The 121,896-nt window shown below is 40.7% G+C and overlaps 2 protein-coding genes and 1 long non-coding RNA gene across 8 annotated transcripts; 2 read left to right on the top strand and 1 right to left on the bottom strand.

The window, feature by feature from the left end:
• The first annotated feature begins 10,618 nt into the window (after positions 1–10,618).
• On the top strand, positions 10,619–20,561 carry FAM8A1 (family with sequence similarity 8 member A1). Its single transcript, XM_043590753.1, has 5 exons — positions 10,619–11,429; positions 12,712–12,832; positions 14,467–14,590; positions 15,561–15,700; positions 17,139–20,561. Exons 1-5 carry the CDS (start codon positions 10,712–10,714, stop codon positions 17,281–17,283), a joined length of 1,248 nt encoding a protein of 415 aa, XP_043446688.1. The 5' UTR covers positions 10,619–10,711; the 3' UTR covers positions 17,284–20,561.
• Positions 20,562–23,042: 2,481 nt separating this feature from the next.
• Positions 23,043–110,409, bottom strand: NUP153 (nucleoporin 153). Of its 6 annotated transcripts, XM_043590748.1 has the most exons (24): positions 110,333–110,409; positions 107,506–107,612; positions 102,856–102,912; positions 84,802–85,027; positions 72,764–73,012; positions 72,487–72,626; positions 72,277–72,405; positions 66,952–67,068; positions 66,814–66,858; positions 66,647–66,703; positions 64,121–64,267; positions 61,164–61,216; positions 60,543–60,669; positions 52,595–52,732; positions 51,742–51,840; positions 50,437–50,527; positions 46,062–46,187; positions 42,436–43,065; positions 37,940–38,134; positions 33,716–34,600; positions 30,166–30,522; positions 29,230–29,502; positions 24,598–24,766; positions 23,043–24,428 (listed from the first exon to the last, which is right to left on the bottom strand). In XM_043590748.1, the coding sequence occupies exons 3-24, from the start codon at positions 102,910–102,912 to the stop codon at positions 24,344–24,346; spliced, it is 4,395 nt and encodes a 1,464-aa protein (XP_043446683.1). In that variant the 5' UTR covers positions 107,506–107,612; positions 110,333–110,409; the 3' UTR covers positions 23,043–24,343. The 6 variants fall into 6 exon arrangements, with proteins under 6 accessions (XP_043446683.1, XP_043446684.1, XP_043446682.1 ...); XM_043590749.1 differs by lacking the exons at positions 107,506–107,612; positions 110,333–110,409 and having other exon boundaries at positions 102,856–102,927; XM_043590747.1 differs by lacking the exons at positions 102,856–102,912; positions 107,506–107,612; positions 110,333–110,409 and adding an exon at positions 100,657–100,996.
• On the top strand, positions 102,957–104,809 carry LOC122489201. Its single transcript, XR_006298863.1, has 2 exons — positions 102,957–103,729; positions 104,686–104,809. It is a non-coding gene; the product is annotated as an uncharacterized LOC122489201 (long non-coding RNA).
• Positions 110,410–121,896: the final 11,487 nt, after the last annotated feature.

Genomic DNA, 121,896 nt, shown 5'->3' with positions numbered 1-121,896 from the left:
AACTTTTCCAGATTTATCCACCTCGGATCATAAATATCAGCTTTGCTATTTCCATGGATTTTTCCCATGTTGCACCCTCTCCCTGGAATCACCTTCCCTAGTGGTTCTTACACTTGTAAGACTTACCTCAGCTCAAGATCATCCTCTGTATAAAGCCCTTCCTGAATCAGACCTCCACGTTCTTGCGAGTAGAACTGGCCACTCCCTCCTTAGGCTCACGCTTTTTTGGCTTTGTACTTATTCACCTACCAATCTCTCCCATCTATGCTGTAGCCCCTCAAGTATGAAGACTGGACTTAATTCACCTCTGTACTCCTAGTAGCTGGCATAGCATTCAGGACTTAAAATGCTCAGGAAAGGACTTCCCTGACTTATGATGGTCTGACTTAACAAATATTTGACTTCATGATGGTACAAAAGTGATAGGTATTCAGTAGAAGCCATACTTTGAATTTTGAATTTGGATCTTTCCCAGGGTCAGTGATGTGTGGTGTGGCCCTCTCCTGTGATGCAGGGGGGCCACAGCTCCCACTCAGCCCTGCGATCACGAGGGTGAACCACTGATACACAGATGGCCATTCTGTTTTCAATTGTAGTACAGCATTCAATCAATTACATGAGATGTTCAACACTTGATTATCAAATAGGCTTCGTGCTAGATGATTTTGCTCAACTATAGGGTAATTCTGGGCATGTTTAAGTTAGGCTAGGCTGAGCTGTGAGGTTCCGCAGATTATGCATACTAAATGTATTTTCCCCACTTACACAGGGTTTCTTGGGACACAGCCCCGTGGTAAGTTGAGGAAGGTGGGTACAGAAACGAATGTGTGGCTAGAGGAGATGGAGAACATCTACATTCTCACTTGAAGAGGTCAGGGAGAGCAGAAGCACCAACACTTTTTGGTTAGAACCAGCTAGGCCAATCTAGAGGTGCACTGCATGTGTCAGTGACTCTCTCAAATCTGGTTGCACAGAATTGCCTGGGGACTTTTCAGAAAACATGGATCACTAGACCCTAATCAAGACCTATATTAGAATCTTTAGGAGTGGAATCCAGACATGGGTGGTTTTTTTGTTTGTTTGTCTTTACAGAGAGAGCACACGAGTGAGGGAGAAGGGCAGAGGGGGAGAGAGAGAATCTTAAGCAGGCTCCGCATTGTCAGCATGGAGCCCAATACAGGGCTCGATCTCACCACCCTGGGATGACGACCTGAGCTGAAACCAAGAGTCAGACACTCAACCGACTGAGCCACCCAGGTGCCCCTTCGTGGGTGGTTTGTAAAGGTTCCTCAGAGACTATAGTGTGCAGCCAGGATTGAGACCACTGGTGCACAGTACTCCTGAAATTGTGACTATAGCCAGACTATGGGACAAGAAGGAGCAGAACACCCAGGTGACTAAGGGCTCCCACCAAAGGAAGAGCATCAGTCAACACCACTGGTCTCTGACCTGGGCACTGGTTTGTAATCAATGAGGAAGAATGCTTTCAAGAGCAACACCAGATGGTACCATTTAAATATTTTATGATCCAGCTCTAAGGAAGTTTATTGAAAGTGAATATTGGTAGGAAGCTATAAACAGTGATCTACCTTCCTCCTCCTCATGGAGAACATTGCAGGAGAGAATGCAATTTAGTTCAATGACAGGACAAAAAAAGAAGGTGAAGAACTTCGGAACCCCACTCTGTATTCAGATTCTTTTGGTTGTGACAGAAACAACGGAAAAGGGGACTTACTAGCTTGAGCAAGTCTAAAATTCTAGGAGATTGCTTTGGACATCACTGGGTCCAAGAGAGAAACATGTCACAAGAGTATTTTCTTTGTTTCTCCATCTCTCAGTTCTACTTTTCTCTATGTCGGTTTCACTTTCAGGCAAAGTCATTCACATGGCATCAAAAATGGCCACCGGCAGCTACAAGTTCATACCATCCTGGCATGCATCTAAATCCCAGAGGTTACTCTATCCCTGAACCTGTGTCTAGGGGGGTACTCTCATGTGCCTACCTGTAGGGCCAGAGGGGTGCAGTCAGTCTCATCAGAACCACAGATTAAGAATGAGGGGAGACAAGGGCGCCTGGGTGGCTCAGTTGGTTGAGTATCCAATGTCGGCTCAGGTCATGATCTCACAGTTTATGAGTTTGAGTCCCACATCAGGCTCTGTGCTGACAGCTCAGAGCCTGGAGCCTGCTTTGGATCCTGTGTCTCCCTCTCTCTCTGCCCTTCCTCTGCTCACACTCTGCCCCCCGCTCTAAAAAATAAATAAATATTTTTAAAAATGAGGGGAGACAGACTTCTCCAGTGAGGTGCTGAATAGTGAAAAATGAGTCTATTTTGTGTGGCTCAACTGGTACAGTTTTCCAATTAGTATCCTGTTATGGTTACTATTTTGGGGTTATAATCCCAAGAATCTGACTCTGGCTAACAAGAAAAAAATAGTATTGTAAGAATAATGGGTCACTCACAGAATAAAAGGGAAAGGTGAGCAGGACTCTAAAGTGATCAGGAACCGGGGGCAATCCAAGGATCCAGTCACAGAAGCTCACGGATGGTCTGTTTAGACTGATGGGTATCCGACCACCGGCAGTCACCATTCAAGACTGAAGTTCTACTGAGACAAAAACTGGATTGGCCCACATGTAAGGAGGAGCGGGCAGGTTGGTAGAATGGGGCTTGACGGCCCCATTCCCACAAGAATCGAAAATATTGGGGTGAGACAGTTTTCCAAATCATAAGCAGGATGCGGTTGCTCAAAGGGGAAAAGGACACTCAGTAGTAAAGCCAAAAGCTAATGGATAGCAAGTTAGTTATGCAAGATGCATAGTTGTAGAGATCTGTACAATACAGTATCTGTAATTAACAATAGTGTATCATCCACTTAAAAATCTGTCAAGAATAGATCTCATGTCAAGTGTCCTTGCCACTCACACCCAAACACTAACTCCTCCCAAACCTCAGAGGCCAGAGTAAGGATCAGAGAAAGAAAAAGCCACCTTTCTGCAATCCTGTTACATATAGCAACTAAAAATATCAAATGTGTTTAAAGTAAAATTTTCCAGTCTGGATCTGAAACCCAAAACGTTTACTAACAGAAGAAGAAATAAAATGGCCCCTTTGAGGGGCGCCTGGGTGGCTCAGTGGATGGAGCAACGCACTCTTGATCCCCCGTCTCCATCGCAGGGTGGCGTGGTCAAGCCCCGCATTGGGCATGGAGCCGACTTTTAAAACAAATTATAAATGGCTCCCTTGACACTTCATGGGCAGCTGCTGCGGATTTTCCTGAGCTTCCCAAATGTATGTTCTGTACAGCAACCTTGGATGGGGGTGGTCGTTTCCAGTATCAATCACCTGGGGAAGAGGAGGATGTACAGGGCTCAGGAAAGGTATAAAAGGCGTTATCTTTTCTCTTATCTCGATTTAGAGGAAATCTGTCTATAACAGTGTAGGAAATGAATTGGAGCAGGTCAAGACTAGAGAAGATGAAGCAGGGAGGCCAGTGGTATGGTAGGTATCACGGTAGTAACCCTACTGTAGAAGTTATAACAACTGATGACAGCCTGCTTTGCGGTAATAAAGACAGAGAGGTGAATTTGTTGCACAATTTTAAAATACATGTTGTTTTTTTTCAACTAGGCAATAAGGTCCCATGGTTCAAATATCCTCTTATCTTCTTCCTTAAAATCCAGTTTCCATCCTCAATAGGTAACCAGTTATTTCATGTTTGGCCTTCAACAGATTTTGTCAACACGCGTAGAGTCAATGCATTATATATACTGCTCCTTTTACTCCCACAAATGACAGCACTCAAGAGATGTTCTTCTTCACTTTGCTTTTGCAGCTTAATCTGGAGACATTGGTATAACTTATCTGGGAGATACTGGTGCATGAAGAATGTGCTCATTTTGATTACAGCTACACAGCACTGCATGGTACAGATTCACCAGTCCTGTAATTTCCAACCGAATAATGCTACAACCTTGTACATAAATCATTTTGTCTGCATGCAGATTAACTGTAGAGTTCATTGCTGCAAGTGAAAATGGTAGCTCAGAGGGTACACGAATTTCCAAGTATGACTGATATTGTTAAATTGCCGTACATAGGGATTGTGCACTGCCCACAAACTTTAGCGTGCTTCAGAATCAACTGGAAGCCTTGTTAAAATACAGATTGGTAGGGGCACCTGGGTGGCTCAGTCGGTTGAGCGTCAGGCTCTGGGCTGATGGCTCAGAGCCTGGAGCCTGCTTCCGATTCTGTGTCTCCCTCTCTCTCTGCCCCTCCCCCGTTCATGCTCTGTCTCTGTCTCTGTCTCAAAAATAAAATAAATGTTAAAAAATTTTTTTTAAAAAATACAGATTGGTAGACCCTCGGGTCTAGAGTCTGATTCAGAAGGTCTAATGTGGGACCCAAGAGTTTGCATTTCTAGCACATTCCCAGGTGATGCTGCTATTTCTGGTCCAGGAACCAGACTTTGTAAAGCACTATGATAGATTTGGCTTCCACTGCTCCATGGTACTGTTCTGTCAAAGTCAGCAATGTCCTCATCAATTCTGTGGTCTTTTCTCCATCTCCCTTTTCCTTGACTTTTCTGCTATATTTTAAACAGTTTCCTTGCTGTTGTTGTTTTTTAATCCTCTATTTCTATTTGATTCTGTAAATGTTCTTTCCTGCTACTGTTGTCTCCTTTCATGGACTCTCCTGTCCCTTAACTAATGTGCACACAACTTTTATTAGCACGCAACTTTTCACCTGTAGAAACCACGCACCTTCTCAAGACTAGGAATATGGAATCTGAAGGCTGAAGTCTTTGTTTGTTTGTTTGTTTTGTTTTTTGATCCTAACAGCAGAGTTTGCATTCCTGACACAGAAACCAGATCCTGGTGACATTATTTGAACCCCCCCTATTCCGCCGTACTTGAAGTCAGCCTCCCATTTCTTCTTTCTTTTCTTTCTCTTCCACCTTTCCTTCCGTCCTTGCCAACAGAGTAATATAGTTTGGTTTTTTAATCACACAATAGAAGAAAAGTGGCAATACTCTGCCCCCATCTTTCCCTGCTCTGAGCACCACATCCTGCTCCCTGGAAGCAAGCTCACTGGTGTGCAGGGTGCTGCAGAACCCTAGCAGGTGTATTCACAACATGCATATTGTTTATTTTCTTGCTGGTGGCAGTGGGTTTGTGTGTGTGTGTGTTTGTGTGTGTGTGTGTGTGTGTGTGTGTGTGTGTGTGTGTGTATGTGTGTGTGTTTACAGATTCAGGATACTAAATTAACTTTCTAACAGGTTTATGGGTCTTGAAAAAGGGGAGCCTGCATTTAGTTTCCATGAAGGCAACCCTGAGCACTTTCAAGTCATTTGCTTCCATATTTCTGAATAATATGTGTACTTCAACTTCTTTATATCTGTTTTAGATACCATGTCATTTAGGTGTCTGTTGACTCTTTAGTAGGAGATCTGCCTTGAGCTGCCTTCTGCCTTCCCCTACCGTCTGTATTTCTCTTCCTCTCAAAGTAATACATCATGATTTCGGCTAAAATAATAATATTGACATTATTACTCTTGTAAATATTATTCAATGACAAGGGAAGTTGTAATTATGATTATGTTTCCTTTCCTCTCTTGAGCTTTCTAAAAAATTTTCCTGATATATTTTTTAACTGTTTATTTTCCATCACCCTTATTTCCATCTTCTGCTTAAACGTCTGTGGAAGAACAGCCTGAGACTATTGGTCATTTCTAGCCATTCAGGGGCCCGGGCAGTGGGAACCACAGGCCACGGCAGGCTGAGCTCTCCAGGCCCCAGTAGGGACCTGCCACATAGGCAGAGGGCGCTGGCTCACCTCCAGGCCAGTCTCTGACCTCAGGTGGAGTGCCGGTAAACTTGGGACCTGGAGCAGTCCACTTATGCTGCAATGCCTCCCTGGCCATGGTCTTTTCATCAGCAGTGCGATTATCAGTCTCTTTTCAATCCCTTCAGGATCTCTGTTGACATAGAGATCAGGCATGATCTCCCATGGGTGCTCACAGGAGACGGTGCCATGTATGCACCGAACTCCAGGGCCAGCACCCGCCACGTCAGACCCACTGAGTGAGCTCCTTGTTGTTGTAAGGGAAGGCAGCGTCCACATAGCACGGAAGACAGTCTGTGTTTCACAGAGCAGGGTCGACAGGTTACCATAGACATGTCTCTGAGAGGCTGGCAGTCAACCCTGGGAGGGGTATCCGCCAGAAGGTATGACTCCCAGAAAACAACCTGGATCTACTCGGTGAGGGTTACAGGAATGAGGCAGCCAGTGATAAGAGTGGCCCCAGTGGCTGCAGCACACTTTAGCCCAGCTTGCTGGCCAGGATTCTTAGAGGATGTGATATGACATCAGCCAGGTTTTCAAAGGCAACAATGGCACGAGCCGCCAGCAGAAGCTTCTCCCCGGTTCTCTTCAGATTTACCATGTAGGTATCACTTTTCCTTCTGTGGATGTACTTTCCATCTTGAAGTCAAGATTGCTGCCATGTAAGTTGTATTGCCACAGGAATTTGAGGACATCTCCTCCTTTCGGGCTCCAGACATTGTAAAAGTTTCTCTTTAAGTTAGGCCAGGAACTCAGAACAACACAATACGGACCTCTTTCTAGGCAGCAAGGAAAGGGTGGCCTTTCTTTTTAAAAATATTTGGTTTCTGGGGGCACCTGGGTGGCTCTGTCGGTTAAGCCTCTGACTTTGGTTCAGGCTATGATTTCACAATTTGTGAGTTCAAGCCCCACGTTGGGCTCTCTCACTTTGCGGTGAATTCTGAGATGGGGCACCTGAGATGAGCTACCCAGTGGAGAGCATCCTCACACACTGCAGACAGAAAGGGCTTCTAACAGATCCCACTGAGGCCACACTGCAGGGATCTTCCATGCACAGCAATGAGACAGAGTCCTGTCCTCTCCAAGGTCCAGACCTCAGCCCCGAGTGGCGGTGAGGAGCCCTTCCTTGGCCACTCAATTTCAGTGCTAGGATTGGTGGCTGCTCCCCAGATCTACTGCCTCTATGTGGTAGGAGTCCTCTTTGACTCTTACTTGCCAACCTCACTCCTAATTCCATTAACAATCCTTTAGGGTAAACGTTCTCGTTCAGATTACTTGGTTTCTTCCCCTTGACTGAGCCCTGACTGAAACACGCCCTCATTTAGTCTTAGTGCTAGACGTAATGGAAGGTTGAATGCTCACCACTGTCCTTTTGTCGTTGTTAGTCAGTTTGATGCTGAGTTTCATTCTCTAGATTCGTCAGGAAGAACTCAAATGAATGACATTCTTGGAGTTCCTCCATTATGATAACAAATTAGCCTATGTTTTTGTACTTGAAAGTCAGTTTTGGTGGATACAAAGTCCTAAGTTCTCATTCTTTTTTCTTTTAGAGAGAGCGAGCTAGAATGAGTGCGGGAGACGGGCAGAGGGAGAGAGAGAATCCTAAGCAGGCTCAGTAGGGCCAATCCCACGACCCTAGGATCATGACCTGAGCTGAAATCAGGAGTCGGATACCCAACTGACTGAGCTATCCAGGTATCCCTCTCATTTTCTTTCTTTGAACATTTTAAATGCTTCACTATTTTCTTCTTGCATGAAGTGTTACTGTTGAAGTCCTATGATAATCTGGTTTTTTTCTCTCAGGAATGTTGGCCTAAATGACCAAAATATAAAGTCGAGTAATTTTTACTAGAATGTATTTTGTTATTCAGTGTTTTCACAGTATATTCTTTCAACATGAGGTTTTAAATATATATATGGATATACATATGAATATATTAATATAATACATATTGACTACATATAAGTACAAAAATCTATTTCTATTTTAGGAAAAGTTCTCTTGAATTATCATGTTGTATTCTTTTAACAAACTGTTCTTTATCAGGGCTTCTTTATCCATATATTGGATCTTCTTTGCCAATCTTCAATGTTTATCATTTCTGTAAAATAATTTTTCTCTAAATTTCTTTTTTACTTAAAAAAAAAAATCTCATTTCCCAATTCTCATTCTTTTTGGACACTATCTGTAGTGTTTGTTTACTCCTGGGTTCCTCCTAGTTTAATAATTTTTTTTAAATGTTTATTTTAAAAATTTTTTTTTTTCAACGTTTATTTATTTTTGGGACAGAGAGAGACAGAGCATGAACGGGGGAGGGGCAGAGAGAGAGGGAGACACAGAATCGGAAACAGGCTCCAGGCTCTGAGCCATCAGCCCAGAGCCCGACGCGGGGCTCAAACTCACGGACCGTGAGATCGTGACCTGGCTGAAGTCGGAGGCTTAACCGACTGCACCACCCAGGCGCCCCTTAAATGTTTATTTTTGAGAGAGAAAGAACATGAGCAGGGAAGGAATGGGTCGGGGGGTGGGGGGTGGGGGGTGGGAGAGCAGAGGATCTGAAGCGGGCTCTGTGCTGACAAGAGTGAGCCCAACGTGGGGCTCGAACTCACAGACTGTGAGATCATGACTTGAGCCAAAGTCAGACACTTAACCGACTGAGCTACTCAGGTGCCCCTCCTCCTAGTTTAGTATTCTCTTCAGAAATATTTTTTTCTTTTATTGCTAATTCTTCCCCAAGTTCTATTACTTCATTTCTGAGTTCTTCTTTCTCTGATTTATTTTGCTCTTTTGTTTCTTATATCATTTTAACATCTTTAGTTTTGACGTGATTTTTTTTTTTTTTGCACTGATATTGTGCAAGTTTTGCATTTGTGGTTTGACATCATCCTCTTGTATTTTGGGGTTGGTGTTACCTGTCAATTAGTTTTGCTGTAAATGTTTCATACATTTTTGGTTTTACTAACTAGTCTGTTTCTTTGTGAGGAGTTCCAGAGATTCAGAAGTCACGTACTGCCGTATTTCCAGGATCCATTTACATTTTGAGTCATGAATACTTCTCTTTCTATATTCCTGAGGCTTCACTCCTTAGCTGGGTGTGACGGTAAAGGGCTAGGGTTAATCAGCACGCTGCTTGGAGTGGCAGTGGCGTGTCACATCACGTCTTCATTTTTGAGTGATTACTTGCTTGTAACTTTCTAGGTTGTCAGTAGCTTCTCTGCAGTACTGAATATATTCTGTTCTCCTCAGCATTGATTTTTACTTGTGAAAACTTGGCTTCCAGTCTCAATGTTGTTTCTTTGTCAGTAGTTTAAGTTTTGATTGCTATTAAGATTGCTAAAATGTTCTCTTTGCTTAACTTCATCATGATGTGTATGTTATTTTCTCAAGACTGGGTTTTTTTTCAATCTAAAGAGTAATAATCTGTCTTCAATTCTAGAAAATTTGGGGGCCATTATTTTAATTTTGCCTCTGTTCTCTCTCGTGGGCTGCCTATTAGATGTCCGGTTGAACGTTTTCACTTTATGTAGAACCTCTGAACTTGTTAATTTGCATAGGCAAAAAAAAAAAAAAAAAAAGTTCAAGCCAGTTAGAATTCAGGCTTTTTTAAGTTACTGAAACAGAAACACTCTTACTTTCCTCAAAAGGCAAGTGAGAAAAGAAACTGAAAAAGAGGTGACTCCGGAAGTAATTACCTTGAAACCTAAACTACTCCTGAACTTTTAGGTCAGTAAATTCACTTATCTTTTTCTCTCTTAAATCAATTACAGTTGGATTTCTGACAACTGCAGCCAAGAGTCCTGATTAACATAAATGTTTACTATGTGGGTGGCACTCTACCAGGTGCTACATAATCAACGATATTCAAAACAAAGTCCATGTCTCCAATCACGACAATATTTCACACTCATTCAATACCATATTCACATATATATACACATACATATATATATATACATATATATATATATATATATAGAGAGAGAGAGAGAGAGAGAGAGAGAAGAAAGAAAGAGGAAGGGGAAATAATGCCTGGGCCAGGGTATTCAGAAAAGGCTCCAAAGCCCTGGGAAACGAACGGGTCTTGCCTTAGCGGAAAATAAAGGAACAGGCATCAAGGTTAACACAAGGCAGCTTTGCTAGAGTCTACAGCAGTGGAAGTGAGATTTTACGGACACAAATTAGCTCCAGGATAAGGACAGGGTCTAGATCTTAAATCAACATAATCCCCCCTCCCTTCTTTTATACACTGAAAATCTCTGCAGCTGAGCCATACTATCTTCAGTTTAATTTGGTTATTAATTTCTTATCCTCTTAAGGGCATATGTCTTTTGTCACTCCCTGGAGTACAAATGGCCAGCGACAAATTCACTGGAATGAATGCAGGCGGAAATAAGCAACAAGCCCAGGGCCTGGAGACCCAAACTGTCGCGGTTCGGTAATAGGAAGCTGGGACTGCTCTTGGAAATCTCTTCCTCCACCAGCAGTGTCTCCAGGGACAGCCTGAGTCCACTTCCCAGGGGATGATGTGGGGAAGCCACAGGCCTTAGGTTTCGTGAAGAACGTGAAAGGTGGCGGGGGAGCGGGCAGCGCGAGCCCCACAACAGGCGAACCAAGGGCCCCCGGCGTCCGAGTCCCCCGACGTCCACCGCCCCCGCCAGGAGCACGCAGCCCCTCTTCCGCTCCGCCCCCCCCTCCGCCTGCCCCGCCCCGCGGCCGGCGACGCTGGGGAGAGGCGGGGTTTCCGCTTCCGGTGGCGAATTGTTGACGCCTGCGGCTGCTGCGGTGGCGACCGGGCCGTTGGGGAGGGGCTAGTGGGGGAGGGAGACGGCGCAGTGACAGGACCGCCGAGGGTGCTGCTGAGGCGACGATGGCAGAGGGGCCGGAGGAAGCCCGAGGCCGCCCTCCCGGGCAGGACGACGGCGGAGGGGACCCCGAGCCCGTCCCTTCCCTGAGAGGCCCTCCTGCCGCCGCCGCCCCACGCCCCCGGGACGGGCCGCAGGCCGAACCCCAGGCCCCGGGCCGGCCCCCAGCCCCGGGCCTCGCGCTAGCTGCGGCCGCCGCCGAGGAGTCGGAGCCGCCGCGCGAGCCCGGGAAGTGCGGGGAGGCGGCTCCCGGCTCCGGTGCGGGGCCGCAGGAGCCGGCAGGCCGCGAGGCGCCCGAGGCCGGCGCGCCGCGAGAGAGGCCGGCGCGGCTGAGCGCCCGCGAGTACTCCCGGCAGGTGCACGAGTGGCTGTGGCAGTCCTACTGCGGCTACCTCACCTGGCACAGCGGCCTGGCCGCCTTCCCCGCCTACTGCAGCTCCCAGCCGCCCCCGCCGAGCTACCCCTCGGGCGGAGGCGCCGCCGCCCCCCAGCCCGCGGCGCCGCCGCCCCCCCAGCTGGGCTATTACAACCCCTTCTACTTCCTGAGCGCCGCGGCCGCCGGGCCCGACCCGGGGGTGGCCACCGGCGTCACCACCGCTGCTCCCGTCGCGGGCCTGGGACCCCGGGCCCCGCAAGGGCAGGGATCCGTCCGCTCAACCCCAGTGACCAGAGTGGGATCGGCCGCTCCTTCGCGAACCCCGAGCGAGACCGGGCGGCAAGCAGGTGAGTAGCGCGTCGGGAAGGTTGGGCGGAGCGAAGGGGTCTTACGGGAGCTCGCTGGTGGGGAGAGAGGGCACGCGTTTTTCATCTGGAACTGGTGTTTCTCCACGTTCGTCAGCTGTCTTCTGCCCAGGCCTCAAATTCCCAACGTGTGGCCCGAAGCTGCACAGTTTGTTCTTCCTTTAGACCTGGCTCTCCGAATTGATTCCTTATTCCACGTGTAAGGACGTCTTTGCTCCTGAAACCGTGCCCTTGATCTCCACGACGTGGAGAGAGCCAAAGCTTAATTGTCAGATGGCAAAGCCGTTTTGACGGCTGGTGGCGGTTGGAGGGTGCCGGTAGTGCTGGAAAAAATCCAGACGTGGATTTATTATGCATGACAGGATATATGATATATAATCTTTTCTATAATGTGTAATTTATATAATTATATATTACCTATATGAAGAACAGTGGGGCCGACGGATATAAAAGATTTACATAAATATAAGTGGAGTTATGAACCTTTGGGACCTAGCTGAATGATCTTGTATATTGTCTGTTTACTTCTCTATGGGAATTAGAATGTTTTGCATTAGTTACGCGGTTTAGTTTATTATTTAGACTTTTTGTTTACTTTATTCAGCCACAGATACAAGGGACAAAAACTAGTTTTTCTGAATTTGATCCCGCTCAGAATTTGAGATGTCAGATTGATAATCATTGGATTTATTACATAGAAAGCAAGACAAAGTGAATAGGGGGTAAAATGAGGAACACAGGTATTTACTTTCGAGTAATCGTCTATACTTAACCTTGGTTTTTACAAAAAATGTTTAATTTGGGGGCGCCTGGGTGGCCCAGTCAGTTAGCTTCCAACTCGATCTCAGCCTGAGTTCAATCCCCCCAACCCCTCTTTGGGATCAGCCTTGGGTATGAAGCCTACTTAAAAAAAAAAAAAAAAAAGTTTAATTTTGTGACCTAGGCTTGTGATCACCTGGATTCTCATTTGAGTCCCTAGTGAAATGTATTGAGTACCTTAAATAATTAAATTTATCTGTGAAATCATTTTTTAAACATTAAGAGGATGAAAGCAAACTTTTAAACTGTTCAGTAAATAGTGGAATAGAGTTGCTGTAAAAACATGTGCTATTCATGTAGGCAATACCAATAATTGTCGTAAGGTTTTAATTAGCAAGTTGTACCTTGACTTTATGTTCTCTGATTTATTACCTGCTTGGGTTCCAAGGCCTATGTGAAATAAGTAGTTTTACTAACTTTTTTTTTTTTTTTTTTAAATTTACAGGCAGAGAGTATGTTATTCCATCCTTGGCCCACAGATTTATGGCAGAAATGGTGGATTTCTTTATTCTGTTCTTTATAAAAGCAACGATTGTCTTAAGTATTATGCACCTCAGTGGAATAAAGTAAGTTAAGGCTATTTGCAGAAAGGTTTTAATGTCTACTGCATAGAGATCTTGTTTTCTGAGGTTCTGTTCACAGCTGCAAGTCACTAAATGGACAGTCTGTGTGCCAGTGTCATGGTTTCTCTAATAGGGAAATCTCTTTGTCGTATTTTTTTCTTGGTAGTTTTAAGAAATAACTACAAAAGAGAGAAAAACATTTAATAAATTCTGAAAGATCTGGGACTCTCACCTATTAAAAGTTAGGTAAAGGTTTTGATTTTTTCTTTTTTCTTTTTTTAATTCAGCTGTTGGGCCAGGCACTAATTTCCCTCTTACTATCCTGTTCAGAGTAAAGACAAAGGCATAAAGAGCTTTTGGTAAATCAACTGTCGATTATAAGTTAGATGGCATTTCCAAATGGGATTGCATATTATACTATCAGGCATGTCCCACGTGAACACAGTGGGCCATCTATTTGAGTAACCTCCTCTCCTATTAATGAGCATATAGCACTTATCACTTGCTAAGCACTTTATACATGCTAAGTAAGCAGGTAGAAATAATATGGATTCTTTAATCTTAAAACCACTATGAGATGTAGAGTTTAATAGCCTTGTTTTTATATATTGAAGTTTGGGTTTGTAAGAAGTTAAGCCCAGGATTTATCATTGCAAAGTTAAGAAGTGATAGTGTCAAGATGCAAACCCTTGTGGTCATGTTTTAGAGCCCTTGCTGGGAACCTGAGTGTTACTGAGATTCCTCCCTGTCCCTCCCAGGGACACATCCAGTCAGGTACCAGCTCCCTTCTTTTCAGGCTCTTGAAGAGCCTTCAACTCAGACAATTTCCTCTTGACTGACAGACGGTGCTTCATCATCACTGCTTCTCCCTAGTCTAGTTATTGTCATCGCTTTTCTAGATCATAGCAAAAGTCTTCTAACTGGTACCTTAGTCCCCCAACTCCTGTTTTATCTCAATCCAGTCTCTGATATAAACCAAAGAGATCATAAACTCTGATTCTTCCCCTCTCCACCTTAAAACCTTTCTTACTGCCATCAGGATCAAGTCTAGTCTTCATGTGGCTTAACAGATGCTCTCATTTTTCAATCACTTGTTTTATACTTAATATTTGAGCCATACCCAAGTGCTTACAGCTTCCATCACAGTCTCATTCAAAGGCTCTCTCTCTCTGGCTAGTCCCTCTCTCTGAAACTTCCCTCTTCTTAGTCTGGCTAACTTCTCTTCATCCTCCAGATCTCAGCTCAAATGTCATTTCTGGGAAGGCTTCACTCACTGTGGTAAATGTTCTTGGTATGCGTTTCCATACTGCCCTATGGGTCTACATAATAGCCCTCATCCCACTTTATTCTTACCTACTTAATTGTTCTGCTTTGTCTAGTAGGTAAGAGTCTCCTTGAAAGCAGAGACCAAGTTGAGTTCCCTCACCATTATGTCCCCAGGGCTAGTACAGTGTCTGCTCACAATAGTGCTGTTTATTTGAACAGACTAATGAATGTTTTGTGAAACTAAACGGGTGGAAACCTAAGATTAGTTTAGAATTTCAGTTCAAGTTTGTGACTTACACTAATGGAAAAAATATCAGTGCAGTTGTGCTGGTGACTAAGTCTTTATAACCCCAAACTATTATTTTATGCAGGGATATCTCTAAGTTTGCTATGCATTATATAATAGAAGAAATAGATGAAGACACATCAATGGAAGACTTGCAGAAAATGATGATTGTGGCTCTTATATACAGATTATTAGTTTGTTTCTATGAGGTAAGCTACTGACTCAGCAAATATTAACATTTAACAATCTTTTTTTTTTTTTATTTTTTTAACATTTATTTATTATTGAGACACAGAGAGACACCGAGCATGAGCAGGGGAGGGGCAGAGAGGGGGAGACACAGAATCCGAAATAGGCTCCAGGCTCCAAGCTCAGCACAGAGCCCAACACGGGGCTCGAACTCACAAACTGCGAGATCATAACCTGAACCGAAGTCGGTCTCCCAACCAACTGAGCCACCCAGGTGCCCCTAAAAATCTAATTTAAATTATCACCCCAATACAAAAAGAAATGGGAATTTACAGTCATTCATATTTTTGTCAAATGTCTCTGTTTAAAAATGTTTTCCAAATGTTCTCGAATGTAGATTAAAAAATACGTGGGGCACCTTGGGTGGCTCAGTTGGTTAAGTGTCCGACCTCGGCTCAGGCCATGATCTCACAGTCTGTGAGTTCAAGCCCCACGTCGGGCTCTGTGCTGACAGCTCAGAGACTGGAGTCTGCTTTGGATTCTGTGTCTCCCTGTCTCTCTGCCCCTCCCCTGCTCACGCTCTGTCTCTTGTCTGTCTCAAAAATAAATAAACATCAAAAAAATAAAAAGATAAAAAATATAGCTCCCTGAGTGGAGACGTTTTACAATTTCTTTGTAACATATTTCAGTCTTGTGGTCCAAAAATATACTTGTAAATTGGTTGTGGAACTTGAAATGTATTTTTCCATAGAAACAACTTGCTAAAAAAAAAAAAGGGTGGGGGGGCTACAGAGAAATCTTACAGTACACATCTTGTGGCATGGAGGGGTTGAGAGACCAGTAGAAATGCATTACAGGGGTAACCTCTGAGTATTCTAGGAAATTCTTTCAACTTGAAAATTGTTTTAAAGGAATAAGATGACAGAAAAACTTAACCTTTGAAACTGGTAGCGTTGAGCTAGTACATTAAAATTATCCTTCTTTCCTTAGATAATCTGCATTTGGGGAGCAGGCGGAGCCACCCCCGGGAAGTTCCTGCTGGGGCTTCGAGTTGTGACGTGTGATACATCAGTGCTTATTGCACCGAGTCGGGTTTTAGTGATTCCTTCCTCAAATGTTAGCATTACAACGTAAGTTCTTCTCTTAGCTTAATTTACTTACGAAAATAACAAATTTTGAGTGTAGTATCCGATATTCGTAAGTTCTGCCATTTGATACAGTATTTTTAGCATTTTTAGTTGGTAATTTTTCTTCATGGCGTGTAACAGACATTGTTAGATTTAAAATGGAAAAGTTTGAGTTTTTCAATTGTTACATGATTATAGACCGCTCTTCAGTGTACAATTTCAAGATAGTCATTTTATGAACTATCAGCCACCATAGTGAGAGGGTCTGGGTGGTGGTGGTCTGTGTATCAGTGCTCTGTATCTAGTTTGATTATTCTCTAATAAATCTGTGGTTATCGGGCCAGTTACTGATCCGCCTTTAGCCTCTATCGGTAATCCTGTCTATCCCGTCCTGAACAGGCAGCAGGAGTTTGGACAGAGATGCACGTGTGCGTCCAGCTCCTGCTCTAAGTGACAGCGTGTAACTCTTGGTAGTACTCACGGCTAGCTGTTGGTGTGTCTCTGTGAGGAGGTTCAAACAGTGCTAACGCAAGTTCTATAGAGTTAGTTAAGGGGCTGTCAGTTGAGCAAAACAGGATACTGGCTGGAATTGCTGCCCAAGTGATTCAGAACTGGGTTGTTAGATAAAGAAATATGAGAGACTCTGGAAGCCTTGATTTTGCTAATATCTCCAAAATTTCCTTACAGTTTTGTGATTATAATCCTGGTTGCTACTTTTAATGAGTCAATAATGGCTGCTTATTGAGCACCTCTTCTGTAACAGGCATTGTTAAAAACACTGAATATGTGTTAACTAATAAGACAGGTACCATAGGTACTATTATCCCCTTTTTACAGAAATGAAACACAAGTGACTGATAGAAACAATTTAGTGTGGATTCAGAGCCCACACCCTCAGCCACTGTGCTTTTTCTATAGCCTTTCAGAAATCTAGCACTAGTAGGATAAGTTTCCACTCTGAGCTGTGGTTGAAAGCTTTTTTTTTTTAAGCTTTCTTTAATCACAGCATCCCACAAAGAAAGAATACCCAGTAATTTAAAATGTGAGTGCTTCATAGAAGGTGGAAAATGGGACTGCATTTTGTATATTAGTTTAGAAGGAACTAAACACAAATGACTGTAGAAAAGGTAAGTAAAGGGAATAGATATTTGTCTACAAAATATCAGAGAAAATACTGTAACCTTTAGTTCACCTTCTTCAAGACCTGTTTATTACTGCTTTTCATGTGACAGTTCTGAATCTTTTTATGTTGATGATGTCTTTAGAACAAGCCCAGATGGTCTTACTAGAGTATAATGCTACTTGAAAGTAACTCATATCAAAGATAAAAAACTGTCAGGACTTTGTATGTTTTAAGTATGTATTTTGAACTTGATAGGATACTATTAATCTCCACGTGGTTGGTATATAATTTGTCTGATTTTTTGCCTTAATTTTTTAGGTCCACTATACGAGCTTTGATCAAGAACTTTTCTATTGCTTCTTTTTTCCCTGCTTTCATCACACTGCTGTTTTTTCAGCATAATCGAACAGCCTATGACATTGTAGCAGGAACCATTGTGGTAAAGAGAAATGGGGTCAGATGATGCCCCAAAAGAGCCCTGAATTCCATACTCTCTGGAATGATGACAAGACTAAATTATGTATCAAGGCCATCAGTATCCCTGGGTTACACTAATTGATGATTTAGAAATTAAAGCAGTCGCTCCAGTGTGATGCAGGTGACTATTCTGAAAGTATTGATATTACTTGAATGCCAAAGAACTTTTCCAGAAGAAAAATCTGTTAAATTTAAATGTTAAAAATTTTTAGATTGAAAAGAAGGCAAGTGATTTTATAATCAACAATGGACAATATATACTTTCTTAAGATCTAAGGCATTAGAATTTGCTGAAAGCATTTTCAGCTCTGAAATCTCCAGATGAAACTTAAAAAATTTTGGTTTATCCCAGAATGATGGAAAAGTCCAGTTGTGTTTTGTAAACACATTAACTCATATTTTAGTCAACACTTCTTGGGGCAATTGTTGTCTTTGCTTTTGGGGAGGGGGGTGGGGACACAAATTTGATAACCCGCTTATCTCCCACTCTGGGAGGAAGTGAGTCAGCTGCAAGAGAGAGGGGCAAAGGAGGCAGGCCTAGGTTCCCTTACTGTCGTTCTCAGATCTGTACTGCAATGCACTGTGGGAATGATGCCACTTTACAAGTATCGTTACTGTTCTAACATGTATTTGGGGCAAGTTTTGCATGATGATGAAAAAGTATTAAGTCATATTGCTGTATTACTGATTTTTTTAAAGAAAAGGTAAGTTAGTGATTGCTTTTGGTGGGGGGAGGGGGGTCCTAAATTTTCACCATAAATTAAAATTACAATTCATGTGCAAGTGTTTTTAGTGCCCTAAATCAAACTATATGTGGGGGGAAATTATTCGTCAAATTGTTGCATATTTACTGTAAAACAACATTCCCAGTATGTGTGCAGCATGAAGAAAGTGTTAGTGCTTTTCAGTGTTCTAATAGAACTTCTGTTTCTATAAGGATATTTACACACTAGGTAGTTTCCTTTTATATTTTATATAGTTCTAGGACTTTTGAAACCTCAAGGAGTTAAAAAATAATCATAGTATTTCATGGTAAAATACTAGGTAGCCTATTAAATATTAGCGATTTTCCCATTATGAACTATTCTAAAACAAGGACAGGTATTTCCAGACATTTTTCTAAGTTCTTTGGGACAAAACCTCACTTTGGGGCTGCCAGGGATGGTGTCTTGAGGGAAATGTTAAGTAACAGTTTGTGTATTGCCATTTTAATTTATTCTTCTACTGAGGCAAAGCTTAGTGTTTTAAGTATGTGTGCATGTTTTGTTAGATGGCCCTGTTAGCTCTGTTGAGAGAATACCTGAAAAAGTTTTATTTCTTAGGCGTTTTCTCCAACCCTGATACTATTTTCCCAAAAAAACACTAACCTCTGTTGGACACTTCATAATTAGATTGCTTAAAAGATCTTGACTTTTTTTTGGTCTTTGATAGCGAATGAAAGACAGGTATATTATCACTGTATCAGTTTTTAAAGTGGGTTTTTCCTTTAAAACTGAAAGTATTCACATTTGATGTCTATAGAAACCTTAACAGTGTCCTTATGACCTTTTTATCATAAAATTTCATAAGCCATGTTTTTCAAAATAATTTTACATTAAATTCAACACCACAGAAAGCCTGTCCGTTAAGTGCGTCCAGGTACTCGACAAATCATTCACTTGTTGCCCCTGGGAAGATATTTAGCTTGACGGCCCTTCAGGGTGTTACCCAAACGTACCACTCAGTAGTGTACTACATTAGCATTGGTGGATACACTATTTTTGCCACTGATGGGGGAGATCCAGTTGCAATGTCCTTCAGCCATGTAGCTCTGGAGATCTTTATAATTTCCTCTCAGAAAATTGGTTCACCGTCTAGGCTATTTTAATGTATACAAACAAAAGCAAGTCACGTCACCCAGTTTAACTTCTTAAAAAATTGCATATTTTCTGTATCTGAGTTATTCAGAATATCTATGTAGGTTCATTTAGGTCCATCTTAGGGTTCAAGTTACATAGCCCGATAAAATAAAAGTATTCCTGCTTTGCCTTTACAACACATTGCAAGGCTGTTTGTATTTCTGAATGCACTTAGGAAAAGATATTTGATGCCCAGATCATTGGGAAAAAATGACAAAAAATGGGGAAGGAGGGAGAGTTCTCTTCGGGTTTTGGTGGGGGGGAGGGGGGTGGGAAGCCTCCCATCTTTTCAAAAACACTTTTCTATTTGATGTATTTCATTTATAGAAAATTTCTGCATCAGAGTATAATTCTCATGCCGAAGCTCTAGCCTAAAAAGGCAAAAAGATAGTTGTTTTCAAAGAATGTTTACAAACATTATTCATCACTTTTACAAGATAATAAGGGAACAAAAATCAAAAGTAAGCAGAGTAGAAGAACACTATTGCAGTGAAAGTGCCCTAATGAAAACCACAGAATAGGCAGTTAACTCAGGCATCTAGAAAAATCTCAGTACCTACCAAAAGTAGCTAGAGTGGTAGTGCACCGTAAGAGAAGTCTGACTTGAGTGTTCACGCGGGCCGAGGTGAGGAAACCCGAGGATGACAAGCCTCGCTCTTTTTGACTCATCTGTGACCATGAAACTAAAGCCAACACTTTTTTGGATAGAAAGCCTTCAAAGTATCGCCCAGCTGATACCTGTGTAGCACTGGTTCAGAAGTGACTTAAACATTTACCTTCCGATTTTACCCAGATATTTAGGATTTAAAAAAAAAATGGTTGAGGGCCCCTTTGTCTAAATTATAAAATTAAGGCTTTAGTGTCCATCGTTTCAAATGACAGGAAAAGTGGTTTTTAGCTGCATTAAAAGGATTTGTTCCCTTATGGGACTTGTTTGGGTGTTTTACTTATGCATAAGTGTTTCCAGCAAAGGAAGACAAAAAAGGGAGTTTACTTGCTACTCGGGAGGAGGGCTTTCTGAGAGGAGGGGTAGGATGTTTTCATTCTACACTTACCCTGTTCAAAGCTGTGGTTCCTTTGGAGGAATATGCCAACAGCAGTGTTCGTAAAACCTGACCAGTGTCATTTCACGTATTTGCCATTGCCCGGCCTCCATCCCAGAGGCCAGAATCTTTTACAAGAAGTGCTTGCCTGGGTGACGTTCCTCCTCTCCAGCTGTGTGTCTATTTTCTTGCAGTTCATTATAGTAGGACTTGACCCACAAACAGTATCTGATGGCCTGCCTATAAGTAAAATTCATTCTATTTTTAATAATTTGTATGCCACCGATTTGTATTCTTTGTCTCAATAAATACTTGATCACCGATGCTTTCGTTTTTTGACTGTTAATTTGAGATTTGCTCTAGAATTTCCTGCTCACGGAGACCTTGCTCAGCTTTTCCAGCATTCTCTGCCTTCAGGAGAATGGCAGTCAGCTAGAGTGCTTTCAGAAAGACAGATCTAGCAACAAGCCATCCACCCTTAGGGGTTGTACAGTCCTGTAGCAAAAGTCACTCAAAAGTTCCCCAGAGATGACTAAGCTTAATGTTAAGCCAGGACTGGCATTAACCATCCCGCATTATACAAGATAACTAAGAACGCATTTTACACCCAAAGAACCGGAAGTTCAAAGTCTCATAGGTGGTGAACAACCGTGCTGGGCAACTTAAACCTAGTTCTGATCTTACAAGCATTTCCTGTTGTAACACATCTAGAGGAGGACAGGATACAACACAGGTCCCCAAGAAGAACAAAGCTGAGAAACCTAAATGGAGCTAAAACGGCCTGGTCTGAGCTCTGTAGACCGTGTTGGTCTGAGCCCAGGCGCACACTACACATTGTGGAACTACAGGGAACTTTTAAAGCAAGCTTTACGAGCTGCCCCGTGGTATTCATAAATTCAGCTGGTGTGTGTCACTAGACCCAGTACACGGCCATTTCCTCAACCTGACTATACCAAATGTGCAGTTTCCATTAAACACACAGGCTCGTAACCTTCGTACAGCTTTCAGGGAGTTTCACTTTAAACAGGCCCCGGAAACAAGTCATGGAGATGAAAAGGACAGCTAACAGTACTGCTGGAGTAACGTACGGTGACCGACGGTGACTGCACTGAACTGTGGGGAGCACGAAGGAGAGACTCCTGCTGTACGCCTGAAACGAGTATGGTAGGTCAACAAGAGTTAAAAATAAATTTTAAAAATAAACCTCCTATAATTAGGATTTTATCATTTGAAATTAAAGTGTTAGACTACTTTATAGCCTGGTTACAAATTTTTAAAATTCGTCCCAACACTTCAGGAGCGCCTTGGTGGCTCAGTCAGTTGAGCGACGGACTCCGGCTCGGGTCATGATTTCACGGTTCGTGAGTTCGAGCCCTACGTCGGCTCTATCAGCACAGAGCCCACTTCAGATCCTCTGTCCCCCTCCCACACACGCTCTCAAAAATAAACATTAAAAAATAATAGTTATTCCAACACTTCAATTTCAAATAACAAAATCCTAATTACGTAAACAATTGCAGGAGAGAATTTATAACAGATGTGAACAAAGGCAGCTAGCTTGAAGACATTTCCCAGTTGTTTACATCATACTTTTTTTTAAATATATTTTTTTTTCAATATTTATTTTTGGGACAGAGAGAGACAGAGCATGAACGGGGGAGGGGCAGAGAGAGAGGGAGACACAGAATCGGAAACAGGCTCCAGGCTCCGAGCCATCAGCCCAGAGCCCGACGCGGGGCTCGAACTCCTGGACCGCGAGATCGTGACCTGGCTGAAGTCGGACGCTCAACCGACTGCACCACCCAGGCGCCCCATACATCATACTGTTTCTTAACGCCCCAAATCCTGAATTACTGAAAATCACCCGGCACCCAAAGTGGCAGGCTTGGACCTCCTGCATCTGGAATCCTCCAGCCAGAGAAGGGGGTTTTCTTCCTGTGCTATTTCCCCTTCTCCCAACCAACCGCCCTCAGTTTTCACTTGTGTATAGAACACGTAACACAAACCTGCCCGAGCTGCTCCCACAGCCACCGGAGCCGGTCCGGGCAGGAGACCTCGCCGAGCAGGGGACAGACAGGCTTGAGGCTAGAGCTGCTTTCTCGAGCGCCCCTAGAGCTCCCCCGTGCAGCCCGAGAAGAGCCGCAGTCGAGATGCAAAGTACAAGCGCCACACGCCGAACACATTTCTACAGACTTCAGTTTGGGCGCCGGAAGATTTCCTTCTTCAACCGCCTTAAGTAGGATTTTCAGTCACTTCTACTAAATATTTCTAGCACATTTCTTATGAGAATTTCCCACAGTAGAAAGCCTAATGTCCCCATTCGTACAGGCCTAGAGAATGGCTAACATGAACGAGCCTGCAATTTAGTTCGGCATCAACATCTGAGCATTAAGACTGGATTTCCAGGACTCATCACCATTTGCCCCCAGACAGGCCCGTGTCAAATGTGTATTACTAATAAAGTGAAAATTAGAAAATGTCTACCCCCAAACCAGCATCTGACGATGGCCTAAGAGGTTTTCAAGACAACAAACATCCTATGCCAAAATTGGAAACACATAAAAAAGCTTGTAAACATTTTCAAGTTCTGAATTGGCAAATGGTATCCCAGCAGCTCTTTTTGACAGACCACCGAAGAGACCTAGTCAGAAAGAAAAAAAAAAATCTGCTAACATAATCCACACGAATTCCACACGACAGAACCACTCAAGTTTTTGCAGGCTGCTCTGGGCACGTGTCTCCAAAAGCTCAATCGATAAATGGCTGTCTGGTCACCTCTCAAGGAAGATACAAATACAAACAGAAATGGTCACGTGTGTTTATTTTCAACTTTTAAAAAGGTATGTCAATTTATATGCAAAGTAGGCGTGATTCCTAGCACCAGACAAAAAGCAGGGTACCTTCTACATGTTTTACGTTCGGACACTTCCCCGCTTCACTTAGGAGATGTCCAAGTCACTTAAATGGATTCTTTGGAATTTCTCTGACCGTGGCGAACCTTTATACAAAGGTTCCCTTCCGTTAACACCGGTACCTTCATTTTAAGTTAACACTAGAACGAAAAATATTTCATAATTTTTTATTGATGGCATTTATCCCATGGTTTAACATGTTAATTATACTGTAATAAACATGGCTTTAATATTAAACTTTTCCTTATTATCCAAAGTCACCACAGTCCATTTCAGTAAATATAAAAATATATGCTTAATACTTTGTACAATACTGGTTTTTGGTCCAAACAAAACTGGATCAGAAAAGCCAATAAATTCACTTTAAGAATCCCCAATTTTTTTTTAAAGATTTCCAAATGGATTTAGGCAACTTTGAATAATGGGATTTACATAATAAAATCTGAGACGAGACTAAACAAAGAACAAATTTTCTAACACAAAATTAAAATTTCAAGTTCACAGATTTATGTTATGCCAAAAAAGTACAGAAACAAAATTGTATTTACACAAGTTTCATAATAAAATAATGAAAAAGGCAAGACAGGTGAGAGTCAGGAGAATGAAAATATAGAAATAGCAGAGAATTATTAAATGGAGAATGAACTAGATCTAGTAAGTCCTTAGCACGGACCATCCTTTCATCAGGCTTCCTCTATCGGAAAATCTTAGTGCACGAGACACCCGACTCACTCCACACATACACCAGCACAAACTCGGCAGAGAAATCACTCACTTCAACACTCTCTAATCTACACGGGGGTCCTCCGATATAATTACAACGTCAGTGCGTTCCATAAACGCGTGTCAACGCACGCGGTGGTGCAGACACAGGGGTTCTTTACAAAGCCATTCGCGGAGCGGGCTCCCTCCCTGGGCCCGGCCAGCCTGCGCCGGGCCAGGGACCAATGCGCCGGGTCAGAGTTTCGCTGAAGAATCAGTCACCGATCTAGCTATGATTTGTTTTAAAACGGGAGTGGGAGAGGTGAGGGCAGGGCTTCTGTAAAGAAAGAAAACAAGGAGGAAAACCCCCAAATTAAAGAAGTCTTGAGGCGGATCTGACGTCAGATAACCCAGCACACAGGACGATCCAGTATCTGGAAAGCAGGGCACCGGCTGCTGTGGAAGTGTTGCGCACAACACCAAAGTGACCTTTATTTCTTGCGCCTGACGGCAGTCTTTATCTTGCGCCCAGAGACTGAAGTTCCAGAAGACGAGAACATATTTTTCCCGTTTGACCTGGGGAAAACAAAAACTTCATTATGTGACAAAGTGCGCGGACAAAACCTCAGAATCCTACTACTCAGGGCTCCCAGTGACTGGGGCGGGGACGACACACTGGTAAACATACTTTGTTATGTCGCTGTCACACACACGCACGCAGCCCCAAGGGGCCAGGCCCTCTTACCCCACGGTGAAGGCCGCCGCGGGATGGCTGAACGGAAAGCCCCCGGAGCCCGAGGGCTGGGCCGCGGCCGCAGGAGCGCTGGGGTTCGCACCGAACGTGAACACTCCCGACGGGTTGTTGTTCGTGAAGTTGAAGTTCGTGGTGCTGCTGCCGAACTGGAAAACTGAAGCTACGATAGTTAAAGCAGAAAAACGTCATTAAGGTGAAAATGCTAGTGGTTCTAGTAAGGACTCCGACCCGGCCACGCACAGCGCGGGAGGGGTTGAGCTCCCTTACTTACATTCGCTTAATAGGAAGAAAACTAGAAGGAAGTGTTTTCTCCACTGACGCACGCTACGGACTCACACGCCCCCTGATAAGTGACCCGACTTCCCTATGACCAAGGAGGAAAGGGTAGAAGAGACTTCTGGACAAAGACAGTAGAATCGACATTTAGCGCCCATTTCTTCACAAATTCACAGATGATGCTAAAATAACAGGAACGGGGTTTTTTAGCAAGATGAGGGAGGAGACGCCAGAAGGCGGACTGGAGCCAAGCACTGAGCTAGCGGCGGGTGCCCACGGGAGCAACTCCTCGGACACGAAACACACCCACGGCCTGGGCGCCAGACGGCCGAGGAAGGGAGGCCGCGGGTGGGCTACAACAGGGAAGGTGGGAGATCATCCGTGTGGGCAGCAGACGCCCAGATCTGTCCCGCCCCGGTACAAACAAGAGGCCATTCTCCAGCCCGGCAAGTCTCTAGAGAGGTCTCTGGCCAGGGGTCAGGATGTATCACACAGAAAGGCAAGGACACCCTACAGAAACCAGGGTGAAGGCCGAGAGGTGCGGCCTTGCCCCGCGCCCCACCAACCCTGGCCACGGGGAGTACATGTGCCCTCCAGGTAGGAGACTGAATAATCTTCTCTGGGGATTCCAGATCTGCTGACACTAACATCCAGGTCTTCCCAAGTAAACAGGCCAGTCAGATAAACCTACAAGGAAATTCAAGATCTACAAGCCTATCCAAACACAAAGAATTATCAAGTGGTACTTAGGTATCCTACACTAATTAAATTTTGAGTTGAATGGGAACAGGTATTTGCAAACCACATATCTGATAAGAAGCAGGTATCCAGAATATCAAGAGCACCTACAACTCAACGGTCAAAAAACACAAATAACCTGATTTAAAAATGGACAAAAAGCGGGGCGCCTGGGTGCCTCAGTTGGTTAAGCATCTGACTCGTGATTTCAGCTCAGGTCATGATCTCAGGGTTTCGTGAGATCGAGTCCCATGTCAGGCTCTGTGCTGACAGCGTGGAACCTGCTTGGGATTCTCTCTCTCTCTCTGCCCCCTCCCTGTTGTGCTCTCTCAAAATAAATAAACATTAAAAAAAAACAGACAAAAACTTGAGCAGACATCTCTAAAGATGATACACAAATAGCCAGCAGGCAAACAAACATTAACATCACTCAACATCACTCATCATCAGGAAAAAGCAAATCAAAACCACAGTAAGGTATCACCTCACACCTGTTAGGATGGCTGTCGGCCACCAAAAACACAAGAGACAACAAGAGCTGGTGAGCATGTGAAGAAAAGGAACCCTGTGCCCTAACTGATGCGGCCAGTGTGGAAAATATGGAGGTTCCTCAAGAAATTAAAAGTAGAAATACCATATAATCCAGCAATCCCATTCTGGGTATTTATCCAGAATCAGAATCTTGAAGAGATACTTGGACTCCGGGGTTCACTGTGGCATTATTTACAATAGCCAACATGTGGAACCCCCCAACTGTCCACTGATACATGAATAGAGAGTTAAACAATGTACATTACATACAATGGTTATTCGTCCTTTAAAGAAAAAAAAAAAAAGAGTATCTTACAATATGCAAAAACATGGACTCTGGAGGACATTATGCTAAGTGAAATAAGCCAGTTCTGCCTGATTTCATTTCTATGAGGTATCTAAAACAGCCAAACCATAGAAGCAGAGAGAGGGATGGTGACTGCTGGGAGACCAAGAGGTAACAATTTTGGAACAAAATCGGAAGGATATAAAGACACATCCACACAACAAAAAAGAACACTTGGAATTAAAAAGTAATACTAGCAGAAGTAAAATCTCAACAGAAGGAGGAACAAAAGATAGATGGAAGAAATCTTCCCAGAAAGCGCAGAAAGGACAAAAAGAACAGAGGTTAAAGAAGAGTGAGGCACAAGAAAATTTCCAAGAATGAAAGTTCACAAAAGGACAGACTAAATTCCTTACACAATCAGTGGGACAGGCCAAGGAATGGCTTTTTCTTTTTTAAATCTTTTATTTATTTTTGAGAGAGAGAGAGACAAGTGAGAGCAGGGGAGGAACAGAGAGAGAGGGAGACACAGAATCCGAAGCAGGCTCCAGGCTCCAAGCTGTCGGCACAGAGCCCAACGCGGGGCTCGAACCCATGAACCGTGAGATCCTGACCTGAGCTGAAGTCGGACGCTTAACTGACTGAGCCAAACAGGCGCTCCGGAACAGCTTCTTGATAAGTCAGAACACTGGAGGCAAAAGAAAAGATTCTAATGAGATTTCAGAAAGAAGAAATGGTCAAAGAGCAGAGATGAAGAAAGAATTCAAGAGTTAACTCTGAGATAGCCAGAAAGTCCATAATGGAGAGATGCCTTCAAAACTATGGAAATTATGTCCAATCTAAATCTGTACTCAACTGAAATCTTACCAAACACAGGGGCATAATGAAAATACTTCCGGAAATGTAAGGTCTCAAAACTTTCTTCCCTGAGGACTTCAGAAATCACTGGAAGAGCTGCTCTATTAAAACAAATAAGACAACACTGACATCATCCAGCAAAGAGATTCTTTTGAGAGGAAGGGTTCCAGAATCTCCAAGAGAAAGGTAAAAAGAGGTGCCGAGACCACAGTTCAACAGTGGGCCTAGAAAGGAGCAGATTAGAAGATTCTGTGGGAGGATTCTGGTGGGAGGAGCAGATAAGTTTCTCTCAGGTACTAAATAGCACACAGCCAATGTATTTGAAAATACTGAGAAGTGATCTAGATGAACAGGAGGAGAGCCAAAGTTGTAACTACTGACAGGTACAAAGACATCAACACAGACGGGGATCATTCGTGCTGTAGAAAACAAAACCCTGTAGAGAGAAGAATAGCAAAGTATATATCACACAGTCTGCACACTCGGGCCACTGATCCAAGGACACAGTGGTCCCCACATCAGGAGGGCTGAGGGAAATGTCACCTGTGTGAAAGAAAGTTAAACTCTCCAACGCCTCACAGTGAGAAGAATCAACTAATCCCAATTAAAATGGGTAATACGTGTCATAGAAGTTCCGCTACCTGTACTACTGACCAAGTATCAATATCCGGAATACATTAATAATTCCTACAAAATAAGCAAAACAATGGAAATGAAAAACAGCCACAAAAATTAAAAAAAAAACAAAAAAAAACCCTTATTAAAACAATTCACAAAAAATGAAATCAAGTAGAATCCAGACATGAGAATCCTCATACAAGACAGCAGGATGTGAATGTGAACAATCTGCCAGGCCAAACTCGTGTTATGCTGTAACGTAGAAGATACGCACACGCACCTCGGAATCCAGCGGCCCCTTTCCCGGTACGTACCCTAGAGAAACATGCACGTGCACCCCGCAGCGTGGGCAGGCACGAGCAGAACGGCATGTCCTCACAGCTAAAAACAGCGGTACATGGATAAATCGCGGTATGTTCATAGACTGATTTACTCTACAGCAATGAAAATGAACAAACTATATGTAATAACATGGATGTGCTTTACAAATAAAGCAAAAGACACAAGAAGCAAAACACTGAATACGGTAAGATTCCATATATATATATATATATAGTTAAAAATAAGGCAAAATGGTATCTTGTAGAGATTTACGTATCAGTAGTTCACTTTTAAAAACCCCAGGAAAGTGATGATCATAAAGGCCAGGACCCATCAGAGCAAGGAAAGAGGCGTGTGATCAAAAAGGGAGACCAGAGGGGCTCCTGGGCGGCGGGCTACACAAGCGTTTTGCTGCAACATCACACTGTTCATTTACGTTTCAGGTTTTTCTACATGAAGTTGTATTTCACAGTGAGAAAAAGACACATCGTGCAATTCTGAGGAAACACATCATAGTACAACGTGATTAGCCAGACTGAAAACAATGCACTTGTTTACATATTGCCAGTCAAGTGTCATCCAACAGAAAGTTCCTGGGACAACGGGGCTGTCCGGTCCCAGGAGAGCACTGCACTTGGGGGCGTAACCTCCCACAACGAGGACTAGAAAATATAGCTGGAATCTAGGCTGGAGTGCTCCCAAATTCAGATGGGGAGAAATGGGACTGAATGAATGTCCAATCTACATCAAAGAGTAAGAAATGACTACATTTTAATCACATACATGAATACCTTCAAGCGCTTACTTTTAACGGTATGAAGTTGAGAATGTTGTTTATATTATAAAGTCCAAATACATACTTCTCTATTCTGCCAAGTATAAATCGTTTAAAAAACTAAGACACATACGTGGCTTCAAAATTCAGAAACCATATTCTATTGGGAGCCACCAGCACCTGGGTACGGATGCAAACTACGTGAACAGCACACACTTACTAGAACTAGGAGCTGCTGCAGAGCCAAATGCAGACTGACTAGGCTGTTGTCCAAACACAGGAGGCTGGCTGCTGCTTGACACTGTCCCAAAAGTGGGTGGCGTGGGCTGAGAAGCGGCAGAAAACAATGCTGCGGAAGATGACAGGGCTCCGAAGCCTGAGGGATTCGGCTGGCTGGCACCTTGACTCTGTCCAAACGTCGGGGTTTGGTTAACACCAAATGCTGGACTGGCAGACGGTGCTGAAGGTCCAGTGCCAAACACGAAGGAGGATCCTAGAGACCCAGAGAAACAATCACGTCACCTAACAGCTACAACCAGATAATCCTTAAGAAAGGTCTAAAAATTTAGCTGCAAACCACGAGCCTCTTTTCCCTTTACCTTGCTGAACAAGTCCCATCAGGGCCAGTTTTCAATAATAATGAAGAATACAATCCCATTATTTAGTAAAGCCATATAGAATTCATATAAACAAGAATTATTAGCCAAGAGTCCCCACCTTCACAGCCAAATTTTTTTAGGTAAAGGGATCCATCCAAGAAGATAACTGATTTTCACCACATATTCAACGCACTGCAGAAATCAGCTAATGTCGTCATCATGTATATATACGTAATGCGGACCTACGTCTAATGAAATAGGCCCCAGTGTCTGGTTACTTAACAACCTAACATTTCAAAAAGAACACTTGGAAAATCTAAAGATTACACTCTCGTTGAGATCAGAAAAATCCCTCCTAAGAGTTAATTCTATTAAACCGAACACAGACTGCAGGGGATTCCACGCAGTGAACGGCTGCCACACCCGTAACCTTAGGGGGCAGGCGACCTAACTGCACCCGGGCTGTTCTGTGACAACCCGCGACAGGTTACTTGCTAAGAGCAGACAGGATGAAACAATCCAACTACAACCTGTTTTTCTTTTGTAAATAAATGTACCTGCAGAGCTGCATGTGGTGGTAGCTCCAAAATTGAAACCAGAGGTTACAGGATTACTACCGCCGGCCCCTGGACCGAAGACGAACGGGGTGACCGCTGAGCCCGCGCTGGACGTGGCTGCAGGTTTGCTCTCCTGAGAAAACAGCAGAGACTGAGAAGTACTGGCCTCCGCAGAGTTCCCGAAAGCGGAGCTGCTCACAGGGTTGCTGGCCTGTCCAAACACGAAGGCAGCCACCGGCGCACCGGAGGACGCAGTGGAGCTACCGAATATGCCCCCGGCTGCCGAAGTGGCCGGTGCACTTGAATTAGAAGAATTGTTGTTCAAGAAACTGAACACTGGTTTTGCTGCACCTGGATCTGTAAGAGAGAAATAAAGATGCAAACAAAAATCTTTAAGAACAAGGAATCACAGAAAGCCTTTTTCCCTTGCCTACGGTCCACAAATTCACTAGAAAACAGAAACAGTAACTTTTTTATACAAATTCATTCAGCAAATGCACACACTATATTAAATTATGATGTAAGCAAATACATCCATCTTCCCTTTTACGGCTTCTGAAGTTTGTCTTACAGAAGAAGGCAAGCCCTCAGCATTCAGATTAATAAGAATAAAAATATCCCTTAAATTCAACACATCCAACTGAAGACTACGGGTAACAGCTCGGATAGTGGGAGACAGCTGTGCTCTTGACTTTGCAATTTATGTTAGCAAAATTATCATTTCTCCAACCAGCAGTCAATTCTCTCTGCAGCATTTACTGACCAGCGCGTCCTTCACTCGCTAATTTGTGACTCCACGTTTACGACACGCTACATTTCTAAGTATGTGCGCATTTGTTTCCTCTATAGCTACTGTTACTAGACTGTTTTAATTATTGTAGCTTTATAGTCTGGTTTGATAGTAAACCTGTTTGTGTGCCTGCCCTTCTCCCCAAAATTTCTTGTGCATTTTCCCTTCCATGTGAATTTTAAAATTACCTTAGCTTGTCACGCTCCACAAAAATTCCTCTACAAACGGAAATTAAGGGGGTGCCTGGGTGGCTCAGTCGGTTAAGCAACCGACTTCGGCTCAGGTCTCGATCTCGCGGTTTGTGAGTTCGAGCCCCGCGTCGGGCTCTGGGCTGACAGCTCAGAGCCTGGAGCTGCTTCGGATTCTGCGTCTCCCTCTCTCTCTGCCCCTCCCCTGCTCACGTTCTGTCTCTGTCTCTCAACAACAAATAAACGTTAAGAAAAAGAAATGGAAATCAAGGCTTCCAGGTATGGAATGAGCAAGTCACCGGGATAAAAGGGAGCGTGCAGGGAAGACAGTCTACGGCACTGTAACAGTGTTGTGTGGTCACAGACGGCAGTTACACTTGTGGTGAGCACAGCAAATGCACAGCGCTGGGGCATCCCTGAGTTGTACACTCGAAACTAAAGTAATGCTGTGTGTCAACTACACTTCAACTAAACACAAAAAACCAAATTATCTTGGGGGAGCTGGGCAGGAGACTATTCTCACTCAGGAACAGGTATTAATAAATAGGTCTTTTCTGTTCTTTTAATTATTTAGCCTGTTACAAGTTCTGTTGCTGTTATAAAACACAAATTAAAGATGTTAGAAAATACAAGTGACATTTGTCCAACTATTTATTGCTGATTCAGAGGAAAGCTACTGGTTTTTATATGGTGATCCTGAAACCACCCACTTTACTGAAGACATTTTTTTCAACTGTTCCAATACTGTCTACTGGACAGGGCTGGCCATAATATGAAACGGGCATTAGTATGATTTACAGACAATGGAACAAGTTGGTTCACTTTCAAGTTGGTTAATGAGAGGTTAAGAGTGTCTATTTCAATGGAAAGAGTATAGTAACACCATAATTATATCCGATTAGACCTGATCTTATTTTTATTCCTTTCCAAATCACATATAATTTAGTTTTTATTTTTTTGGAGAGTGTTTTGAATTTCCAAACAGACAATAGACACAAACTGCTCACACCTACTCACTGAATTCCATTCTCCCCGCACCACCCCCCCCACCCCGGTCAGGTTAATTTTTCATCTTGCTCCCAATATATTATTCAGAAGTGTTCATGGGTGTTCAATTCTTATTTTTTTGTTTGCCTGAAAACATCTCTATTTTGCCCTCACGTTCGACCAAATTTGGCTGGATATAAAATTGTAGGATCAAGACCATTTTCTTTTTTGACATTTATTTATTGTTGAAAGACAGAGAGAGACAGAGCACAAGCAGGGGAGGGGCAGAGAGGGAGACACAGAATCTAAGCAGGCTCCAGGCTCTGAGCTGTCAGCAAAGCCCAACGCGGGGCTCAAAATCACGAAATGCGAGATGACCTGAGCCGAAGTCGGATGCTTAACCGACTGAGCCACCCAGGTACCCAAGACCATTTTCACGGGGCACCTGGGTGGCTCAGTCGGTTGAGCGGCCGACTGTTGATCTCAGCTCAGGTCATGGTCTCATGGTTGTGAGATCAAGCCTTGCACTGGGCTCTGGGCTGGGCATGGAGCCTGCTTAAGATTCTCTCTCTCCCTCTCTCTCTGCCCCTCCCCTGCTTGTGCTCGCACTAGCACGTGCTCTCTCTCTAGAAAATAAAAAGACCGTTTTCACTTTGAGGACAGTGCTCCACTGTTTTAAGCATATGATGTTACAAATTAGAAGTGTGATGCTAACCTGATACTTGTTTATTTGTGGCAAACAGCTTTCCTCTCTTAGAGAGCATTCAGGATTTTGGCCTTGGTGTCCTGTAATTTCACTGGTCTTTGCCAGTGAGTGGGCCATTTCCATTTTTAAGGCCAGGGTCTTGCTCTACAGGGAGGAAATACTCTTCCGTCACTGCTTTGCTCTCTCCTCTGCCCTGTCCTCTTCTTCTAAGCACTCTTCTTGCAATGGCCTGAGAACCAGCTGGACTCCATTCTCTCTACACTTCGGCATGGGCTCTGGGAAATCCCAGTTCACCAATCTATCATCTGTGTTTCTTCTGCTGCTCAGCCCACAGAACGATTTTATTTCACCAAGCACGTTTTTAAGTTTTAAAAAAATGCTACTTCATTTTCTCTTCAGGATTTTAGTTTTCATAATCGCCTCTGTTTCAGAGATTAACTCTATTTGTGGTCTATGCTCCTTGGACGCCTGATGATGACTGGGTAACTCTATTTGTGAACGAACGCCTGCACAGAAAGATTTAGTTAGAAAATATTTCACGAGCTAACAAAAGAAGGCCTACTTTCCTGAGCAGTATGCCAGTTCTGATTGTCAAAGCTCAAACAGAAGGGAGAAACACGGACAGATGGGAAATGCTGGGGGCTCTCCATCAGCGGTGTATTTCTCAGAATCAGATCTGCAGGTAACATCATTGCATCATAAGGGTTCGGAGCAGTGAACGCTGCAAATCCTAGGCTCCTTCCCAGAGAGTCTTTATTGGTCTCTCTCAACTATGTCCAGTGTAAACCATTCCCTGACCTGCTGCATTTGTCCAGATACCAGAGGTGCCTTGTAAAAAAAAAAAAAAAAAAGAAGGAAAGAAAAGTGTTTAATACTTACCAGTCGTGGTATTGGTTTGAGACCCAAATGCGAACGCGGCCTTCGTAGGCTGTTCCGATTCCTTCTCAGATGGTTTTGCCACACTGAAACTAAAGGTGGCCTTTGCAGAACTCTCATCTTTGGTTTGCTCTGAATTCCCAAAGGAAAACACTGGCTGACACTTGGGCTCCTCACTGTCCGCTTTCTTCCCAAACACCAGAGAAGTAGAAGTGACCGGCTCTTGCTGTTTCTCTTCTGTCCTTCCCAAAACGAACAAAGAGGCAGATGGCACAGGGGCAGGCTCCGTGCCACCAAAAGTGAACCCTCCCTTGGTGGCGGGCGTGTCTTCTTTGTTTGCTTCTGACGTCTTCCCTGTGAACGGAGCCACCGAAACGCTCTTGGCTCCTATGGCTCCAAAGCTGAAGCTGCTCTTGTTCTCAGCGGTCACCCCGGTGATGGCAGCAGCAGGTGCCGGGTTAATGACACCTGTACCAAAGCTAAAGCCTGTAGATGAAGATTTAGGGAGCTCCTCTTTCTTCTCTTGCTGCCCAAGATTAGACACCCCAAACTGAAACGGAGCTAACGATGCCGTATTGCTTAAACCTGAAGAGAGTCCGAACTTAAAACCATTATCGTTCTTGTTGTCCTTTTTAGCTTCTTCAGGCTTGGACTCGGACGAAACTCCAAACTTAAAATCTCCTATTGGTTTTGAAAATTTAAAGCCTTCACTCATGGAGTTTGGAGACTCAGAATCTGAAGACACACCTATTTTGAAGCCTCCCTGCTCTCCAAATTTAAAATCTCCAGTGCTTGTTAAAGTCTGAGAAGGCCCAGAAGACGATGACGGGAGACCAAATTTGAAGGATGAGGCAGCTGGGTTCGGAGACGGGGAAGACGTGCCAAAGCCTTCAAAATATAAAAGACACCGAATTAATGCTATCCTCTCAAACAAAATGTACACCTGAAACAGAAAGAGAGACACAGGAATAACTTTGAAAAGGCCTATGGTGAAGAGTGTGAGGAAGTGGCAGTGAACGCCAACTAGCTGCCTAGTATTCAGCGTACGAATCACACCTCAATCCCCACAACCACACTGACATGCCACTTATCACCTGGGACACTGGCAGAGATCACATAAATTTGGTAAGACAGTAATGGCAAGGGGTCTAGGAAAAAGAGACACTTTATAGATTACAGGTGGATGTGTAAAATAGCATGAAATTTGTGGAAGGCAACTGTCAATATTTACCAAAATTTCCAAACACATGAATCCTCTGACCCAGCAATTCTAGGGCTATGTCTTTTTTTTTTTTTTTTAATTTTATTTATTCATTTACTTCCTTAAGAAAGGCAGACAGCCACACATGGCACCTCACCTGGATGTGCCTGGAGTCTTGGAAGCTTGACTACCCTACATTCTGCAGGGAGCTCTCCTGGAGAGCTTGTCTGGAGGCTCTAGGAGGGGAGTGCAGCCACTTCTACACTTCTGCCTGAGCAACAGTCAGTCCCCCTCTGTCATGCAAGGTCATCCTCTTGGGCCCAGTGCACAGCTTCGGGAGGGAACCCACATGGAGCCGTGAGGGAGGAAGGGGACACCAGCCTAGCCAGCCACATGGGCCAAATCAACCCTGGAGATCACTCGGAGTGACAGATGTCACAGCCAGATCACCCTCACATCCTAAGTCTTTATTATTTTTTTTTACAGAATAAAATTTATCGTCGAATTGGTTTCCATACAATATCCAGTGCTCGTCCCAACAGGTGCCCTCCTCAGTGCCCATCACCCACTTTCCCCTCTCCCCCAGCTCCCATCAACCCTCACTTTGTTCTCAGTATTTAAGAATCTCTTATGGTTTGCCTCCCTATCTGTAACTTTTCCCCCCCTTTTCCCTCCCCCATGGTCTTCTGTTAAATAAGTCTTTATTTTAAAGAAACTCAAAGACACATAAAATGCCATATGCAATCCTAGCAGCTATAAATGAAGAATAAAGAACAAAGGTGTGCCCAAGCTAATCTGTGATAAAATCAAGGGGGCAGAAGGGCAGTATGATCTACATTTTCTAAAACAGACAGAAATAAAAATATGTAGAATTTCTATATATAGAAAAATATATAGAATTTGCTTATCATGTGCATAAATAAACTATGGAAAAGTTGTAAGGAACTAACCACAGTTATTACTGTTGGTAGGGGAGGAAGGATGGAAAATGAACCAATGGGGACAAGAGATAAACTTTTCTCTGTGAATCCTGTCGTAACTGGAGTTTGAAATCTTGTAAATGGGCTACTAATCAAAAATTTTTAAAAAGACTTTAGCATCAAAGAACCAGAAGAACTGCATAAGCAGAAGCTCACACTATATTGACAAGATCAAAGTCTTGGTTTCATAATGCTTTTTTGTAGCTGAGTAAACTAGAAACGCAGTACTTGACTGATGAGCTCAAAACAGATACAATTCGTGTGCCAAGATATTTACCCCTCCTTCTGCTTACCCACGTATAAATAAGACCAATGACAGCCAAACTTTACAAGCCCTCAGACCTGTAGACCTTCCCCTCTTTAATGATGATACATCCCCTTCTTTTGCTAAGAAACGTAACTGAAAATTATCAGAATCTCAGGAGAGAGCGGCCTATCCACCAGGTCTCTAAATACCTTAAGCGATACTTCTTTAGACAGGAAGTTAAAAATGAAGGTGCTGAAGACAATTAACTCATTATCACCTCTGCCTCAAAGGGACAGATTTAAAGGGAAGCTGATTACTGTGCTGCAGGTAGAGAACATGGGAAAAGGACCACGAGGTTAACGACCTCAAGTGGGCTGGAAGTAGGGATCTTCTACCACACCCAAATGCAGTGTTTTTCAAACCAGTTGTGACTCACTGTCATGCAATTTTATGGGTTATAACCAGTAATTTTCTTCTAAATGAAAAAAGAAGAGAAACAGGGTGACTTAAACATACTAAAGAGTAAGAATTGACTTGTAAAACTTCTTTTCAATCATACAAACACCCTGTGCATGAGAGGGGGTCACAATGTAAAAGTTTAATGATTGGTTTCCAGTTAAAAAGTTTGAAAGCCACTAGCCCACAGAATGGTTCCGAGCAGATAAAGCTTGGCATTCTTTTTTAATGCCCTCACAGACTAACCTTCGAGGCCTATTCCCTTACGGATTAAACTCTTTCTCCCCTCTCCCTGACTGTTCCTTCAGATCTAAAATCTCTTCTCTTTCCCAGCTTTTATCAAGATTTTGACTGAAATGTACCTCATGTGAAGTATGAAATAAATCATTAATGACTACGAAGACGAAAAATTTGACCTCCATAGACAGTCTTAGCATAAATTATTTTCAGAGGTTCCTCCTTTATATTTACAGAACAAAATATGAAGAGAGCTCTTTTTCTGGGACATACCCTGGGAAACCAAATCCCACATCCAGAGTACTTACAATAAGGCTCTAGGGGTGTAAATTCCCAGATAAGAGGAAATTCATCTAGATGCCAAACAGGTTAACAATGAAAAACAAGTAACTGAAACTCTCTCAGATTCAACTACACAAGAGAGAAGTGCCTCACCCAGCTGCAGAGAAGATACCTCACTGCTGGCCAGTCTAATAATCTAACTTTACAGTAACTCGGACACAGATGTGAGGTCAAAATGTCCAAAACAATACCTTATTTTACATGCATTTTCAGTAAGAGAAGGAACAATTTTTAAACTAAAGCTGTTTGCAAATATTTCACTTTAAAATGACGATACGAGGGGTGCCTGGGTGGCTCAGTCAGTTGAGCATCCGACTTCAGCTCAGGTCATGATCTCACGGTCTCTGAGTTCAAGCCCCGCATTAGGCTCTGTACGGACAGCTCAGAGCCTGGAGCCTGTTTCAGATCCTGTGTCTCCCTCTCTCTCCTCCCCTGCTCATGCTCTGTCTCTCTCTTCTTAAAAATAAATAAACAATGGGGCGCCTGGGTGGCGCAGTCGGTTAGGCGTCCGACTTCAGCCAGGTCACGATCTCGCGGTCCGTGAGTTCGAGCCCCGCGTCAGGCTCTGGGCTGATGGCTCAGAGCCTGGAGCCTGTTTCGGATTCTGTGTCTCCCTCTCTCTCTGCCCCTCCCCCGTTCATGCTCTGTCTCTCTCTGTCCCAAAAATGAATAAACGTTGAAAAAAAAATTAAAAAAAAAAATAAATAAACATTAATAAATAAAATAAAATGATGATACAAGGAGGCACTTCACCCAGGCCTTACCTTTGAACTCAGACTTTGTGCCTGGCTTTGCACTTTCGCATGCTATGCATTTGGTAGAGTCGGCTTTATTTTGCACTAGGCACACTTCACAGTCCCAGCTTCCCTCTGGTTTCTTGAACTTGTCTAACCCAAGGCAGCTTCCAGAAGACAGAGAGGCAGGGACGGGGCTGCTACTTGAAGCAGGTACTGAACTTCCTAAAAAAAAAAAATGAGGAAACACATAAAATTTCCAGTCCATGTTATGTCATGTTATGTCAATATCTTAAGACACCACTGGGGCGCCTGGGTGGCGCAGTCGGTTAAGCGTCCGACTTCAGCTCAGGTCACAATCTCGCGGTCCGTGGGTTCGAGCCCCGCGTCGGGCTCTGGGCCGATGGCTCAGAGCCTGGAGCCTGTTTCCGATTCTGTGTCTCCCTCTCTCTGCCCCTCCCCCGTTCATGCTCTGTCTCTCTCTGTCTCAAAAATAAACGTTAAAAAAAAAAAAATTAAAAAAAAAAGAAAAAGACACCACTAAGTCTAAGTGTTCAATTAGTGTTTCCTATTAAGACAGATAAAATGCCAGAAATATAAACTTCACATTGTTAAAAACAGTACAGACATCTCAGATTTCTTTTAATCTTATAAACAAGCAGCTTACACTCACCCGGCCTAGTGACCGCTCTCTTCTTAATCTGAGGTCTGAATAATCATGGTTTAAAAAAAATTATCAGGACCACAAATCAGAACCTAAAAAACTAAAATGTTCTTGGAGCTCCCGGGGGGGCTCAGTCAATTAAGTGTTTGACTTTGGCTCAAGTCATGATCTCACAGTTTGTGGGTTCAAGCCCTGCATCGGGCTCTGTGCTGACAGCTCAGAGCCTGGAGCCTGCTTCGGATTCTGTGTCTCCCTCTCTCTCTGCTCCTCTCCCACTTGCACTCTGTGTCTCTCTCTCTCTCAAAAATAAGCAGTAAAAAAATTTTTTTTAGAAGTCAAAAAAATAAAATGTCCCTAAGAATATTTGTCAAACAATAGCCAAAGTATGGAAAAAGCCCAAATGCCCATTGACAGAGGAATGGATAAAGATGTGGGTGTGTGTGTGTGTGTATACACATACACTCGGCAATCAAAAAGAATGAAATCTTGCCATCTACAATAATGTGGATGGAACTAGAGTGTATTATGCTAAGCGAAATTAGGCAGTAAGACAAATATATGACTTCACTCATATGTGGAATTTAAGATACGAAGCAGATGAACATTAGGGCAGGGAAACAAAACAAGATAAAAACAGGGAGGGAGACAAACATAAGAGACTCTTAAATACAGAGAACAAACTGAGGGTTGCTGGAGGAGCTGTGGGTAGGGGGATGGGCTAAATAGGCAAGGGGCATTAAGGAGGACACTTGTTGGGATGAGCACTGGGTGTTATATGCAGGGGATGAATCACTGGATTCTACTCCTGAAAGCATTATTGCACTATATGCTAACTAACTTGGATATAAATTTTTTAAAAAATAGAAAAAAAAAAGGAATTTTTGTCAGATTTCTTCAAACAGCACAACATTTTAAACGAACATATAAGAGGCACCTGGGTGGCTCAGTAGATTAAACATCTGAGTTCAACTCAGGTCATGATTTCTCAGTTGGTGAGTTCGAGCCTCTGAGCTGTCAGCACAGAGCCTGGAGCATGCTTTGGATCCTGTATCTCCCTCTCTCTCTGTGCCTCCCCTCGCTCACACTGTCTCAAAAATAAACATTAAAAAAATTTTCACATTTATATATATATGTGTATATATATACACACATACATACATAAGATATAAATCGCAGGCAATAATATCCTAACACATAAAATACACAGCCACAGACCACACTAATTTTAAGATTTCAAAGCACAGGTCTCTGCCTTTGAAATGATCAGTTTTGCACAGAAGTGTTCTATCATCCACTTTGCATTTCGACTCACCACCATCTACTGTGTTCATGGCATTAGTATTTAACAGACATTTATTAAGGTTCTAAGGACATAAAGACAACTGAAATGCTGCTTACCTTCTAAAAGTACTAACGGTCTAAGAAGGGGGCAAGTAAACACACACACACAGTAATCCCATCACCAAAAAGGAAAAGTGATACATGAAGAAGGAAGGAAGTGACTAAGGGGCAGCAGAAGGGATTCACAGACGTGACGTTTCAATTCTGAGACAGAACTAGAAGTTTGTAGGGAGCATGAGGGGCGGGCGGGGGGGGGGGGGCATGGGAAGGTGGCTCCACAAAGCGATCAAGAAGCCTGTGTGTTAGGAGCAGAGCCATCCATCTGGCGCCTCCCGTTTCCACACGTTCTCTGACTGTCGCCCCTCCCAGCCACTGGTCTCTGTTCCACCGCTATGCTGTCTTCCACCTTGCCAATAAAACCACTCTCAGAGGTCCCATCTTTGGTCCACTGTCCTCCTCTTGAGTCTCATCTACTCGGACGGTTTCCTGACCTGTACCTGCGGTCCCCTTCTCAGCTGTAGGGCCACCCTCTACCTGGTTAGCGTGGCTCACATCTCCTCCTGCCTCACATGTTTCTATCTATCTCATCCCCTTCTGCTGAGCCCACCACTGCCACTCCATGCCAAGCGGCCCTCACCTCTTGTTTGAACAACAGCCTTCTCACCGAGACCTCTGCTCTCGTTCCCTGCAATCCATCCTGCTGCAAAGCAACCGGTGCCAAGTAGGTGTTGGTTTTCCTCACTGGTTCCTCCTTTAAAATGAACCGTTCCAAAGCTTTGTTCCTGCCACTCCCTTAAGATGGCGGAGCACAGGTTTAGGCCATCTCCTCTACCCCCTCCCTCCCTCACTTTACATTGCCTCTGCTCCCATGGCTTATTTGAAAACTGTAGCCTGATGTCTCTCATATTTGTGTTTCCAGCCCCGAGTATCCGTTACAGGACATCCCGAGTCCTCACGTATATGTGAGCATGGGCTGCACAGCTTCAAATCACCATGTCTTCAGCTACACCGTATTCTACGCCCAACCTGACCGCACCAGCACATATCACTATTCTCTGGGCCTGTATGTATTACCGCTACAACCTCCCATCTGTCCTCTGGTCTCCAAATTTCACTGCCTTCAAATCGACCCTCCAAAAAGCCACCAGGCAATGTGTCAAAAATACAAATTTAACTACATCACTCCTCTGCTTAAAATGATGGTTCATCATTGACGGGATGATGTCAGATTTATGTAATAAATATATGAGCTTTCTTTATTTGTGAGTAACAATTTACTTCCTAACTCAGTTTTATTCTCCCAATCAACTCAATTAATTTTGGTTTCTTGCATGATCAAGGGCCTGTTTTTGTTTTTCGTTTTTTTGTTTTTTTTAAGAGGAGGAAGAGGTATGCCAGCGGGAAGGAGAAAGTTATTTCAGAACGAAGCCTCTGAAATCTTACTCCTCTGGAGATGTCCAGTAAGAATTAGAGATACGGCTCACCTCTTGTCTTCAAACATGGGGTACAGGCTAACAAACCCGGAGCTCTCCACTGCAGACAGAAGACTACACATCCATGAATAATGCAATAAAAAAGGAAGTGTAATTCCCAGGATATCCATAACAGTTTTTTTCAACGTTTATTTATTTTTGGGACAGAGAGAGACAGAGCATGAACGGGGGAGGGGCAGAGAGAGAGGGAGACACAGAATCGCAAACAGGCTCCAGGCTCTGAGCCATCGGCCCAGAGCCTGACGCGGGGCTCGAACTCACGGACCGCGAGATCGTGACCTGGCTGAAGTCGGACGCTTAACCGACTGCGCCACCCAGGCGCCCCATAACAGTTTTTATTTAATACCCATGTTACTACACATCGGTACCAAATAATTATATGAGATTACAAAAATATTAAGGAGTCATTTCCAGATGGGACTCTTCAGTAACTTTTTCAAATTTGAACGGAGAAACAGGAAAAACTCAAGCCTAACTCCCTTCTTCTTGCTGTCAAGTTAGAATGTTTTCATTAGTGACTCAGTAATTGACTATCCTTGCAACACCTCTGGCAGCTGGCATACAGGTATAGGTCTCCGCATTAATATTCAGCCACAGCTGTTTCAAAAGGCAAGACTGTCTACCGCTTAGTGAAACCTTCTCTGGGAATGACCATCTGTCATCCTCACTTGTACTTCAAGGAAAAGAGACAAAGTGACATTTTGTTCTGGATAACGGTGGAGAAAGACTGCCCCTTCTAAGTTCCTTCAGCATCTGTATTAGTCAGCTTTGAAAATGATCATGAGAAGCAAAGTTTCTGATAAAGTGTACACAAAAAAGAGGTATACGTATACACTGGGCTATCCTGAGAGAACACACAGATCCAGTCCCGGGTAAGTCATTTTGCCTCAGACAGCTTAGAAAAATTAAGACGTAGGAGGAAATGCTCATCCTGAAACATTAAAAATATTAAGGCTGTTCTTAGCAGAGAAGTGTAAGTGTTCTACTAAAATAACCAACAAAATGATCTCAAACAGCCATACACGTACCTGGCTTCTCAGACACACAGGACACACATTTACTGTCTTCTCCATTATTAGAAACACAGCATACTGGACACTCCCAAGATCCCAGGGGCCTTTTAAATTTATCTGCGAATCCTACGGCGCCCGTGGTCACAGTGCAGGTGGGAGGTGCGGCGGCCACGGGCACAGCGCTCGCCGCAGCCACTGGCAGCGTAAGGACTCGCTTCACACCAGTTCCGGGTTTCGGTGTCTCACAAGCTACGCATTTCATCGCTTCGGGTTTGTTTTGCACTAAACAGGTGTCACAATCCCAGGTCCCGACTGCTGGTTTAAATCTGTCTCCAAAACCCGTCCCTGATGTAGAGAGAGTTGACTTGTCACTTTTGCTTGGTGCTCCGATTCCAGTTTGTTTAGCAGTATCTTTTGCTGGCAATTTTGTTGCCTGACAGGCTATGCACTTGCCGTCTGTAGCTTTGTTCTGGAGCAGACAAGTATCACACTGCCACGACGACGATCCAGGTGACCCAGATTTTACACTTTCTCCAAACCCAACTCCCCCAGAAGAAAAACTACTTATTGCTGGTCTTGTATAAACTACTGGGCTTGTGGTAGTAGGCTGAGCAGCAAGAGAATCTGCCTTTGGTGATGTGAAACCTGTAATAGGGAAAAGAGTGTAAGTTAAAAAGAAAAAAGAGAGAGAGACAGACAGAGAGAGAAGCTCTCTAATCAGAACATTAACTGAAATGCTATTACTGGGAGAACATGTATTTACACACATTTATTGCAGAGTTCCTAAATCCCAACATGAGCTACTTAAAAGTAGAGTTTTCACCTAAGCAATATTAAAAAAAATTTTTTAACATGTATTCGTTAAAAAAAAATTTTTTTTTTTTAAGTTTATTTTGAGAGACAGAGCAGAGGAGGGGCAGAGAGAGAGGGAAAGAGAGAATCCCAGGCAGGCTCCATGCTGTCAGCGCGGAGCCTGATGTGGGGCTTGAACTCACGAACCATGAGATCATGACCTGAGCCGAAACCAAGAGTCAGATCATCAACGGACTGAGCCACCCAGGCGCCCCAACATGTATTCATTTTTGAGAGACAGAGACAGACAGAGCATGAGCAGAGGAGGGGCAGAGAGAGAGGGAGACACAAAATCTGAAGGAGGCTCCAGGCCCCCAGCTGTCAGCAGAGTCAGATGCAGGGTTCGAACCCACAAACCGTGAGATCATGACCTGAGCCAAAGTCAGACGTTCAAGTGACTGAGCCACCCAGGCGCCCCAGCAGCCGTTTTGTTTTGTTTTGTTTTCCATTTGTTTCTTTAAGTTTATTTATTTTGAGAGAGAGAGAGAGAGAGAGAGCAGGAATTGGGTAGGGGCAGAGAGAGAGAATACCAAGCAGGTTCCGCATCATCACCACAAGGCCTGATGCAAGGCTCGAACCCACAACCCTGGGATCATAACCTGCGCTGAAATCAAGAGTCGGATGTTTAACCAACTGAGCCACCCAGGTGTCCCAGCAGTTTTTATTAATCACATAATCAATTAAGTGACACTCAGACCTAGTTAAAATCCTACAGAAGATGTATTGTTTATAGTGTATCACCTTCTTCCTCTAGGAATTTCTACTTACTATAATTCAACCAATATCTAATTTGAGGCTTTGATCTGTCGTAATTTACTGACACACCCCTCGGGCATCTAGGTTTTGCTACACTCTTGCTGCAATACAGATGTGCAGTATATTCACAGCCTTCCTCCCGCATCTATTTTCTCCTTCAGGTGTTCTCCTGGCTATGCCAAATGTCTTAAACGTCAATAATCTTTGAATTCTGTCCACTTATAACCCACTGTTGTGGTATCCTCTACTTTCAGTACACCCAGCTGAGCTGAGTAGGTATGCATATTGGACAGACGTCCCTCCAAAGTACAACGGAGTTGTAAGGACTGGTCTTAATTATACTAAGTTCATACAGGACTTTAAAATGGTAACAGTTCAATGAGAAACATGATGTAAATTCCAACAGAGAAGAACCAAACCATCTGGCAAGGTCTAGAAATCACAGAAATGAAGACCCAGCCCACCCTCGAGGAGCATGAGCTCATGCTACTCAAAGACCTGCCCATGGAAAGTCACCAAACCCTAACGCAGACACACTGCCTCCAACAGTTCTCCAATATAATCACAGAACCTTTCACACTGTAAGGGTCCCCTTTTGGTAACCACTAAAGGTGTACTCAGACAATTAAGGTATTTGCACAGAACCATGGAATAACAGGAACCGAAAAAGTCTCCGCACTACCGGAACTGCTGTCATTGAACCGAATCGATTCACTCCAACTTGTATCCACGGGAATGACCTTCCAATCCTTTACTTTGGACCAATTAACCTTTGTTTTACACATGCCAATAAACTCAGTGACCTGTTTTTCCAGCTCATGGCACCAAACGAAAAGAAAAGTGGAGGGTAAGAAGATATAAAAGATTTTGAGATTTTCCAGTGCTACAATTATTCCAACCTAGAGCTAGTTTTAGCATAAAGGCAAAACCCATATACTTCACTTACTCCCAGTAGTCTAAAATGTACTGTTTTGCTAATGATTAATTTGAGTCACTAAGGTTGGCACCATTTTAACAGTAATCATCTCAAGATTTTAGAGACTTATTTTCCTTCCCCCTTTTCAAGTTTTTCTAATTTCTCTCAAAAGAACATAGGACTCCAAATTCTTGCCATTTAAAGAAAATTAAAGGGGAGGAGGAGTGGGCATCATGAATGCAAAGTAGAACTTATATGAAGATAGAGCATATGAATTTGATGCATATCTACCACTCAGTTAACTAGCACAGGCGCCCTGGAGCTCTGCCCCAATGGCATCAAATCGTCTAAATTGCTGGGACCCTTGTAGGCAGTGTACTCATCTACAAAACGAGAAAGCTAGACCAGAGAGACCTAAATCTGGCTGCAGAAGCCATTCTTATCTGGAAATTCTTACTCAATTATACACGAGCACATCTATCTGCTAGGTAAATCTAAATTTTCTCTGAGTGACTAGATCACCTTACAAACATTTATACGTTCCTATAGTACAGGTCACAATCGGAATTGTATCTATCCTCTGATTTTCAAATTGAAAACTTTTTCCTATTTGATGACTTCTATTCATTGCCTTCAAGTTATTTATTACTAGCTTTCAATTCGTGTTTCAAGTGAGTACTGTCCCTTACATATATGTATGTTCGAATCATCCAATGTTATCTTTCTGTTTGGTCTTGTTATAAGACGATCACAACTGGGCAGTAATCTGAGAACAAGGCAGGTCAGCATCTCATCAGAGAAAGATATGTGCAGGTATATCATCAGGTTTATTTACTTGTATTCCATATTGGCCTATCTCTATTAAAAGGCAATTCATTTTCCCTTCTACACTTGCCTCTTTCTCCTGCTATCCTCACCTCCTTAAGAGATGTCATTTTAGGACAGTCTTTGAATTCGAAACAAGTAGAGTTTCTAAGATATTTACTCCAAAAGAATTGCATCTAACTACGTCTACATTCAAGTCAATTTCCTAACTTATGCCACACATGACATTAAAATAGGACCACAAATCTGTAATGAAGATTTTAGAGTATGTCAAAGGCAGCTCTTATCTTACCAGGGCTTTTGAGAACATCTAGGACACTTCCTTCTTTCAGGGTTTTTGCAGGTCTAAAAGGACCCTCACAATCTTCATCTGGCTGCTTCTTACAGCTTGTACTATTCACTGCATTGGTATCTTGAGCTGTAGAAAAGATACTATGTCAAGAAGAAGCACCGGATCAAGTTAAATGTATTAAAGAGAGCTTTCAAAGCCAATTTGGATCACCTTCTAAAACATCATGAAAGTCACTGTAATTCAAAGATAATGGACAAATTTACTTAAAAATACAAGGTTAATTTGCTAGTACAAGAAAGCAAAGATAGTATTTCCCATACTATACACTGTACATTTTTCTCCTCCAAAAAGGCAAAAAGTATGAACTATAATTGTTACCCAATAAATTAACTGGTAATCAAAACAATCAAACTCAAACACTGGAGAGGTTATAGCACCCGGAGCAAGCTCCCAAACTACAAGAAATATGCATCTGACTACACAGCAATTTACAGTACTGATTGAACCAAACTTTCAAGTAAATACTCAACTGAGCAGTTATTTCATTTCTAGAAATTGATCCTATGATTAAAAATATCCTTCAGTTATAATATTGAAAATCTGGATGATAAATGCTCAATAAGGGACTGAGTCTGTCAATTACAGAATACCGACACGATAGATTACTATGTGGCCACAAAACATTCCCAAAAGCACAGTTATAGGTAAAGACGAGTTAAAAAGCCCAGAAGATTGTGAATGATACAAGAGTAATGGTGGCTGCCAGTGTTGAGTGACTTTTTACTTACTGCTTCTACTTTTTATGTTTCCTAAATTTTCCAAAATAAATATACCCTTAGACTTAAAATAAGAAATCTATGTTTTCAGTATGATAATGGCTTTGTGGTTTATTTTTTAAGGGGGAAAGTTTCTGTTTACAGTTGAAATATGTGTGGAACTGTTTCAATATAACCTGAGAGGTGTGTTTCTGCGTGTGAGAAGGAAGGGGAAAGGAGAGAAAGAGAAAGAAGACTGGCCAAAAAATGTGAAGTGTCGAAGCTGGGTAAACAGTACATGGAAATTCAGTCTACTACTTCCGAAAATGTTTCAAGTTTTCCATAATAAAATACAAACAAGGTTTTTCTTAAGTGTTTGCCAATTTTAAAAGGAGTAGTTTCAAAAAAATCCTACCTACCTCTACCTCACGCCATAAACAAAAATTAATACAAAATGGATCAATGATCTAAACATGAGAACTAAAACCATAAAATTCTCAGAAGAAAATCCAGGAGATGTATGTTCATGACTATGGATTTGGCAATAGATTCTCAGATATGACATCAAAAGCACAAGAAAAAAACCTGAACTTCGCCACAATTAAAAACCTTTGTGAATCGAAGGACATTACCAAGAAAGTGTGAAGACAATCTACGGAACGGGAGAAATTATTTGCAAATTATGTATCTTAAGGATCTAATATCCAGACTACATAAAACTGCTAACATCTCAGCAACAAAAAGACAAACCAACTTAAAAATGGGCAAAGGACTTGAATGGACATTTCTCCCAAGAAGATAAAGGGCCAACTAGCACATGAAAATATGCTCCATTATGCACCATTAGCCATTAGAGAAATGTAAATCGAAACCAAAAAGAAGCATCACTTCACACCCACTAAGATGGCTACCAACACAAAAGTGAAAAGTACACATGGTGAGAATGTGGAGAAATTAGAATCCTCATACACTGCTAGTGGCAATGTGAAAGGAACCAGTGGCTGAGAAAAACAGTTCTGTGGTTCCTCAAAAAGTTACACATAGAACTGTCATTTGACCACCAACTCCATTTCTAGGTATATACCCCAGAGCACTGAAACCACTATCCAAATAAATACGTGTACCTGAATTTTCATACCAGCACTATGCACAATAGCCAAAAGCTGGCAACAGCCCAAAAGTCCATCAATGGATGAATAGAACTATGATATACCCATACAATGGAACTTCACTCAGCCATAAAAGGAATGAAATTCTAGGGTGCCCGGCTGGCTCGGTAAGTAGAGCATACGACTCTTAAACTCAGGGTCTTGAGTTCAAGCCCCATATTGGGCATGGAGCCTACTTCGAATAAAAAGTAAGTAAATAAATTTTACAAAGAAAAAAGAGTGAAGTACTGATAAATACTGTAACACAGATGAACCCTGAAAACAAGTAAAGGAAGCTAGATGCAAAAATCACATGGTAGGATTCCAGAATAGGTACATACATACAAACAAAACACAGACTCGTAGTTGATAGGAGGTGGGAGAGAAGAAATGCGGAATGACTGTTATTTAATAGGTACAGGTTTCCTTTGTAGGGGGTGATAAGAATGTTCTAGAACTAGACAGGCTGTGGTAGTTGCACACCATGAATGTACTGAACACCACTGAATCTGTTCCCTTTCAAATGATTAATTTTATCTCACATGAATCTCACCACAGCAACAAAAACATACAAGAAACAAAACACTGTACCTACTACTTTTTATAACTGTGTCAAAACATACAATTGTATCACTTTGCCATAGTCTATCCTCCTTTAGAATAAAAATGGCACTGCTTTTAGTAATTGAAAGTAAATTTTAAGGATACCCTGAAGTGTATTCAAACTGCTGGAAAAAGACAGTGGAAAAATTAGCACCTGCCACAAAGTAATTAATCATGACTTCTACATTTTCAAGCAGCTTGTTAATGTCAAAGTGGTGAGAATCACTGTCACAATTGTATACATGCCACTTATAATAAATGCCTTAAAAATATGGATAATTTCCCAGATGTAATGAAATACAAAGGTTGTTTGAACAAGCTGCCGCTCATCCAGTTATCACCAATAACGCATTAGTAAAAACTGGAGGATTGTCATGCCTTTCCTCGTAACCAGGTGTGAAAATGGTCATTTGCAGAAGTTTTTTTTTTTTAAATATGTATTTTTTTATTTTAAGAGAGAAAGCGTGAAAGAGGCAGAGAGAGGAGAGTGAAAGAACCCCAAGCAAGCTGCACACTATCAGCATAGATCCCAACGCAGGGCTCCAACTCACGAACCGTGAGATCATGACCTGAGCCAAAACCAAGAGTTGAGCACTTAACCAACTGAGCCCCCCAGGCACCCCAGGAATTTGTAGAAGTTTATTTCTCTTGAATTCATAATAACATTGAAGAAAAAATTCGTGGTAAAAAGTATACCTGAAATGTGCCTGTTAATACTTTCTCTTACACAAGGCTGTTTTAGTCAATAAAAAACAAGACTGCAAACATACCAAATTCCTATTTTGTGCCACTCTCATAATCTATGCTCTTATCTTCCAGCTCATCCAGAGCTAGAACATCTGGCTTCTATGTCCTAGCTCTTTGGTTGTTGTTGTTGGTTGCTGCTGCTGCTGCTGTTTTTACTCTACCCTTTGAGGGAGGATCTAGTATTTTTTAAATTCCAAAACTATGAGGTAAAAAAACTGAGATAGACAAATACACGCTTCTGGATAGGGCGACAGAACTTAACTGATATCTCAGCCTATAAAGCCCCGCCTCCCAACCACCCCCTCACTTGGGGACACGGCTGTCACTCCACGACACCCAGCTCATGCCATTTAAAATCACTGTCTTCCTACTACATTCAGATTAAAATCCAATTCTTTCAGCATGGCATTCAAGAATTTTTAGAACTTAAAGCTACTTCTTAGCTTTATTACAAAAGATCTACAGATTTTGAAGAATATCATCCTTTTTTCTCTAACTCCCACAGCCCTGCACTTGCTGTGTGTCTCTGGAGTAAAATGCCCTTGCTCAAAACGTCCTGAAGTGAGTAACTTAGCCCAGATGGTTCTCCAGTTCTTGAACAGCAAACACTTGAAAGAAAACCACCATCACAACAAAATCCCATGATTTAATTATCTGCTTGCTCATTTCTTTCCCTCAACTACCCCCATTCCTGAAATATTATGTATCACTACCTGCAGAGGCCAGCAGAACCCTAACACATAAAAATGTTTGTGAACTGAACACTAAACCCAGAGATGGGATCCACGATAATTAGAATTTCACCTCGATAACAAATGTAAACAACACCTGAATTTCTTATGAGAGTTCATTTATAATAAACTGTCACCTTAATGGATATACTGCTGGTGTGACTATCCCTTCCCATAACTGAACTGTAACATATCCATTTAGTGAGCAGTTTCTGAGAAGGTTACTAAAAACTATTGCCAAAGGTTGATATTAGCTCCTGTCCGCTTTTTAGAGCTAATTTCATTCAAATGAATTTATAAGAACTGCCAAAGATTAAAGAAAGAATTTGAAATACTAATCTAATGCATGCAACCATTTTTATGTAACAACTTGGGAGAAATTTTTACTTACCTAAACTACTACTTGTAATTGGTTCTGAAATACTACTAGAGCCAGAAAGTTCTGTTGTTTTTGCAACAGGCACACTAAACGTAAATCCAATCTGTAAGGAGAAAAGGTATCCTTAATAGTCTACTTAGTTTTAAAACAAAATATCAAATATGGAGCTTTTTCTTATTCCAAGTCAAAAAAAAAAAAAGAGACACTGAATTTCATGTAGAGATTTTACAATCTCCAAAATTGAGATGCTTCTTATAATGAATGGTGTGTTAGGTCTAAACAGCATTTTCAATTTCTTAGGCATTTTTTTCATTCAAAGCAGTAAAGTAATAACGTGCTCCCAATGCTCATTTCTAGGTTTCTAAATGCGATTTTCCAATAAAACACTGAGATTTTATGGACAGTGGACAGGTTTCAGGCACACAGCAGGGATTACATACAATATGATCTGGAATATCTAGCAGTAACCAAAAACAAGAGCACAGTGAAAAACACAAGGCAGCATGTAAAAATGATATGCATGCCAAAGATGCATGGGGCAACTTGAACATTAAACTTATATCACTCAAAACACCTCTTTTTTTAATTTAATTTTTTAAATTTACATCCAAGTTAGTTAGCATACAGTGCAACAATGATTTCAGGAGTAGATTGCTTAATGCCCCTTACCCATTTAGCCCATCCCCCCGTTCTACAACCCCTCCAGTAACCCTCTGTTTGTTCTCCATATTTAAGAACCTCTTATGTTTTGTCCCCCTCCCTGTTTTTATAGTATTTTTGCTTCCCTTCCCTTGTAAAACACCTCTTTCTTAATTATGAAGAAATATGTATTATGAGGCATAAAAACCCAAAACTTTTCCAGATTAAAGGCAATTCAACAAACATGTTAACCAAATGCAATGCGATTTAGTTGATCAGGTCTTGATCTTTACTGGATCTGGGCCATTACAGGACAGTCTGGGGCCAATGGGGAAATCTGAATATGGACATTATTATACTATGTTACAATTTCATGGATAGAATTGTATTGTGGGTGTGCAAAGGAATGTCCTTTTTTCTTAGGGGACATATGGGAAAGGTATAAAGGTATCAAGATGTTTGCATCTTAACTTTCAAATGATCACGAGAAAATACACATGCTTGTGTGTGTGTGTAGTGAAAAATAAACAGGTGTTCACTCATTCAAGATTTCTATACACTGACTTTTTTAGGTTGGAAGAAAAACAATGGTATTTCTTACCACCAATGGCATCTTGGATTTTAAAAATACAGTATGCTTCTGAAATCAGTATGAAATATTCCTTGCTTGCTACTTACAGATGACGGAGGTAGAACATCTGCCTCAGTAGATTTTACAATTGGAGATGAAAATCGAAACATGGGACTGCCAGAACTGTTTGGAGAGGCCATTTGTACCTGGTTTTCCAAATTATTAAAATAACACAAAGAGTTTTTAGTAAAAGTAATTGACAATAAAACAGACCTTAACTTAAGCAAATTATTTCAAAGAAGCCAAAAGCAATTTATTTCCTTTTAGATTTAAAAATCACTTGTTAAGGGGCACCCAGCTGGCTCAGTCAGTAGAGCATGAGACTCTTGATCTTGGGGTTGTGAGCTCCAGCCCCACGATGGGGCTAGATTATTTAAAAATAAAATCTTAAAAAAATTAGTAAAATAATAATTTGTTAAAACTTGTGAAAAATAAATGGTAACTACTATAAAATCTGGCTTCTCCTTGGACGAGGAGTATACACTATCTTAGAGGTAGGTGAGTATGTATCTAAAGGAAAAAAATACCATCCATAAGAATATGTTCAGAAAAAGTAAAAGCCAGGACAAAATCATAAAAATTTTCAGGAGTAGTTAATCCTACCTGAGAAATAAAAACATAAACCCAATCTTACCAAAAAAAAAAAAAAAAAGTATCTTAAATCAGAAACATTGGAAACAAACTTATAATCATCAATCTCTAAGGCATTGCATAAGAATTAAACAGCACTCCATTATAATGTATCCCTTTATAACATACACTTTAAAAAGCAAAACACCATTTCCATTTTTCTCTTATTCTCAATTTCCATAGCAAGAACTTAACGCTTCAAACAGAATATAGTATTTTTTTTTTAAATAAGGAACAAAAATCACCTCTATTTGTACAATAGTTTTGTACCTTGTTTGTCAGTGATTGTGAAGGACTAACGGGCGATGGAGAGGAAGTTGTGATCACAGAGGAACTAAAATTGAAGGTAGGCAGTGAAGAACTGGTGATGGGTAGAGAGATTTTCGGCAATACTGGCACTTCCATTTCCTAAAACACAACATGTGTCATAATGATAGATTTCATCTTTCAAGTCATTCTTTTATCCCTACTTACTTTCAGGTGGAACTGAGAACAGGGAGGAGGCAGCAGCATACAGGGTTAACAATGTGGGCTCAACGTGGAAACTGGAGAGTGTTATGCTAAGTGAAATAAGTCATACAGAGAAAGACAGCATATATTTTCACTCTTATGTGGATCCTGAGAAACTTAACAGAAGACCATGGGGGAGGGGAAGGAAAGAAAAAAAAAGAGGGAGGGAGCCAAACCAAAAGATACTCTTGAAACACTGAGAGCAACCTGAGGGTTGATGGGGGATGGGAGGGAGAGGGGTGGGTGATGGGTATTGAGGAGGGCACCTGTTGGGATGAGCACTGGGTGTTGGTATGGAAACCAATTTGACGATAAATTTCATATTAAAAAAATAACAATCAGTCAAAAAAAAAAAAAACCCACAATGTGGGCTCTCAAATCAAAAGAAATGAACAAGATCTGAATCCCAGCTGTGCCACCACCAGACTTGGTGGCTTTGTGAACCTAACTGCCCTCAGTACAAATTTCCTAATGGCTGAAAATGAGGAAAAAATTACACCACCATTGTAGTATTAATATAAGACATAAAGTTATACATGGCCTTGGCATGTAAAACAAGCATTTAATAAACATCAGTACCAATGAGTTTGGTGAAATGCCTTGGTTTTTTATCCCAATATACTAAAGACCACTCTGAATCTCAAGCAACCCAGAGTTGGAAGGCAAGCAGAGTTGTGCTTCTGCTGATGGTGCAATAGTTCGTATCTGAACATTGACCTGACAAATAACAGTTGTAAACCCTAAACAAAATAGAAACAACCATATGAAAACACTGCCGAGCAACCAGAAGCAAGAGCGACCAGAAACAAGCACAAACTGCAGAGATGAAAACCACGTGGAAGAAGCGAGGAGCACTGGGTAAGTTTCCTGCACTCTTTCGGAGTTAGTACCACTCCATCAATTGAAATGGAGAGAGAACAGCAAATGTGTTCACTGAGGAATCAGGGGACAGGCTAGGTGAGCACAGCAGCTCAAAACTTGAGGGGAGATGCAGGAATGGGGAACTTACAGATCTGCACATAAACTGTCCAAGCTTCTAGCAGACCTGTAACCTGCTCACGTGCAAGGCAGACACCAAGGAGCCAACTTAGCAGAGTTCCAGCTGCCACCCACCACAAGTGGGAGAAGAGTTTGACTTCGGGTTAAATTCCCTACCGGCTAAAAACCATGTGACTACTACAAATGGATGTCGTTTATGGTACATAAATCACAGCTCTGTAAAGTCGACCCCTCCACCCAAAGGAAAAATAAAGATGCTTTCAGATAAAAGAAAATTAAAACAATCTGTTGCCATAAAACCCGCTCTGCAACTTCTTCAGGGCGAAGGGGCCGAATAACAAATGGAACTCAAGATTTCTGGAGATATGAACAATATGTGAGCAAACACAAAAAAACTGTTTTTCCTCTTAATTTCTTGAAAACACATATAATTGTACATGGGGCACCTGGGGTGGCTCAGTCAGTTAAGTGTCCAACTTCACCTCGGGACATGATCTCACAGTTCATGAGTTTGAGCCTCAGGTTGGGCTCTGTGCTATAGCACAGAGCCTGCTGAGGATTCTCTGTCTCCCTCTCTCTCTATCCCTTCCCCGCACTGTTTCTCTTTCTCAAAATAAATAAACTTGAGAAAAATTATTTAGAAAAAAATAATAAAATACATATAACTGTATAAAGCAAAAACTATGCAATATGGGTTTAAAGCCTATCTTATTTTAATACGAATGACAAGTATAACCTGAAATACTAAAGAAGGGCAGTAAATCAAACTATAAAGTTGCAAGATTCTTAAATTTTGCAGGAAGTAGTACAATATTAACACAGAGTAGAATGTGGAAGTTAAGGATACATATAGTAAAATTCTAAGAGGAACCACTAAAAGTGGCATGCAGAGGTAGAGATAAAAAGCAAAGTAATTAAAATGTAAGTATAACATTAACCAAAAGACAGCTTTCCAAAGAAGGCAAACCAAAAAATGGGAAAAGAAGAAAACAAGATAAAAATGGGAGACCTTAATCCAATACAGACACATACACACACACACACATATATGTAACTATAACGTTACTTACATTAATTATAAACAAACATTCCAATTAAAAGGCAAAAAAACAGATAAAAAGGAAAGACTAACCTATATACTGTCTATAAGAAACTCACTTAAAAAGACAGAAGTTAAAAGGAATTGGATGGGGGCACCTGGGTGGCTCAGTCAGTTAAGCCGACTTCAGTTCAGGTCGTGATCTCATTGTTCGTGAGTTTGAGCCCCGCACCAGGCTCTGTGCTGACAGTGCACAGCCTGTTTGAGATTCTCTCTATCCCTCTCTCTCTGCCCCTCCTCATTCTCTCTCAAAAATAAACAGTTAAAAAAGAAAAAAAAGGCAAATGGTTGGGAAAAGATATAACCTGTAATTAGTAAGCCTAAGAAGGCCTATTCTAACAGAGGCTAGCTATATTAATACCAGATATTGCAGATGTCAAGACAAAGAACATCTCCAAAGACTTTTTCTTTAAAGAACATTTAATAATATTAAAGGAGGCAAATCACTGAGGAGCCATGATAGATGTTAAGGTGCATGCTTTAATGAGGGCTTCAAAATATGTAAAGCAAAAACTGACATAAGGGGGAAAAGACAAATCCACCAGATGAAAGTGGACAATTTTAACTCCTATCTCTCAACAATTTAATAGACTAACCAGACACACCCCACACCCTGGAAAAAAAATTCAGCAAGAACAAAGATGATCTAAGAAATACTATCAGTCATCTGACACTTTATATAACACTATACCCAACAACTGTAAAATACAGTCTTACAATGAGATACCACCATATACAAAGCAGAATGGCTAAAGTTAAATGATGACGACTATTAATAAGGATGAAGAGTGAAAGAAATACTGACACACTGTTGGTGAGGGTATAAAATATTATATTCACTTTGGAAAAGAGGTTGGCATTTCTTAGAAAGTTAAACACATATCATACAACCTAGCTCCTCCACTTCTACGTTATTTACCCCCAAGAGAAATCAACACATGTCTACAAAGCACTCCCAGAATGTTCATAGCACCTTTATTCATAATAGCCAGGCATTAAAGAACACACACACTGCATAACTGTATTAATATGAAGTTCCAGAACAAGCAACACCAACATATGGAGGAAAAAATGAGAATAGTGATTGCCTCCAGAGTAGGAGGCGATGAGTACTAACCGAGAAGGAACACAAGTGAACCTTCTAGAGCAATGGAAATGTCTGACACGTCGAAAGGGGTTTGGCTTACACAGGTGCAACCATTTGTCAAATGCATGAATGATACACCTAAGAATTTTACATTTTACTACATGTAAACTTTTGCTAAATTTAAAAACAACAAATATTTAACTGCAATTTGTGCTATATATGCTGAAGTATTTGGGGTAAAATATACTGAGATCTTCGACTTACTGTGAAATGCATCAGAAACTAAGATATACACTCGATAAAGCAAATATAACAAAGTATTGGAATCTAAGTGCTAAGTATATTTGTGTTCACTACACAATTCTTTCCCTATTTCTTATGCTTGAAACTTATCATAATCAAATTTCAGGGAGGGGAGAGGAAGCGAACGAAGATGCGTTTGACTATTTCAGTAGGGAAGTTTCATCTGATCTCCAATCTTCAGTCTTACTTTCTTCCCTTTAGACCCTCACAACACCTGGGCACATCAGCTAAACAACCTATTATCTTACTTATGCCAACTCAGTAAGCCACAGACTTGGACATCCTGGTTCTTTTTATCACTGACCTTGAACCAAGCCTAAATTTGATGCCTATTCACCAAAATTTTGACTTAGTTGATCAGAAGTGGATCCCACAAATCCACAAGAAAGTTAAGAATTGTAACTGGATTATGCCAGATACTTTGAGTTGAACACAATCACCAGATATGTGTCTATGTATCACCTTTGTAATACCTTTACATGGGTTATCTCACATGAGGAAGATACTACTGTTGTAGATGAAGAAACTAAGGCAGAGAGATACATGGCTTAATATCATACAGCTATTAAATGGCAGCCATCCCACAGACACAAGCTATTTATTCTTCTTATCCCCATTTTACGGATAAGATGATGTACATACAAATTATTCTGACCAAGATCACTCAGTTAACAAGCAGCAGGCCTGTACCTGACATGACGATATCAATCAATTAAATCTCCCCAAACTCAGTTTTATTATATGCTCCTAATCTGTTCTGTATCAATGAGATTTTTTCATTATTTCATTATTACTGGTATCACAGTAAAGACAAAAAGGCCAAATATTTAGTGACTAACACACATTCCTTATAAATTTTGAGATCTAAGAGAAAGTGAAAGGCAAAACATACTTTTACTACCTCATAATGCAAAACGGGTTATTTACAACACAGAGCTCTATTAACCTGAATGTTTAAGTGAATAAAAAATACCAATCCCTGCTAAATGCCAAAAGTACCTGAAACTAGCCTAATTTGTTTACATTCCACTAAAAATAAAACGTCTTCCATTTGACTAATCCCAAAAACCCATTAAAATACCCACAAATGTTCCATCCTTTACCAAAAGTTCTTATTCACTATATCTGAATTAAGAACTAGTCTAAACGTTACTTGTCATCTGAAGCGAAAACAGCACTGAACACAAAATAAGAAAGCGTCTACCTAGAAACCTCTTCTACCTAGATTTAAAAAACAGAGGGTAGGCAGAAAATTTGCGGCAGCCACCCCTTTTGTACCACTTTCCTCGGATATGTGAAGACTAACTCCAGTGTGGAACAGAACAAAGGACAGGAATTGGGTGAGGCATCCTGGGATACAAAGTTGGCAGTTGGCAGTTGGCCAGAATGGACAGGGGGCCCAGAGAAGGGAGGAGGTGATAAAGAGGTCTGGAGTGAGACTTTCATAAAGCTCCTTACAGTATACCAACCAGTAAGAGGAAACAAAGTAAATTAATAAACTTTCACGCCCTCCCAATGTCTTGATACAACAAAAGACACACACAACACATATCTTTCTGTAAGACAGTCAAAACTGAGCTACAGATCTAAACATCAACTTCAGCTAAAGATCTTAGGAATATATTCTTCATAAAAGTTGAAACTGAGGGGTGCCTGGGTGGCTCAGTCGGTTGGGTAGCCAACTACAGCTCAGGTCATGGTCTCGCGGTCTGTGGGTTTGAGCCCCGCGTTGGGCTCTGTGCTGACAGCTCAGAGCCTGGAGCCTGCTTCCGATTCTGTGTCTCCCTCTCTCTCTGCCCCTTCATTGCTTGCTCTCTGTCTCTCTCTCTCTCAAAAATAACAAAAATTAAAAAAAAAAAAAAAGTTGAAACTGAAGAGAAAGAAACAATTCACAGATCTGTTATCTGGCAAACACCACACCAAGATGTTTTCTTCATACAGGGATAAACTTTAAAAAGCTAGAGACACAAATTTTACTGAGAAATATAAAGCCTTGTCTAAAGAACAGGCTACATAAAGAGCTATACTAATCACAAAGTAATTTCCTTATGTATACAAAGCAAGACAAATAACTCATTTTTTTAATTTTTTTAAATTTTTTTATTTTTGAGAGAGACAGAGACAGACAGAGCACGAGTGGGGTTGGAGCAGAGAGAGAGGGAGACACAGAATCCAAAGCAGGCTCCAGGCTCTGAGCTATTAGCACAGAGCCCTATGCAGGGCTCGAACCCACAAACTGTGAGATCATAACCCAAGCCCAAGTTGGACGCTTAACCGACTGAGTCACCCAGGTGCCCCAAAATAACCCATTTCTTAAAGGTAATTTAATCATGTCTACATAAAGAGCTTTTATAACAATAGAAAATTGGTTTGCTTAAGAAAACTACAAAATTTTATGAGCCGAATCACGAATGGCATTCAAGACTTTTTCTTCCAAGATGGTAGATAGAATACATTAATACATTCCTTCCTTTCACAACACTGCAGCAGAACAACCAGAACCTCAGAAAAAGACAAAACCTTAAGACTAGTACTGAGCCAAGACCCCAGCATAATGTCATATATCACAAGCGAGGCTCAGAGGCAGAACGTCCAAGCTGCCAAAGCAGTCATGGTTCCGGTGAGTCAGAGAGGCACAACTACAAAACTGCTAAACAGGAAAAGAGGAGATAAAGAAAATGGAAAAGAAAGACTGCCTACTTTGCATAGACTTGGAAAGCATACCAAGAGACAAGAAGGAAATTAATACTAACTCTTATAATTTCAATTAACACATGATTTTATAGTCAACAGAAACTGTTACAGAAGATCTCGTTTAAAAATCTAAAAACTCCTAAAAAAATAAAACTCATGCATCAATGAAGAAGTCACAAATGAAATTTTAATTGGAAACAAACAACAAGGGTGCTTGGGCGGCTCAGTTGGCTAAGTGTCCAACTCTTGATTTCAGCTCATGTCATGATCTCGTGGTTCGTGAGTTCGAGCTCTGCCTTGGGCTCTGTGCTGATAGCTCAAAGCCTGCTTGGGATTCTCGCTCTCCTTCTCTCTGCACCCCCCTCACCACCACCCCCCACCCCCGCTTGCTCTCTCAAAATAAATAAAAAGAAACTTAAAAAAAAAAAAGAAACAAAAAAACAAATGAAAGTATTAGGTATCAAAACTTAAATGATTCAGTTAGGATGAAATTCACCTGTGAAAAGAATGGAAGAAGGCCTGCATTCAACCCAGAAGTAGTTAGGAAACAAACAGAGCAGCCTATAGAAATACAGGCTAATTTAACCAATCTTTGATTAGTCCTTATTATTTCCAAACTTTCCGGTTCAGAATATATAAGGGACTCTTCCTAATAAAAGAAATAATCCAATAAAAAAATGGATAAAGGAAGAGAACCCTAAATGACAAGAAACTCATAAAAAGAGGTCTCCCTCCCTAGTAAACACGAAATGCTAAATAAAACTCCAATGGCATAACACTTTACACATATCACCTTGGCAAAAATGTAAAAAAAAATAAATAAAATCAAGTACTCTAAAGAAAAAGCAGATCTACCCTACAGTATTCAAACTGCCTTCAGAGCAATAAGGCAACATTTACTATGTTTGAAGATGTGGATCCTCCCCGATAATCCAACAACTCCATTCCCAGATAAACAGCCTAGAGAAAGTACTGCTTGTATGTGCTGAGGCAGAAGTGCATAAATACTGACTTCAGCATGTATTAGGATGTACAGAGTGGACTGTGGTGTATTTTCATACTAGATAAATCTATAACAGTGAAATTAAACAACCTGGCAATTATCTTTTACAACACCCACAAATTTCACAAATCATAGGAAGAAAATGGCAAATGAGAAGAACATGTAACAGTATTAATCCATTTATGTAAGTTTCAGAAACAGACAAAACCCAACCAAACAGTAACATTCCAAAGGTCAAAGAATTTCAGTTGTAATTCTCTTACTGAAAGGAATTATGGCTTTTTAATGGTACCCATAAAACACCAGGTTAGGTTTTCCGTGCCGTCACAGTGAAGGTGGTTCAAAAAGCCCGCTAACTGAACACACACACACGCATGCACACTCACTTGGAAGGGACTATTTCAGTGGCAGATTATTCATTCCTGTGCTGGGTCTCCCCCAAGACCCACCCTTCCAGAACTCCCCTCACCACCACTACACCAAAGCTTTTAATAAACCTCAAGAATATAAGCATATAACCTACCTCTTCCTCTGGAGGTTTAGATGCAACAAAGCGTGTTCTCTCTCGTCTCATCTTGCCGCCTCCACTACCTACTCCAGAAGATAAACCATTGGCTGCAGACATACTGAAATTTGGGTAAGAAAAGCCACTAGGCAAAGAAAAAGAAAATTAAAACAAATGATATATTACTCTGGTCCATAACTTGTTAACTAACTGAATACCTAAAAATCAGAACTGCTAACAAGAAAATAAATATACAACTGAATGTGATTTTAAAAGCAGACAGAGGGGTGCCTTCGTGGCTCAGTCAGTTACGCGGCCAACTTCAGCTCAGGTCATGATCTCGTGGTTCTTGAGTTCGAGCCCCGCGTCGGGCTCTGTGCTGACAGCTCAGAGCCTGGAGCCTGCTTCTGATTCTGTGTCTCCCTTTCTCTGCCCCTCCCCTGCTTGCTCTCTGTCTCTCAAAAATAACAAACGTTAAAAAAAAAATTAATAAAAAAAATAATAAATGCGGACAGATTTGTGTGTGTGTGTGTATAACGTTTGTTTTTTAACCTTCTTAATCTTCAAAAAAACATACATAAGTCAAACGCAGACCTTACAAATGACATATAAAGAAGCTTAACTATGAAGACGCATTACCTTTCTCGTTGTTCTCTGTTTTGTCCTGGTGTCACAGGGTTCTCATATCCAGTCTAGAATAAGATGAGCACACCAGATTTACATGCCTGCTTATTTGTTTTCATTTTCTTAATACTTCCCTTCTATCAATCCATTGTAATATTTGAAATCAGGAATTTGATGGGTTTTTAGTGAGTGAATCCTAAAACTTCCAACTTACACCCTGTTTCTGAACAACAACTAAATTACAACATGACTATACACATAAAATGTCACTGAGCACACTGCCCTTTCAATAAAATAGTAGTACACAAAATTAATACACTTACAGACCGCAAAAATACTTTTACTCTTCTCTCATTCTGGCCTATTAAAGGTGTAAGCAAATTTACAAGGATCTTCTTTGGGAAATGCATCCCTCTAATTTAAGTTCTTCCATTAAAAGAATATCATGGCTCCTTGGAGAGCTAGCAAATCACAGGGCTGAGACCAGAAACTTACAGGACGAGCCTAGATTCTTTTACATCAAAAGCAACTAAATGTTCAAAAACTGAGGGGGGAAAAAAAACCAAAAACAAAAAACTGAGAGGAAATATTAAAAGGACACACGAGCCAGTTCAAAGGCCAAATGATAGAACATGAACATCAAAATAATGCCAATAAAGGATTATAAACTACAGAATGTGAGAATTAAAGTTGACTTTAAAAACACATTCAAAGATAGGTATGTAAATGAGATTCAAGAAGACTTTTCCTCCAGTAGGAGGTCAACTAATGTTGAAAGATAGGTGGAATTAGAAAACCACCCACTGGCAATCTACAAACAGGTTTAGGCAAACATCACCAATAATACTAACTACTGAGAGGATATTTATCCTCTCAGTTATCTACCCACCAGATATTTATTAATTACAAAAGACAAAATCATCACTTTGCAGTGAAAAAATCTTACCGCTGCCACCTTAATTACCAAAAGCACAAAATTAGAATCTAATCATGAGGAAACATCAGACATTCCCAAACTGCAGGACATTCTACCCAGTAACTTACTTGCACTTTAGAAATCTCAATGTTAGGAAATACAAAAACAAACAAAAACCCTAAGGAACTGTTCTAGACTAAAGGAGATGAAGGGACAAGAAAACTAAAAAATGCAATACATAATCTTGAATTTTTTTCTTTTGGGATAACTGGCAGCATCAAAATAAAATCTATAGATCAGATCACAGAATTGTATAATGTTAAGTTTCTGCTTTTGATAATTATTCCGCAATTACTACATTAAAGGAATTCCCTGTTTGTAGGAAACACACAGTAAAATTAGGACATAGTATACTGTGAAGTTTTAAAACTGTTCTTGCAAAGTCTATGAATCCAAAATTATATGTGAAATATTTTTAAAATTTTAATAAAGCAAGTATGACAAAATGTTAATGATTCGGTGAAACGAGGAGTCATGGCTAAAGACTACTATTCTGTCAACTTTAGCTTGAAAATTTTTAATAAATTAGATTATGAAGATCAGATGAGATTAAATATAAGTAAATGCACAAGTAATGCATAAGATACCATGTAAATACAATAAATACCAAAAATACACTTTAGCTAAACAACACAAGAAAACAGACAACCCCAGAACATGGTGACATTTTAAGACAACTGGCCTGGTCTCTTCAAAAACCAATGTGCCTAGCAATTCCACTCCTAGGTACAGACCCCAGAAACACCGCAACATATGCCTACAAAACACCTGTACACCAAAGTTGAAAGCGGTATTATTCATTACAATCAAAAAGTAAAAGCGACCCAAATTTCCCTCAACTGATGAAAGGATAAACAAAATCTAGCATATCCAAACAATGAAATATTCAGACACATAAAAAGGAGTAAAGTTCTGATGTGCACTACAACACGGATGAACCTCGAAAACATGCTGAGTGACATAAACTAGACACTAAAAACCATATTCTATGATTCCATTTAAATGAAATGCCCAGTACAAGCAAATCTATAAAGACAGATCAGTGGTTGCTTAAGGCTGGAGAAGGAGGGGTGGGAATGAGATTTTGGGTGGTTGGGATGAATGGTTATAAAAATGTTCCAGAGTTAACAGTGGTAATGACCAAACAACCCTGTGAATATGCTAAAAATCACTGTTCCACTGTAGTCTTCAATTAGGTATGTGAATTGCATCTCAATAAAGCAGTTGTTTTTAAAAAAAAAAAACAACAATGTGGTAAGGGTCAAGGTTTGAGGTCAGAAAGAGAAAACGCAAAGCAATGTGTGATATTTGCTTGGATTCTGATTCAAAAAAGGAGCTGTAAACAACACTGGAATGTGGACTAGATATTAGACAATATTACATTAATTTCTTTGGATATGGTAATATAGAAGTAATTAGGAAATGCATGCCAAAGTACTTAGGGGTGAACAGATGTATAATACAAAATTTTATTTTCAAATGGTTCAACAACAACACAAACAAAACACACCAATAAAGCAAGTCTGGCAAAATTATTTCATCTAAACCATGAGTACATACTAGTGTTACTTACTAGTAAATACTAATTTACGATTTGATCACAGTGCCAGCCATTTGAAAGGCACACCAACTCGTAACCATCACTAATACACAAACTTTATGTATTACCTAGTTGCTAGACTGCAATGGTGGACTACTCATATATTATTTATTCTTACTCATTTTGATCAATATCCAAAGAATAGTGAAAATAGGGGCGCCTGGGTGGCTCAGTCGGTTGAGCGTCCAACCTCAGCTCAGGTCATGATCTCGCGGTCTGTGGGTTCGAGCCCCACATCGGGCTCTGTGCTGACAGCTCGGAGCCTGGAGCCTGCTTCGGATTCTGTGTCTCCCTCTCTTTCTGCCCCTCCCCCACTCACACCGTGTCTCTCTCCGACATATAAATGTTTAAAAAAAAAAAAAAAAAAAAGAATAGTGAAAATAAACACATACTCACATTGTGCTTTTTATCTATTCTTTGAGTAGTCTTCCTTAATTCACCAGATGGGGTCAGAGATGGTTTAAAATAAACAGTTCTATTTGTTGCTATGGAAACCGGCTTCGGGGTCATGAGTCTCTGAACGGGGGGATACTGAGAATCCACCTTATAGGTAATCAGAAACCATAGAAAAAACTTTTTTTTCATATATATCGGTGACACATATCTAAACGTTATCTGGCAATAGCTAATGTGAGCTAGAGACCATGAAAATGCCTAGAGAAATATCCAGTATGTGCAAACAAATACTAGAAGGAAAAATAGATAGTAATAGAATAGTAATAGGTTTATATGTAAACCTGTATATAATAAAATCCCAAATAGCTTCAGACTATTTTTTTCTACACTTAATGACTTTTCATATAAGCAGAAAAATGGAAACTATATTCAAAACTGTTCTACAAATCTAAGTTTCACATGTTGAATTTCAAATACAGAAACTAAAACTGATTTTGCCACATTTTCCCCAAATTACTCTCTAGATATCCTTCAGCTGGAAATAAGATTATTTTTAAACTAGCTATGAAAATAATTGCTAAAACTGTGAGCAAACCTCTCTCCAAGTTAATTTTCCCCTATTGTTATTTAAAAACCAAACTAAAAGTCTTAAAATTTATTAGTAAAACTGTGTTAAGAATTTGAAATCCTAGGGGCACCTGGGTGGCACAGTTAGTTAAGCAGCCAACTCTTGATTTCAGCTCAGGTCATGAGCTCACATTTTGTGAGATGAAGCCCTGCGTGGGGCTCTGGGCTGACAGTGCAGAGCCTGCTTGGGATTCTCTCTCTCTCTGACCCTCCTCCACACACACACACGCGCGCGTGCGCTTATGTGCGCGCTAAATAAACTTAAAAAATTAAAAAAAAAAATCCAAATCCTAAAATAAACTGGCATTATTATCTGAGCACACAAGTGTTTTGTCAACAGTCTTTTGCAACACGGAAACACAGTAAAAGTCCTGTTGGTGAAAGAGGACCATAAAGCCAAGAACTTGTACTCTGTCCAAAGACTGTAATACAATGAATACAGTCCTTTCTCTTAGCAGCAGCTGTGAACAACATTGGTTTCCAAGGCAAAGCTCCTGCATACTAGCTCTTCTCTAAATCCTCATCACAACTGTGATCTTTTTTTTTATAAATTTTTTTTTTCAACGTTTATTTATTTTTGGGACAGAGAGAGACAGAGCATGAACGGGGGAGGGGCAGAGAGAGAGGGAGACACAGAATCGGAAACAGGCTCCAGGTTCTGAGTCATCAGCCCAGAGCCCGACGCGGGGCTCGAACTCACGGACCGCGAGATCGTGACCTGGCTGAAGTCGGACGCTTAGCCGACTGCGCCACTCAGGCGCCTCACAACTGTGATCTTATAACTCAATGACAGTCTATTCTGTAGACTGTTACATCTGTGAAACATGAACTACAATATTGTATTCTGGCCTTTATATATCTTCACACCCATTAATAAAACTGTATTGATACTACATTTAAACATTAATAAAGACTTTTATCAATGAGAACTTGTATTATGGTACAATTTTTTAATTTACTTTTTAAACAATCTAATATAAAACAGGAGTGTGAGAAAAGCAGCCAATGCCATAAATTAATCCCATCGCCATGGCTAATAATGGATTCTCTCTTGCCTGATTACAAACATCTAGTTAATTCTAGATAGTGTTATGAAGTAACACTATCCCTCCCCAAACTCTCAATTTTAGCCTTCTTCTCTGCAGAATTTTAGTAAAAATAATTATAACTTACCAATATCTCACACACAGTTCTCACAACGAATTCAGAAAATTATGATAATTTTAATCAGTGACCTCTGAGGGAAACTGGTGTTGTAGTAAAAGCTTTCACAAGTAAGGATCTGGGACTCTGCTTCTCCTGAAGGATACTTAACTAGCCACAAGTATAACTTACAAAAAATATACCTCTTTAACTCTATCAAGCATTTTAATTTTTCCACAGTAACCTCCAAAACTAATTTTAACCAAATAGAATACACTGAAAGGGTCATCAAGAAATTAGAATCTAAGTTATATTTATTAGTTCCAGTATCTTGGAACACTATTTTGACTAATGAAACCCTATTACACACAACAGATTTGACATGTTAATGAGGAAAGTTTAAAAGAGGATTATGCTCAATGAGGGTTTAGTTCACTGAACTTCTATAATTACTAAACATGTCAAGCATTGTCCACTCCTATTTTTATTTATCAAAAAGTCTGAGTCACTCATAGACTACCAAGACGCTGAAGATGGAAATGGCAAATAACCAAAAAGTACTGAGCACTTACTACATATATAGCATTGTGCTAAGGCAGGCCCTCACAAGCCGCCACAATGTCCAAGGAAACAAATCTTATCTTTCAAACGTGTCCCCTAATGACTATCAAATTCAATTTATATATTTACTAACTAAAAAATAAATACAATAAAACTGCTGAAACTTTAAGTAAATAAAGGCAAAAGAAGTTTTACCCTTTCCCTTTTGGCCTGAAAGTCTGAGGTCGTATCTATTCCACTCCTATCAAGAGGCTGAAAAAGTAAAATGCCATTAGAATAGACTGGAAATTGAGAAAAACAGGACTTTCATCACCAATATATAAAAATGTTATCTCTTATAAAAGGTTTATAAGTCAACTTACAGAATTCAGGGGAGAAGAAACAACAGACGGGATTCTTTTTGCATCCTGTTAATGTTGAAACAATACCAAAATTAAAATTTTTCACAAAAGTCAAATATTGTTATATACCTACATTTACTTGTGATTCTAAAAATTTACCGCGAGAGGGCTTGACATCTTCTCTAAAGTTTGCAATATCCGCCGAGCTGTGGAACTGGTCACACCATAGGACTGTGCACTCAGCTGCTTAGCTTTCATCTGCCTTCTGACTGGTGCCTATGAAGTAAACGCTGCATTACTGTTTTGGACCATAAACTCTAAAGCACAGATTTCAGGAAATAAAAGTATTTACAAAACAGAACAGATATCCAAAGAGAAATAGGATTAATGTCCAAACAGGAATTTATCTCTAGATGGTGTCATTATGCCTAAGTTCAACTTTTCTTCTTTATACCTTTTACTGAAAAGCCAATTACTTTTACAATCGGAAACAAGAAAGACAGCACACACCGCACTGAAGATCTGCAACTATGTTAAATGGGAAAAGGGAGATCACTGGTATAAAGTTCAGGCATTACTTTGATCCATTTATCCCTGATATTTAAATCAAAGAACACTTCTTGTTGAGTCACTATGTCGTACACCTACAGCTAATGTAACATCGTGTGTCAACTGTAATCCAACAAAAAATAAACATAAGTAAATCAAAGAACTAAATAAATGAGAACAATATTGAAATATTAGTTATTCTGGGTATTAATTAAATTCCAAGATAACTAAATGAAGAGACTGTAGGCTCTATTGTAAAGGAAATTAGCATTTTTAAACTAATTTCTCAAATTTTGAAATAAGAAAAATTTTTAAATACTCGGGCTATTTCTTAATAACCTTTTAACTTTATTAAAATTGAAGTTAAGGAAAAAACCTTATAAAGAATAGACAAGTACCCTTTAATACATAAGCAATGTTTACAAATTCCAACTAGAACAGTTCCTTTTCTCAAAAATACATTACAACATTCCAACAACCAAATGACTACCACAAAGCAAGTTTGGTAATGCTTAATATAAAGATATTATCACAATCAAAACACAACTGAATCTCTACAAATAGCTCACAATATCTGAAAACTTGAACCATAACTACTTTGTTTCTCTGTCCGATACCAAACAATGATAACATTTCCAGAGTAGCTGCATGATTCTCCATTAGTTTTATTAAGAACTTGATGCCTATTAAGAATTGTTGTTCAAGCCAGAGGCTTGGGCAAACATGAAGCAACATTAGAATTCTCTAGGAAAATCTGATAGTCTGTCCTGTCACTGGATTCTACTGGCCACTGACCACTCAGGGCTTTAGTTTGCTAATCAACAAAATGGAATTGAATTACAGAATCTTTAATATACCTCCCGCTCTAATACTCTAGGAAAGGAATTATTAGCTTTGTCCCAAACGTCAGCGATAAACATTTGGAAGCCTGTGTTGAGACAGATTCTAAGGGTATGTCACAATTCACCATTAAAAAGTACAGGATTCAATGTAAGAAAGAAATGAAGAAAAGCAAGAATATACTGAGACTTGGACTATTCTATGAATCACAGGCTTGCATCATCTTATCTACTAACAGGCTGAACTATTATTTTAACTTTAAAAATTTCTTAAAGAATACGATCCAGTTTAAGCTTTAGAAAAAGCTCCCTGTGTAACTCCAACATCTAGTTAACATTTTCTTAAATAACAAAATACTGCCCTTCATGAACACATTCAGAAATAAAACTCATAATTACTGTTAACTACATACATGAAACCATCCTCTAATTAGGAAAACAAGAAACTAAAGACAAGACAGTCTTAAAATATACTTGTTTCTATGCCATTTCTATGTTTGTCATAGACTCATCTTCACAGATTCCCCTCTCCAAGAGTCTACTTGCTGAAAGTATAATTACTCCTCCATCTTTAAAATGTCAAAATCTGTAAATGTAAGCACAACACCATATAGACAAAACAATTTCTTATGGGCTTCAAAGAACTCATAGGATAAAATACAGGATGGTGGGATTCACCTTAAATTTATTATCAATTTACAACTGTTCTTTGCTTATATGTAAATACAACTGATTTTGCATAATGACCTTGTATTCTGTAATCTTGCTGAACTCATTAAGTTCTGATAACTTTTTTGTATTTCTCAGGCCTTCCTATGTGGATAAGCATGTTGTCTATGAATAGGAGTAACACTTTCTTCCTTCGTGCAATGGGTAGGCCCTGCAGTACAGCACTACACAGCAGCAATGCTAGCAAACAGCCTGTTCTCTTCCTGGCCTTAGGAGAACAGTACTCTGTTTCTCACCATCAGTATGATGTTAGCTAAAGATTTTCTGTAGATACCATTTATCAGGTTGAGAAGATCCCCATTTATTCCTCAGGCTACAGGAAATTTTTATTATGAAAGGATGCTGAATTTTGTCAAATGTGTTTTATGCATCTATGGAGATAATCATACAGTTTCTATTCTTTAGTTTGTTTAAATGGTAGCTCACATTAATTTTCAAATGTTGAACTAACCTTGCATTCCCAAGATAAACCCTACTTGATTATGAAATAGTAGCCTTTTTATATATGTTAGATTCTCTTTACAAATATTTATAGAGAAGGTTTGGGTCTGTAATGCCTAAGAAATATTAGTTTGTGGCTTTCTTGTAATGCCTTTGGTTGGTTTCAGTATCAGGGTAATACTGGCCCCATAATATGTTGGAAAGTGTACCCTCCTATTATACGAAAACGTATGCATAAGATTGGTATTCTTTCTTTCTTAAATGTTTGGTAGAATTCACCAAGGAAGTTAAATGAGCCTGAAATTTTCTTTGCTGGAAGGTATTCTGACTATGTATTCAATTTATGGAACAGACTATTGGAGCTATTTTTTTTTTTTTAATGTTTATTCATTCTTGAGAGACAGAGCATGAGTGGGGGTGGGGCAGAGAGAGAGAGAGGAAGACACAGAATCCGAAGCAGACTCCAGGCTCTGAGCTGTCAGCACAGAGCCTGATGTGGGGCTCGAACCACAAACCGTGAGACCATGACCTGAGCCGAAGTCGGACGCTCAACCGACTGAGCCACCCAGGTGCCCCACAGCCATTTATTCTTAATTAATACCAAATAACAAGAAATACTTAGGTATAAATCTACCAAATATGTGCAAGGTCTGTGTGATGAATACTACAAAACACTGATGAAAGAAATTTCAAAAACTTAAATAGAGAGACATACTGTGTTCAAGGACTGGGAGATTCAATTTTATTGAATTCCCCTATTCTTCTCCCTAAATTGACCTTCAGACTCAATGCAATTCTAATCAAAATTCCAATAAATTGTAAAAACTGGTAACATGATTCTAAAATTATGAAAAAGTAAATGACTTAGGAAAGTCAAAACAAGCTTGAAAAAGAACAAAGTTGGAGGACTCACATTACCAATTTCAACACTTACTATAAAGCTATAGTAATCAAAAGAATGTAGAGTTGGCCAAAGGATACATAGAAATAGAAAATAATAGAAAGTCAAGAAATAGAACCACATATATGGTCAACTGATTTTCAACAAAGATGCAAAGGCAATGCAATGTAGAAATCACAAACTTTTCAACAAATGCTACTAAAAAAATTGGACACTCATTATGTTGAAAAAAAAAAAGAATCTTGATCCCTCATGACATGATACATACCATATACAAAAGTTAACTCAAAATAAATCAGAAGCCTAAATTAAAACCTAAAACTGTGGGGGTGCCTGGATGGCTCAGTCGGTTAGGCTTCCACCTCTTGGTTTCGATTCAGGTCACAATCTCATAGTTCGTGAGTTCGAGCCGTGCATCAGGCTCTGCGCTGACAGTGTGAAGCCCACTTGCGATTCTCTCTCTCCCTCTCTCTGCCCCTCCTATTCTGTCTCCCCCCAAATAAACAAACAAACTTAAAAAAAACAAAAAAACAAAAAAACTATGGGGTGCCTGGGTGGCTTAGCCGGTTAAGCAACCAACTCTCAACCTCAGCTCAGGTCATGATCTCACAGTTCAGGAGTTCAAGCCTTGAGTCGGGGGGCTCTGTGCTGACAGAGAAGAGTGTGCTTGGGATTCTCTCTCCTTCTCTCTCTGCCTCTTCCCCACTCTCTCTCTCAAAAGAAGATAAACTTTAAAAACACAAAAAACAAAACCTAAAACTATAAATCCACTAGAAAACACAGAAGAACACTGTGACCCTAGGCTAGGCAAAAATGTCCTACATACTACACCAAATACATGAGGCATATAAGGAAAAAACCCAATATACTGAATGCCATGAAAAGTAAAAACTTCTCTGTAAAAGACTGAAGCCAGAGAATGGGAGAAAACATTTGCAAAACACGTATGTGATAAAGAACTTAATAAAGGTGTAGCATACTCTTAAAACTCATTAATAAGAAAGCGACCCTATTTAAAAATGGGCAGAAGATTTGAACAGATATTTCACCAAAGAAGACACATCTATGGCAAATAGGCACATGAAAAGATGCTCAATTTCACAAATAAAAGCCATGGTGGTGTGGAGATACCACAACATGCCTATTAGAATGGCTAAAATAAAACAATGAAAAACTGATGACAAGTGCTGGCGAGAACACTCTTCCATTACTTTGCTGAGAAAACAGCATTACTTTGCTGTGGAAAACAGTTTGGCAATTTATTAGAAAGTTAAATGTATACTTACTATAAGACCCAGCAGCCAACTTCTGGGTGTTTACCCAAGAGAAATGGAAATTAATGTTCACATAACACGCTTAAAACCACTTATTCACAACTGCTCCAAATCACATCAAACCCAAGTGTCCTTTCAGTAGTGAATGGATAGGATAAACAAGTTACAACTCAACAATAAAAGGAACTACTGATATGTGCAAAAATAAAGATCCGTTCCAGATGCATTATGCTAAGTACAAGAGGCCAGATTCAAAGGCTAGATGCTATATTGATTAAATTTAAATGACATTCTGGAAAAATCAAAACTACAGGGAAAGAAAGCAGATCAGTGGTTGCCAGAGGGTAGAGGTAGGAAGAGGGGTTGACAACAGAGAGGCACAAGGTAACAATTTGCTGTGACGGAAATGTTTATTCAATACTTTGATTGCAGAGTGCATACACAACTGTATGTATTCTGTTAAAATGCAAATACTCTAAGAAGGGTAAATTTTACTATACATAATTTACACCTCAATTTTTTTAAAAAAGGAATTAATCATCACACTTCCTAAAACACAGACGCACATAACATGCTCACAAGTGTAATGAGTAAATATTCACTTAAGTCCAATACAACGTTCAGATAGTCCCTAAATGAAAACGGTATCATTTTACCAAAAAATAACCAAACCAAACCAAAACTCCATTGGAGTGCCGTTAATTACTTGACAATTTTTAACGTTATCATTCCTTCTCCTATTCAAACCAACCTGATACGGTGTGTTTCGGAGTTTCAGTTGTCTTGCAGCAGCTGCTGCCCCACCGTACATTGTTTTTCCAGGATAAAAAGGAGAATCTCCAAGCTGACTTGTTTTAAGGATTGAAGAATTCCCAAGTGACTGCACAGAAACAAAATGATAAATTATGAGCAATAAATACTCAAAACAAATGTGATTGAATCCAATCTTACTAGTACTCACAGGGGAAAGTGTTCCAAAGGCAGACAAGTTGAATGCTGGTTTTTTTGAGCTGGTGGCAGTGTGCTGTGAGAGTGAATGAGTACGTTCAGCCTCTGGGGACCACAGAGGTGGCACTGAAGTGTTCTTTGTAACAGCTATATCTGAAACAAAAATATGTAATGCATAGTTAGAGCACTAATTACAAGGCCCTCAATTTTTATAAACAGAAAATGAAAATTACAAGTAAGAAAAAACCTATCCCATGAAATTTAACTTTGCTACCAAACACCAAGAATACCTTTATCAGAAGCTCTTGAAGAAAAACCACTGGTAGTTGAGATGTTATCATCATCATGTTGAGAGGTAGAATCTTTAATTTCCTTTACAAGGGAAAATCCAGAACTGCCAATTGGGAATGCCGAGGATGTGGAGGGCTGACAGTGTAGTGCAGGAGATTCCAACACAGAGAAATTCATATGGCTCCGATGAAGAGAAGGCCTTGTTAATACATCTGGGTAATTTGAAGAAGTACTAGTTGTTGAGGGTTCTTTAAAGAGTAAAAAAAAAAACAAAAAACAAAAAAAACAAAACAAAAAAAAAAAAGGCATTAGTATTATGAATATACAGCTTAGAAAAAGCAATACAATATCACAACAAAATGGTTTTTAAGAAAACATACTATATAACATCGCTTCAATTCAAGCCACTGAAGCCTCCCATAAGCTCAGTTTAAGCTACTCTTTACTCAAAAAAGGTTTCATCTAGCTGCAATGAATTTACTTAACCTCGTATCAAACTATGTATGTTTCAGGGATCACATGCAATTTCTAAAAGTGCATGGCTCTTTATTGATATTGATGCTTGAATTGCTACTATAAAACCCGCTCATAAAGAGTAAAAGAAGCTATATAAGTCATAGCAGCCACTATTAAAATTGTAGATCTCCCAGATATTTTATATACAGACATAAATCGTTTCTCTAATTATATAATCATGCTATGCATCCAGTTCTATGACCTGCTTTTTCATTTACCAATTTTGTCTCTACATACAGAGCATTCCTTTAAAGACCACATTGTATGTTATCATGCTAATTGACGCGAATTATTTTGTGATTATTTTCCCAATGTTCCATCGAACATATATGCACTGATATCTGCATACTCTTAAGAGTATTCTTTTGGATTAATCCATGGTTCTCTAAGAATAGAAGCACAAAGAGAAATAATTTAAAAAATACTTTTAAGCTTCTCACAAAAATATCTGATTCTGTAAGTCTGAAGTTAGGCCCATAAGAGAATCAATGGGATAAACAATTATATGGAATTGCTCTGCAGGACTCAATCAGAGAGTATGCTCATTTTTGCTTATGAAACATACCACAATCCTATCAGTTATACTCCCACAAATAGCAAATGACAATGTACATTTCCACCATAGTCTCTAACACTGGATATTAACCTTTTCTGATTTCTATCAACCTATCAAATGGCACCATTATTTTATTTGCATTTATTTAAATGAGAGGGATAGTGCATCCTTCCCTATACTCATTGTTCATTTACACTTCTATTAATTGCTTACTGATATAGTAATTTTTTAATGTTTATTTATTTTGAGAGCATGCACACCAGCGGGGGAGGAGCAGAAAAAGAGGAGACAGACAATCCCAAGCAGGCTCCGTGCTGTCAGCACAAAGCCCAATGTGGAGCTCAAACCCATGACCTGTTAGATTATGACTTGAGCTAAAATCAAGAGTTGGATACTTAACCAACTGAGCCACCCAGGCGCCCCAATAAAATCTAATCTTTGATCAGTAAGATACTGCAATATGACCTGAAATATTACAACTATTTTTCACTGTTGGCTGAACCTATTCATTTTGTTGATGTTATTTTTTGCAGTACAGAAAATAATTTGTTTACAAGGTTTGTAAACCTTGTAACCTTTGCTCACTTTTGTAAACTTTGTTTACAAAGGCATTTACCATTCCAAGACTGTAAGAAATAGAAAATTTTACTGATTTTTTGGTACTGCACTGTTACTTTTATTTCAATATAATATTTAATCTTGAATCCATCTGGAGTCAGTTATGATATAGTAGTGAAGGAATGATTCAGCTTCATTGTTTCCCAAATGGTTAGTCTGTTTACATTCTAAAATAACCTTCGTTTTTTTTGTTCCTGTTTATTTTTGAGAGAGAGAGAGAGAGAGAGGGCGCGCGCGTGCAGGGGAGAGGCAAAGAGAGAGAGAGACAGAATCTGAAGCAAGCTCCAGGCTCCGAACTGTCAGCACAGAGCCCGATGCGGGGCTTGAACTCACAAGCCATTAGATCATGACCTAAGCCGAAGTCAGACGCTTAACCTACTGAGCCACCCCTAAAATAACCTTAAATAAGCTACCTTATAATCACGGAGAAGCCACCACTACCACATACTAAATTTTCACCCTCTTCCCCAGTGATGTATCTGTACAATAATGTTTTACCCACTACAGCTTTAGAACACATTAGTAACTGTAAAAGTTACTCCAACCCACCCCCACATTCCCCTTATTCTTTTTCAGAATTTCTCTACTCATCTGCAGGTGTATTTTCAAAAACCCTTAAAATCATTTGTCAAATTTCCAAGACTCTGGGCTGGAATGTCTGGGCCTCCAGACTAGTGCTTCTGCTATAATTTAAATAATTATAAAACTGAACAGAATAGGAGATATCTTTCAAACAACAGAAAACGGCACAAGAAAACTCAAAAAGTGAACCCTATCACTACCCAGCTCTCTACCTAGGTATGTTTTCAGACCTGGAAGAAAGAGCTGGAGTCCAAGCAGAACACAGCAGGCAGAAATCAGAATTAAGGGCACTGGACAGTAGAAAACTGCAGGGAAGGGCCTCCAGAAGTCCACATGGGTGTGTCCAGACAGTGAATGGGCTTTCCATGCACAGAGTGAGACCATATAAGGCTTACCAAGTATGAGCTACTACAGAGTTGAGGAAACAAGTCACTAGGAAGTGAGCAATGCTAGGGGGCAAGAAGCAGTGTTGAGGACACAGGAGCCACAGGGTTGCCAGAACTTAGAGATCCCATAAACACCTCCTTAAATCCCTGGCATTCAACCGAGATGTTGGAAAAGCTTCCCCTTGAGACAAAGGATCATGTCCTAGAACAACATGTCCTATGTTCTAGGACATAGGTTTAGACTCAACCTAAAAAGCCACAAGAGAAACAATTTGCAGGCTAAGTCCTATCACTTTAGGGAATTTAAGAAATCTTGGACCCTCCACAGATGCACAATTAACAAAACATAAAACTAAGTTTACAAAGTTCAAAATGACCAGTAACAACTGCCTGCTCAAACAACAATCAATACTCCTCAGTGGAAGATAACAGCATCCCAAATCTCTACATGTATTTTTCAAAATGACATATATAAGAAAAATGTGATCAACAGTGCAGAAAAAAGTCAACTGGAATTAACCATGAGATAGATGATGCAATTAAAGGCTTTAAAAATAAGTATTTTAGCTATGTTCAAAGTTCCTAACAGACTCATTAAAATGATTTGATTTGGATCACACTGAAGTTAAAAGATTTTTAAAAGGAAGGGATACCATGCCCAGCATTGTTTTCCTACTGACTTTTTTCGTTCAGCTCTCCTTTATGTTCCTCAGCGGAACAAAAGAATTTCTTCTAGAGTGTCATACACTTCTGAAGTTTATTTCTAGGTTTTTGTTGTTTGATATTGTAAGTAGGATTCTTTCTTCCTTCATACTTTCCGTTTACTGCTTAAATAAGTTACTGGGGTTTTGTTTTTTGTTTTTCTATATTAACTTTGTGACTAATTTCTACAAATCTCTTATTCTAATCAGTTGTTTTTTTTCTCATCAATTGGCTCTCTTGGGTTTTCTGGGTATTATTTTGCTTCCTTCTTACCAATACTTACATGAATACATACATCCTCTTACCTAATTACATCGTTAACATCCAGAAGTGGTGATGATGGGATTCCATTTTATACCTGACTTTAATGGGAATGTTTCTAATGCTTCACCATTACACGTGATTCTGGCCTTTGGATGACTAACATGTTAAGCAAGCTCTAAATGAAATAAACAATTCTAAATATAATACATAGCAAATACCTATTATCTACCAGAAAGAAAATAATTACAAGACTTCCACTATATAAATATGCTAACTTATATTAATAATTCCCTCATGATAAATGATTCCTTATATCCCAAGATTAACTCTCCCTAGTGAGTAAGAAGATTCTATTTTTTAACGTGCTGCTGGATTGTATTTGATGCTCTGTAATTTTCTTCCTCAAAGTCTGTCTTCAAAAATACTTAAGAGCATAAGCAATAGAAAACAATTCCAGATTATTTAGTTTCAAAGTACTATTATACAAAAAATAAGATTCAGATAAAAACACTTAACTAGAACTGGAAAGAAACACCAACATAATAAAAGTCATACATGAAAAACTCACAGCTAACATCAAACCCAATGGTGAAAGACAGATTTTCCTCTAACGTCAAGAACAAGACAGGGATACCTGCTTTCCCCACTTTTATTTAACCCAGTATTGCAAGCTCTAGCCAGAACAGTTAAGGCAAGAAGAAAGGCATCCAAAGTTGGAAAGGAAGAAATAAAATAGCTCTATTTACAAATGATATACCTTGTATGTAGAAACCCCTAAATATTACACACACACACACACACACACACACACTCATTGGAATAAATTAATTCAGCAAAGTAGGAGGTTACAAAATAAGCACACACAAAAATGAGCTGTGTTTCTATACACTAACAATGCACATTTTGGAAAGCAAATTAAGGAAACAATTCCATTAACAGCATCAGAAAAAAACAAAACACTTAGAAATTAACCAAGAAAGTGAAAGACTTGAACAATGAGAACTATAAAACACCACTGAAAGAAATTTAAGAAGACATAAATGGAAAGACATCCCAGGGGGCTTGGCTGGCTCAATGGGTCCAACTTCGGATTTCAGCTCACCTCATGATCTCATGGTTCAGGAGATCGAGCCCCATGTCAGACTCCACGCTGTCAGCATGGGATTCTCTCTCCTCTCTGTCTCTGCCCCTCCCTTGCTCATGCTCACATGCACACGCTCTCTCAAAATAAATAAACTTAAAAAAAAATGTCTTCAGTAAGGTGGGTGGTTTCAGGATCACCATACAAAAACCAACAGCTTTCCTCTAAATCAGCAACAGTTGGACAAATGGCATTTGTATTTTCTATTTCTAATTTGTATTTTACAATAGCAACAGAACCTGTAAAAAGAACAGAACAGACTTATTTAATACCTGTTCCTGAGTGAGAATATTCTTCCTCCCAGCACCCCCCAATATAATTTCAATCTGTTCAGTTGAAGTGTAGTTGACACACAGTTCCAAGTGTACAACTTAGTGATTCCACAGCTCTGTATGTTACCACAACGAGCATGCTTGGGATTCTCTCTTTCCCTCTCTCTTTGCCCCTCCCCTGCTTGTGCTCAGGTACACATGCTCTCTCTCTCACACAATAAACTTAAAAAAAAAAAAAAAGAAAGAAAGAAAGACATCCCATGTTTTTACATTGAAGAAACTAATACTGTTAACATGTCAATACTACCCAAAGCAATCTGCTGGTTCAATACAATGCCTTTCAAAAACCCAATGACGTTTTCTCAAAAATAGAAAAATCCATCCTAAAACTCTTATGGAATCTTCAAGGGCCCTTAATAGGCAAAATAATCTTGAAAGGAACAACAAAGTTGTCAGTTTCACACTTCCCGATTTCAAAACATATCACAAAAAAGTAATCAAATTAGTGTGGTACCAGCACAAAGACAGACATGTAGACCAATGGAAGAGAACAGAGAGCCCAGAAATAAACCCTTACATACATGGTCAAATGATTTTCCACAAAGGTGCCAAGACTACTCAATGGAAAAAGGACCATCTCATCAACAAATGGTTCTGGGACAACTGGAGAGATGCATGCAAAAAGAATGGAAGTGGACCCTTACATCATATATAAAAATTAACTCAAAATGGATTAAAGACCTAAAAAGCAAGACCCAAAACTATAAAACTAGAAGAAATCAGAAGGGAAAAACCTTCATGACATTGGTCTTGACAATGATTTCCTGGATCTGATAGGCAACAAAAGAAAAACAGACATGTGGGACTATATTAAACTTAAAAACTTCTGTGCACTAAAAGACACAATCAACAGAGTGAACAGGCAACTTACAGAATGGTAGAAAATATTTGCCAATCATATATAAGAGGTTAATATCCAGAATATATAAATATGAACTCCTACAACAAAAAAATCAAATAATCTGATTAAAACCCAGGCAAAGAACTTGAAGAGATGTTTCTTCAAAGATGATCTACAAATGGCCAACAAGCATATGAAAAGATGCTCTCAGCATTAAAAATCACAGGAGAAATACAAATCAAACCACAATGAGATCCACTCACACCCACGAAGACAGCTACTATCAGAATAACAAAATAAACATTGGCAAGAACATGGAAGAAGTGGAACCCCTGTGCACTACTGGTAGGAAATGTAAAATGACACAGCCGCTGTGGAAAGCAGTTTGGCAGTTCTTCCAAAAAAAAAAAAAAAAAAAAAAAAAATAGAATTCCCATATGCCCCAGCCAATTCCACTTCTGGGTATATACCTAAAAGAACTGAAAGCAGGGTCTCAAAGAGATCTCTACAAGCATGTTCCCGACAATAGTATTTACAATAGCTAAAGGGCTGAAAGAACTGAAGTATCCATCAACAAATGAATGAATGTGGTATATATGTATAATGGAATATTATTCAGCCCTAAAAAGGGAATATATTCTGATACATGGTATAATGTGGATGAACCCTGAAGACATGGTAAGTGAAATAAGCCAGTCCACAAAAGGACAAAAACATAGGAGTCTACTCATAGGCTATCTCTCTCTCTCTCTCACTCTCTCTCTCTCCCCCTCCCCCACCCCTCCCCAAACCACACGCACACATGCTCTTTCAAAATAAACAACTTTTAAAAATCACTATTCATGGAACATATTTTTAAAATTTAATAGAATATTTAAATTGCTTCATATGTAATAATTCTTTATCAAGCTCACTCAAATTAAGAGAGATACTGGCTGGAGTTTGAAAATCTACTACTACTGACATTTAAACCTATAGGCATTTAAACACTATACTATTTTAATTTTTCTGCACTTAGGACGCACATATGTATAAGCTGAAATGCTTGTTCGAATACAAAGTATTCTAATTTTGTAGTATATTTTAAAACAAAAGGACAATTTTCTAGCTATTGGCAGACATCTGTTAAATATAGTCTGTACAGGGGCGCCTGGGTGGCTCAGTCGGTTAAGCGTCCGACTACGGCTCAGGTCATGATCTCCCGGTCTGTGAGTTCAAGCCCCGCGTTGGCCTCTGTGCTGACAGCTCAGAGCCTGGAGCCTGCTTCGGATTCTGTGTCTTCCTCTCTCTCTGACCCGCCCCCGTTCATTCTCTGTCTCTGTCTCAAAAATAAACATTAAAAATAAATAAATAAATAAATAAATATATAGTCTGTATAGACACTATAATGGAAAAAGAAAACTACTGTGATGTACTTCTACTTGAAGGTATGATGCTAACAGCAATGCTACTTTTTTAATACTTACAGAGCTTCTTTACCCCCAAAACCAGGACCAATAAAGAACAGTTTGGGATAATAAGACTAAACAAGGCCATGTCGTCTACAGACTTACATCACTCACAAATGCCCAGTGTCTAAGAGTGTATCTATCATCACATGGCATTAATTAGACAAAGTAGTCTACAACTTTGAGTCTACTGCCGACTCATATGCTAGATATGCCACTGCGGGGCCTTTCAGAGGCCTGAGTTCTTACTGACTCAACAAAACATGTACGTTATCTCAGATTCTCACTGATCCATCCCACTAACCTAGCAGAAGAAACCCAAACACCCAAAGACTCACCATCATTAAGACAGTCAATACAAGGGGCACCTGGATGGCTCAGTTAAGCGTCAGACTCTTGATTTTGGCTCAGGTCATGATCTCACAGTCATGGGATCAAGTCCCACATTGGGCTCTGTGCTGGGCGTGAAGCCTGCTTAAGATCCTCTCTCTCCCTCTCTCTCTCTGCCCCCTCCCCATGTCTCTTTATTTATAAGTAAATAAATAGATAGATAGATAAATAGATAAGACAGTCAACACAAGGAAGTACACAGGCATAAGGCTGCAGACAACAGATTTTAAATGGGCCACAGATTCTAGAGCTGTTCTTACTGCACTGTGCTATTTGAGGCATGTACAATACTCTCCAGCTCCACTTGAGGAATGTACAATACTCTCCAGCTCCAGTTACTATTAATATGGAAGTTACACTGGTAAAATTAATATGAAGTAAACAACATTCAGGACTGTTATATTGAAATTATTTTAAGCTTTCAATAATTTGACATCACTTTAAGAACAGACATGTCTAAGTTGTTTTTTGAGAATGCATTGTCAAATTTAAGTGTAACGTTTCAGAGTAAACAAATGGAATTGTTTTATCTAGTAAGATCTATATTCATCACACTGAGGAGTTATCAGTGGGACTTTAAGTCACACATTATGTGATTACAAGTACTGAATGCAACACTGTGAGAAGAGAACTGTCTGGAACTAACAAAATTCAAGACAGGAGCAGGATTCAGATCTAAGATAAGAATGAGGTGGGAAATACTATCAAGTTCCTGAAATTAGTATCTAAAAGCTGCTCACAATTTGCTTCTGCACCATTAGAGGAGTTAGGGTAGGAAAGTGGGTGAATTAGTGGGAACAGAGAAAACAAGATCAGCCATAGTTGGCTGTCTTCAAAGATGGGTAATGGGTACACAGGTGTTCTTTGCAGTAGTCTCCTTATTATGCAGTTTGAAATCTTCCATAGTAATGTAAGTTTAGAAGTTACTCACAAAGGTCTATGTGTACCATACACGTAACATAAAAACTACCATATGAACTTCTTAACACAATAAAGAAAATCTGAGTTACAACTGACCTTGGCAAACCACTGAATAAATCCCATTAATGAAAATACAAATACAGACAAAAAAGAACTGTACAGATGTAAAATGAGAAACACTATCTCACACCTGAACTGAATTAATCCTTCAAGTTAGTGAATCCTCATAAGCATGGTCATTAGGATGGAAAAGAGAGTGTCTGTCACTATGGATATAGGCTAGGGAACACAGAAGTCTATAATGAAAAAAGAGAAGCTGGGGTTCCCTTCAATGTCCAGGGGGAAAAATGAGATAGCAGCACTCAGCTTAGACCTACTAGGTAAAGCCTCGAGGTGGTTGTTGGTAATAATAGATTTGAAAGAAATATGTCTAGGTGTAGATACTAAAACTTCCTAAGTTATTCTAATAAAAATAAGCAAACATTTAAAAATTAAGCCAAATCAAGTATTACTAAGAAAATTTAGATACGTCATTTCTCCACAGTGAGAATCATTCTTACAGGCCCATTTCACTCTCACTAGGTTTCACTACAAGCATACCAGGCAGGAAAATACATTACGACAACCACCAAAATTAATAGGCCATACACACCAATTGTTTAGGCAATACAAGACTTTAACACAGAGTTAGAAAATTTTTATAATTATAAATAAGTTAAAACACGTAACGAAAGAAAAATATATATACAGAAAGAAATATATACAAAGAGATAAACTGGACTTCAACAAAACTAAAAACTTTTGTGCTTCAAAGGACACCATCAAAGGGTGCCTGGGTGGCTCAGTTAGTTGAATGTCTGACTCTTCATTTTGGCTCGGGTCATCATCACGGTTTGTGAGTTTGAGCCCCGCACTGGGCTCTGCTGACAGCACGCAGCCTGCTTGGGATTCTCTCTCTCTCTGCCCCCTCTCCTGCTCACTGCTCTCTCTCTCTCAAAATAAATAAATAAACTTAAAAGGTAAAAAAAAAAAAAAAAAAAAAAAAAAAAAGACACCATCAAGAAAGTAAGACAATCCACAGAATGGGGGGAAAATATCTGCAAATCCTACACTGATAAGGGACTTATATCCAGAATACGTAAGACCTCTTCTCAATCAACAACCGAAAGACAAAGAGCCCAATTAAAAATGGAAAAGGGGGGTGTGAACAGCCATTTCTCCAAAGATACACAAACAGCCAATGAGCACATGGTAAGATGCTCAGTATTGCCAGCACAGAAATGCAAATCAAAACCACTATGAGATTATCACTTCAACCTACTAGAAGAGATTTAATAAAAAAATTAAAGGGGTGCCTGCTGGCTCAGTCAGAAGAGCATGCAGCTCTTGATCTCAGGGTCGTAAGTTCAAGCACCATGTTGGGTGCAGAGATTACTAAGAAAGAAACTTCTGGGGTGCCAGGGTGGCTCAACTGGTTGAACATCTGACTCTTGATTTCGGCGCAGGTCATGATCTCAAGGTTCGTGAGTTGGAGTCCAATGTCAGGCTCTGTGCTGACAGCATGGAGCCTGCTCTCTCTCTGCCACACCCTCCCCTGCTGGCGTGCGCATGTGCTCTAAATAAACATTTTCTTTAATAAAAAAATAAACTTAAAAAAAATTAAAAATGGAAAGTAAGTATTGGTGAGGGCGTAAAGAAACTGGAATCTTCATATACTGTGGGTGGGAAGGTAAGATGGTATGGCCACTTTGGAAAACAATTATTCCTCAAAACGTTAAAATTACCGTATGACCCAGCAATTCTACTCCTACGTGTACACCCAAGAGAAAACAGCCACACAAAAACTTGCACATGAATGTTCATGGCAGCAATACTCATAATATTCAAAAAGTGGAAATAACCCAAATGTCCATTAACTGAGTGGATACACAAAATAATCCACACCACAGAATATTGCCTGGCAATAAAATGGAATAAAGTTCTGACACACACTGTGACACAGATGAACCTTGAAAAACATGCTGAGTGAAGTAATCCAGACACAAAGGACCACATATTCAAGGACTCCATTTATATGAAATGACCAGTACAGGCAAATCTATAGAGACAGATCAGTGGTTGTCTGGGATGGACAGTGACTATTCATGAGAATAGATTTTTTGGGGGAGAAGTGGGGGTGAGAGGGATGGTGAGGAAAATGTCCTAAAACTGACTGTGGTGATAGCTGAACAACTCTGTGAATATATTTAATACCACTGAATTGTACACTTTTTTTTAATGTTTATTTATTTTTGAGAGACAGAGCACAAGTGGAGTAGGGGCAGAGACAGATGGAGTCAGAGTCCAAAGCCAGCACCGGGCTCCGAGCTGTCAGCACAGAGCCCAATGCAGGGCTCGAACTCACGAGCTATGAGATCATGACCTGAGCCTTAGTTGGACACTTAACCAACAGAGCCACCCAGGCACCGCCCCCCAGGGTTTTTGAGTACACTTGACAACATTATGTCAGTTTCAGGTGTATAATATAGCAGTTCAACAAGTTTATACTTTATGCTATGCCCACATGTGTAGCTACCATCTGTCAACACACAACTCTATCACACTATCACGGACTGTATTCCTTAGGCTGTGCCCTTTATTCCCATGACTTATTCCATAACTAGAAGACTGTTATCTCCCACTCCCCTTCCCCCATTGTGCCCATTCCCCCAATTCCCCTCCCCTCTGGCAACCATCAGCTTCTTCTCTGTATTTATAGTTCTGATTCTGTTTTCGGTTTGCTTATGCGTTTGTTTTTTTAGACTCCACATGAATGAGATCATTTGACGTTTGTCCTTCTCATTTCTCTGACTTATTTCACTTAGCATAATACCCTTTAGGTCCATCTGTGTTTTTGCAAATGGCACGATCCCCTCTTGTTTATAGTTGCTTACTATTCCTGAGCATGTGTGTGTGTGTGTGCATGTGTGTATTCCACATCTTCCTCACCCATCATCTATCTCAGTGCCAGGACCTATTCTAATGGTTTCACATTTACTTTTTTCAAACCAATTTATGAAGATACTGAGAGACAACAGATTCTCTTGTCCGAAGCCACAGGACAGTCTGTAAAATTCAAACTCCAAATCTAACACCAGAGACTGCACTCTTAAATGATTTATCAGCCTCCCTTAATAAACAAAAAGCTGGTAAGTAACTCATTTGAACCTGATCATCACCCTCCTCCTACATGGTTTATGTACTACCTAATTAGATTTACCACAGCCAAGTAATATAAAGATATTTAAAATTAAGGCATGAAAACCTATCGCTCATAACAAAATATTCACATTCTGTGTACCTTCTGTATTACTGACTGTGGGCTCGGGAGTGATTCTCCCATCATGAATATTAGAGCTCTCCTCATCGGCATATATCAGATGATCATCTTCTCTATTTTCCGGCCACTGTGGTACCTCTCTTGTGTCTGTTGAGCAGCTGCACACATCTTCATTCTTGTTGAAGTATCTTTGTAGCCATCCTGGCACAATATTCTTAACAGATTCTGTAACCCTGCTAAGAATGCCCTGTTGGAGGGAGAAATACATAAGGCAGTTTTAGAAATTTATCTTTCTACATTAGTACTTACACAAAGCCCTACCAAGCAAAACACAACTACTTTCAAAGTTTCCTAAAGTTCAGACACTTGAGTTACACCAAAATAATGGTATTTTACAATTCTACAGACATTATGAAATTCCTATTTTTTTCTTTCTTCCATACCCATGAATCAATAACTGCCCCCAAAAGGCCTTATTATTCTAATCTTTAAAAAAACTCCAACAGGGAGGGTACCTGGGTGGCTCAGCTGGTTAAGCATCTGACTCTGGATTTTGACTTAGGTAATGATCTCACAGTTTGTGAGATCGAGCCCTGCATCGGGCTCTGCACTGACAGTACAGAGCCTGCTTGGGATTTCTCTCTCTGCCCCTCCCCTGCTTGCTCTCCCTCTCCCTCTCTCTCTCTCTCTCTCTCAAAATAAACACTTAAAAAAAAATACTTTATTAAAAAAATACAATTAAAAAAACTCCCAACAGGCCATCAAATAAGCCCATATATTTCAGATTAAGTAATGAGATAATGCACTAAAATGTTACAATCCCAGCGAAAGGCATCCATTTTGATTCCAGCATATTAAAAGAAGCAACACTTCCTCTCCAAACAGGACCTGGCAGAATGGCTTCCTCAAGGAAGGGTGGCAAAAAGAAGGGCCATTCTGCCATCAAAAAGGTAGTGACCAGAGAATACACCATCAATATTCATAAGAGCATCCATGGAATGAGTTTCAAGAAGTGTGCTCCTTGGGCACTCAGAGATCTGGAAATCTGCCATGAAGGAGATAGGAACTCCAGATGTATGCACTGACACCAGGGTCAACAAAGGTGTCCGGACCAAAGGAATGAGAAATGTGCCATACCGTATCCATGTGCAGTTGTCAGAAAACATACCAAGGATGAAGATTCACCAAACAAGCTCAATACACTGGTTATCTATGTACCTGTCACCACTTTAAAAAATCTACAGACAGTTAATGTGGATGAGAACTAATCGCTGATTGTCAAATAAAGGTATAAAACTGGAAAAAAAAAAAAAAAGGCAACATAAACAATACCTTCAACAGTTTCTGCAATTGTTTTATTGCACATTAAGAAAGATAAAAAATTTGAATATAAATATGAGTTTTTTTAAGACAAGGAGGAACATAACTAATCCAACATAATAAATTGAATAAATAATCTAAGATTTTGGGGGCACCTGGTTGGCTCGGTCGTTAAGCATCTGACTCTTGATTTCAGCTCAGGTCATGATCTCCTGGTTTGTGAGTTCCAACCCTGCGCGGGGCTGTGTCGCTAGTAGCACGGAGCCTGCTTGGGATTCTGTCTCCCTTTCGCTCTGCCCTTCTCCTGTGAGCACTCGTGCACGCGCTCTTTCTTTCTTTCTCTCAAAAGCAAGTAAGATATTTCTGATGGGAAAATTCTGTTACATCAAAGGTTGTCGGAAGATCTGAGGAATTAACTTTATTATGACAACTTTTAAAGGGAGAAAAAAACGTGTGGTATAACAACAGTATTATTAACATTTATTGTAGCTTTGCTATGTACCAGGCCCTGTTCTAAGCAGTTTAGACATATTAAATGTAATCCTCACAATAATTTTATCAAGCTGGCATTAATAATGTCACTTTACGGACGAAGAGAGACAGTGTAGTTTAAAGTAACTTACCTAAGGTACAAACACAACTACTATGGTTTATCTAGGATAAAGTGAAAGGATGGGCTTTGGGATTGATAGGACCTAGGATAAAATTTGAGTACTTCCCGGTACTTTGATTTACTCTAGGTAAAATAACAGTAAACCCTTCCTACTCTTACCTGAGAGAGAATTATAATGAAAATCAAATGAAATAAAGTGAAAGTACTTCACAATTTACAAAATATAACAGAAACATATACTGATAATTTTATTACTAATGAGGAAGAAAAAGCCAGCAGAAACAAACTGGGGTGAGATAACCAATTTTAGGCAACAATTTCCTTCATAAAGTACCATTTGTGGGGCTTCAAGGAAAGAATCACAGGAGGAAAAACATGAATTGGCAGGTACAAAAAACAATAGTTAAAAATCACGGCAGAATAGATAAATCTACTCTGAAAGCTAACCCAAGACAAAGAAGCCTTGAAAAATCCTGTCAACAGAAAAGACTGATACAGTCTTTTTGAACAATATTTTCTCTACTGTATGAAAAGTATAGCTAACCACTGGGAAATATGTAATTATTTTTCCATGTATTCTCCAAACAGAAATTTTGAACCACTCTACAACAATGTAAGCTCTCTAGTAACACATGAAGCCAACAGTCCTATAAAATACTCACTACTGGAAACACAGATTCACTGTTCCCCTTCTCAGTACTGTAACTCAGTATTAGTTATTCAGAAGGATTATCTATCTACATCCAGGATTTAGCATTTATAAAAATATACATAATATTTATTACTTTACTTATTACCTATACTTAAATATTTACCACCTCCCTACATATTTCAAAAGATTTGAATAGACTTACAAAATATAAATGTAACACTGTTCAAATAAGACTTGAAAAAAGACACATACTTGATAGAAGCAGTAAGTTACCTGAAGCAGTGATAGCAAGAATTTAATGTGGAATAATTTTTTTGTGAATTTCTAAGGTGTTAGGCTACTAAAAATACCAGAGATCCTCTGTGATCCCTACTCACTTAGGGAGGCAAATACAGGGGCACCTGGGTGGTTCCGCTCATTAAGCATACAACTCCGGCTCGGGGTGTGATCCCACGGTTCATGAGTTCGAGCCCTGAGTTGGGCTCTACGCTGACCGTGCCCCAAGCCTGCTTGGGATTCTCATTCTCTCTCTCTCTCTGCCCCCCCCCACCCCCCCCCACACACACTCACTCTCTCTGTCCTCCCCACTCTGTCTCAAGATAAATAAAAATTTTTTTTAAAAGAAAGTACAGAACAGCAACATTACACCATCATTCACCGAAGGTCACTTATGCGGCAGCATTAGGTATTGTGGAGAATAATCAAACAAAACTGAACAGTCAAAATGGATAAAATAAAGCTCATTCACCAAAGCTCTTAAAGTTTGCTTAGATCCTTCTCTTTTTCTAAACCAACATTTAACCAATGTGTCTGGTCACAGCCCACAGCAGCGTTAGTGTAAGAACATTACAGTGAGAGAGGGCTTACTGATGGCACAATGAGGGACAGCTTGGCAGAAACAAGAAACGCAGGTGATAAAACTGACCTGGAATCATTATAAAAAACCAGCATCCCTAACTTCAACATACCTGTGTAGGGTAAATGACCCCTAAGGCAACAACAACAATTAAGCTCAGTATACTCTAGCACAGTGGTTCCCAAAGTGTGGTCCCTTTGCCGGTAATCTCAGCGTCAACTCACGCCCTGCCCTACTAAACAGGGCTCACCTGTTTAACAAACCCTCCCAAATGAGTCTAACGGACGCTCAAGTTTGAGAGCCACCATTCTAGTTAAAGAGACTCGGAAATTAGATGCATTTCAAGAAATTACAATACATTTTAGAGAAAAGGTCCCTCTGTAAGAGGGGAATAAAAATTATGTATACTTAACTCCTAACAGTTATCTGGAAAACATATGTATGTGGAGCACTAGTCGTACAATAACTAAGATATCATAAGATATTTTAAAATTAATCAGAAAAACAAATCTTACAGTGGACTGTGAACATAAGGCAGCTTATTTCTAGAACTATTTCCCCAGTCATTCCCCCAACTGTAGCCATGGTTTTTACCTCTTCTATTATTAATGGGTTTTTTTTCTATCCATTCATTTCTCCAAAATAAATTCAGCTCTTCCTACACAATACAATCTATCAAATCACAGATTTGATGTTGTACTGGTCTTCACTTGTTCTTCCCTCACTCATTCTCGATGGGCTGTCCACCAAACTGGCTTCTGGTAGGAATGGCCCATGAGAGACTAGGGGATACTAGATATGCATGGAATGCAGAGAAGACAATTCTTTCCTGCGCGCCCTCTCTGATCAAGGGCCCCATCTCTAAAACTGCAGCTCCAGCCAGGTGGGCCCCACCTCCTGCACTCCAGGTACACCATTTCTTCCTTAATCCCTCCAGCCCTCGGCAGAGTAGCAGCCTCCCGCTACTGCTAGTTGCCAGTATTTACTCCTTTAACCGCCCACGTATCTCAAAGCAGACTCTTCCTTAAAGATATTTCAGTTGAACATCTGGAGTGAACGAACGGTTTCTTGCAGGGCCCCCTAACTGATACAGCAGTGCTACTTGTTAATTTTTTTTTCTAATGAACATGAAAATGAAAAAGTCCATGTAGCCTTATCAACAAAGGAACACACATACAACACTCATAATACTCAAAAGTTCAGTCCAATCTTTATCTCTGTAAAATATTTGAGAATGTTATCCAACTTATATAGGTAAATGCAGGTGTTATTTTGTTCATTCAACTCATTCAATCAATACTTACTGATGGCACACTACATGTCAGGCAAGGAACAGTGGGGAGCAACAGAAACAAGTTCCTGCTCTCCGAGAACTTAGTAAATACAATAGGAAAACAACATGGTGATTCTGTGCTATGAACAAAAATAAAGCAGCAAAGCAGAAGGGGATAGGTATTTTACATAAGCAAAGACCTAGCCATGCAAACTTCTGGTAAACTACGACAGAGTAAACAAAAAGGGCAAAGTCTTAAATACAGTACTGTCCTTGGCACATGCCTTCTAAGTTTCTGGTAAACTTATTAATAAATACGAAATCTAATAAGCCTTAAATAACTATTAAAAACTTTAAAAATTCCTCTTTAATCATATGTGTGTGCATGTGTATGGATGGGAATGTACGTGCAATCCTTTGTTCTGTAGCTTATATATCTAGTCACTATACAAGGACTAAAACAGTGGATCTCAAATTACAGTCTTCAAACCAGCAGCACTGGTGTCACCTTTGAGCAAGTTAGAAATGCAAATGTCTTTTAACAAGCTCCTGAGGTGATTCTTATGCAAATTAAAGTTTGAGAACCAGGGTACTAAAATCACCTAAAACTCAAAGACTGTGTTCCCAATTAAGGCTACGGAAAACATAGCTGGCCGGTAAGTTGAACTACAACATAAAGTTTTACCTAAAAGACCACCCTATTTCCATGATTATCTCATTATGGAATATTATCATACCTTTATACCAATTTTGTAAATATCTACCTTATAATATCACCTCTGAAAAATCAAACAAGCAGTAAACATAAAAGCCTACCTTTGCATCTGTTTTATTTCCACTTCTTTACAGTTAATAACCAGCTATCAGATATTACAATTTTTAAAAACTGCTAGGAAAAATATAAATCTGATTATGCTCAGAACTGGAGAGACTATAAAGAGCTAAGGGACTTTGTCTATCAAACAGACTTGGAGAGATACTTTCCTGCCTGGCAATTTTTTTTTTTAAGAGTTCTGAAGTACCAGAGGCACCTGGGTGGTTCAGTCAGTTAAGCATCCAACTCTTGGTTTCGGCTCAGGTCATGATCTTACGGTTTGAGTTCGAGCGCCACATCATGCTGCATCAGGCTCCATGCTGTCGGTGTGGAGCCTGCCTGAGACACACTCTCTCTCTCTCTCTCTCTCTCTCTCTCTCTCTCTTTCTCTGCGCCCCTCCCCCGCGCTCAGGCGCATGCTCTCTCTCAAAATAAATAAATAAATACACTTCAAAAAAAGTTTTTTTTTTTTGAACTACTAGATTCTTCAGTCTCTAAGTGGAAAACTGAGAAAGGCTGAGGGAACGAGAAAAGGAGAGAAATAGTTTTCTTATGGAAGAAAAAGCACCTCTGATGCTTTTACTAAAGAAGGTGTACATTTTCAGGAGTTCTTGAGAGAAGATGTTTCAGGTCTTTATGGAAATGTGGCACGTCAGCTTCCTATATGGACCTGAAGAAAGACCGCTTTATGATACCAAGAGGAAAAAAACCCGACAGGGAAATAGAGGTACACTGGGTAAAGGTCTACTAAGGAGTGAATATGCAAGTCCTCCTTTACCGGACTAACTTCTAGACTTTCAGAGGCTTCAGTGGTAGGCAAAACTGCCACCATTATACCTGGGTATCGGAAAACCTACAGAAACCTACAGAAAACCTCTGATCCCTCACATCTGGGCCAGTCACCCCTTATATGCACCAACAGTACCCTGTACTTCCTTTATGATGGCAATTTGTCTAACAGAATGATAATTAGTCTGTCCATCCACTCCACTAGAGCATCAACTCTGTGAGGACAGACAACAGATCTGTACGGTACACAGATCAGTTGATGCACAGTTTTAATTTATCCACGACTGCGCTGCTCAACCAACCTCTTATGCCCACATAAGATATTCCGTGAAAAGGGGTGCCTGGGTGGCTCAGTAGGTTAAGCATCCAACCTTGGCTCAGGTCATAATCTTGTGGTTTGTGAGATCAAGCCCCACATTGGTCTCTCTGCTGTCAGCACCAAGCCCACTCCAGATCCTCTGTCTCCCTCTTCCTCTACCCCTCCCCTCCGCCCCCTCTCAAAAATATATAAACATGAAAAAATAGGTATCTTATGACAAGTTGCTAAAAAGGACTTCAGTAATTCTAGAATCCAAAAATAAGTGATGTTTTCTTGGTGTAATAGTTTCACCTTATTTTTTGGCAGAAGAACAGACACTCAGATCAATGGAACACAATAGAGAACCCAGAAATGGACCCACAAACGTATGGCCAACTAATCTTTGACAAAGCAGGAAAGAATATCCGATGGAGGGGCGCCTGGGTGGCTCAGCTGGTTAAGCGGCCGACTTCGGCCCAGGTCATGATCTCGAGGTCCGTGAGTTCGAGCCCCGCATCAGGTTCTGTGCTGATGGCTCAGAGCCTGGAGCCTGTTTCCGATTCTGTGTCTCCCTCTCTCTGACCCTCCCCCGTTCATGCTTTGTCTCTGTCTGTCTCAAAAATAAATAAACGTTAAAAAAAAATTTTATTTATTATTATTTTTTTTAATTTTTTTTTTTCAACGTCTATTCACTTTTGGGACAGAGAGAGACAGAGCATGAACGGGGGAGGGGCAGAGAGAGAGGGAGACACAGAATCGGAAACAGGCTCCAGGCTCTGAGCCATCAGCCCAGAGCCCGACGCGGGGCTCGAACTCCCGGACCGTGAGATCGTGACCTGGCTGAAGTCGGACACTTAACCGACTGCGCCACCCAGGCGCCCCCCAAAAAAATTTTTAAAAGAATATCCGATGGAATAAAGACAGTCTCTTCAGCAAGTGGTGCTGGGAAAATTGGACAACGACATGCAGAAGAATGAACCTGGACCACTTTCTTACACCATACACAAAAATAAACTCAAAATGGATGAAAGACCTAAATGTAAGACAGGAAGCCATCAAAATCCTCAAGGAGAAAGCAGGCAAAAACCTCTTTGATCTTGGCCGCAGCAACTTCTTACTCAACACGTCTCCAGAGGCAAGGGAAACAAAAGCAAAAATGAACTACTGGGACCTCATCAAAATAAAAAGCTCTGCACAGTGAAGGAAACAATCAGCAAAACTAAAAGGCAACCGACAGAATGGGAGAAGATATTTGGAAAAGACATATCAGATAAAGGGTTAGTATCCAAAATGTATAAAGAACTTCTTAAACTCAACACCCAAAAAACAAATAATCTAGTGAAGAAATGGGCAAAAGACAAGAAGAGACACTTCTCCAAAGAAGACATCCAGATGGCCAACCAACACATGAAAAAATGCTCAATGTCACTCATCATCAAGGCAATACAAATCAAAACCATAATGAGATACCACCTTGCACCTGCCAGAATGGCAAACATTAACAACTCAGGCAACAACAGATGTTGGCAAGGATGTGGAGAAAGAGGATCTCTTTTGCATTGTTGGTGGCAATGCAAGCTGGTGCAGCCACTCTGGAAAACAGTGTGGAGGTTCCTCAAAAAACTAAAAATAGAACTACCCTACGACCCAGCAATTGCACTACTAGGCATTTACCCAAGGGATACAGGTGTGCTGTTTTGAAGGGGCATATGCACCCCCATGTTTATAGCAGCACTATTGACAATAGGCAAAGTATGGAAAGAGCCCAAATGTCCATCGATGGATGAATGGATAAAGAAGATGTGGTATAAATATACAATGGAGTATTACTCGGCAATCAAAAAGAATGAAATCTTGCCATTTGCAACTATGTGGATGGAAATGGAGGGTATTATGCTAAGTGAAATCAGTCAGAGAAAGACAAATATCATATGACTTCATTCACATGAGGACTTTAAGAGACAAAACAGATGAACACAAGGGAAGGGAAACAAAAATAATATAAAAAAGGGAGGGGGACAAAACTGAAGAGACTCCTAAATATGGAAAGCAAACTGAGGGTTACTGGAGGGGTTGTGGGAGGGGGGATGGGCTAAATGGGTAAGGAATCTACTACTGAAATCATTGTTGCACTATATGCTAACTAATTTGTATGTAAATTAAAAAAAAATTTTTTTTAAAAAAACAAAAAAAGAAAATATTATTTTTGTTGCTACACTAGTAGCCCTTCCTCCAAAAAGACAACTTGTGAAGCTAGCCAAGAGTACGGGAAAACTGAACCATCCTCTGGAATGATAAATAACACAAAGCCAATGAAATGAAGAAAAGCAGAAAGGTAGCCAAAGAAAGCAAAATTAATGAAGGGCTTAGAAAAATCAACAGAACAAATGGGGCATCAAAATCTTAAAAATACTCCTTATAACCCTGAAGTGAAGTCTGCACTAGAGAATCATAAGTAATGAACTTGTATCAAGGATTAAAAGAGTGAATCTTTAAATTTGGACTAGTTAAACTGACTGAATCTTTTTCTAAGAACTCAGGGATTTTCATGTGACAAAAATTGGCAAAACATGGCAAAAATGCCACTGATATTTACAACAAATAATTTGGAGGCTAGAAGTAAATTCAATTCAACACTAAATGCATATCAAGCACATTCAATGTGTAAGATACTGTGACTATATTAGCTTTTCGAATTATTTTTAACCTGAGTTCAAGGATTAATGAAAGACGGTGGAGGTGGGGCAAGGCTCTTTTACCATCCTAATTCAGAACTCGTTTGTAATGAAAAAAACATTCTTTTCCTATGTATCTTTTCACCAATTTGTAACCTTAGAATAACCAGAGACATCCCTCCTACGTGGCCAATTTACCATTACTATACAGCCTTACCTCTCCTTATATAAAGCTCTCTATTCCTATTAGGTTTTAGTTTTCTTGACTTTGGTTCTGTTAAATTCTCTTTTCTCCATGTTATCCTCTATTAAATAGTAGTAGTATTCAGATTATAAAATCCCTGTTCTCAGGTAACTTCACTGGGTCCCTAACTATAAATACCAAATATAATCCATCTTCAGTTTCAGGGTTTTGGAGCCCCTATTGCCCCAAATACACTGCTGTTTTCATTTCTATCTGCTCTTTTGGCGGCCTTTATTTTGTTAATACCTGTCACTGGCTTTTACTTAGTTTTCTTTCAAGGTTCTGTGCACATTCTCTTTACCCACTGAACTCCTGTGTCACCAAGTTCTCCTTTCCAAACTTTTTTGAAAGTCTTATGTTGTAGTTTCCCTGTTTTCCCCCTTGCTCCCTCCAAGCCCGAATGAAGAACAAAGGCTACAGAACCCAAGACTTCACATAAGACTTAAAGAATATCTAATTATATGGGGCACCTGAGTGGCTACGTCCGTTAAGCATCTGACTTCGGCTCAAGTCATGATCTCACTGTTCGTGAGTTCGAGCCTGGCATTGGGCTCTGTGCTGACAGCTCAGAGCCTGGATGCAGCCTGCCTTGGATTCTGTGTCTCCCTCCCTCCCTCTCTTTCTCTCTCTCTCTCTGCCCCTCCCCCACTAGCTCGCGCGCACTCTCTCACTCTCTCAAAAATAAATGTTAAAAAATTTTAAATAAAAAAAATAACGAATATCGAATTATAAAAACATCTGAAACACTAAATAGTAAAATCTAGATGCCATTATAATCCTTCAGTTATTTCAAGTTTTGTAATATATCTATTCTAACATTACTAAATTTTAACACCTAACTTTAACACTGTTATTTCCACAAGGGAAAAAAGTAATGAAGTATTCAAAATCTAATATGGTTATACTGAATCTGGTTTCAATAATCTGAATTTAACCTTCAAATCTAAGCTATTATCTGTCCTATTTTACAACCTACAGATAGTCATTCAGCAGCCAAGGTTTCCCCATCCACAGTCCAAATCCTTACAGCCACTTAAAATCCACACTTTTTCCATTTCTCTTCTCAACTTCAAGAAATGAAGCCAAAAAACCACGAGCATAAAAATTATTCTGGCTAAAAAAATTTTTTAACTACAACTGGCCACAAATTTCAAAAGTCCTCCTTCAAAAGTCTGCCCCAATGCAGTAAGGAGAAACATGACCTGACTTGGTCTCTTATTTTAGTGTTCCACATTATAGAGGTGGTATTCATAGATAATTAACAGTAATCAAACAAGAACAAGAAAAGGAATCCCTAAAAGACCTTTCAAACTAGCCATAGGAAACCCAATAAAGACCAAAGCAGTTTAACCCACTAAAAGTTTTATACAAGATATTGTCACTTTTCTTAAATAATCTATTTGAAAACGGGATTTAAGAGTTTACTTCTTAAATCACACTATGAAAAAGATAAGCAAAATCAAGCAAACTGAAACATCTATACACAGGAAAGGCATTCTACCATCCTGTTTCTGATAGCAAACAGAGTAAATTGTATCTTGTAGCAAGACTTTAAATCAGGCCACCCAACACAGAAGAATCTTAAAAATATATTGCAACCAGGGCCATAAGCTAACTGCCTACAAATAAAACCATTTTTGAAAACACGAGGTCATTACATCTTCCTAATAATACTCTGTGCCTAAAGAAAATGGTTTTAATTAGTAACATCAGACCGAAGTCTTCATTTTACTTCAAACACTGGTAAGTGAATTGATAAAATATCACATACAAGGGCCTCTCATCACCAACAAAAAACCTACTATGCACTAAGTAAGTTAATATTTGGATTTACTCTCCTATACACTTAAATGACTGGCATTTCTTGAAGGCAACATGTTTGAAAATAAGTACTCAATAAGTTTAAGTTTGGCCTCATCACCTAGTAAAAAGTCCCTAAATCCAATAAAAGCCTATTAAAGCTTAAGGTTGGGTAAATAAAGGAAAAAAACCCTACTGAGAGGCAGCAAAATTCAAAGACAAACATTTATATCAAAAGGCTGTATTCAGGGGCAGCTGGGTGGCTCAGGGGATTGAGCACCCCACTCTTGATTTCGGCTCAGGTCATGATCTCGCTGTTCCTGGGATCAAGCCCGCGTTGGGCTCTGCACCGTCAGCTTAGGATTCTCTGTCTCCCTCTCTGCCCCTCCCCTGCTTATTCACTCTCTCTCAAAAATAAATATTTTTTTTAAAAAGGCTGTATTTAATCACAACAATTTCAAACGAGTCCTTACTATATATGCCACGCCCTGCTCTAAGAGCTTTACTAATCTCATTTAACCCTCACAACAATTTTCACTTTACAGACACATAAATTAAGCAGAGAATTTAAATAACTTGTCCAAATCCTGGCAGAACAGAATTCAAAGCCAGATACTCTGATTCCATTATTTTTTCCCTATCAACTATTTCCAGTTGTTTCCACTGATAGTATTTAACATCTAAGACAAAGCAGTAAAGATAAAATTAAAGTCAAAACTACTTAGTACATTCTGCAATAAGTATTTGATGTCTAAATATCCTTCCATTTCAAAACTGAGAATACTCTTTAGCTATCAGACCCCAAGTAGGACATACTTGGAAGTGGGGCATACTTGGGAGACAGTATCATATAGAAACTACCAAACAAAAAAACCTAAACTATCATATAAACCAGGGTTAGGCAAAACATGGTCTGTGGGCCAAATTCAGCTCTCAGCCTGTTTTTAATTTTTTTTTTCAACGTTTATTTATTTTTGGGACAGAGAGAGACAGAACATGAACAGGCGAGGGGCAGAGAGAGAGGGAGACACAGAATCAGAAACAGGCTCCAGGCTCTGAGCCATCAGCCCAGAGCCTGACGCGGGGCTCGAACTCACGGACCGCGAGATCGTGACCTGGCTGAAGTCGGACGCTTAACCGACTGCGCCACCCAGGCGCCCCTCTCAGCCTGTTTTTATACAAGCCCCAGGCTAAGAATGGTTTTTACATTTTTTAAAGGGCTGCATAAACAAAACAAACAACTTGCGGTAATAAAGCCTAAAATACTTACTATTTGGCCCTTTACAAAAAAAAGTTTGCAGACTCCTGATTTAAGCTACTAAATAAAGGGATTCCCTCCTTTTTCTAAAATAGCTAAATGCAAAAACTAACTTGTTGGAAGACAAGCTATATCCAGGTAGATAAAATGAGTGGATTCCCACAGCTCCAGACCAGAAGACAAAACCTCTTAAGCACACCCCCCTCAAAAAAGGGCAAAAATAAATAAGCGCCCTCTCGCCAGGAGGTGGCAGTAGATTCTTCCAGAGGCAAGGTTCTGGTTTGCCCATGGGCTCAGGTTTTTTGTGGCTACTACTAAGAAAAGCTTGATCTCTCCAGAGCTGACTTCCTGGGCCTGACAATCTGCACAAGAAGTGGGAAAGGAGACTGAAGCGGGGACAAAAACTAACCACATCTTCTTTCAGTGATCTGTTCACTCCCAACTAGAAAAATGACACCATTTCCTAAATGCATCTGGGCTGAGTTAAGGAGGACAGAAGGCAAGTGAAAATGATCGACTTATATTATTCAGGGTTGTTCTTCATTTTTGCTTCTATAATTCTTTAAGTAACTGCCCTTCAGTTAGTTGAGTCAGAAAACGGATTTCTGTCTCCAAACTTCAAGCAAGATGGCATTTTAAAGATCAGAAGTTAAAAGGAAAAAAATGTAATCTTTAGATGTATCTTAGCAGAGCTAACTGAGAAGTCAAAACAGGAAATTACAAGTCAGATGAACACACGCAAAAGTTGCAGGTACTGCCTGACCGCACAAGCTAATTGGCCTGCCAGGCGATGGCAAACATCCACGACAGTGCCAGACCTCCCGTTCTTATTCCAACCCTCTACTACACAACCCAAAACTTCATTTTTGCCCAGAAACCCGTGGACATTTAATCAAATAACATTAGTATAAAACATGCCATGTCATGAAGCTCCTTGCTATTCATGATGACTCAGCAGCTGCTGCAAAACATAGAGGTGACAGACAACGTAAGACAGCAGACAGCTAGCAGGCAGTCTACAAGTCCACAAAAGTTCCAGTAAGGACTAAGGACAGTTTTTATTTTTAGATTGTTAAAAATTGAGCATTTGTATACTCCTGCATACTTTTCTTTGGTGTTTTCCGCCAATATTAAGTAACACCTGCCGTGTTGATCAAGAAACCCCCAAACATCTTTAATCCCAATTCAAAAGCTAAAATGTATTTTCTTTTTCAATTAAATGGCTAGGGCAAGGGGTGCCTGTGTGGCTCAGTCGGTTAAGCGCCCGACTTCAACTCTGGTCATGATCTCTCAGTTTGCGAGTTCAAGCCCCACATAGGGCTCTGTGCTGACAGCTCAGGGCCTGAAGCCTGCTTCTGTGTCTCCTCCTCTCTCTGCCCCTCCCCCATTGACACTCCAGTGTGCGCGCGCGCTCTCTCTCTCTCTCTCTCTCAAAAATAAATATTAAAAAAATGTTTTCAAATGGCTAGGGCAAGAAGCTGGAAGTATTTTAGATAAGGGGAAAAGATAAATTATCAAGGTCTTAAAACTACACAGCCTAAAATCACATCCGATCTAAGGCAATCTGGATCATAAGTATTATGTTGTTAAGGCATCATGTCCCCCAAATTAGTTTATCTTAAGTACATTTAAAAATAAGCTGTGACTGTAACATTTGCCACCTGGAATATATTAACTCCTTTTTAAACTCTGTCCAGATCATCCAATACATGTACTTAAAACATCTCATTTTTTATATAGTAACTTTCTTGTAAGAAGACCTGAGAACTCAAAGACATTTATTCTTCAAGAGAAACAGAAAGCATGTGTGTCTAACTTCCATTCTACAAAAGGATTAGGTTAAATGGCCAGGCGTGTGACCTGAATTCTAATCTTAAATTTGCCTGCAATACCCCACCCCTGTTCCTCACAAAGAAATTTAAAAACCGGCCCTTTCTGTATACATCTGGGGGAAACCTACTGGGAGGTAAAAGTAATGTCACGACTTCTAGCCATTAGCTACTTAAAATTATAAACCACAATTTTTACTATTAAAAAATTTCCCAATTTTACTTTTAAAAATTTGCGTTTTAATGATACAATTTAACATCACCAAACATGTTAAAATATTCAATACCACCATCATCCAAAATAAAGCAATCTAGGAATTCTACCTTTAATAGGATGCAACAAGTTACCAGACCCTTTCCCCATACTTTTGTTTAACAGCCTTAAGACACACACCTGCACCTTAGCCTCACTGTCAAATTTTATACATGACTTTTATTAAAATAATTTAACATTTTCCTATTCAATTCCCATAATAAACAAATAAGTTTTTTAAAATAATATTTTCTCAAAATCAAATGTATCGTTTACAATTAGGATAAACTCCTTTTCATACTTCAAACACCCATGAGTGCACAAGGTGGTTAATGAGAAGACCACCAACATTCCTGGGTGTCAAAAGTACCTTAAACTTCTAGAATACGCCCCGTAATATTAAAATATTTCGTGCATGAGATCAGAACTGGAGTCCCGGTCAACTGTGCGTAACAGCCAGTTCTAGCCTCCAAAATAAAATGAGGGGGGGGGGGAGGGAGTGGATAGAAGAGGAGAGGGAAGAGTCTCGCAGCGGAGAAAAGACGTAAGGGTGAAGAGGGACTTTCAAAATGCCCCAGGACCTAGGTAACTATTATCCGGTTATGGGAGAGGGGGGGAAAAAATCTAAGTGGATGCTCTCAGATCGAAGGACACCGGCAGGGGAGACGCGGAATTAATTAACAGCATGAAACAAAGTTATTCCACTTTCTGTGTAACAGCGCCCCGTCCCCACCCCCGGGTGCCTCGGAAGCGGACTGCCTGGGACAGCCCCCTCCCCACACAAACTGAAACGCGGGAGACTAGAAAACAGCAAGCGTATGGGCCTCCAGCCACATCTCTTCCTTTCTCCCTGGAGAGGACGTGAGTAATACCCTCAAACCCCCCAATCCCCGCCAAAACCGAAAGAAATGCGCGCAACGTGGGCCTAGAATTTCTGTTCCCGCCCTGCGCCTGTCTGGGGAAGCCCCTGGCCCAGAAGATCGGGGAGAGGCGGCCCGAACCACACGTGTGTGCCGCAAAGATGGGCCTGTCTCAGCCCACTTCCCGTCGCCACTCCGGCGGCCTGAGATCCCGCCGCCCGGCTCGGGCCTTTCCTCGGGCCCTAGCGTCCGCTCCACGTGGGGCACCAGGGCCCCACGCCGCCTGTTCCCTCCCGCTGAGTTCCGAACCCGCTGAGATACCACCGCGTCGGGGTTCCATACCTGGTGCTGTTGTCGCCCCTGCTGGTAAGGCTTAATTGGCCCCTGGTGGCAACGCCGCGTCCGGATCTTGCCGCCACCGCCCCCTCCTATTCCTCCGGCTCCCGAGGCCATGGCGGAGCCTCCGCCGCTTCCCGCGTCGGGGCGGGTAAGGGGGCGGGAGAGGCAGAGGTGGAGGCCTTAGAGCCCCCCCCCGCCCGGCCCCAGCCCAAAAGTCCGCCTTCGCTGCCCACACAGTAGGGCACTGGCACACCAGGAGCCGCGAGGTTTCGAGCAGGAGCGGAGAGAAAATGCGCGCTGGCAGCAGGGAAGGCGGTGGCGGCGACTGAGGCCGAGGAGCTGGCTCCGGTCCGGCAGCCTCCTGCGGACCCCCGCCTCTGTGTATGTCACGGTCTCTATGGAGATCCCCCGCAGAGGACAACGCGATCAGCTCCAGGCGCTGTTTAGGCCTAACTCGACCGCCGGCTGATGGGGATTCTTTCGTCGCCCTAGCCGTAGCTGCCGCAGTTGAAGCCGCCGGCGCCGCCCGCCTACCCCTCCCCTTTGCGCACAGCGCCCGCCCCGCCGCCGTCGTCGTCGTCCCTGCAGTCGCCGCTGCTATTGCGCCTATTGCCGCTGCTAAGGCCGCCGCCGCGGTCGCGAGCCAGAACGCCGTCACTCGTCAGCGCCCGACGCGTTTGCATCATTACACTGCGACCGAGTGATAGGCGAAGAGGAAGGGAGGGCCGGCCGAGCCCGCGCTCTCGGCCGCGCGGCTCGCTGGGAAGCGTAGTTCAGCGGAAGAACGAAAGGAGGACGCGGAAGGAGATCCTCGGATCGCCGCAGAGGCACAAAGCCGCGGGCTCCGTCCTTTTTATTGCTTTTAGCTGTAAACTTAGACTTGGACAGAGGCATTTAGCATAAAAACAATAACCTCTTTTCATTCAACTTCCCCTTTGGTTGGTAAAGTGGGCAGAAAGTCAACAGATAGTAAAATCGAAGACAGGAGCTAATATAAAAAAAAAAAAAAATTTAATGGTTGAAAAAGCAATGTTGGTGATCTTTAAGCCTAAAGCAGAATTTAAAAATGTATGCGGTTTCATTAATGTCCCATTAACATGTAAGGGCTTTGCTGTCAAACACAAGGACTAGAATTCTGGCCCCACCGCTCTCTAGCTTGACCTTGCAGAAGTCAAAACTTTCTGAGCCTTGGCTTCGTCTTCCGTAAAATGGGAACCATAGTGATCGTTCATGCAGAGGACGTAGTACCTGTCCTGGTAGGCAAGAACTGCAATAAATGGTTACAATTATTACCCACAGGCAGGCAGCTCACATTAGACATAAGTGGTAGGTTACCGGTAATAAAAGTATACATATATTGCTCCAAATAGAAGGCATTATATTTAGGAAAGTGAGTAAGTGAGCTAGGATCAAAAACTGATCCCACAAAGAATAGAGATTGTAGGAATTGATGGTCAGAAGGGCTTGCTGGGGCGTGCCTGGGTGGCTTAGTCTGTTGGGCCTCACACTTTGGCTGAGGTCATGATCTCGCAGTTCTTGAGTTCCAGCCCCCATCCCCACATCAGGCTCTGTACTGACAGCTCAGAGCCTGGAGCCTGCTTCAGATTCTATGTCTCTTCTGCCCCTCCGCGGCTTGTGCTCTCTCTCTCAAAATAAACATTTTAGGGGCGCCTGGGTGGCTCAGCCGGTTGAGCATCCGACTTTGGCTCAGGTCATGATCTCATAGTTCGTGAGTTCGAGCCCCGCGTGGGGCTCTGTGCTGACAGCTCAGAGCCTGGAGCCTGCTTCCGATTCTGTGTCTCCCTCTCTCTCTGCCCCTCCCTTGCTCATGCTCTGTCTCTCTCTCTCTCTCTGTCTCAAAAATAAATAAAACATTAAAAATAAATAAATAAATAAACAAACAAACAAACAAACAAACATTTTAAAAATTGAAAGAAAAGAAAAGGCTTCTTGGTCCAGCCCCCACATTCAACCCACCAGACAGGGGTTCAGAGAATTCAGGTGGCCTGCTCAAGGACACTCAGCCCCAGGGAACCCAAAGCCACAACTATAACCCAACTTTCTGAGTTGAGACAAGTAAACAAATAAGGGGAAAAGTCTGCTGTAAAAAAAAAACAGGTTTAGTGCTCCATTTGAGACAATTGATCTTAAAGGTTGTAAGTTTCAGAGTCAAACAGACTTAATTTCAAATCTATCACTTACTAGCTGTGTAGCCTTGGGGAAGTTACTGATCCTCTTTCTAAGCTTCAGTTTCCTCATCTGCAAATAGAATGAATATTTACCTCAACAGGTTGGTGGTTCTAATGAAAGGATTAATATATATATAGCTCATAATAACTACTTAGAAAGCATGTAATATCCAGCTATTAAATACAAATTAACTCTAAGATGTTCATACCATCTCCACCACCAAACTGCACAATTCAAATCACTCTTATAAATCATGTAAGTCAGATTGTGAAACCAGACTTTCAGTACCTTGGATTTTGTAGTACCTTTCAGCACCTAAGGAAACAGGCTGTACCAGGCATAGGTTTATAGAGCAAATGGCTTTCAGTGGCACCTCTGACCATAATCACCAAGACTATAAAAAGTTGCCAAATATGACAAACAAAATGAATCTACTTCCTCTTCTGTTTCCTGGTTGTCCTACCTCCGTGCCAGGCTCTACCACTAACTCCCCACTAGACTCGTCAGGTAGACGTTCTCCTTCCCCTGAAGCACCTCATCCTTCTTAAATACAATTCTCTCTCTTTCACAGTTATTAACTAGGTATTTGACAAGCAGAGTCAAGTAGTTCCTAATAAGCTCAGCCAGGGAAGGTCTGTACCTGAATAATTCACTGGGCTGTGTATATAGAAGATTGAACTGTAGTCATGTCTCATTTTCCCTTTTCACTCTACCAGACTCAGAATTTCCAGCACAGGAGAGTGAACGGGCTGGGGCTCAAAAATCATCCCTTTCTTAGAGGCCCGTTATTTGATGTCTGCATGGGACAGACTTCATATTCAAGCTTTGAAAAGGATATGCAAAAGAGCTGGGCCAACCTAAGATGAAACTTCAGAATTGAAAATTGGTAAGATTTAAGGAAGTACGGAAAAATTCACATCCCCCTTTAGCCTTATCTCCACTATTTACCCCATTTTACAGTTATTTCTTTGAAGTAAAACAGTGTTTAAGGGAAAAATAATACATTATTCCCACATTCATGTTACTGAGTTATTGGAAACGTTACCAGACTTGACAGCAAAGAGAAAATAAAAGGCAAGAGAAATTCGCATTTAAAACTTCCTACAGCCTAATTTTACCCTGAAATAGTATCAGCCTCACTGTAGGTTGAAGTAACTTCTTGTGCATAGGTTTGGGATTTGAAAATAACATTGTGCTGAAATTCAGTTTGGAGCGACAATCCCCAAACCTAGAGTTCCTCAAGCATTTTTGGTACAGGACTTATTCTTCAGTTAGGAATTACTAGTAAGAGAATGGATTATAATAAAGTTATTCTGATTATAAAATTTAAAGACTCTGCCTGCATTTAAACATACGAATAATTCTTGAACGTTTCTCTAACAGAGACTATATATAAATTGGAAAAAAGTATCAAAAAATAAATTGGAAAAAAGTATCAAATGACATGGACTGGTAATAGGGATTCCTGAAATCATTCCAGCCATATTAGGAGTTAATAGGCTTTTGAGGAAGGAAATAATTGTTACTTAGCACTTACAATTAATCAATCTCTATAGATGATGAATTGAATCCCTATAAACCCAATAAGTTTCTGTAGTTCACAGAATTGGAAAGTATCACTTAATAAATTGTGTGTTATGAACTAGCTATCTTCTGTATTCATCCTTTTCCTTCTTATTAACTTCTATTCCCGTCAGTCTTTAGACCTCGACAAAATTGCAGTGGCTCTGAGAAGTGATCTTAAGTTTTGAGTTGTTTCATTGAGGGCATTTTAAGAGAAACTCACTCCTCCCCACCCGGGTTTTAAACTCCATGAAGGATTTTTTTTTTTCTCATTTCCAGATCCTGAACACATGGACCAGTGTTAACACATAGCACTCACTCTGTACGTAATACAGCTAATCATACCAATGTCAACTGTTCCTATTTTATTGTAATAAATAATACACTGATTAATACAGCTAAACTGCTTTCTATAATCTTGCCTAGCTTGCATGTATTTGTTTTCTATAGTGCATAACAAATTAATTACTTCTCAAATTCATTTATTTATTCCTGATAAAGCATTCAAGAGTATCATGAACAAATCCCTATGATGATGTTATGGAGAGATTCTCATGTAATCCTAACAATCCTTAGAGGAACTATTATCCTCATGTTACAAATAAGGAAACTGGGCATTGAGGGGATAAAAAATAATTTAAAAAATTATTTCAGCATAACAGAGTCAGTATTTGAATGATTTCTCCTCCTCCTAACTCCAAAGCCCATGCTCTTACCCTCACTCTGTCATTTTTGTAGCCAATTTAGAAACTTATCTACCACCTAAAATATGTTTTCTTTGAAAAAATGATTTTCTACCTTAATGGAAAATGGCATACTTTAGAAACCTCTCTGATGGCCTCCACACTGACTTAAATGTTAGACACTGGTTCTGCCTTACTGCATAGTGAGAATGGATATTTGCCAACTTTATGCTATGATAGCATTGGAAAGACTAGACTCCTATATGTGGCTTAGGATCACCTGAAAATGCAAGGACCTCCATTGTGGCATGGGGACGTGTGGTTATGCAGTAGGATGGCAATGAAGAGTACATCAGCAGGGCCACCTGAGTGAAAGGGATATCATAAATCAGGCTCCAGAGAGGAGCCACGTTAGCAAGACCAATAGAATTCAACGTATATCATGGAAACAAAAGAATAGTGTGAAGGATAAGGAGAAAAAAACTAACGGCAATTCGTATCCAAGATCAAGTGGCAGAACCTCACAGAAGACAACAGAAGGACAAGAATTTCTTCCCAATAACCAAGTTTTCAACAAAGATTAGCCCAAGTTCACTTTTCTTAAACCTGGACCCAGTTTTTTCAGCCAGAATGGTTGGTTATATTGGGAGAGATCTCAATTTATGAAAAGCCTGTTACTGCTAGCACCCCCGGCCCCCAAGAAACTTCTTTATCCCCCCCATACAATATAGTAACTGCCAATTATGAATTACCACATGAAGAGGCTGCTGACGCTTCCACTAATTTCACATGAAATGCAATAGTCTAAGCCCAACCTAGATTGAAAAACAGCCTTTATATATTCTTCAAAAGGTAGTCAATTCTGTCCAAAGGAGTATTCAGAGATGACAAGTATAAGAATTTAGAAAGTACAGGGGCACCTGGGCGGCTCAGTCGGTTAAGCTCTGACCCTGGCTCAGATCATGATCTCACGGTTCTTGGGTTTGAGCCCCACGTTGGGCTCTGTGCTGACAGCTCAGAGCCTGGAATCCGCTAAGGATTCTGTGTCTCCCTCTCTCTCTGCCCCTCCCCCACACATGCTCTGTCTGTCTCTGTCTCAAAACTAAATAAACTTTTAAAAAATAAGTTAGAAATTACGCATTTATTTTATCTTAACATAAAATGAAGTACTGCTGTGATGTCTATTGAAATTATTATTTTATTGAGAGCAGTTTTAGATAGATCTCTATGATCTTCTACACACATTTTCATGTGATAATTACCAAGAATTACATAGAAAAATAAGGTGAAACTAGTTTTTTTGTTTTTGATTCATTTTACACTTCAGTCTCAACTAGAGAAATCCAAAATGGGGTTGAGATTCTAGGAAGTTATTGGGGTTTTTTAGGTATTTAGGTATTTTAAGGAAGAGGGGCCATAGCATTGAGAAGATATTTAAAGATGTACAACATCATGCTCTCATTAACTTACTGTGTCCTCGGTCTTTGGGGAATAAAGTAATACTTAAAACTAAATGAATTAACTAATATAATCACGTTTTGATTAACTACCTATATCACTTAATTCTAACGTGTCATGTAAGATTTTTCCTCTTCCTATATATGTCAATGTATACTAGCCTTTGACATAGATGTGTTTACATACATTCCATTATAGTTTAAGGCATATTTTAAACTTACCAATTATAAATATAAATTCAGTTTTATTGGATGCAATAAAAGCCAAATTCAGGAAGACCCATTCCATCCTAACATTTAAGACAGTTAATGACTCAACTAGGATTACACATTTCTGTCTAATTTTCAAATACAAACTAGAATGAACATGAACAATGGAGATCAACTCTAAAACAAGAAGTGGATAGTTATAAACAATTTATAAACATAATCTAAATATTAAAAAAATATTTATTGAGAGCCTACTATGGTGATTTCTAATATATGTCACTGTACAAAACAGTAAAACCACCTCTGTTCACATGGTGTATCAGACTTCACTACTTTACTGAGTTGTCTTACAGCTTACTGCATTATGGTGTATTAACCACTAGAACTTAGCCCTAATAATTCACCCCCCAAGATTCTACACTCTAAATTCTAAACACATGCTAGTAAATTCATCCTCTATAAGAAATCTATGGGATTTGTTTCATTTTTTAAAATATAATTAATCAGTTACATCAAAAAAACTGAACTCATCACTAAGGTTGCAAGCTATGTAAAACTCTAATATTTGCAAAACTCAATGTGCTTGCACTAAGTACCAAGGCTTTTCATTTTTAAAAAGCATTGGCAGAGAATGCTTGAGTTTATCAGACCCTAACTCATTAAGATGTTTCTTTTCAAGAGCATTCTATGAATTAACATGTTGACAACCCAAATGTTCACATCACCACCATAGGAAGGGCACAACCTACCAGTTAAAATGTGTCTTTTAGCCTCTTGCTACTCAAGGACAAGCAGCACCATCAGTCCCTGGAGCTTGTAAAGGGTCTCTGCCATCCCAGGCCTACTCAATCAGAATCTGCATTTTAACAAGATAACCAGGTGACTCGTATGCCCGTGACATTTGAAAAGCACCGCTTAAAAAAATTAACCATGCCGCCAGAACGTATAAAGCACATCTGGTATGTTAAGAGTCTGAAACTAAACATTAGTTATGAAATATACTTGCGCATAGATATTTAAAGGACACTTTGGGACTCCTGGGTGTCTCTGTCAGTTAAGCATCTGACTCTTGGTTTCTGGTTAGGTCACGATCTCGGTTCACGGGTTCGAGCCTCACGTCGGGCTCCGCACTGAGGACATAGACCCTGTTTAGGGTTCTCTCTCTCTGCCCCTCCCCATTCACACTCTGTCTCTCTCTCAAAATAAATAAAGAAACTTTAAAAAATAAAGAAACAACACTTTGCTAATTCCCAAATATCCTTATCTGTACAAATTTTCTTTTCAGAGTGAACTCATGACAGACAAAAAACATGGATGTAGAATAAACCATCTCATAATACCAGGGCCTGTGAGCAGAGAAAAGAAATATCAGATTACTTCCTTAGAATTGCTATCACTTTTTGCTTTCCAAAACACTCACAAAATCATTGTTGAGATAGAAAAGCAAGCAGGAATGGACTCTAAGAGCACATATTGTCTTTTGCTCTCAGTACCAGGTTAGCATCCAAATCCAAAGTGCATGCAAAGAGGTCAGACAACTTGGAGTAAAATCTATAGATTTCACCTTTCCTAAACTATAACAACAGAAATAACAGCTCTCTACTTGACAAATCACAGAAACAATTAAGTTGATTACCTACTTCTAATAGCTCGATCTCTTAAACAGGTGCTATGAAGTCAACATAGTATTCAGATGCAGTATTTTCTCCAAAATTTACAAATGGAAAAAAAAAATGGATCCTTCAGTCTAAAGATTTTCTGAAGTTGGTCATCAAAAGTATTCTTTCCACAACACACAGAGGTCTTTACTCCTACAATAAGGAAGGCCTAAAAGTTGTGAACTACAAGAAAAAAATCATTTTTATTTTATTTTTTAAGTCATTTTTCAAAGGCTCACCTACACCTTCCTTCCTCAAGGCCAAATATAAATACATTTGCTCATATGAATATTTATGGATCAAGGCATGGAAGTAATCAGTTATCCAAAGTTTCTGTAAACAGCAGGCTTAGGAATTCCCATTTTTCAGTAAAATCTACAACAACCAACAACTAGTTGACGAACCAGCAGCTTGTAGAACATGTGGATGTTTTCCTCTTATGTGCATTTGATTTTACTCCAAAGAGAGCAGAAATGAAATTAGGCATTTTTTTCCTTTTCCTTTTTCTTTTTATCAGGCTCTTTTTCCAAAGGAAGGTAGACTACTTACCTGAAATGAAATTCTGGATTTAATGCATCCTTATTCTCCATTATCCCAGGTTGATTTAACAGACGTAATGATTAGTTAACAAGATGACTTTAACCCGGCACTTAGAACCCGTGGCCGATGCCCTCCGTATATCTCACCTTGTTTGGATCCATCATATAGACAATAGACTATCGTGGGCTACCAAAAAATACGGTTCTTCGAAACCAAAAAGAACTTTTCAAATATTCTCCAAAGCAAATAGGACTGAAGTTACACTACTCTACATTCAATATTAAATAGGCAGTATTGCCAAACAAACTAAGGCAACCCTGCAGACACTGAGCAAAGCCTACTCAAACACACCACCCCCAGTGAGGGAAAACCACCTCTCACATGAGGGTTTAGGCTCTAGCATATACACCATGTATAGAATTAAAACATCAAAGCAGACCATCGGGCTCCCCAGAGGCGCGAACCAAGCAACAAACAGCTTCTACCAGCCACAATTAAATCCAAGCCGTAACTTAGATGCTTTAAATTAGTAACAGTTAAACCAACTCTTTTTCACTTGCTTGGTCATAAAATCTTGCCCCCGCTGTGAGTCAGCAATGACTCATAAGCACTTCCTACAAGAAACACCTGCTTTTAGGCCCATCCCTTGCAGCTGAAGTGCTGAGATCAATGATTTTAGCCTTATGCTTGCTAATATCGGAGTGTAATCCCTCGTCTGTCTCATGCTAGAGGGTCCCGTGCAGAATTTCAGCGACTGCAATCAGGGAGCGCTCTCCCGCTGAGTGGTAAGGAGAAAAATCTATAATAAAAGCACTAGGACTTGACAATTGGGAAGGAAAAGCCATTTTTCTTGTTTTCACCGGGAATATGCCTCTCCCTTAACTCCTTCCACATCCTCTGGGCCCTCCCTTTGCAGCCAGGCTTCCTCAGGTACCAGCATCCATCTTCCTTAAGGTTCAGTTTGGGTTTACAAGCAAAAGGGAGCTGCCTGTTCCCCTTCGTGTGTGCCATCACTAACTTTAGAACCGGATCCTTTGAAAAACATTAAAAACTGAGATGGCAAAAAGAAAGGCAACAGTTCTTAGAAGCTCTCTGTCTTAATTGCTAGCTAAGGAAAAGAGGGATCCAGTGGCTGGTTCATATGTCAGATCTAAACAAGACAGGTCAGATCATTTGCTTAGATTTTTCAGCAGTGGTCACCGAAAACTTCCTATCCGTGTGAGCGGTACAGAAAAAGGGGACACGTTTACAGAACGCTGTAGGAGAGGAAAGGGAGGGCTGAGATGAGAAAGGGAAGGGCACATGTTAAATTCCCACCAACAGTCACAAGTAGCCATTTTGGAAACTTCTGCCAGGTCCACAGCTGATCTGAACTCACCTTTGGTGCATTCTCTCTCCATTGGTCAGTCCTCTGAGTCCAGACTGGCTCCTTGTTGACCCACCTTCAAAAGCTATAAAATAAATGGGGGAAAGATGACCGATACCTCCCAGGAATGGTGCAACAGCAGCACAGAGTATCACTTACTAACGCCCTAAATAATGAAGGACTGATGAATAATACATTCGAGAGAAAAGACCCTCCTTATTGCCACCTCACGGTTCCCTGACATTTTACATCCAGAGGACCAGGCACAAATTGGATATGTGTTTATTACTTGGATGAATGCATATTCATAGAAGGTTTTGCCATTTGTAGTTCCCTCAACAACTTTTATGTTATGGAATTTTTTTTTTCCTGTGTGTTTCAAAAATACTTTAAGTTTGTTAAAATAACCCTTTTGGGTTAAAACACCTTTAATCTCCCTCTTTTCCTTTTCAATACAATTTATCGCAGACCATCTACTAGTTGTAGTGTCAGAGATAAACAGAAGAAAATCACTTTTCCACAATCAGATGAAAACGGTGCTTCCTCTGAGGGATTCTACCCAAATAGGAAGTGTGAACTAAAGGGACGAAGAAAGATCTGTACTTAAAACTTTGGGATACTATTCAACAAATATTTATTTTATCCTGGGCCATATATTCTGCAGATAGAAACATGATGATGACATATGTCCTACCCTTTAGGGACAAGTAGAAATGGCTGTACTATTACTTTATTTTTAAGCATTTTGAATATATACTTATGCAGAAATTTTCCTTTGGGAAATATGTATGACATAAATAGCTTTAAGTGGGTGTTCTCCATTTCAAACAACTTGTCAGGCAGGTGAAAACGTCACATAAACCAGCATTGTTCCCACAATCCCCGGCTCAATGGAATTGTGATCAGGACATTCAAACAGGGAATGTGAGTACAATTTGAGGGTGCCATTCCTTCCTTTAGATGTAAATAAATTCTAGAGAGCTTAAAAGAAGGTATAGTAGGGGCACCTGGGTGGCTCAGTTGGTTAGGCGTCCAACTTCAGCTCAGGTCATGATCTTGCAATTCGTGAGTTCAAGTCTCACGTCGGGCTCTGTGCTGACAGCATGGAGCCTGCTTGGGATTCTCTCTCTCCCTCTCTCTCTCTCTCTCTCTCTCTCTCTCTCTCTCTGCCTCTCCCCACCCTTGCTCACTCTCTCTCTCTCTCTCTCAAACTAATAAATAAATAAGCTTTCAAAAATTAAAAAAAAATACTTTAAAAGAAGGTATAGTAGGGGCACCTGGCTGGCTTAGTTGGTAGAGCATGTGACTCTTGATCTCGGGGTTGGAAGTTCAAGCCCCACATTGGGTATAGGGCTTACTTAAAAATAAAATCCTTTTTAAAAAAATAAGAAGGTACTGTAAAATGTGTACCCTAGACAGAGATACATCAGCCAAAGTTTGCAACAGGACAAGTAGTGTCCCCAAATAACTGCAGCCATTTTGTTAATTCACGCAGACGTGGAGTGGCATCTTTCAGAAGCAAGGAAGAGACCAAGGAATATGATTTAAAGTCTCCTGCACTCATATTTAGTAACTAAGTGCATTAAATGAGAGCACTATGCAGTGCCCACTGCATGCCACACACCTCCCTGGGTGCTTTCTGTGCGTTATCCTTCATCCATACAAGTCTTCTAGGGAGGAGGCCAAAAGAGAAGGGTTAAGTACTCCACTCAAAATCGTACACCAGGGATGAGCTCTGAACACAGGTCTAACGGATTTCCAGACCCGTACCTTCTTCATTAGACCCAGACGTATCTAGAACTACCCACAGGCAGGGCAAACGGAAGGAGTGGAGCAGGAGATGTTTAGAGAAGCTGCTGAACCCACTGACATCCTGCCTCTTCTCACACAGGGGGGCCCAGCTGCTTCTCAGCAGGGCCTTGGCAGGATTTCTGCGATAGACTGGGAGTCAGATCAGGGTACTTTGGCAGAGGTCTCATTGGACCCCAGACGCCTAGAAGTGAGTTCCCTTCTTTGCAGGGTTGCCAGACAACATATAAGACACCCAGTTAAATTTGAATCTCAGATAAAGAATGAATAATTTTAAAATATAAGTATGTCCCCAAAACTGCAAATATTGCATGGGACAACTTAATTTCTAAATCTGGCCACCCTACTTCTTTGTTCTATTTCAAGATGTCTTGAATTAGAATCAGAGAGTGTGACTTACGACTCTATACATGATCTTCCGCTTGGAATTAATTTATCCTGGCTATGGACTGGAATCATGAGAAACTCACCTGTAAGCACATCGTACGCTCGCCCTCCAGAACACACACCTACTCCAAGCTGTCACGTGGTGAATCATGGGATGCCACCATAATTCACTTGGTTAGAGCCTAGTGCAGCCGACATGAATCTTGTGTCCACAGCTCAGGGATGCAAGAAATGTAAATGCGTACTGAATTCAACAGAATCTGTTTCAAAACCCCATTATTTTAGGCAGAGCGGAAGCAAAGTCACGTCAGGTCTTAACTGTGCCCCCCCCCCTTTTCCAGAACTGTTTCTAGGGCTCACAAACTACCGTGGGGGGCCGGCTGTTTCTTGATGTTGTCTGTCCATGCAGACTTTTGCCAAGGCACCCCTCTTTCTGGCCTTCTGGTCCCTCCAATTCATGTGTTTGTTCTTCTTCCCTGCTCCCCTCAGGCACATGTGTCATCCTGGAGTCATACCAAGGCTCCAAACGCTTCCTGAAACCCTCGAAGTTCCTAGCTGCCTCGATGCCCAGTGTAGCTATCTCTTTCTGGGTCCTTACTGCACTGCTGGGGTTCTGCCTTTGGGGAGTGAAGCATGGTGTGCTTTGCCATGGAATTTTCCAGACTAGCTCAGGCTTTACTGTCTCCCCAGAGCCCTTCCCCCAGGAAAGGGAACACAGTACCTCTACAGGATACAAAGATGTCCTCTTGTCTCCCCTCGCCTCCTCCCAATATTCTCTCTGCCTCTAGAATATCTTTCTCAATCTTTTTTTTTTTTTTTTTTGAGAGAGAGGGTGGCAGTGAGTGAGGGGCAGGGAGAGAGAGAGAGAGAGAGAGAGAGAGAGAGAGAGAGAGAAGCAGGGCTCACCCAAAGCGGGGCTCGAACTCACCTGATAGTGAGATCATGACCTGAGCCGAAATCAGATGCTTGAAGACTGAGCCACTCAGGCACCCGTCTTTTCCTCCCCGCCCCCCAGTCTTTCTCAAGGGATGGCTCCACCCTCCTCAACACCCCTATCCTTCAGCTCTCCAACATTTCTCCAGTGTATCTAATCCCCTTAAGGATTTTAGGTTTTTGGAAGATCCTGGAAGGTTATTTCCTTTACACGCTGGCTTATGCTTCCCCTGAGGCAATGAATACAAGAGATTAGGAGGATAAGGAGAAAACAAAGGAAAGTATCCTAACATCCCAGGACTTTTCTTTTTCAAAGCCAGGCTAACAAATTAGATCCTGATTTGTTCAGGCACTTTGCCTTCCACAGTAGTCCACCAATTCTGGCATCAGCATCAGATTGGAAACATTAAAAACATGGATTTTCAGGCTCCACCCAAGGCCTACACAATCTGTGGGGTTGGAGTAGGAATATGTATTTTGGGGTGCATGGGTGGCTTGGTCGGTTAAGTGTCCGACTTCAGCTTGGGTCATGATCTCACAGTTTGTGAGCTCGAGCCTGCATCGGGCTCTGTGCTGACAGGGTGGAGCCTGCTTCGGATCCTTTGTCTCCCTCTCTCTACCCCTCCCGGTTCATTCTCTCTCTCTCTCTCTCTCTCTCTCTCTCTCTCTCTCTCTCTCAGAAATAAAGGAATTATCTAAACAAAGGAATATGTATTTTAGCAAACTCTATCATCTTTCTTTCATACTCAGTTGCGATGGCTCTCTGACCTTTTCTTTCCTTTTCTTCCTTACCCCTGGAGTGGCAATATCTGGTTTTTAAATTTTTTTAAATGTTTATTTATTTTTGACACAGAGAGAGAGAGAGAGAGAGAGAGAGAGTATCAGCAGGGGAGGGGCAGAGAAAGGGAGACACAGAATTGGAAGCAGGCTCCAGGCTCTGCGCTGTCAGCACAGAGCCCGAGGCGGGGCTCGAACCCACAGACTGCTAGATCGAGCTGAAGTAGGATGCTCAACCGACTGAGCCACCCAGGCGCCCCCATATCTGGTTAAAGATTCCTTACACAGAACCAAAAATCTAGTATGGAGTTCTGTATCCATCTTTCAAAGGGCAGGTCACCTGAAGGCCAAGAGGATGTTCATGTGTCCCATCACCTCTTAGCTCTTTTTTAAATGTTTATTTATTTGGAGAGAGAGACATAGACAGAGAAAGTAGGGGAGGGGCAGAGAGGGAGAGAGAATCCCAAGCAGGCTCCACACTGTCAGCACAGAGCCCAACTCGGGGCTCAATCTCATGAACTGCGAGATTATAACCTGAGCCAAAATCAAAAGCCGGCCACTTAACCAACTGAGCCACCCAGGCACCCTGCCTGTTACCTAGCTCATATCCCACTTTTCCCACTGTCCTGTCCAGGTTCCCAGAAGAGAATCTGAGTCTAACCCACCAAACGGGGCCATGCCAAAAATGTATCTCCATCCTGTGTCAAATGCAAAACTATTTCCCAGTAACATAAATGCTGCTTGGTTCTTACAAAGAATCATCAGCACATCTAAGCAGTCCAGTTTTTCATGGTTTGGGGATACTTCCAGAAGAATGGCCTAAGCAATTAAGATAATATGTCTAAAGTAGATAAATTATTAAGTAATATTTTTTATTATTTTTTTATTAAGTAATCTCTACACCTAATGCGGGGCTCAAACTCACAACCCCAAGATCAAGCATCACATGCTCTGCCACCAGGTGCCCCAAGAAGTAAGATCTTTTTAAACTGCTTGTATTGTTTAAATTATTGCTAAATGCTTTCTTAACTGATTTGGAGAGAACAGTTTACCTTTTAAGGAAAAAAAAAAGTGAATATGGCGAGGTAGGTAGGAGACATTCAGCTGGCAAGATCATTGGCCTATTTTATTCCAAAATGAGGTAAGGAGTACTGAGCTAACTTGCAGGTCTTAAAGGAGTATGTCCTAAGGAGTGAGAACAGACACACCAGCAGAAAATCATTCACAAGTAATGGTAGGAAAGACTCACCCCCTGGGATGGTTGTTGATATTTATAAAAGTCAGCGAGGATTATTGACCTGTCTCACCAAAACAGTCATTTCTGTTATTATGACATCAGAATACTACCCCACGTCAGATAACAGAGCAAAGGGCCTGAAGAATGAGGGAGGTAGGCAGGCTGGACAGGAGGCAGAAAAGGGAATGTAGACTAAGCAACTTCCAGTAAGTTTTTTTTAGGAGAGTAAATTTACACATAATATCTCATTCCAGATTGACATCATTGAGAAATACATCTTTCTCTTTGAAGTTGATTGATTAGGAAATATTATAACAGATGCCTGCTGTCTGCAGAATACTCCGCTAGAGACTGTGAATAAAGGAAACCAGCGGCGCTTAGCTGGCTCAGTTGGTGGCTCTTGACCTCAGTGTCATAAGTTTGAGCCTCACATTGGGTATAGAGATTACTTAAATATAAAATCTTTTTAAAAAAATTAAATAGGGGCGCCTGGGTGGCGCAGTCGGTTAAGCGTCCGTCTTCAGCCAGGTCACGATCTCGTGGTCCGTGAGTTCGAGCCCCGCGTCGGGCTCTGGGCTGACGGCTCAGAGCCTGGAGCCTGTTTCCAATTCTGTGTCTCCCTCTCTCTCTGCCCCTCCCCCGTTCATGCTCTGTCTCTCTCTGTCCGAAAAATTAAATAAATGTTGAAAAAAAATTAAAAAAAAAAAATTAAATAAAGGAAACGAGTTTTCTTCTACAAGATGGCCTTTCTTCCTGAAAGGTTGACACAGAGATGGAGCAAGGGACCAAAGAAATCAGACTCCACAGGTTGGAAGCACTGCAGAGTTCTGCCAGGTCAGTCCCACAATGAAGGGGTGAGTTATTTCTTCAGCTTCTGCAGGTGCCCAGACTGCTTGGGCTTTATCCTCTCCGGAACTGGAGGCCGTGCTTCCTGAGGGGTTGGAGAGTGGCTCCCTGGTGACAGCTGTTCTCTCTGAGTGGGAGCTGGGTCCCGCACTGGGGACTGAGCCTGAATGGACCTGATCCTTAGGGAAACTTAGCAAGTCTTGCCAACGGTGCTCTCTTGACTGAAAAGGCGATCTCCCCCCAACCCTTGCATTGTTTTGTGTATATTTATTTATTTTTAAAAAATGTTTATTTATTGGGCACCTGGGTGGTTCAGGCAGTTAAGCATCCGATTTGGGCTCTAGTCATGACCCCGTGGTTCATGAGTTCCAACCCTACATCGGGCTCTGTGCTGACAGCTCAGAGCCTGGAGCCTGCTTCAGATTCTGTGTCTCCCTCTGTCTCTGCCCTTCCCCTGCTCAAGCTCTTTTCTTTCTCAAAAATAGATATTAAAATTTTTTTAATAAGTAAATAAATGTTTATTGTTGAGAGAGAGACACACACAGCTTGAATGGGGGGAGGGGCGGAGAGAGAGGGAGACAGAATCCGAAGCAGGCTCCAGGCTCTGAGCTGTCAGCACAGTGATTGGTAGCATCAGGGTGATGGAGATGTGGGGAGGACAAAAGAGAAATGACATGTACCAGAATTCCACAATCTACCAGGCTTCCCAGGCTCACTAGCGGCATCTCATTTCATTTTCACAACCACCCTGTGAAGCCTGTGTTGTCGCTCCCATTTTGCAGATAAGGAAATCGAGGCTCAGAGAGGTTAGTATCCTGCCTAAGTTCACTTGCCTAGCTGTCAAGCATTAGGGACTGTTTTGAATGCAGTTCTTTCTGACTCTAAAGCCACTAAATTATACTGTTTCCCATGCCCCAAGCAGAACAAATTTGATGTCTAAATGGCCACTTAACTTCAATGAGCTCTACCCAGATTTTTCACATACTTCAAGGAAGAACCTTTATATTTGGTCCGTGACCCCGAGTTTAATTGACCAGAAGACACGAATGATCCCATGTACAAAAAGTGATTCAGGTGTTTACCCACATGCATTACTACTTATCTCCAAAAAGAACTGAAGGGAATTACTTGAACAAAGGTATCATCCTGTTTCCGGAACAATTGATGGGGAAGGGATGACTCAAGTGCTTATGGTCTCTGACCTCCTAAGGACAGCTCTGATCGTTTTGAAATTTCTTTTGTGAAAGTTAAACATTTTTTTTTCCCCCTGAGAGCTTTCATCCATTGGTCTACACACTGAGGGTTGCGTACGATTCAAATTCCTCTTCCGTGACAATGCCTCCAATTATCAGCTGTGGCTTTCGAGTTCTCCTAGGGTTTACACTGGAAGTGTGGCATAGAAAGAACTCAGTCAAGGGCTTCTGGTTAAAGACGGCAGATTAATCCTACTCTTCTGTATCTTCTTCCTCCCCAAACCCAACATGTGTGACAGCAATGAATTAAGAATGAATTAAGAAGGGTATGAAGCCACTAGAAAAAGAAAACAGTGGACAAAAAGGTTTTATCACAGTTTTGGGAGTGGGCAAGCAAACAGGAAAGCGGTAACTCACTGAGCAAATCAGAGAACACTGTGACCCAAGGACCGGGAGGGGGAGTTTCTGCAAACTGGAATAGCATCCCCTGGAGACTCCCAGCAGTGTTGAAAGCTGGAGGGAGGCCCATGGCTGAGAATGAGGTGGCGCCAGAGTCCAGGTACACACACATTGATCCCCAGTTCTCTCCCGCCCTGGGCAAGCAGGGGATGCTCTCGTCCCCCGCCTCCACAGGAGTCCAGAGATTTATTCTCTAGAGAAATTGAACCATTGAGCCTCAACTCTGTGCAGTGAATAAGTGTGCAGATATAAGTGAACATCTTCTAATGTAGCACGGGATGGGACCCAGTCTCTTCCCTCCCTACACCTATAACAGCACAGTTTCCTATGCTCACCTGCTCTCATGCGACCAGGAGAGTTATTTGGGAAAAAAAATTCTTCTTGGGAAAAATATGGTGAGTTTAGACTATTTGCATGTATTGTGATTATGGATTTATTTAGATTTGTTATCTTCTTATTGTGTTCATTCTATTTACTCTGCTTCTTCTATGTTGCTTTTCCCCTTCATTCTTTTCTTTGGGGGGGGGAGGGGGCGCAAGTGAGCAAGGGGCAGAAAGAGAGAGAGAAGCAGCGCTCGCCCGAAGTGGGGTTCATGTTTTACCGGATGCAGGGCTTGTGCTCGCCCAAAGCGAGGGTCAAGCTTACCTGATGTGGGACTCAAACTTATGAACCATGAAATCATGACCTGAGCTGGAGTCATATGCTTAACAACATCAGATGATTAACAACAGAGCCACCCAGGTGACCTCATTCTTTCCTTCGGGAATGGATGGATGGCTTTGTTATTCCCGCCTTTCCCTTCCTTCTATTGGTTTGTAAACTGTAACATTCTCTCTCTCTCTCCCCTTCCTCCCTTCATTCCTTTCTTCTGTGGTTACTTTTAAACTTTAACATAAATTCTCTGACTTGATCAGTATCTCTATCCTTCTTCAAAACAATGCAAGTGCTTTCACTCATATGACTTCTCCTCTCACACTGTTGACCACATTCTAGTTACACTTCATTTGCATACTCCCGTATAAGTTGTGCTGCTTGTTTAGATTTAACCAAATACAGACCATTTTCTTTGCTCACCACTCTTTCTCGGCTCTTATTTCTTCTTTCTGAGTTTAATTCGCTTCTTCTTGAAGCTCTTCCTTTAAGAGTCTCTCATTTTATTTTATTTTTTAACATTTACTCATTTTTGAGAGAGAGAGAGAGAAAGAGAGAGAGAGAGAGAGAGAGAGAGAGAGAGAGAGAGAGAGAATGAGTGGGGGAAGGGCAGAGAAAGAAGGAGACACAGAATCCAAAGCAGGCTCCAGGCTCAGAACTGTCAGCATAGAGCCCGATGCAGGGCTCGAACCCACGAACTGTGAGATCAGGACCTGAGTCAGACACTCAACCAAGTGAGCCACCCAGGTGCCCCTACATCTTATGTTCTTGAGATTCTAATCCTGCTGCTCTTTTATCTACTGACTTCCTTCCTTCTTGATGTATACTTTAGTGGTTTGTAATTTTTTATTGTGAACTCATCTTTACCGGGGCTTCATATGTGAATGTCCATATGGCCTGGGTTGAGGGCTTATTTCCCCAAAGAGATTTTAGATTTGTTACATGTAGGTGTTCCAGAGGTTCACGACTCCAGGACCCGTATTAATGTTAATATCTTAGCATTGGCGTTGTTAGTGCATGATGGAAGTAAAAAGTCACACCCGGGTAGGTGTGTGGTTACAAATTCTTAAGGGAAACTTTTTGTTTCCCACCTCCACACCTGCCAACACACATATACATGAAAAGTTTTACATCACTTTATGACAGTGCACGGATTTTTTTTTTTGAGTTTATTCTTTTTTTTTTTTTTTCCCTAACAGTACACTGTTAGGGAAACAGCCTTTCAAACATCCCACTTTTAGGTAGACATCTCAATTCCAATTCTCTACCTCAAATGGGCCGATGCCTTGTCTCATCATGGGCATTAAAACTCGAGTTTTTAGGTCGGGGGGGGGGATAAGAATGAATTATCTCTGTCCCCCTACCTCCCCTTGTTTTTGGTCTCCAGTTCCTAATTGCTTCTCTTCTCTCTTACTAGGGCTTTCCTTCCTGTTCTGAAACTTAGATGTTCTTTCAAAGGATGTTTATAATCCAAAATGTCTGTGTTTTCTGAGAGTTCTAATATTACAGTGTTTACCACTAGCAAAAACTGGTAATCCCCTTCATTTCTCATGTAGAGCCATTTAATCACGTGATGTCTAAAAACTAGCTCACTCCAGCCAAGCCTAGTGAGCCTCATCCTTCTATCTCAACCAGCTTATTAAAACCTATCTTCTAAACAAAAACAGTATGCCCCCTCACTACCCACCACACCAGACAAATTATTCTAAATTTAAAAGCGTAACCTATAAGGGGCACCTGGGTGGCTCAGTCAGTTAAATGTCCTACTTCAGCTCAGGTCATGATCTCACCATTTGTAGGTTTGAGCCCAGCATTGGGCTCTGTGCTGACAGCTCAGAGCCTGGAGCCTGCTTTGGGTTCTGTGTCTCCCTCTCTCTGTGCTTCTCCCCCATTCATGCTCTGTCTCTTTCTCAAAAATAAACATTAAGAAAAATTTTTTTAAAGTGTAATCATATGAAAATTGCCAGGATATTAAAAAAAAAAGTGGGGAGAATTTTCCCTAACCAATTTTATTTTTTTATTTTTTATTTTTTTTTATTTAAAAAATTTTTTTTCAACGTTTATTTTTTTGGGGACAGAGAGAGACAGAGCATGAACAGGGGAGGGGCAGAGAGAGAGGGAGACACAGAATCGGAAACAGGCTCCAGGCTCTGAGCCATCAGCCCAGAGCCTGACACGGGGCTCGAACTCACGGACCACAAGATCGTGACCTGGCTGAAGTCGGATGCTTAACCAACTGCGCCACCCAGGCACCCCTTCCCTAACCAATTTTAAAACATGCTATAGATCTACTATAATTACATATTATAGTATAAGTAGAAAATGTAGGCAAATCATTGAGGCAAAACATACAGTCAGAAGTCTTTTCTTTGCAAATCCCAATGAATGGTCTCATATGCCCTTTGGCCAGCATCCCCTGAAATCATTGATTTATACCACAAAAAGTTGTCCCAGTTCCTATTAACTGATATATAACTGTTTTGGAACAATGTCTGATTCATTTGATCACTTATTTTTATCCCAATTTTATGCTTTCATGGATTGACTGATGGAAATGCATTCTACTATTGCATTTTTAGGACCCCTTCCTTCAATGAATATTGATTAAAGAGAAAATTCGTAACATGAAATATAAGTGAAACCCACACCAGCTATTTTCTTAAAATTAAAAATGTTACAATTTGACATACATCTAAGAACTTCACAAAACCCTTGACTAAATGTGGGGCACAGGAAGGGTAGTGGTGGGTAAATATGGAAAAGGAACTAAAGGTTTAATTGGCAACCTAAGCATGGAAACACAATTATGATGCAAAATAAACTACAAACTTTTGAGAGAAAATCTGAATCTCTCACGAAGAGAGAAAGGTGAAGGGCATCAGGGAAAGCTTTTCTGAGTAGTTGAATTTGAACTAGTCCTTGAAAAATAAGGACAATCTTTGATTAAGAGGGCAAGCATCGAGGGGTGCCTGGGTGGCTCAGTCGGTTAAGCATCTGACTTTGGCTCAGGTCATGAACTCACTGCTCATGAGTTTGAGCCCCACGTTGGGCTCTGTGCTGATAGCTTAGAGCCTGGAGCCTGCTTCGGATTCTGTCTCCCTCTCTCTGCCCCTCCTCCATTCATGCTAGCGCGCTCTCTCTCTCTCTCTCTCTCTCTCTCTAATATAAATAAACATTACAAAAAAAATAAAAGAGGGCAGGCAGTGAGACTGAACAAAGAGCATGGGCCTTGGAGTTCTAGGTAAGCATGGTTTGGAGAGATATTAAAGATAGTACAGCGAGCC

This window comes from Prionailurus bengalensis, chromosome B2, assembly GCF_016509475.1.
Source record: "Prionailurus bengalensis isolate Pbe53 chromosome B2, Fcat_Pben_1.1_paternal_pri, whole genome shotgun sequence".
Taxonomy (NCBI): Eukaryota; Metazoa; Chordata; class Mammalia; order Carnivora; family Felidae; genus Prionailurus; species Prionailurus bengalensis.
This window is presented reverse-complemented; position numbering and strand designations above follow the sequence as displayed.

Coding starts and splice junctions, on each gene's coding strand:
- FAM8A1 (XM_043590753.1), top strand. CDS start 10,712: ATGGCAGAGGGGCCGGAGGAAGCCCGAGGCCGCCCTCCCGGGCAGGAC. Junction 11,430..12,711: donor CGAGACCGGGCGGCAAGCAG/GTGAGTAGCGCG, acceptor TTAAATTTACAG/GCAGAGAGTATGTTATTCCA. Junction 14,591..15,560: donor TATTAGTTTGTTTCTATGAG/GTAAGCTACTGA, acceptor TTCTTTCCTTAG/ATAATCTGCATTTGGGGAGC.
- NUP153 (XM_043590747.1), bottom strand. CDS start 100,767: ATGGCCTCGGGAGCCGGAGGAATAGGAGGGGGCGGTGGCGGCAAGATC. Junction 72,406..72,486: donor CCTTTGGAACACTTTCCCCT/GTGAGTACTAGT, acceptor GTTTCTGTGCAG/TCACTTGGGAATTCTTCAAT. Junction 50,528..51,741: donor ATGTTCTACCTCCGTCATCT/GTAAGTAGCAAG, acceptor TTCTCCTTACAG/ATTGGATTTACGTTTAGTGT.